The sequence below is a fragment of the Durio zibethinus genome, chromosome 10 (assembly GCF_047325235.1).
Source record: "Durio zibethinus cultivar Kanyao isolate XHJ-2024 chromosome 10, ASM4732523v1, whole genome shotgun sequence".
NCBI lineage: Eukaryota > Viridiplantae > Streptophyta > Magnoliopsida > Malvales > Malvaceae > Durio > Durio zibethinus.
The window spans coordinates 7,191,967-7,303,612 of record NC_143171.1 but is presented as its reverse complement, the minus strand read 5'-3'; the positions used below and the strand labels follow the sequence as shown (position 1 = coordinate 7,303,612).

The following is a 111,646-nucleotide window of genomic DNA, read 5'->3' as shown; positions in this document are numbered from 1 at the left end:
TCCAAGGAAAGTTGCATGGATTACAATTAATATTGTGGTAACGAGAAATATCCAGATGAAATATATTGTTTTCGAGCATTGCTTTTACATTTTATTCCTTTGTACCGGAATATAGTTGACGGTTTCTTTTCACTAGGCGATTGGCCGTTTCCATAATTGCCACTTCGTTTCTACCAAAGGTCGCTATATTTTCATAGGCAGAGGTTAAAAGTTGAGATTTCACATATCAAAATGAGAAAAACGGATAAAGATTTCACACCAATAAGAGATAGGCAAGAGAAATTAAGAGAGGGGGGCAGTAAGTGTGCAAAGACAGTATTATTTTCGAAATTGAAGTGAAAGTAATATTAATCAACTTTGTTACACTAATCCAACATAGTATTTCTATGCAAAGAAAAAAACCCGAAAATTTTGCAGTTTCTTGCTTAGATATCACTGTCAACAATACTAAATCATATACGAAACATTGCTTATTGGCCGAATTTCGAAGCCTTCGTTTTTAGGCCTTGGATTCCTGGTGAAGAGTTTCTCTTTTTCTTCCAAGGACTTTCCCTTAGTCTCTGGCAATAGAAAGAAGAAAACCACCAGGCCAATAGAGCTACTCCAGCAAACGAAAGGACTCCAATAATAAATGCATTATAGATTGAGATAAAGTTCATGGAAATTGTGGCATTCGTATGCCTGTTGACAGCCACACCAATACCGGCCCCTTGTGCCCTTATCTTCAGAGGAAATATCTCAGAATTGTAAAAACCAGGTGATGGGACCAAGCCCTATGGAAAAGAAAGCTACAAAAATATATGTAGGATGTAGATGCAATCACGCAATGCTAATGCCTAGTGCCCAGAAAAAGCTTCTTTTCAAAGCGCTCTTCCATGTACTCTAGGGTGCATTTGGAAGATTATAAGATTAGTTTTGATGTGATTAAAAATAATGATAGAAGTAAAATTAATTATTTTAATAATATTATTAAAATTAATGATAAAAAACGTATTTGGATATAAAAATTGACTTTGAGGTGAATTATTATGAAAAAAAATATTATTATTAAAGATATTAAAATAAAATGATATATAATAAAAATCAAAATAAAAAAATAAAGGCAAAATATTTTTGGATTAGCATTAAAATTTTGAAGACAAATATGAAAAAAATAAAGTTGTGGTGAGCTAGATTACTGAAAAAAAATCTAATGATCAATCGGCACCGATCTCACCACACCAAAAGCTCATTTGAGTCTCCGCTAAACAACGTTTGATTATAACCGCACCTCCACCGATAGTGCAGTGCATTCCAAATGGAGCTTCGTTAAATTATTGACTCTTTGATTGAGAGCCTAAAAAAAGAACGTTAGTAGGTTTGGTTATGGTGGCTCGTGAAGGCCTTGAACTCATATTGCTGAGCTTAACATGATTTGCCTTATCGCTCACCCCTTTTGATTGATGGCCCAATTGGTAATCAAAATTTCAAGTTTAGCCTGTTTAGGCATTGCAAATTATTTATTGAGCCTTTGGGGGAGATTGGATCTGCCAGTTTCTTATTCAGAAAAGATAGATCCGTCAGTGTGGCAATGGCTGAAAATAACCCAAAAAAAAAATGTTAAATCCATGAATCAGCAACAATATCAGCCCCTTGTCTACATGACAACACATTTATTGGGTTATCAAACACTCTGTAGCCAACCCCATGATCACTTGAAAGGAAGTCTCAGTCCTCATAGAGGTACTTGAAGTCTTGAACCATTAAGCCCAATACCTAGGAACAACTAGTTGAAAATTGAAATGCAACGCTTAAGCTACAAGGCCACAGCCAGCCTAACCCAAAAAACTAGGACTACCCTTCTGTTAGAGAGCCTTATTAGCGTTCGAAATTTCAAAGAAACTCAAAAACCGACAATGTTTGAGACTCGGGGAGTGGGGGTAAACAGACTTCAAAGTCTGTGATGAGGGCTAAGATATCTGACTAGCTTGGGAATTCCAGGGAGGCAACCATGTTGGAGACAATTGAGTGCTGAAGAAGCACTTTTTTCTTTTGCCAATATGAACCCTGTCCCTTTTAAAAGGATAAAGGGAAAATAAAGGGGGAAAACATTTGGAATTTGGATGATTATGTTTCCTTGGATCCCTACCCTGTGATAGAGGAGGAGCTTCTTCGGATTGACTTACTGACAGTCTACTCTCTGCCCCATAGATTTATTTATTTATTTCTATTAAATCCTTCACAATACAAAAGTCTGGCCTCCCCCTTTTCCGGTTGCACGCGTTTGAAGTTTTTCAGAAGGGAAGAAGAAAGAATGAAAGAGGAGGGATTAAATCACCATTTAATATCTGAGACAAGACAGGTGCTAAAGTGCTAACAGTGAAAATTTTTACCCATCATTCAAGAACAATAACTTTATGGGGTGGCGATTATGCCAAGGATTACTTGACTGGAGCTTTGGCTAGGCAGCTCCCTCCCATTAGGCTCCTCTCTGCTTATGGAGAAATTATTGCAAAAGATATTTCAACAATACAATCCCATCTTCCAAATGACAATTAATCCCTAATTCAAGTAAACCAGCTTGTAAAAATGGATAACAAAGTTAAGATAAGATTCTTTTTTTTAAATTAGCTTATAGTTTTTCCATAAGCTAGAACTCAATTCAACTTGTAAAAACATCGTAAAATAGTCATATAATAGTATATGGAATCTATGAAATTAATTGTTACATCAAAACAATTTATAAATTATACTATATATAACTGCATTTCAATGATGGTGATGATGATTAATAGTATTTTTATTTTTATTTATTTTTTAGAGTATAACTCAAATTCAAATTTGAAATCTTTCTATGTTAAAATGACTCTAGTATTAATGAGTTAATGTGAATATCTGAATGGATCTAACTTAACTATATTTAAATGAGAGTTTCTTTAACTATGTTTTATAGCTTGGTTTTTTTCTTTTTCTTTTTTTATTATTTCCCATGCATGCAAGCTTTTGCTTTAAAAATGGATTCCTTTTGGGAAAAGAAAAAACAATAAACTTATGGTACAGTTTGCATCAACATTTAAAATGCAACATTAATAATTGAATATATATATATGAGTTTATATTTAATACAGTATTAGTGTATAAACTCTATACATTATTAGTAAATCAGATGAAATCACTTCATTAATAAATAAATATTAATTTTTAAAATAAATATATAAAATAAAATTTTAAAAAAAATTTATTCATTAATGAAGTAGTATTATCTGATTCATTTTATTAATAAAATGATATTATTTAATTTATTGATAATATATAAAATTTATGTACTGATAATATATCAAATATAAATATTATATATATTATACTGATATCATTTTTTTTTTATGATTTAAAAAATGATACACCATTGCCCAGCATGGGGTAATATGAATAAAAAACTATAAACTATTTTCTCAATATAGAAAACTTCAAACCGGAAATCTTTTTCTCCTTTCTTCCAAAGGTCCTAAAAAATAAAGAAATTGGAAATTATTTTACTTGGGAAGCGAACAACCGTGGAAATCCAACTTTCAGATACCAACTTTGTCGGTTTGTCCTCACATTATTGATTTGGCCTTTAAAGAATACGAGTAGAATAAAATTAAAGAGTTGGATTCACTAATCCAATATGATATACTAATTAGTAATCTAATCACTAATATGAAAACCCAAATTTAAGTTAATAAAAATTTGAAAAAAGGTCCACGAGTAACGAGGGAAAGAAATAGAATCCGTCAGAGTACGATTGTATACACCGAGATATATAGCCCCGGAATATATATCATCATCGTTATTACATCCTCAAATTTTTAGATGTTCCCTCTGTTAACTCTGAAGGCGGCTTACACTGTGTTTTTGCTTCAAGCAATGAAAAATATGACAGTGTTGCCGCAGTAAATTAGCCCGAGTGCCCGACATATCCAGCGTATATATGGTTATCCGGACATAACTTCTCCCATTAGTTTGCTTCCAGATGTTAGGAATTATACATATATATGTATACGTATGTATATGTACTGGTTCCTTTGGAGAAGGGTATAGGCAATGAATATTATTGATGGGCACTACTTTTGATAAAAACGACTACTCGATTCCTAACATTTGCAGTGATCGACATGATTATTATTGATGAGCCTCTTGCTTCCGAGCCCTGGCCCTCCATCGTCTTTCTTGCTTTGTTATTTTAGTCCCCTCTTCACCATTTAAAAAAAAAACACACAAAGAAAACAAAAAATTTTGCACTGATCAATAATCGCCAGTGCCCATTATTGCTACTGATAAATTCCTATCAAAGGAGCTTCGTTGTATGCATTTCTTTACCAACGGGGTCGGGGAGAGGTAATAGATTAAGATTTTGACCATGGCTGGGTATATGAATAGTGTTTACACAATTAAGAATTAACCTACATTTTTCTGGAGGTAGAAATTATTGCTATGCTCTTAAGTCTAAACCTAGCTCTAGCCCGTTGAAAACATGGGCTTGATCATAAGCTCCATGAGTCAAGATTAATGAGCAAGTTCACAATAATTCATTCTTTTAATCAAATTATTATTGCTGGTGATGGGTGAATCTCCTTCCTACATAGTTAGAGAACTTTCCTTTCCAGTGATGATCCTTTTTTTTAAATCAAATATCAATCAATCACGCTATTCCTGATAGCGTGGAAAAGTGGTCAAAACAAGAGGAGAAGCTTGATCGCTTCAACACGACATTAACAAACTCACTTTATTTTCTTGTTTCCTTAGAGCAAAACAAGCTCTAGCAACCCAAGTTCATTAATTTATTCTCACCATAGCAGATGACATGGAAGAATAAAGAATAAAGAAATAAAAGAAAACCAATACCTATTGGTTCGAGTAACCAGAAAAGTGATTTTTTTAAAGTAAAATTTTAATTTTGAGTATTATAAATAAAAAAAATAGATTTTAGAGATTTTATTTTTTTTATGATATTCAATCTAATTTGATTTTGGATTAATTAAAACTTAAAATAATTAGGAACCACCAAAAAGAATTAAAAAATTAAAGAAAAGCAATAAATTTGCGAGACCCTTTTTTCTTTTTTTAAAAAAGCCACAACTTCTCTATATATAAACTCGACCTTTTTTCAGACAAAACAGTTCATGTCTTGGACAATGCATATCGCTTCGAGACAAACCTAAAGAGAACTAACTCAAAAATAATCTACAAAAAAAATGGCGAAACGTTTCAAGCTGAAGATATCCGGCGTCTTTCCTTCCTTTCAATCTTGCCGTTCCAAAAACCCTTCTGATCTCCCATCAAATTCTGTCCCTTCGTTCTTCAGAATTTCCTCAGTCAACCCCAAGCCTATCACCCCCCATTTACCCCCATGCCCACAGCAACCAAAGTCGACAAAGCTGCCTCATTACTCCTCCCTCAAACGCCACGTTTTCTCAGCGTTCTCTTCAATCGGCTGTGGTCTCGGATCAAGACCAACCGCACGGTACTTCTCTGAAACTGACCGCAGCGAATCACCGCCGCCGCCAACACCGGAGTTTCACTGGGAAAAAGAAGATGGATGGCACCTCATTGCTAAAGTTGACGAGACCCCCCGTCGCAAAATCTACAATATCTCTGAAAACGACGATGACTTGTTTCCTCCTCCACCGCCTCCTAACACGGAGAAGAAAAAACGACGATACAAAAAGAAGAAAACGAAGTCAAAAATCCGGATAAGCACCTCGTCAGCCGACAGCGGATTATTTAGCAGCGAAAGCTTTGAAGACGATGGCATTAACTACGAAGAAACAGAAACCCTAGTTTCATCGTCTAGGAGCTTCTCCACTGATTCCTCTTCAGAGTTCAACACCAACTTAGAAAAAATACGCGAAACAATTATACCTATGAGACATAAAAGGAAGAAGAAGAAAAACCAGAAAGTTAAGAAGGCAAAAAGGAATTTGATGGTGAGATTATCGTCGTCACAGAGCGAATCTCCAGCGAGGTTGTCGTGCTTTTTGCAACGGATGATACCGTGCACGGTGGATGGGAAAGTGAGGGAGAGTTTCGCTGTGGTGAAGAAATCGGAGGATCCATACGAGGATTTTAAGAAGTCGATGATGGAGATGATATTAGAGAAACAAATGTTTGAAGAGAAAGATTTGGAACAACTCTTGCATTGTTTCTTGTCTTTGAATTCTAGGCATCATCACGGGGTTATTGTTCAGGCTTTTGCCGAGATTTGCGAGACTTTGTTTTCTCGAAAATCTACTAGTTTTCGAGTTTCTTGTGCTCTTAGTTAATGAACGGGTAATTATCAAATTTTAATAATGCTTTAGTGACTCTAATAACGTTATTGTAAAATATAGGAGTATTAATCTTTGCATGATTTCTCAGTTCTTTATGGACTTAACTCTAGATCACTAGATCCTTGATGGCAAATGCAGGTTGGTTGAATCGATAAAATAAAATATTTTGCTAATAAAATTTAAATTTGATTTTTGCCATCAATAATATTTTTTAACAAATAATTTATAAATTCAGTGTAAATATTCACATGCTTGAAATAAGATAACCTTTCCTTACATAAACTTTTACTTAAATGAACTCCCCATGGGTAACACTTACTATTTATCATATGTGTTGATAAACTGTATTATAATATTATCAATTTATACTAGCTACATCGCATTATAACATTGCTTAAAATTATATTAATGTTACTTTAAGTGAATGTATTTAAATATTTGATTGTCAATGTATTGAGAATACTTATTCAAATCTTATAAAAAATTTATTTGAGATTTTTTAAGATATAAAAAGATTTGTAAAGTGAAAAATTTTTTAAAAAATTTCTTAATACGCAAGTTAATAGGCTTATAAATAGTTGGAATCTTTATAGAATTAAATATAAAAAAAAAATGTAAAAAAATTATGGAGCTTTATGAAATAAACACTCTATAAGGCTATAAGAGATTGAGAGGATCCTTATAATTGTATATATTTGAATAGACTAGAGAAAAATAAAAGACTCGCATATGAATAATAAGTCACATAAATCTGTATTTATTTGAGTGGATAATACTCTCTAAGACTATAGAAAAATGAGATGATCCATAATGTATTGATTGTGAGTGAAATTGATTTATTGATGTATTCATAATTTTCTATAATAACTGGATCTTTTTTTTCATTTGTAAACGTAAATCAGTTGAATTAAATTACATTAAATTACTATTTCTTATATGATTGATTAATTATTAAATTTTATTTTTACTAATTTGATTATTTAATTAGATTGAAGCTTTTTGTCTAACAACTGAAATTAGAACTGTTATAATTTTAATAGAATCAAGGTTAAAGACAAAAATATGATTTTTTTTATATTTTAAATGATCAAAAATTAAATATTAATAATTAAGAGTCCAACACATACTTTCTTATAACCACAAAACATAGAGGAATATATGAATTTTGAGTTTGCTGCGCCGGCTGATATGTAAGAAAATGGGTCCATATATAATACATAGTCCATACCTATGAAGTATAGCAAAGTTATTGCTATATATCTTTTTTGCATGCGCAAGGCCTGCAAATGCCGTTTGGTTTTTGTATTTATTGCAGATTACTTTTTCTTTTGCTTTTCAATTTCACCTGCTGCCTTCAATGCATTCCTTCCCATTTGCATCGTTCTACCTGCATGAAAGTGTTGATACTTTTGCAGAAACATTCTGTTTGCAAAATGAGATTGAACCAAAATATGAACCTCAGAGGAGTTTTTCAATTTCCACACGGTGAAAAAAAGAGTGCTATACGGCCTAATAAACGAGTGATGAATTGATGATTGAAACCACTCATGGACATGATCAATCATAAATTAATGCTTCTTAATTTTTGATATTGATGCTTCCAATCTCTCTATCTTCTCTGCTTTGAACGGTGATTATTCCCTTGCACGTATTTTTTTCTTTTCACTCGACTGAACCCTGCTATCATCCCCACTACCTAATATTGACCCTGATTCTTTATTTCATGTATTAATTTCCTAGAAAAAAGGGAAATCATTATCTTAATGTTCCATAGTAATCACGAAAATGACGTGTCGAGATGTAGAGATGATCATAATTTTCTTTTTATAATTATTGCTGATGTAAAAGTTTGCTGAAGGAAGAAAGGACAGCAAATGCTAACGTGAACTATCGCAAGAAGAAAAGTTAAGGGGGGGGGGGGGGTGGCGTCGAACATAATAATTTGAGACGCATTTCGATGTTAAAGTCAATAAAGTACACGAGAGAAGAAGTGAGGGTTTTCTTTTTTTTTTTTTTTCTTTGCAGTCTAATTGTAAAATAACCATAAAGCAAAATTGCAAAGAAAAAGAAATGTACATTATTTAATATTGTAAAATCACCTATGAACCGCTCGTCTGCTGCTGCATGTGCATTTCTATGTCCATTAATAATCAATCCCCTGCTTATAATTTATATCTGCAGTTTAACTAAGCTGTTGATTTCATAGCTGTCAGTTCTGTTTTGTAAATGGAACGCCAAAGGCCAATGTTTCAGAAATCATTTTTACCCTTCAAACAAAGAGAGAGAAGAGAGGCTAAAATTTTTAACTGCCAGAAAAGGAAATTTTCAATAAAGAAGAGCGTACACGGTATCAGAGATTCTTTACCAACCTGAAAAAACTGACTGAGATGCGCATTTCTTCCCGTACAAATAAAAGAAATTTACTTTTTTTTTTTTCTCTTTTGGCAGCTGCTTGAGATTTGATTTTTCGAATTATAAAGGATACATCCTACATACCAAGCATGCTTGCTCACCCTTTTTACTGTTTAGTGTTTAATCCCATCATGTTGTTGTAAGTCAGTTATAGCATTGTTATGGAAGTTCATGGGAGATTCATTGTTGGAATTTCCATTTTTTCAACCTTGGGATTTGAGATTAGAATTAGAATTACATGGAGATCTGCTTTGGTTTTTTGCCTTCTTGGGAAAATGACAGACAGGTTTTTAGATTAGAAGTTTAGAACTTGTTTAGATTAGACCCAGGAGAACAGGGTTAATGCATTGCTCTAGAAATAAATTATTTCTAAGCGTTGCTTAGGCCTAATAGGAGTTGAATGCTTTTTGGCCCAACTTTTGAGCCAGCAAGTTCACCTTGATAGCCCACCCCTAAACAGAAAAGCTGACGGGACTCACCGAAGCCCATGAAAATTTTTTTTTCTTTCTTGATTGGAGCCGGAAAAAAAGGATGATTAAAATCTTTTGGTATAATTCTACAATATCAGATTAAAGAAAAAATAAAAACTCTTTTGGTATAATTCTACAATATCGGATCAAAGAAAAAATAAAAAGTAAGTAAATTTTGTTAAGAATACTTCAAATTTTCATATCAATGATTAAATATTTGTCAATAACATCAGATTTTAAGATTTAATTTATTCAATTTTTTATTTAGAATTCACAAACTGCATTTTGTAAAATTCATCTACATTTTTATCCATACTTCAAAAAAAAAATTGGAGTGGTCATTTTAATCCATCTCGTTTAAAAAACCAAAGAAACTTCTCAATCACCGACTTGACAGTCCTTTATTGGTCCTCAATTGAGACTACCACACCCACTCACAACTCTTCAAAGACATAACATGTTAAAAGTGAGGAATATGCAAACGCGGAAGGAGATATCCCACCGAAAGTCTAATATTCATTATTTTCACACATCAATAGATAACAATTCATTTCATTTGTATTACCGTAAAAAAACAAAAATGCACTTCAATTAGCGAATGAAGAGAAAATAGATTTTTGGATCTTCAACTTATAGATGGCGGTGGAGGAGGGGGTGGCATTGACATCTGTGGCATAGGGGGCCTTCCACCCATTTGCTGTGGTGGTGGTGGTGGGGGCCAAACAAGTGGTGCTTCCATTCCCATTGGTGGTGGAGGCCTTGAAAGAGCAGACACTGTCTGTGGAGGTGGTGGTGGCATGCTTGGTGGAGGTGGTCTGAACTGCATAGGCGGAGGCATGATTGGGGGAGGAATTGGTTGACCTGGTTGACCCTGCCAAGGTGCTTGACCCGTAAGCTGCATTGGTGGGAAGGGTACACTTTGAGGCGGTGGAGGACGAACCACTGGCATCGGGCCTGGAGGAACAGTACCATTAGCAAAAGGTCGTGGAGGCACTGGTGCTCCTATAGCACCATTGGCCTGGGGACCAGAGGGGAGCGTTGGAGGTCCACTTGCAAATAAAGTATGGGGCCTGCTCTTCTGGGCATTTGGATTGCTTGCAGCCAAAACCCTCTCTGTATCAGGAGGAAAAAGTTTCAAAAACCTACATACCATCTATATGGCAAAGACAATCAAAATATAAAAAGTAATAAACGGAAAAAGGGTGAAGGTGGCGAGGTGGGTGAAAAAACCCACCTGCTGGGGTGCCATGGCGTTCGCCTTTTGTGTCTTTCTTATATGCATAAGAGACCGTTATTTGACGGTTACAGAGGTATTGGCCACTCATTGCCTGCAACATCAAAGAGAAAAACTTAACACGTTTTGCAAGAGAGATGAAACCAAATCAAAGTTATTAAGACTGTCACATCACATATTGAACCATGGAAGCAGTGACAACATCAATAACTAATCCCAATTAGCAGATAAGTGGAGAATAGTATCAAGTCCTTCCCAATTGTTAAAGAGATAACACCAAGAAGCAAACTAATCAGAGAAGTTATGCTTTTAAATTCTAAAATAACTTTCCATGAGGCTCCTACAACTGAAGGCAGAATGTAAACAATTGTGATACTTTGAACTTTGCAATAACTCCAGAAAAACAAAATCAAGGTTCAATCCAAGTGATAATTTGAAATTTGCAATAACTCCAGAAAAACAAAATCAAGGTTCAATTTAAACATTCCCATAATTAAATCTTAGAAATAGTTCAAGCAAATGCAAGTGACAATGCAGACATACCTCAATAGCAGCATCAGATGCATCAAATGAATCGTAGCTGATGAATCCAAAACCTCGTGAATTTCCTGACTCAGGATCTCTCATTATCTGATGTCAGAAAGTGGTAAACATCAGGATCCACTAGCAAATAGTGGAGAATAAACAAAATGTTGAAGAAAGAATGAACTATTTTAAATATTTAGTCAACTTCTTATTCACTTTCCCAACCAACTATCAATGCTTTTCAAGAAATGAGAATGAGACTAGGACTCACTATTAGCTTTCGTATCACTCAGTTCTCCTGAAACAAAAATAAGGCATATGAGCATTCCAGTCCATCTAATAGATTATGTCATTGCATGACCATTCAAATATATTCAAAACCAAAACTAATTTAGTAAATCTGTATGCTCATAACAAAAAAAGTCCACACTACTCAGTCAATCTACCCAAAAGTGAATTCCTCGAATAACCCTCCCCCACCCATTTGACGTGTATAAAGAATTGACAAGCACTAAAAGGAAAATTCTCCTTATATTAATAATTTCACATAGGCATCAGCAAAATTATCTGTTTATAAACTTCCATAAGGGTTAATATATACTTGTGATTAGTATGTCAATAGAAGCATTTCCTAGGACATGTTTGTTTAACCATGGGGCTGAAGACTACAATCGCATGTATTCTAGAAATACAGCCTTTGTCATCCTTTAACAACTCTATATCCATCATTTAGTCAAAGGCTATCATGTGAGTGACATGCTAAGCAAAACCAGGATCCTTATGATAGAAATATTGTTAAGAAACGTTACAAGCTATAGCTGTTCTTCCATCAATTACTAAACATCACTGGTTTTAACTTTATCTCAACATCAATCACAAAAAGAAAATTATGACAGTAAATGCTTTCATTCGACCCTAACCCTTTATCTACAAGGCTTCAACACTTTTTTAAACTTTGTTTTTCTTTCAAATGACATCAAGATGCAACAGCGCATCGATAACTGAACAAGTAAATAAAGGCATCCAGACATGCCCTTAAAGCATAGGTCATTAATCTATGCCATACTATCAAACAAAATGAAAAAATGGAAATTACAAAGTCGGTACCTTGGGATTTGTAACAATTACTCCAAATGCACTGAAAGTATCGTACAAAAGTTTCTCATCCACATCCTGCAAGTGTAACCAGATAATCACAGTTAAAACAGGAAATGTAGCACATGACAGCATGAATCATTACAATTAAAATGATCGTGTAATACTTACTGGGTCAAGGTTCCCTATAAAAAGGTTTGCACCAACATCTAAGCTCTTTTTATCTTGAGATGCCTGACATCAATCAAAATAGAAAAACCATAACAATCATAAAAAATGATTCTTTAACTAAAAAGCGCAACATTATTCCCACTTCCAATATAACCAAAGTCTAATTTCAAACCTTATTCACTCGTATTGGTTTGCCATAAAGCTTAATCATGTTAAGCACCTTAATCGCCTACAAATTCAACCAAATAAATCTAATTATTCAAAAAGCAAATAAATAAGAATAAAAAAAAGGAATCCAATGGCCAGAGTCCATGAAGGAGTAAAGATTTACATAGTCAGCATCTTCTTCGCTTCGGAATTCTACAAATCCATACCCTTGATGCAAGTTTGTCACTCTATCCTTTGGCACATAAACATTAACTGATATAAAAAAAATTAAAAAAAAAAAAGACATTATCAAACAATTCAACTCATATATGAACAATATACCACGCCCTAATATATAAATGTTCGAATCAAAATAGAAATTCAGTAGCTTTAAAAGCGAAATAAATTGATAAAGTTAAGATTATAAAACTTACCAACAGGACCAGCTTGTACAAATAACTCCCATAATAACTCCTCAGACACCTAAAAGTAAAAAAATTTAAAACTATGAAATTCAGAAATTTAAAAAAAATAAGTTAAAAGAAGAAGAGAAAAAGAAATTAGTGAGAACCTGAGGATCGAGATTGCCGACGTAAGCGGTGGCATCTTGGTTCCTCTCAGCCGAATGTTGACCAAGCAAGTTCGCTCCAACTCCGGGAGCGATTCGCGTAGTCATTTGCTTTTGGTTGGCTGTTCTTTCCCTTTATCTTTAGCTGGTGCCTTCGATTCTTTGCTAAAACCCTGATCAAGCTCTTTCTCGTCTTCTGGTTCCTGTTTTTTCTGGAAATTTCTGACCTGGAATTAGAACGAACGGTTAAGTGATGGACTGCTTTTCGTGGTAGCCCAATTTTAACCTTTGGACTTTATTTAGCTTTTCGGCCCATCCCACAAAACGGGCTTTTCTTTCCCCTTTGTATGGGCCTTTGGCCCATGTACCCATGTTCATAATAACAAGCATTTAAATAAAAAAATTTGTTGAGTGGTTACTGGTAAGTAATAGTAATGCATTAATTGTGAAATTGTAAAAAAAAAAAAAAAAATGCTACTATATGATTTTTATTTTTTAATAAATTTATTTCTTCAATTGATTTTTCAATGTAAGTTTAAAATCAAAACAAAATTACCAGAATGATTCATGCAACCATTTTTAGATTTTCAGTTCAAATATCAAACCCTACAATTCTTTTTCCTACCCCTAGATTACGGTTCCTTTTGTTAAAAAATAATATAATAGAACAACGTTAGCAAGTACCAACTATATCATATTGGCAATTGACAGACAACAGCTAACGAATTCTGGAAATTTGAAATCCTATACCTAAGGAGCTATGACCTTCTTTTACTTGGAGAAGTGGCCAATTTTCTTTAAGGTAAAAGCTACAGCAACCAAGCCTTTGCCTTCAACAAATATAACCTTTTTGGAAATTCTGAGGAGCAGTGCTTCAAGGAACATGTAAAATCAGCGTTTAATTGGTTTCAGTCTTTCAGAGTAGAAATTGTAAATTAGTGTTAAGAGAGCTTAGGGTAACCCCAGATTGAAAATAGCAAGGAATAGCTCGCAAACATTCAACAACAAAAATATTTTTAAAGAGGGACAGAACAAAGCTCAATGTCATGGGCAAAATAAACAAAAAATTCATTGAATAAGAGAATTGTAGATTATTAGAGTGTTTTTTTTTCCTTCCAAAACAAGTAGTAGACCAATAAAACGAACAAATAGCAAAGAGCAGCATCAATCCTTACAATTAAAGCAGAATTGACATCTGTAAAAGTATCTGAAGCTAAAAATTATCATTCAAGCTTATGTGGTAGATTCACCTGAAATTACCATAGCTGATTGCATAGTTCATCACAAGTCAAAAATCATTTCAGGCTCAGCTGCAGATTAAGTAAAAGCAGCTGACTCAACCACCAGCAATTAACAGCTAAAATCTCACTTCTAACCTGTAGACTCTCTAGCGTCTTGAGCTTCACCACTATCAGCATTACCATAAGGCAAACCAAGTTCCTCCTCAAGCTTCTTCCATGCATTCAAAAAGTTAGGAGGAAAGGTCTTCTTTACCGTTCTGATTAACCCTTTCGCGTCCTTGATGTTCTTGTTCATCACCAACCCCTTCACCAAATGCTTCAACGTATTAAAATCTGGAACTTTATGCAACCTCACACTCTCTTTGAACACCTTATAACCTTGCTCATACAACCCATTCAAACATAAATAAAACACCAAAGTCCTAAAAGTGGCAGCATTCGGATTACACCCATTACCTTCCAATCCTTCATAAACCTTCTTAGCTTCATCCAACATCCCATTCTTACAATAACAAGTCATCAGATAATTATAACTAATGGTATCTGGTTTCAACCCCAGGCTGCTCATATCGTCAATTAATTCCTTCACCTTCTCCGGCTCTCCGCCTTGAAAATTCGAAATCCTAACATTATAAGAAGCAACATCTAATTCACAACCGGTCTTCATCATCTCGCTCCACAACTTCTCGGCCTCTTCTGTTTTTCCCTTCTTATACAAAGCATTTAAAATTGTTGTAAAAGTAACTATAGTTACCTCCACGCTTTTCCTTTCCATTTCTCTTAAAACCTCAAGCCCTTTCTCAGGATGACCCGCTTCGCAATAAGATTTAATTAAAATCCCATACGAAACTTTGTCAGGTGAGACACGGACGTATTTCTTGGGAATTTCATCGAACAGTTGGGGGACTTTATCGAATTGCCTTGACTGATTGCAAGCAGAGAGCAAGGTGTTGAAAGAAATGGTTGATCTGGGGGTACCAAATTGGTCCATTTGATGGAAAGTCTTGATGGCATGATCTAACATGCCAGCGATGCCATAGGATCTGATGAGAGTAGAGAGGAAAGGCTCCTGAGAAATCTTGGGGTCTGTTTTGTGGGACTCGATTAAAGATTCAATGTCGGAGAAACGGCGGGACTTGGCGAGGCGGCGTACGGTGAGGTCTTGAGCATAGCGGGAAGAGGAAGGGGAAGAGTAGCGTTTGGAAACGGAAGAGTAGATTCCGAGGGCTTTGTCAGGGTCGTATTCAGTGCGGAGTTTGCTTTTGGCTTGGGAAATCGAAATGGAAGATGAGGAAGTGGATGTGGCTGCGATGGTGGTAGTGGAATGGTGGCGGAGGTGAATGGAAGATGACATCTTCTTTGGGGGCTCTCGGCGGTTTTGTTAGGGTTTTAGGGTGGGAGAGGAAACGGGGACAACTGGAGTCAATGGTCAAGACAGAAGGGAGAACTAAACAAGTTTTAGGTTTTAGAGGAGACGGGTTTGTTTACAGTAAGTTCCTAATTTACCGATTTTATTTTAAAATTATGGGATATTATGATATCTCATGAAAAATTGAAAAAATTATAAAATTTAGATAAACAATGAAAAATAATAGAACGAATTAATAGATTAATTAAAAATAAAATTTATTTTATTTATTTTATTCATTTGAAAAATAAAAAAATTACAAATTATCAATTTTATATTTATTTTCATCTATTCTTATAAATACTAATATTAAAATAAAAATTCAATTATAGCATTTTTTTGTATTATTTCAATAAATAATATTTTTTTTATTTCTTCATTATTAACAAATAACAATATTAAAAAAATAATTAATACAAATTTTAGCATTCATCTTAATATTTTTTATTTTTTATTTTAAATATAAATTATGTTATGTTATCTTTTTAATCTTAAAATGATTTTTTTAGTTATTTATGTTATGTATTTTACAATTTTATTTGTATGATTTTTATTTATACTTTTAGAAATTTATTAACATAAATCATAAAAATGAAAATTACCATTGTACCATTTTATTTATATGATTTTTTTATAGATACTTTGATTGCAAATTTTAGTGTCTTTTTATATAAAAAAAATCAACATATTTAAAACACCACTCGATCAAGATATGATTTTTTTTTACTATTACACAAATATTTTTACTATACAATAGAAAATAAAATTACTATACAAATATTTACATTAATAAATTTTTAAGAATAAAAATGGTATAATGATAGCATTCAAATATGAGAAAAATTTTATTGTTCCTCTCATTTATTTACATTAATAAATTTGTGATTATTTATTAGTCATTTTTTATATATTTACAAAAATAATTAATTAAAATTTTACATTACTAACTTAATTATTTATATTATAATAATATTTTCTTTCAATTGTCCCTCCCTTTCGTTACATTTAGAAATATCATAGCTTTTCTTATTATGTTAAGAGACTTTTTACACATTTTATGCTAATGATATGGAATTTACATTTTCTCTCACATGTTTAAGTTACAAAAAAATTTTATTATTATTTATTAAATTTTTTTATATAGTTACATGAACAATAATTAATTAAAATTTTACATTGTCAATTTAATTATTTATATTACATTAATATTTTCGTACCATTGTTCTCACATTCCAATAAGTTTAGAATTATCATAACTCTTTTTTTAATGTGTTATGATATTTTTTATCCATTTTATGTCAAATAATAGGAATTTTACTTTTCTTCTCACTTGTTCACAATACCTTTTTTTTTTAACTTTAATATATTTGTCTTATATATTTACAAAAATAATAATTAATTAAAACTTTATGTGCTTACTTAATTATTTACGTTACAATTATATCTTCTTATGATTGTTTATACATTTTTCTATGTTTATAATTGTTATAACTTTTTCTTAGGATGTGTTACAAAAGTTTTTATTTATTTTACATCAAATTATGTGAATTTTATGATTCTTCTCACTTGTTTATGTTACCTTTTTTTTTTTAATTTATATCTATTTTGTTTATATATTAACAAAATAACAATTTATTAAAATTTTACATTACCTACTTAATTATTTACATTACAATAATATCTTCTCATAGTTGTTCTTACTTTTAATTACGTTTATAATTGTTATAGCTTTTTCATAATGTGTTATAACATATTTTATTCATTTTATGACAAATGATATAAATTTTATGTTTTCCACACCTGTTTTACGTCACCACTTTGTTTTTTAATTTTTAGTTATTTTAATTATATATTTTATAAAAATAATAATCAAATTAAAAGTTTACGTTATCTACTTAATTATTTATGTTATAATAATATTTTCTTACCATTGTTTTTATCTTCCATTACATTTAGAATTGTCATAACTCTTTTTTATTTTATGCCAAATGATACAAATTTTATATTTTTCTTATTTGTTTAATTACTTTTTGCTTTTTAATTATTAGTTATTTTTCTTATATATTTATAAAAATAATAATTAATTAAAAATTTACGTTGCTTACTTAAATATTTACATTACATTAGTATATGTTTATAATTGTTCTTATTATCTATTACGTTTAAAATTATTATAGCTTTTTCTTACTGTGTTCAACAGTTTTTACCCATTTTATATCAAATGATACTAATTTTACATTTCTTCTTATTTGTTTACATCACTAATTTTTTTAATTTCTAGCCATTTTCCTTATATATATATATATATATATAATAACAATAATTAATTAAAATTTTATATCGTTATCATAATTATTTACATTACAATAATATATTTTTACTATTGTTCGTACTTTTTTATCATGTTTAGAATTGTTGTAACTTTTTTTTAGTGTGTTATGACACGTCTAACCCATTTTATTCCAATAAGATTAATTTTACATTATTTCTTACTTGTTTATATTATCAATTTATTTTTAATTTTAACTATTTTTCTTTTATATTTATAGGAATAATTAATAATTAAAATTTTACGTTGTTAATATAATTATTACCCTTATAATAATATTTTTTATGATTGTTTTTACTTTTCATTTTGTTCACAAATGTCATAACTCTTTCTTAATATATTATAAGACTTTTTACTTATTTTATGCTAAATGATATATACGTTTGTTCTCACTTGTTTACGTTATCAATTTATTTTTTAATTTTTTACTATTTTTTTAGATATTTATGAAATAATAATTAATTAATGTTAGTATTGAATTAATCTTTATTTTGAAATAATAAAACATTAAACTAAATAAGCTTGAGTAAGATTTTGAAAAAATTTTATTTAGTATATGTTCTTAAGTTTTATTATTTTTAGCACCAAATAAATAATGTGTTTTTCAAAGTGTAAATAAACATTTCTTTGTTTTCATATTTTTCAAAACAAATCTATTTTTAAAGATTATTTATTTGAGCTTAAATAAAAGTCCAACAATTATTTTTAAAGTGACCATATTCATCTTAAACTCAATATAATTTTGATAATATTGGTTTTGAGAAATAGATAAACTTAAAAAAGTTGTTTTATTGGAATAAAGTTTTCCAACATTGAACTTGTCTTTTCTTTTTGTATTAATTCAAAAAATTTTAAAATTCAAATTGTATATGGTTGGAAAGCGCTTTGAGTATACTTTCTAATGAATTAAACAAAATAAAAATCTAATTTTTTTAAGAAAATATTTTGAATTTTTACTAGATACTATGCAGTTGTCTAAAAACTACATAAGGGATAGTTTTAAAAATTCACTATAATTTATATACAATGAATTAGGTGATGAGTTTTATATAAATAGAAAGCTTTTTAAGTCTAATTTTTAAATCTTCAAACTGTTTTTGATTTAATGTTGTATAACTCTATATATGATTAAATTAGTGAGTATAGTGTAAAATAGGAGACAATCAATGGCATTATTCATCCAGAATCTAAAGTTTAGCTTGACCCAATTGATCCCCTCAGCTATAATGGTCAAAAATTGAGTGAAATTCAAAAACTAATCGATCCCTTAATGCATCAGATTGATCTCCTATCAAAACTAATCAATCCCCTGTGCCTAAAAGTGTTCCAACGACTAGTTTCAAATGAGAAAATTATGTGTTTTCATTTCTCACATTTCTTCAATGGCTAGTTTCTCAATGCCTCTATAAATTGGACATTCCAATACATCAAGAAGATTGATGAATCAATAGAGCAAGATCAAACAAATCATATTTTCATTCTTTCAAAGAAATTAAAAGATTTAGAGTTTAAATTCAATATCCTTTGTATTTCTCGTATCCAAAATATTGTTGTATTTCATTCATCATTTTCTTTATACCTCATTAGATAAACATTCAACCTTGAGAGGTATTTTAGTTTGTAAAAATATTTGAGTTATCTTGTAAGTAATAGGTGATGTATGCTCTTAATTGTATAAAAGTAGAGATTTCTATCTTAAGCTTTAGGAAAAAAAAGATAAGATTGTATTCTCATTTCAAATTAAGTGGATTGAAGCCTTAGTATGGATAACTAAGAAAGATGATGAATGTACCTTAAGAATATAACCAAGAAAGATGATGAATGTACCTTAAGAATAAGAATCGAACTTTTATAAATCTTTGTATTTGATTTTTTTAATCCCTATCTCTTTACTTTGCATTCATTGTTATTGCTTATATTTGCTTTAAGATTATCAATTTATTGTTATTTGCATCATATTTTAATATTGATTTTAATTTCCCATTCAATTGTATTGAAATTATTGTTTGAAAATAATTTAGAGAAATCCAATTCACCCCTCCTCTTAAATCACCATCTCACCTAAAATGTTAATAATTAAAATTTTATGTTACCAATATACTTATTTATGCTACAAAAACATATTATTATGGTTGTTCTTAATTTTTATTATGTTTAAAATTTCTTAACTTTTTTTAGCATATTTTGACAATTTATACTCATTTTATGTTAAATAATATTAATTTTACATTTCTTCTCACTTGTTTACGTTACTAATTATTTTTAATTTTTAGCTATTTTTCTTACATATTTACAAATAAATAAATAATTAAAAGTTTATGTTGGCAACTTAATTATTTACGTTACAATAATGTATTTTTTTTATGATTGTTCTTACTTTTAATTATGTTTAGAATTGTCATTTTTTTCTTAGTATGTCATGATATTTTTTACTTATTTTACATCAAATTATACTAATTTTACTTTTTTTTTTTTCACTTTTTTACATTACCTATTTGTTTTTCAATTTTTAGTTATATTCTTTATTGTCATAGTTTTTTCTTAGTATGTTACTATACTTCTTACCCATTTTACGTCAAATAATACTAATTTCATATTTTTTTTCACTTGTTTACATTATTTTTTTATTTTTTATGTTTTATTTTTTGCTATTTTCCTTATATATATACAATAATAATAATTAATTAAAATTTTACATTACTTTCATAATTATTTATATTATAATAATATATTTTTATGATTGTTTTTATTTTTCATTATATTTAGAATTGCTATAACTCTTTCTTTATGTTTTACAACACTTTTTACCCATTTTACACCAAATGATAATAATTTAACATTTCTCACTTGTTTATATTATTAATTTATTTTTTAATTTTTAGTTATTTTTCTTATATATTTACAAGAACAATAATTAATTAAAATTTAAAGTTGTCAACATAATTATTTACTTTACAATAATATCTGTCATTTATTTTTTCATTATGTTTAAAATTGTTATAATTTTTTTTTAATATGTTCTGATACTTCTTATTTATCTTAGGTCAAATGATACTAATTTTAGGTTGCCAATATAATTATTTATGTTATAATAATATATTATTATGACTGCTCTTACTTTTCATTATAATTAGAATTGTCATAACATTTTTTATTGTATTACAACAATCATACCCATTTTACACTAAATAATACTAATTTTATGTTTTTTTCTCACTTATTTACATTACCAATATATTTTTTAATTTTTAACTATTTTTCTTCTATGTTTTAAAAAATAATTAATTAAAATTTTGTGTTGACAATTTAATTATTTATGTTACAATAATATGTTTTTATGATTGTTCTTTACGTTACAATAATATGTTTTTATGATTGTTCTTACTTTGAATTACATTTAGAATTATAATAGCTATTTCTTATTGTGTTACGATACTTTTTTTTTCATTTTTACACCAAATGATACTCATTTTACATTATCTATTTGTTTTTCAATTTTTAACTATTTTCTTTATATTTTAAAAAATAATAATTAATTAAAATTTTATGTTGCCAACATAATTATTTATGTAAAAATAATACTTTCTTACAATTGTTCTTACATTCTATTATGTTTAGAATTGTCATAACTCTTTCTTGGTGTGTTATGACACTTTTTACCCATTTTGCGCTAAAAGATATTAATTTTACATTTTTTTCACACTTGTTTATGTTACTTTGTCAAAAACATATAGATCTATGACCTATTACTAAACATGAATTAAAAGAGTTGTCATTAATTTTTTTTTTGTTTAGGTGTAATATGTTACTTGATAGAATCTGTCACATTTAAAAAAGAGTCTCAAGATTGACTTAAGTATCTTTAAATAGTAGATACTAATTCACGAAATCAGATTTTAGGTTCGATAGTGCAATTATTTGTGAAGAAAGTTATAGCACTCTTACAGCGCTTATCTAAAGGATGATACCAATTTGATTTCAAATTACCCAAATCTTAAAATATTTTTATAATTTTATCATATCATTTAATTATTGAAAACTAATCCTAAATTTGCTTCAATAGTTTAGTAGCAATTTAAAATAATTTTCTAACATCAAGAGTATTCATGAAAATCAGTGTCTCATTCTGAAGAGGCTCCGTCGTCGAATTCATTAATATATTTTTATTCAAGAAAATAATTAGTAAAATCTTTTAATAGTTTAGTAAGATTTACTTTGATACAAATCTCTCAATAATTTAGTGAGATTTTTTTGTAAATTTATTTTTAAAAAATATATTAAATATTTCAATAGTATAGTAAGACTTAATCTAAGATGCAAATCTTCTAATAATTTGGTAGAATCAAAACAAAAAAAAAATTGATTTATGAGATTCTCTAATAGTTTGGTAAGATTTATGAATTTATTTTAGAAATATTTTTTGTTATTATTTTTAAATAAATAAAATGAAATTCATAAAGGCATTTTAAAAAAATAAATAATAAAAATTTCAATTTAAAGTAATGAATAAAATAATAATTAAAGATGAAAATAATAATAATAAGTAAAAATTAAAAAATCTAAAAATAAAATGAAAATAAAATAAAAAAAGTAATATCAAATCAAATTAAAACAGAAAATATGATGAAAGAAAAAAAAAAATTTACGATCGGGTCGAGCTTGAAGAGCAAATCTTCATGCGGGTCACCAGGTTCATGCAAAAACTTCAATCTTCAACCAAAAAGTTCATCCTAAACCTAGAAAAACCTAGAAAAGTTTTCAAATTCTTGAAAACCTAACAAAAATCTTAGAATTAAAAACCAATAAAAAACCCCAACAAAAATCTTAGAAACTTAACAAAATATGAAATCAAACTTAGAAATTAAAACCCAAATTCAGGAAACCCAAAAGCGAATTAAATTAAACTCAAAATGAAATAAAATCACATAACCTAAAGAAAAAAAAAAACCTAAAATTTGTTTGAATGATTCCTTCCTAAAATTAAAAAAATAAAAAAACTAAGATCCTTAGAATTTTTCTTTTTTCTTCCTCTCTTTTTTTTTTTTTTTGTGTGATTGATTGGTGTTTATATAAGGCCTTCTGTTAAGAATTTTAGGGATTTACATTGAATGAAAATGATTGCAGATCTAATTATGTTTTGAATTGATTTTTTTTCTTAATTATCTTTAAAATTGATTTAATTAATTTTTAGAATTGTCTTGATTTTCCTTGATTTTCAAAATCCCTCAAAATTTCTCAAATTAAATCTGACTTTGATTTTTTGATTTGATTTCTTTTCAACCTTTCTTTAATATTTAAAAGGATCATGTTTTAGTTTTAATTGTCGAGATCATTCTTGATTAATGCTCAAATTACTCCACAAATTTTGTTAACATGATTTATGATAAAAATTCAAAACTCGATAAATAAAAGGCTAAAACATAAAATAAGATAAATAAATAAATAAGACAAATAAGATATAAAAAAATGTAAAAAATTATACAATTAGATTTGGATCGAATCCGAACCCAATTGGTTTGAGGCCCAAACTAACTATAATGTCTATAGACCAATTTATTTTTTAATTTGCAATTATTTTATTTATATATATACAAAAATAATAATTAATTAAAATTTTACATTATTATCATAATTATTTACATTACAATAATATATTTTATGTTTGTTGTTACTTCCAATATGTTTAGAATTGTTATAGTTCTTTTTTAATATGTTATGACATTTCTTATATATTTTACATCAAATGATACAAATATTATGTTTCTTTTTAACTATTCATGTTATCTATATTTTTTTATTTATTATATATTTTTCTTATATATTTATAAAAATAATAATTAATTGAAATTTTACATTGCTATCTTAATTATTTATATTACAATAATATCTTTTTATTGTTATTCTTACATTTTATTAAGTTTAGAATTATCATAATTATTTATTAGGTGTTACGACACTTATAATATATTTTATGCTAAATTATTGAAATTTTAGGGTTCCTCTAACATGATTACGTTATTATATTTTTAATTAATTTTTTAAAAATATCATTTCTTTTTTGTTAATTTTTATACTTGAATTTATTTTTAACTATATTTTTATATATTTATAAGAAAAATGTTTAATTTAAATTTTACGTTATTAACTTAATTATTTACGTTAAAATAACCCTTTTAATGTTTTTTTTTATATTCAATTATATTTAAAATTTTCACAACTCATCTTTTAGCATGTTATGATACTTCTATCATATTTTACATAAATTGATATAAATTTTATTATTTCTCTCATTTGATTATATTAACAATGTTTTATTTTTATTTAAAATATAAATTCTTTTAAGTTAATTTTTTTGAAAGAATTTTTATGCTAATATTTTTTAATTTCTTTAGAATTATTTTTATAATATTTTTAGCTATTTTCAAAGATATCAATTACATTAAAAATTATTTTAAAACGAATATTTTTAATTATTTTTTTTATTTTTAAGTAATTTCATAAACATGTGATAAAATGAAACATAAATTATTACATAAAATGAATATTATTTAAATTATATATAAAATTTTGTAAATTTTGTTTTACATTCTCATTACTTGATAAGCATGTTTTATCGTTTTCTATTTTAAAATTTAATTATGTAAATCTAATAATTATTATTTGCTGACCTTATTATAAGGTTAAAATACTTATTCTTACTAAAAAAATCCCCGAAGAGATCGCCAATTTCTGGTTCCGGGGCTAGGCATAGCCGGCAGTAAAGTCTAAAATCCCAGGTCTCATTTTTCTTTTTCTCCCAGCCATTCAAGTTCATCAAATTAAAGATTTTATTTCTAATTTTGTTACTTTTTCTTTACACTTTATCATTTTCTTAATTTTAATTTATTTATATGAATTCGATAAGATAAAATGTATGTTAATTCTTTATATCTATCGCATACACGTTCATAAAATCTTGGGGAAAAAAATTTACATACTCATAAAATTAATTTTATATTTGTTACGTGAACGAATTCATTTCTTATTTTAATATAAAAATATATTCTTCTAGTTTTTCTATCAGTCGAAAATGATATTAACTTGAAATTATTACCAAAAAATTGAAAAGAACTATTACCGTAAAATAAAAAGAAAAAACGAAGTAAAGAAATTTCTAACGCTCCAATGCTTCATTGGGATGATTGAAGATAATTATTACCATCATGTCGCTTTAGAACTGGATCAAGTGCATTGTCAACATCCACTCAAATGAAGCAGAGCATCATCTTAACAACCTGGCTTTTAAGTGCAAAATTTCATCATTAGATTAATATATGAAAGCCATCTATATCCCTCTAACATTTCGTTCGCTGTTTGGTTTTAAAGCAGAAATTTAGCAGAGAATTACACTACTTAAATCATATTCTTCATAAAGCATATATATATATAAAGTCTAAACCTAAACAAGGAATCAGTACAACCAACTACAATGCATGGCAGAGATGACATTAGGCATCGTACTCCCCCTGTGCAAACTTGTTCTCTGGATAGAAGACAGCAATAACTTGATTTTCACCAAATCTCCGTCCATTCATTGCAGCTTGGGCTTTTTGGGAACCTTCAACGTCTGAGTACTCCAGAAATACCTGAGAATACCAAAGAATTACAGTTATTAATTCGGGGGAAGGAATGCACACGAGAAACTAGCAGAAACATTCATTAATGCATGTCTGTTCACCAAAACAATAAAATTTCTTAGAATTACCATACATAACGTCAACGAAAAATGATATACATTGAAGAAAAAGGTCGAACACTGACCTTCCCAACACCCGGTAATGGTTCACCATTTGGATTTGGGCGAGGTATAACAACATTCACCAATGCACCTGCATGGTACTTGTGAAAATTTCGAATCCACAGAAAACTTCATTCAAAGAATTAATTAGGAGAAAACAGTATGAAAAAATTATAGGTAAAGGGTTATTGTGTCTTCCATCTGTGCATGTTAAACTTGATTCTATAGCAGAAAATGGAACTAGAAAGAGCTGTAAAACAGAGATATAAACACAAAAAGGACGAGGAAAATATACAAGGGAGAAATTATTTGATATACTGGAAGTGGATTTTTTTTAATTCTACATACGGGTTAACATGATGACTCATGTCCTACTTTTTTAAATTGGTTTTTATTTTTTTAAATATATACTAAGGGTTATGTGTTACCCTGTTAAGTTAAAAAACTTCATTATCAGTGTTTGATAAAATATACAAGGGACTTAGCAAGTTAAACTTAAAACTTAAAAAGGAGGGCCAAATCTGAAAATGATGGACCAATTAGTTTAAAAGGAATTTCACCATGTTTTCCACCCTCTTGTCTCATGTCTTCAACAATGTCATCATACTCATCGTCATCTCTAAGATCATCTTCACTAAGTGCTTGAGTCAAGCACACAACCTTTGTGGGCAAACCTTGTGGTTGCAAAATAAGCCTCTGAAAAATAAAAGGATTCAGCAAATTAGCCAATCATCTACAGATGTGACAGAATAAGATTTAGAAAAAAAAAAAAAAACAAAAGGTAGCAATACTTAATCTTACCTGCAAAGCAATCTGCTGCTGCACATGCTGGAGGATACTCTCTTGCTCAGGCTTAGGCTGGGTAGCACCTTGGTTTGCTCGCCTAACAGTAAGAGTTTTATCACCCATTTTAATTCCATTTAGAGCAGCACAGGCAATGTCTGTGACTGACAGATCTTGATAAATGCAAAATGCATAGCCTTTTGAGTTTCCAGTTTCTCTATCTTTTACAAGATCAAAACCACGAAGGGGCCCAAAAGACTCTAACAACTCCCTGATCTGTACTTCTGTGAAGTAATATGGAAGCCCTCCCACAAAAATGCGGTCTGGACCCTCAAGCCCACCAGCAGATCCCGGAGATAGACCCACAGCAGCTAGATTAAGATTGGGACTGGGCTGGCTTGGACCAAGAGTTGCAGCCAGTGAAGGGTTATAGTCACTTGGTCTCCTAACCTTCACAGGCGCTCCCTGGAAATTCAAACAGGTCAATGCAACTTCTTGTATCTAAATGATTTCAGTATGAAGATCCAGAAGAAAATAAAAATACCTCAAAGATAATCCCATCTAGAGCCATTGCGTTACTAGCTTCCTCAACTGATCTCATCTCTACAAAAGCAAACTTCTTTTCATGGTTTATGTAGACATTAACAACAGCATCCCCTGAATGTTACATATAAGGATGAGCAACCAGAGACATAAATCAGGTAATTCAGTCATCCAATAGATCAAAAGATTTCTCTGTATACCTGGACCAGCAGTGTTTCCACAGATTGCAGCCATAACCTGGCTGAAGAAAGTCGCGACTGACTGTAACATAATATTTAGGGTCAGTTCCAGCACTAAATGCAAACATAACAATGAGATACTAACTATAGTGTAGAGTAAAACCTGTTCATTTGCAGTAGGAGAAAGCCCTCCAACATAGACGCGACGAGCATGCCTGGTAGCCTGAAATGAAAAGATAAATCATATAAATGTCTGTAATGTAAGAAAATAATTTTCTAGGGAAAAGGTCTAAACTACTAATGTATGCATAATCCAGCCAACCTGCTGAGTCATTGCCTGAACAGGCATAAGAGGGAGACCACCAAAATGCTGAAAAAAATCAAACTTATACAAAGTTAGAGAACATACAGCAAGCCCACAACTATCTTATAAACATGAGAGAAATACATACCTGACCAGTTGTTAGAGGAAACATGTTTGGAAACACTCCAGGAAGGGCTGGATTATTCCCAGGAATCTGGACTGCAAAGGAAATTCAGATTTCATACAAAGAAATAATTATAAATAAGGGTCTTATTCCTATAGCGGTTGATTCAACAAAAGGAATTTTATGCCTCATTTCCCACAGCATATCTGAAACTCTTAAAGATAAAAAGGAAAAGAACACAACATAAGCAAAGTCTTGAGGAAATACTTGCAAGACTACCCAAAAAGGCAATAGTTGCCAGTGGAAAGACGAACAATACCATTAAACCGGTGCATTGATTCCTCCTTGTAACAAAAGCTACAGAAGTCGGCTCACGCAATTGCCTTCTTACAACAAAGACAAAAACACAGAAACAAACAAACAAACACCAAACACAAGAAAAAACCAAAACTCTCTCAGTTCCAGAATTATTTCACCAAGTAAAGAATATAAAAATGATTTTACAACCCTTCTAGAAGACCACAGCTCAAAAGGCTGTTTATACAAAATTGAAGAAAAAATACAGCTTACCAAAACCACACCAGTATTTTTGATAGGAACTTCCTACACTAAATCAACCAAAAAGAAAAAGTAGCAGTTAACAAAATATGACAATCTTAAATCCTGTAAAGGCATATGTACCTGCAGTGGCAGCAGCGGTGGCTGCAGCAGCAGCAGCAGCAGCAGCAGCACCAGAACCAGCAGCTAAAATTGCTGAAGCGGGAGGTGCCATGTCAAAGCCACTAATCCTTTTGCTGCAAACAAATAAAGTTAGTATATCAGGGACAAGAAATATAATTGACATAAACTAGGGTAAAAAACTTTAAAATGGTCATGCTTTACTTCCAAGACTCACTAGGAAACAAATATGCAAAAATTAACCAAATACTGCTTCAATTTCTAAAACAAGGGAAACTATGTGCTTTACAAATCATCAAGTTCTTTATAACCTACCTCTTTGAGGGTGAGCGAGAGTGGGATCTTGACTTTGATCTGTGTTCAGATCTACCCCTTGAGCGAGACCCATGCCTATGCCTGTCCTCCCTGTCTCTATCATAATCCCTTCGCCTGTAAACAACATTTAAAAATATAACTCCATTAACAATTAGCAATAAGAACAACGAGCATGTTGTGAAAAAGAGTAATCAAAAGTCAAGGCAGCTTAAATTGATTTATTTATGCTACCTAACATAGCCTCGATTTCGGTGAAAATCATCATCATCCCTATCTTTTCCCCTTTCCCTCCTCTCACTCCGCTCCCTACTTCGATCCCTATGACGATCTCTGTGATGACGGTCACGGTCCTTTTCTCGGTCCCTATCCTTACTTTTCTCCCTATCCTTGTCCCTTTCCCTGTCCCTATGGCGATCACGATCCTTCTCCCTTTCCTTATCACCGCTTTTCTCCTTTTCCCTACTTCTAGAAGACCCTCTCTCGTACTCACGAGATCCATCCTGCAAACAGTTTAGTCACATTAGCATTAACGAACATGAAATCCACAATTATATTGCTAAAGGAGCCTGATTCGCGAAAAACATACCTACTTAACAAAACTAACGCCAAGAAATTTGCTTTTAATAAATGAGTACACTCATACAACTACAATGACATTGAAAAACCCTAGAAATTTAACCAACCTAAAATTCCTCAAAAATTTCTCCCAAAAAAAAAAAAAAGACTAAAACAAGCAATATCAATGGCTAGAAACTTGAGAGAAAAAGAAACCCTAACTTCACGCGATCTCGTGGTAGAGACATAAACGTACCTGGGATTTGGAATTGCGGTGATCATCAAGGCCGCCGTGACTAGCTTCGCGAAGCTGAGGAGGGGGATCGCCGCCATTACTGTTTTCAAGGTCCTCTCCGTTGCTCTGGTAGCGAGCTTCGTAATCGGTCATTTTCTTTTGGTGATTTTGGTTGGGTTGTTTTTTTTCTTTTTGGGTCTTTGTTTTGACTGTTTTGCTGTGACTACTGAAGAAACAATCGTTGGCTCCGCTTCGTCGAGGATATATTTTAAAAATATTTATAAATTTTTTAATTAAACTAATAATTAAAAATATTTTTTTTGTCAGTAAGAATTATTTTAAATTAAATTATATTAAATAATAATTATTTATTTAAACAATTTTTGTTTTTATATTTTTTATATTAATATTAATTAATCATATTTTGTTAATTATGAAAATTAAATATGTGAAAATCAATTATTTATAATTTCATAATTTTTTTTTAGTTTTAAAAATTTTATTAACAGTATAATTCAAGTTTTATATATTTTTATTTTATTATGATTTGCTTTTTAAAATCTGATTAAATGAAGTCCAGAGCTGTATTCAACCTTGGACACAAATAAACTTTTTTTTTTCCATTCAAAGAGAAGCACACAACCCACAATCCATTTATAAAAGGTGAAATCAACTCCGACGAGTTATTATGTGAATAAAGGAACAAAAAAATTTATTATGTGAATTCTACAAAAATCACCGAGTGTGCAATGCATATATATCCCAACCCCCATTTAATTGGCCTAGCTATGCTACTGAATCAGTTGATCACGCGTGCATACCATCACTAAAAAACCAATAAGCCATATACATGCTATCACAAAATTTCTCCTATAAATGCCAATACAAAATTTTTGTACATCTTCTGGCCAACTACCTTCTCTTTGCTCCTCATACCTGATTTCATCATCAATCTCATGAAAAATATTTAATCCAAATTAGCTTGGCTTTCCATTACCACTTTTCAATTCCCACCAATTGCTATTATGCTCGCAAAAATCAATCATGACCTGCAAAAAAAAGGAATACCTTTCAGAATAAGCATCTAGGACGAGGAGTGATTATATTGAATGAGGAAAGGATGATCCAATGCCATTCCATAATATCCCGATTACTCCAGTCAATGCAGATGCCAAGACAATATTTCAAAGCCTAGTGTTTTTAAAGCATGCCTCATTGTATAAAAGTAAGGATTAATGTCATGAATGACCTTTAAATTACAGTGAAATGTTTAATATAGTATTTAAATTTTAAAAATCTCTAATGTTTATATGAATTATGAATATGTTAACTAATGTAATACTTGAAGGATTGTTTCTCTACCACATGTCATTGTTCGAAGCTAACCGTATTACAAGTGAATATCATATTAATTAACAAATTCATAGTTCACAAATCACATTAAAAATTTTAAGTATCACATTAAATATTTTACTATAATTTAGGAGCCATTTATAACATTATATCTAAAAATAATTATTAACCAGGTTCTGTTATAAGTTATAAATTTCTGAGTACCGTAGAGAATGAAATGAGAAACAACTAGTAGGATTTGGCCAGCATATTCCCTGTTCGGTAATGCCAGTCAAAACTAACACGGCAGGTCTTGAGATCTCAATTCACGTAACACTCCTTTTTCGTATGATTATCTCTATGGTGTTCCACATACCTCTCCTTAAGTTGCAAGTATCATATTCTTCTCAATGTTAATCTTTACTGGGAAGACAGCATGACAATGCAATAGAGCAAGAATTCTATGATTCTACCTATACCTTCCTACATCTTTATGTATGCCTCATGTCAGTAATGCCACAAACATGTAATCTCTTTACCGTGAGCCATGTCTCAACCTAAAGGCAATCCAGTGAAGCGATACAAACAGCTAAGATTCACTCAAGGAAGCAAACCCAAACCTATCTGAAAAAAACAATATATTAACTAGTTGTATAGGATACCTTGTTATACTCATTATTAGTGATTTCCCTCTTAAGATTAATATGGGCAGCAGCTATGACTTACGCCTTCTTGAGCTTTCCTTTGGCACGAAGAGATCAATCACAACTTTCCTGCATGGAAATGACAATCTGATGAAAAGGAGGAAATATGTAGAAAAAACATACGAGACCATACACGTCTGTTCTTAACTAAAGTTTTAACTGAACAGGTTTATGCAACCTCAAAGGATGATATTCTCGAAGCTCTGGGGATGACATCAGAACGAAAAGACCACCATGAAGTTCCACTGCAACTTGACTATGACTTCCTGGAGCTCATGCTCAGGTGTGTCAGCACCATATACCACCTTAACTACCATTCTAGCATCTGCCTTGGGAAGGGTAGGCTGGGAAAAAGCCAAATCCTTTAGACATTTGCAAATCATTCTCAAGCTGAAAACATACAGTGCAACAAAATTGCGAAGAAGCTTTCATCAGTGGAAATTAAACAAGGCTTGCATATTCAACATAGGATGGGATGAATCAAATGAGCAATCAAGGTGAAATGTCTATGGTTAAAGCCTCAAACAATCTACCTGCACACTTTGCGAGTTTGAAACACCTTTTTTCAGGGCCTTCGATATCCTCCAGCTCTCCAATTCTGTTCTTGTTCCTTAACAATATCTGGATAGAGTTTTTTGAATGCTTCATCAGCATTCTCTTTTAACTTCCAATCTTTGAAGGAAGGCCTTTCAACAGCTAAATTTTTCAGGAAGCCTTTTACTTCTTCTTTGCAACTTGGGGAAAGGGCATTTACTTGTGCTAAGCTTATTATTGGGGTTCTTGCTAAATAAGAGAAGCACATAGTCGCTTGCTAAAGATTTAGATCGATCATCTGGAAACAATAACGAACTCTTGGGAACCCAAAGTCCTTGCACTAATTGAGCATGCATCTGAAGGACTTTCAAAAATATCTTCAATTGAGGCATCTGGAGCAAAGTTCTTAAGAGCACTAAATACATGAAAAGGAGGTCCCCATTGAGAGAAAAAAGGAAATTGAAAATATTAAATGAGATAATACATGACAATATGACTTTAGTAATCCCTACCAAGGCTGGCTAAACAAAGTAAAGTTTAACCGTCAAAGTCTCAATCTTTATTTTTGGAAACTAAGTTTAAAAACTAAAAAGAAGAAAAAGCAGGAATCAATAATTTTATTAATTTAAAGCAAACACTATATAATAAGATCATGATCCTAAATTCAGGCAATCAAAAGCATTAAAGATGCATGTATGCTAAAAGCCTAAGTTCATTGCAAAAACATATGGCAAAAGTTAATTTTAGGTCCAGTATACAGTGCGAACATTTGGGGGATTAAACCGCATCTTCTTTTATATATCTATATATATATATATGAAGAGAGAGAGAGAGAGAGGGATTCGCTTACACCAATGTAAGTCTTATAATTTTTTTGACCCTTGGATCAAAATGGCTAAGATTAAAAATATTATTTTGATCTAAATTAGTCATAAATTTAATTTTGATCCAAGGGTCAAAAAAAGTATAAGACTTACACTAGTGTAAGTGGATCCATACTTATATATATATATTATATATGACAGCAGCCAAACCAGGCACACACACAAACACACATAGAAAACACAATGGAATCCCTACTTGAACAGACCTCAGACAGTAATTTCTTCAAGCATTCTTCCAGTGAAAGTGAAAGCAAAAACCTGAAGAAAAAACAACAATGGTCTTTAAATTATTAAACATAAAGAATAGGCAGATGATGCATTTTCCTTGGCATAATAAAGCCGTGAACATATCAAACACTTGAACAAGAAGTAAAAATACATATAAAACAAAAGGCAAATGATACCAAATTCTATCTCCTCTCATATATATATATATATATATATATATATATATCTGTGGAAGCTAGAAACAGAAACTAGAAGGGTAACCATAACTTCTAGATAGACCTTGGACTTTGTTATTGTTAGTAGCTCCAAGACAGAACAAGTCAACACAATCATACCTAAAGATAATGAGAAACTATTCAAATCAATAGTAACTGACTTATTGATGCTTCAATAGTAATTTCAAACATCTATCAGAATTTTTAGTTTAAGGGGCTAACAAAACAGGAAAAAAAAAACATACGGCTCATCGTAAACTGAATTGGACAGCTTTCTTCTGCCATCATTCTCTGCAGATACTGAGCAGAGATGTAAATCTTGGAGCTATGATACTTGAGTGGAACCCAACACTGGAAAGGAAAATGAAAAGGAACAAAAAATAAAAGAAGCAAATCTAATTAATTCATAGTTTTCAGAATTCAGAACAAAGTCCACTGGAAACACAAGTGACTACAAGTTAGTGGAAACTCTAGAAGCAGTAATAATATCCTACACTTACAAGCCATTTGGATTGCTCATGTTTCAACGTAAATTTAACATATAATTCAAAGGGTAAACTTCACATACACCCCCTGTGATTTGTGACTTTTCCACTTACCCCCGTGGAAAAATTTTTTCTCACTTATAACCCCTATGGTTCACTACTGTTGCCAGAAGGGGCAACAGCCTTAAAAAATAAGGGTGAGGGTAATTTTGTAATTTCACTAAATTCTGCTTGATTTTTAACTTTGTTATCCCTTCTAGTGACAGAAATAAACCACAAGGTTGTAAGTGGGAAAAAATTTCCCCAGGTGTAAGTGGGAAAATTGCAAACCGCAGGGGGTGTATGTGAAGTTTTCCCTAATTAAAATAATATTGTTATGCTATGTAAGTGAAAGAAAGTAGAAACCTCTTTATCATCTGCTTTTTGCTCAGTTGAGGACTGTATTCCCTTGTTCTGCTGCAATGGTAAAACTTGAAACTCATGCATTATAGAATTAATAAGCAAAAAGCAATTACAGGGGAAAAAAACTGAAAAAGTAGATTTTCCACAAGAAATTACTAATACGTATATGGAAGAAGGGATACAAAAATAACAAAACCAAGGTATGTTTCAGACACATATTCTGAACCTTAACTTTTTACATTTCCTAAAATATATGTAGACAATCAGTAATCACCCGCTTGATTGATGGACCAGCTGCTTCCCATTAGGCTCTTCTACTTTAACGGTAACTTCTACATTAGCAGTAACCCTGTTCTTTCTTTTTGAGACACTGGGCTTGAGATGTTGCAGCGGAGCTGAACAACTGCATGAATAGGATTCAGGTGCAACTACAACATAAAAATGACCTTAGAACAACAATATACGTTAGGATCACAAAAAACTACTACCACTTAATTCTCATATTAGGACTAAGCAACGACCATGCAAGTTAAATTCAAAGAAGAGTAGTAGAAGATTAACATCATGTATGCTTCGATATAATCATGCAGGGCTTACATGTCAAATATTATTTAACTAGTTTCAAACAAGCTCATTCAAGAGACACTAGATATGCATACCTTATCGCCCATTAAAACTCCAAAAGCATACCCAGTTGTGCGAGGTGGCAGCCATGAAGAAAATAGAGTTTGAAAATGAACAGAAATACATAAAATCAGGTTATAATGCAAATTGCCCAACAAAGATTAAAACACACACACACACATCAAACCCACTAGACAAGGTTACATTTAAAAGCACTAGACAAGGTTACAAACACATCAAACCCACTCGACAACTTGAATTTTGTTTAATTAGGTCAAAAACCAATGTAGTAATGCAACTTATCAAAAGATGCAATAGCAATAATTAGAATTTTGATCAATAGAAAGCTCTAAAAACTATAAATAAATAGAACTTTGTTTAAAAAGTGAAATCAGAGCCAAACCTGCTTTGTCATCTTCAATTTGCTAGAACATTCACTATCATAATTGTTGGAATCAACATGGACCGACATGTCAATTTCCACTTCCCCACTTCCAGGTTTCACCCTTACCTACAAAACAAATTCACAATAAAATTGGTTCAAAATTAAAACAAAAAAAATTAACGAACCTCTTCGCATCGTTCATCTAAGTCGTATGGTAGCCAGCAAGGCCTTAGAGGATATTGCAAAACATATAGCTGCAATTTTATTCAAAAAAGAAAAACAATTAAGCAAAGATGAAAATTAAACAAAACACAAAAATATAACAAAAATGCAATTACCCGAGTTTTGAAGTAGATTGAAGGAGTGAAGAAAACGTCGATATCGCTAACAACCTTATCTTCTTCATTCATAATCTCATCTTCTTTAGCTTCCTCGTCAATCTCCATCTCAATAGCACCATTTAAAAGCGATTGTTCGGCTTTCGGTTCAGCAACCACCGGCGGCTTTAAATCTTCTTGTTCATTTTCTTTCTTCGAAATTGATTCCGGTGGTAACGTTGGTGGTGGTTCGGGTTTCGGGGCGGACTCTTTGGTGGCTTTTGACACTTTACCGTCGATTAAATTGCAGAGAATGAGAATGCAAGGTAAGTGATTGCATTGAATTAAAATACTAAAAGAATATTGCAGTGTTTGATATAGAGGGCCAAATGTTAGTTAAAACGCAGTAAATGAAATGATATAGTGTTTGGTAAACAAAGTATTTTATTAGGAACGCAAATACGTGGGATGCATAAATCTTCTTACCTATTTGATATAAATATGTACATATAAATTAATTTTTTAATTATATTTAAACTTTTAAATTTTATAACATATATAAAATTCATTTATACTGACTATTCATTAAAAAATAATTTTTTAAAAAATATATCTTCGTTTCGAATATTTTTATCTACAATAATATTTTTATACTTGTAAGATTATATCAAATAAAAATAAATTATGTATTTTTTTAAAAAATAAAAATTTATATATTATTGAATGATAAATTAAATAATAAAAAATATATTAGCATACTTTCACTTTTATAATATTAATTGAATTGCTGTATAGAAAAATGTTAAGAGATATGTGAAAAAAAAAATACTTTTAATAAGAATGAAATTGCAATAATAGTAAAATATATCTTGAAAAAAAAATTATAAAAGCAAAAAAAATCTAATAGTAATAGAATATATCTTAGAAAAAAATTGCAAATGAAAAAAAATAAAAAATTGATATAACACATTATATTTGTAATCTTAAATTTATAAAAAAATATTTTAGTGGTAATTAAGATTAAATAGATATTTTTTAAATTAATTTTTTAAAAATTTTAAAATCAATATAATAAGTGACAAATATGAAATCAAAATTTTTTCTTATATTTGAAATATAAATTTAATAATTAGAGTTTAAATAGATATAATTCTTTTGATGATCTTATTATTTAAAGGTTTAATATGAAAAATTATTTGAATTTTCAATGTCAAACATAAAATTGTTTGAATTCTTAATATCTTACATAAATTTTTAAAAATATAATTTTATTGATTCAAACCTGTTGGGGGTATTTTTGGGCCTAAAAAGTAAAATGATTTTTTCACTTGTTAGAGATTATTAGTAAACAGTCATAAATATTTTTAATTTTTGAATTGATTTTATATATAGAGTGCCACATCAGCTCGCTCATGTCATCAATTTATTCATCAAATCTCTCAATTCTCATCTATAAATAGGGTCATCTAGGTAAATGTGTAAACGAACAGAGTTTTTAATGAATTATTTGTAAACATGTTCGATTTCTATTCGTTTATGTTTGTTTATTAAACTTAACAAACGATTTTGAATAATATTTTTATATTCGTTTATTAAAAGAACTGAATACAAATAGAAATTTATTTAGTTTATTTATGTTCATGAACAAATTCATTTAAACCTCATTTATTTATTATTCGTTTATTATTCATTTATAATAATACTAATAAAATTATATTTTTTTTCGTTACCTTAATCCTATTTTAATAATCATTTATATTTATTTGGATTCATTAATATTCATTTAAAGTTTATTTTTTAAAATTTATTTGGTTATAGTTTATTTACTATTTATAAATATATTTATTTATATATATTCGTAAATATATTCGATTAATATTTATAAACGAACTCATTTAAATTAATTGAATGAATACGAATCGCACATAAACAACTAATTATTTAAACAAACAAACATGAACAAATAAAACAATTTTCTCAACGAATACGAATTAATCATGAACACCTTTAACAATAAAAAAACAAACATAGATATACGTTCGTTCTTGTTTAATTCATTTACAATCCTACATCTAAGTATTATCTAGTTATCTTTTTTTTTTTTTTTTTTACTTTTCCTCTATTTTGGTCTCTTTTTGACCTCTTATAACTGATTTTTAATTTAAAAATCAAAACACAAATGTAGGAAACATTCATTATCTTTGCGCTTTACCTTTTTTTTTTTTTCTCTCTCGTGATTTTAAGGTTTTACCTTTCAGCTCAAAATTTAGCATAAACAAAATCAAAATAAAAAAAATTTATTGAAAGATTTGAAAAAATTTAATCGTTGTAAATTTTAAACACGTGTAAAAGATTTTGATAATTAAATAATTTTTTAAATAAAATTATTTAGTAAACAATTAAAATTATCTATTAAGAAAATAAAATCCATATTTCAGATTTTTAATTTTAAAAATATATTTTTAGATTGATTTATTTTCAATTATAATTTGAATAATTTTAATATTTCAAAATTTTTAAAATTATTTAATTTGAAATTAAAAAAAATTATCTTACTTTTTAAAAAAACTATCTTATGTATCATTTAAAAGAATTACCCATATAAGTGTTCATATGGTAAATCTTATAAGATATTTATATATATTGTAATATATATATATATATATAGATGTAATATAAATTTTCAAAAGTATTCATTTGTATCAAAATAAGTCCGACACATATATTTAATTTTTATAATATGTATAATTGAACGTTAATTTATAAAAATAATTATATTATAATATTTAATCTATATAATTAAATGTTAATTTACAAAGCAATTTTATTATAATATTTCATTTATATAATTAAATACTAATTTACAAAAAAATGAGTATAATTCATTTTCTATAATTAAATGCTAATTTGCAAAAATAATTATATTATAATTATTTTATTTTTATAATTAAATGCTAATTTACAAAACAAAAAAAAGAGACAGCTTCGGTTCACATTTACCTGCCTGATTAAATTTCTGCAACTTAACAGAAACTTGTTTTGCAGACCATCTTTTAGAAACATCTCTGCAAATCATCTTCCTCAATAATTCCTTAGCACGTCAACCATCTCGTTGTAAGCTTTACCCATCACAATTTTCCGAAGCCTTTCGTCATAAAAATTTTAATTTTATGGAGTTTCCAGGAGCAGAAGGGAAAAACCATTTACTTGTCGTTGGAAAAAGTAGTCCAGAGATCCGGCAACAACTGAATGGAGAGGCGGCAGCAATGGAGGTGGATTAGTTAGGGTTTTGACTGGGAGATCAACAAGGAAGAAGAGAGGAAGGTCGGTAAGCCTCAAAGGATATTTCCGTGAAAATATATATATATATATATATATATATATATTTACTTTCCCTACTTCAAAGTTATAACGTGCTGGTAATGTTGCTCGCTTTCGCAATATCAAACGCCACCTTTATGTGCTTGTTTGGATGAGGGTTTTGGGTTAGAGTTTGATTTGAGATTGGATGCGAATTGGAGGATTTGGGCGCAAATTTGGTCGTCGAGCTCGCTTTAACGATTTCAGAGGTTTTTGGTGATGTGAGTTTTTAACGGCAGTGCAGGAGGTAATAAAAAGGAGTCTAAAATGCAATTGTAAAAGCTTGGAGTACGTGAAAGTTAAAGGTTTCAAATTTCGATTTTAATCGAATTAATTTACAAAATTAATTTAATTTGGTTATTGAATTAATTTTGATTGATTATAAAAACATATTGCTTTCAATTAAAAAATTGAATTAATTAAAATTTTAATTAATATACAGCAAAAATTAAATAAAAAATTAAAAAGATATGAAATTGATCATTTTATTATATATGTTAAAAATTTTAACTTAATATATTAGTATTTGAATATTTTATTAAATAATTTTATTTAATTTTTTTTAAATATAATGACTTAAGAATTTAAAATATAATTAAATTTAAATGTAATTGCTATTTGATTAATAAAAAAATTGACCAAATTGATTGAATTTAATAAGATTAATCAATTCGATTTGATTAACGAAAATAAAATAATATAATTCAATTAATTTAATTTTAAATAATTCAATTCTAAATTAATAAAATTCACAAAATAAGCACTCCTACCAAATCTAAAAGTCAATCAATTTTCATAATTAATCCATTTGATTAATGAATATAAAATAATATAATTAATTTAATTTAATCTTAAATAATTCAATTCTAAATCAATTGAATCCACAAAATAAACACTCCAACCAAAACCCATATAAAAAATAATTTGAAGAGTAAAGCTCTTGTCATACATAAAATTCGAAAAAAAGGTTAAACTACTAAATTTAATATAGACTATATTACCTTGTATTTTTACAAAATATTATTTTTTGCAACTTAAAACCCTTAAACTCCATATCACATGACAGCAACCCTGCCATTTCACCAAAATCCCCTCATACTAAAATCTAGTAAACAATAAAATCACCTATGAATTAAACAAAGATAGATGACTAATGCTCTGTGGAAACTTGCTATATGGACCGAAGACAGCCAGAGCTTGTTTGGTCTGGGATCTCTTCACGCACCATCCATGTCCGAGTGTTCAAGAAATACTTGTTCGGTTTTGAGCCTAACAGGGCCCAATTTGTAATTTAAAAAAGGTCCACTGTTTCCAGTAATATTGGGTCTTGGAGCCCAATTTTAGAAGTTTGGTCCAAAATGACCAATTAATATTTATATAAAATGACCAATTAATATTTATATTTTTTTTGACAAAGAAAAAAATAAATTTTGTAAGGAATGATTTTTAGTATTTTGAATTAATTTTTCAAACTTATAAGATAACTGAAATTTAATTTAATTGATTTATATAATCATTTTTAAAATTTCAACACATAATTCAAATTATAATATGCTTTGTAAAAAAAAATAATAATAACCCGAGTGGTTTGCGACGAGTGAAGGTTTTGCATGTAAGACTTGGAGTTCATTTTTATTTTACTAAAAAAAAATAATAATATTTTTTAGGAGAATAAAAAAAAGTTTTTCTTAAATTCATAAATATTAATTATGATACTTTTTTTTTTTCTTTTCAGCTATTACGTCTTCAGTGATGTAACCAAAAGAGACTTTTACCAAAACCATATTTTCCTTTCAAAAGAAATACTTGGTTTAAGGTAAATCACAAATTTTGAATCTTAGAACATTTTTCCTTGTTTGCATAAATATGATTTCATTATGTTATTGACATCTTGAATCTTGACACGTGTCACGTGGATGGACAAATGTGACATGCTATTATTTTTTTACTACTTATTTACTGTTTTTAATTTTTTGTTAGCTTAATTACATCAATTAGCTTAAGATAAAATATTAAGATTTTAATTGCAGATATCACAATTCAATCCTGACCAAAATAAAAAAAAAAAAAGTAAGTTCTAAACTTTTACAGTTGAATTGAGAGGATTAATGAATCTTATTATAACAGTTTGGCAAGTTGTGGAAAAGTTTTTACAATTTGTGTTGAAGAACATCAATCCTTTAGTCAACCAATAAAGGCATGAATCAATGTGGTTTTGTCATGATTTTTTTGTCTTGGAATTTCTATATATGAGACCTTCACTGCAGCCACATTATTGCCCCTTTCCTTTCCTTTCCTTGTTGTTATTTGCATGGGAGAGATGGGCCGCTGAATAAACAAAAAAACCCCAAAATTTTATACAAAAGAATATTTACTTTTTCCATTTTATTATTAATGTCATTGTCTGCTCAAGGTTCTTCAATTTCCAGGTTTTTATTTTTTATTTCTAAATCAGTTGCAACCAGCAAATCCATTGTAATTTGACTTTAAAGCATAAAAAAAAAAATGAGAAAATCAAATAATATTCAAATGTGAAATTTTTTTCAGTTTTATATTGGAATTCCCTGTTGCATCAATGGAATTCCTATCATAATTATAACACTCTGGACCATTTTGCTCCATTTCTCTTCTAGTTATCTGAAAGCGCTTAGCTTTAAGGTTGTAAAACAGGTGTACCTAACAGCCCCTGATAGTTTCAATCTTAGTCAAACAAGCTTTTGAGTATAATTTTGAAGGGAAAAACAGGATTTCAATCATTAATCATCTTGTTGAGGAAGCATTGGATAATTTACTTTCTGAGAACGTATTGGTAAGTATCCAAGGCAGATGATTGTTCTTCTGCTCTTTCTTGACTGTTCCAAGGAAGCTTTCCCTTGTATGGTATTTATATTTTTCAACTGGTAGAGAATGGCTTTTGAATATGAAAACAATATCAGAAAAATGTAAATTTCACAGCTGGGGAGAAGATGTTTCCCTTACTGCAAAACCTAGTTTTCTATCATTGATTTCGAGCTTGGCAAAATGGTTTAGTCCAATACATTTAGGACGTATTTGATAAATAAAATTATATTAAATAATAATATTTTGTTTTGTATTTAATGTGTATAAAAATTAGGATAAGATAATTTACTTATTAGTCAAAATTATTTTTTTTCAAAATTTATATAATTTAAATTATTAATATAATTTTTAAGAGTACAATATTAATAGGATATGTAAATTTAATTTTGATGAATAAAAAATAATTTTTTTATTTTAAAAAAATTAAATTATCTTATATTAAGAAAATAATTTATTCTCTTTATAATCTTATCTTCTTTTTTATTTATAAATTAAATTTAATCTAAAATAATTATCATATTATCTTATTTATTATTTTATATATTAAAAATTATTTAATTTATCATAATTCTTATATATATTAAATATAAAATAAAATAAAATTATTTTATCTTATTCTATTCTACGATAATTTAATTTTATAGATCAAACTCATCTTTGTAAACAGTCATAAGATTAACTACCCTTCGTTATAAACATAAAGTCAGTATTTAATTTGTCAGAGCTGCAGCATCATTACAATGGGACATCATTGGAACCAGGGACATATCCTGTCTCTATCAATTCGCAAAAGAAGAGGAGAAAAAGGGGAGGTGGGAATGGGGAAATACTGAATAAAAAGGATGGCATCAACTTTTTTCTCTAGTGGACATGTTTGAAAATTGGAACTGGTTGGAACAACAAGATATTCACTTCCCCTCCTCGTTTCGTCTTACCTATAATAAAAAGAATACTGAAAATTGCATCATTGGGAAGTCAATGGCATGTATTTTTCCATTAGGTAGCGTGACCCGGTAAACCAGATGATGAAAACAACAGGGCAGGGGAACCAGGGAGATAAACAACACCTTTTTGACTATTTAATATTATTGTTTTTTAGTTAATTTTATGAATATTTTAAATTATAATAAAATATTTAATATGATATTTAAATTTAAAAAATTTTAAGATAATAATCAAATTATGTATATTTTTAACTAATATAATATTTATTTTAAAAATTATTAACTTTTAATGAACACACATAATTGACAAATAATCTTTCAAATGTGACATTACCCCTTTTTTTTTATTTTCCATTCCCTTTGTCTACGATAATTATTAAGAAACATAGGTCTCTTCTTTGGTAGGAATCTACTAAAATTTTATGTAGTATCCATGCCAATAGTCTCATTCCCAGGTTAGAATCTGATGGGAAGTCAAGAATTTAGATGGGCATATGCAATGTGTTGGAATTTTTAACCTTCGTGAGCAAGAAAGGGAAGAAAAGCAAGAAAAAAATGGGGAAAATGAAAAGGAAAAGTCTAATTTTTTAATATAAAGCACAATAAAGAAAGTTAGTCAAGCTTGTTGATGGTCCCTTTTTTTGTCGTATTACAGTAACTTGGCAGAGAAAATGCTGTCTGTTCGGTACGGTGGTGATGTTTCAGCACTCCTGATTAGTCATGGCTCTTGCGACAGCAGGATGACTGGTTGCTCTTACCAGTAGGTTTCCTATAAGTGAGCTTTTGGTTTCTTTTTTCATGGATGGTGAAATAGTTGGTTCTAGTTAGAAACCAAAAGCAGTTGGCGCTTTTTACCTTAAGCAGTTGGCCCACAGCCTCCATCCAGGCTCCATCAGGAAAGTGGGACCTGGATCATGGCTAGTAGGAAAACAATAAGCCAGAGAGTGGGTTAAAAGTAAAGTTCTTTCCTTTATAATCCTCCATATTGGACTGATATGACCGTAACACTTTCTTTTTACCGTTGAGCTGGTAATATAAGAGGAAAGAGAAACAGGCTCAAAATTAAAAAGGCTACCTAAGATGAGGAATGATTGTAGCCCCTACAAATCACTAATGCAATACTATTAAATAAGATTAAAAAAATAGTGTTTAAGGTCCATTGTGATCGTTATGAGAGCATTTCAGGATAAAGATTTTGAATTCAATAAGAAATAGTGCATTCTTAAATTCGTCTAAAAAATAATTCAGGCAAAGCTTGAAAATTGACTGAATCATTAAGAAGTCGTCCAGACACAGGGATTAAGTTCTCAGAATGGAAATAGTACATATGGCTTAACCTAATTAAGCTGAGATTTTGATGGCAAAGGTGGCCATGGCCGTCTCTGACAGGGAAGAACCAAAAAAAAAAACATTACCATCGTGGAGGGCCCATATCCTGGCTGGCTAGAATAATGCAGAGTTTGAACTAAAAAAAATTGAAGAAAAGCACCCAAGTCAAAGCAAGTTATGATGATTGTGCAAAGAAAAACATGCCGGCTTTATGGTTGTATATCCCTTCTAACCTCTTACTTAAACTCAAAACCTTATCGTCGTTATCTTTAAACTAAACAAGAATCAAATATATAAAAATGAAACTACTCAAAAAACAAAAAAAAAAAATTTTTTTTTCTGTTCATGTGTGCTTCGATCATCAAACATTAAAGATATCCCAACTTAATACACAATTGATGCGTGTACGCCAAATGCAGAATCATCAGCTCTATGAAATAGCAAATTGGTTTTACTTCCTTGTCGTGCTTAAGAATTTCATTTTCATTCTTTCAATTATGCGTATTTTAAAAAGTTTTAACTGTTTTCCTTTTATCTATATGAAGGAGAGGAAACCATAATTCTAAAATATAATGTTCGAAAACATTTGTCTCATAAACTTAAAACGACTAATAAATCGTCCATAAAATCATGGATTATCAGTTAAAATGCAAAAGCAAAAATTAAAAAAAAAACTATTTAACTTTTTAAAAATAAATTTTTATATTTTTATTATACACAAATAAATTTTTATTTTTTGATTTATATTCAAATAAAAATTAATTTATATTAAAAGTTTATTTATGTACAAATTAAAAGTTATGAATTTATTTATATATAAGTTAGAGATTAAGAATTTATTTAAATACAAATTAAAATTTAAAAATTTATTTAAATATAATAAAATATAAAAATTTATTTAAATAAATTAATAAAATTCATGAATTTTTTTTATTATTTTAGCCAATTGAGATATAAAAGATAGGTCACTAATATTAATTTTGTCATTAATTAAAATTTACCGAATCAAGTAACAAAAGTTATCTCTCATATGGAATATTTGGCTTTGTTATGTCATGCCTAATTCATTAATGCTTTACTATAATATTTACATAATATTAAATTAGTTATGAGTAAGATCACCTATATTTTTAGATCTTTTGTTGACTCGATGCAAACCTAAAAAAAAACTAATAATAATGACGTTTAAAATTGAAATATATTACATAAAATAGTTATTTTATATACCTACACGTAGGGATGGCATCAGATCGGGTTTGAGACAGATTTTGCTCGTCTCAAATCCGATTCGACTTTATGTTTTAGCATATCCGAATCTGATTTTATCCGATTTTTTTATACCCCGAACCCGATCCGACACCATGTAAACCGTATTCGACCCGACCTTAAATTAATAAAATATTATTTTTTAAAATATAAAATATTATTTTTTAAATATAAATATTTAAAAATATCATTATATAAATATATATAAATAAATAATTAAATAATTAATTAAAAAATAATTTTTTATATAATGTCGGATCGAATTGAATTTTAGACATATCCGAACTCGACTCGACCCAAAAATCAAAATTAAAAAAAAAAACTCGACCCTATAAGATTGAATCGGATCAAAATCTATCGGGGATGAGATTGATTGCCGTCCTACCTACACGTATAAAATGAATCACACATATAATTTATGATACAATTATATCAATCACATTCGACAAGTAATGAATTCAAACGGGCCATGGCATTTAAAATTTAGAGCTAATAGAATCCTACTAATTATTACTGTTGATATGCAATTTAAATAATATCATTACCTTCCAAATATTTTTCTTATTTCTTTGAGTAATGATTTTATTTCAATTATCCACAAAAAAAAATGAAGTGATGATATATAAAATTTATGTAATTTTCTTTACCTAAAGCATAAACCCCTTTTTTTTTTTTTTTGGTAGATTTGGGTTGACGAAAAAATTAAAAGGGGAGATATGAATCAAATTCAAAACATATACTCAATTTTTATCATCTTGAAACGAAAAATAAGAAAGGTAAAGAAAAAAATTCACAGGATTATTATTAAAAAAAAGGGGTTATTGCCCCTTCAAGACAAGTTGCTCTGTTTTGTAAGAAAAGAATATCAACGTGAAAAGGGGAAAACTATCAAACGTGCTTAGTGCTAGTAAACCAAGCCACGTGGCTAAATTGAATTGGCTAAAAACAGTAAAAAGTTACAATCAATGAAAAAGTAGTTTGACTTTAGATGAATTTAAAGCAACACCAAAGGGCAACGACAGCCCCTCAGCTCTTGTCCAAAAGAAGTTCAGACCACTTCACTACACGACAAAACAGCACCCCCCGACAACTTGCCAAAAACCCATTAATCAAATCTTATTTGTTGTTAAAACAATGTGTTGTATTAGATTAATACTAATAAAATCTTACTTAACAATAATCTATAAAAATTTTTATTTTATTTCTCTTCTGAAAAGTAAGCCAGCAATAACAATTAGACCAAAGAACTTTACTAAGATTTCTCACTTTCTTTTCCTTTTCTCTAAAAACTTTCACATGAAGTTCTCTGTAATTGTTTTTTTTCTCTCTCTTTCTTCTTGTGTGTTCTTTTTGAGCCGCCTTATATAAAACTTATCCATATCTGATCCTCTTTCTCTGTTTTATTGAGATTGTTATGTTATTTGATTCAGCTTTGACCGTTGCATCTTCCAGCTGCAGGATTTATTGATTGGATTTGCTTTCTGGGTTTTGATTTTTTTTTTCTAACCTTTTGGGTGGGTTTTGGATTGAACTTTAAAGCTCTTGAGCGGAAAGAGCTGGTTTTCAGTGTTTGGGTTTAATCATTGAGCTTCTTTGGTTAACGTGAATTTTGGTCAGAGACTCGGTAGGGAGCTGGTAGGTGGCAAAAAGAGCAAAAAAAGAAGAAATCAAAAGCACAGATTGACTGGTAGATAAAAGAGAGAGAACTAAAAACAAGGCCATAGAAAGAAGAAGAAGAAGAAGAAGAAGACATACCAACTTCGTGTGTGAAAAAGATAGTTTAGAATTGTGAGATAAATGCTCTAGATTTTCACCTTCTTTTTTTGTCGAGTAGTTTGATTTCAAAGAAAGCTCTCTCTCTCTTTTTTTTTTTTTTTAAGTCATGCCGGTCGACTTAGATAATTCCTCAACCGGTTCCGGTGAAGCTAGCGTCTCTTCCTCCGGTAACCAAAACCCACCTCCCAAAACCACCGCCAAGAAGAAACGTAACCTCCCTGGAATGCCAGGTACCGTAAAACATAGCTATCTAATAACCAATAAACATCCAAACTTTGCCCTTTGTCTATTTTTGGTGCTTCATTTTGTTATCAATTTTCTTTTTTTTTTTCTTTTTTTTTTTTGGTTGCTACAGATCCAGATGCCGAGGTGATTGCTTTATCTCCGACGACTCTTTTAGCAACGAACCGATTCGTTTGTGAAATTTGCAATAAAGGGTTTCAAAGGGACCAAAATCTTCAGCTTCATAAGCGAGGTCATAATTTACCGTGGAAGCTGAGGCAGAGATCGAGTAAAGAAGTGAAGAAGAGAGTTTATGTTTGTCCTGAGCCCTCTTGTGTTCATCACAATCCATCAAGAGCTTTAGGCGATCTTACGGGAATTAAGAAACATTTCTGTAGAAAACATGGAGAAAAAAAGTGGAAATGCGATAAATGTTCCAAAAAATACGCTGTTCAATCTGATTGGAAAGCTCACTCTAAGATTTGTGGTACTCGAGAGTATAAATGTGATTGTGGAACTCTGTTTTCGAGGTATTCAAAACAGTCTAAAGATTCGATTTGAATCGGAAAAAATTGGACATTTTTGTGGGATTGACTGCTAATTTTGTTTTTGTTTTTTGCAGAAGGGATAGTTTTGTCACCCACCGGGCTTTCTGTGATGCGTTAGCAGAAGAGAGTGCTAGAACTCAAACACAACCTCAGCCTCAGAATCAGAATCATCCTGTAGCGAATCCCAGTTCGGAATCCGACCTGAAAGTTCAGGCTGTGGATTCATCACCACTACCTGCACCGGCACCGGTGTCGTCTCTGGCTCCGGCACCAGCACCAGTGCAAGTTTCGGCCCCAGCTCCAGCTCCAACTCCAGCTGCACCGCCTCTGCCTCAGTCAACTAGTGTGATATCTACTTCAGTTTTGCCAGTTCAAAATTGTGGTAAGTTTTATATGTTACCGAATTTGGAAAATTTCGATCTTTGTAGTTTCAATTTTGTCCGTTCTTATTTTGTTTAAATTAAATAAAGACAGCTTTTTTTTGTTCTTATTATGTCTTTGGATGAGTCTTGGAACGTAGTAGTTTTTGTCTGTTACTGGTCTTTGTTGTTATCTGGAGGTTTTACTAACTGGGCTAGTGAGACTGAGATTTGAGAGGGGAAGGAAAGAAGGAAAGTTAAGACTGAGATTTGAGAGGGGAAGGAAAGAAGGAAAGTTAACTTATTTTCTAAACTGTGAAATTCAATTTGTGCAATCCTGATAAAAGACCAAAGTGATTCAAAAGTTAAAAAGAAAAGAGAAGTGGATTTACAGAAAGGAAACCATTATTGATTCTTGCTTTTTGCTCTAAAGTTCTTTCGTAAGGATAAGTCTTTTAACTTTCCATGCCTCTATGTTTTAGACTTTTAAGACAGGTCCCCTAATGTTCTATTTGCCGTCTATCTCGGTTCTTGTTATAGAGTTGCCTGAAAATCCTGCTTCTATTGTCGAAGCGGCTTTGGCTCCAGCTCCGGCACCAGCTGGCCGAAATGGAAGTTGTAGCAGTAGCACCAGCTCAGGTAGCAATGGGAGCAGCAGCAGCAGTGTATTTGCAAGCTTATTTGCATCCTCAGCTGCATCTGTGAGCTTACAACCTCCTCAACCTCCGGCTTTTACTGACTTAATTCGAGCTATGGGTCGCCCAGATCATCCAGCTGACCTTGCTCCATCAACATCTAATGAACCAATTTCTCTATGCCTCTCAACCAACCATGGTTCATCAATATTCGGGACCGCAAGGCAAGAGCGCAGGCAGTATGCACCACCACCACAACCTGCTATGTCTGCCACAGCACTACTGCAGAAAGCTGCTCAGATGGGAGCAGCAGCAACTAATGCATCCTTGCTTCGTGGTTTTGGTATAGTTTCATCATCTTCATCGTCTGCACAGCAAGATAACTTGCAATGGGGTCAGATACATGTTGAGCCTGACAATGCCTCTGTTGCAGCAGGACTTGGACTTGGGCTTCCTTGTGATGGAAGTTCAGGATTAAAGGAATTGATGATGGGAACTCCCGTATTTGGTCCTAAGCAAACTACTCTTGATTTTCTTGGGTTGGGGATGGCTGCAGGTGGCAGCCCCAATGGTGGCCTGTCAGCTCTAATTACCTCCATTGGAGGTGGACTTGATGTTGCTGCAGCGGCAGCGGCAGCAGCAGCAGCAGCATCTTTTGGAGGTGGAGATTTTACCAGCAAGGACATTGGAAGGAGCTCATGACTTGGTATAAATAAGAATTATTCTTGTCCATTTGACTTTGGGGAAAATATAAAATGCACAGGGCCACCTGATCTCGAACTATTCTGGGTTAAGAAGAAAACGAAGGTAATATATAATTTTCCATAAAGAATTGCCATTGTGGAGGAGGTTAGCATCAAGGCATCAAAGAGGCAGTTTGCGTCTTTTTTATTGTTCTGCTGCCATGTGCATGACAATGGCGAAAATGACTTTTCTTGTTGCAGTATAGCTTTTGTAGTAAAAGGAAAATTCAAAAGTCAGATGTATTAGGATACTGGAAGTGTAAGTTTGCTCTAGGAACAGCGACATCTCTGTAATTCCGACATTCTTTGTATCAGGTTTTTCAAGCTTGGAAACATCTGTAAACAGCAGATGGGATGTGTTTTCGCTATTATTAGATTTTTAGCCCGGGCATAGGCGGATGTGTAGTGGAAATTTTAGCGGTAAAGTGGAATCCCAACATGGACTGTCAAAATGCCGAAAATGGAAGGATTTAGGTTGATCCTGATCAGTGGACTGGATTAAGGTTCCAATTTGTTTGAACCAAGCCAACCTTAAACAATTCCATCTGTTATTTATATTTGCAATTAATTTAAATTTGTTGTTTTATGTATTTTGTTTTTCATTCTGGGATCATGGGAATGAACTCAAATTTAATTTGGCCTGGTTTCTTGTTGAAAGAAAGAGCAAAAGCCTTTTCTTTTTTTGTTCCTATGAGATAAGATAGAAGTTAATGCAGTCAGACAGAGAGGCTGAGTCATTGTAACTGTGCAATGTAGAGTTATTTTCATGTACGAAATTGGAGATAGGAAAATCAAATGAAGATATTATTGGGGTCCCCTTTTAATTTCTCAAGTGTTCCGAAGTCCTTACCCCATAAAAAAATGTCGTCTCAATAAACCTTTCTAGCAAGGATTTTAAATGCCATGGCCCCTTTGAATTCCATTGTTGAGAGTCCAATCTGATTCTGTCTTTGCTTCCTTGTCGTTTTCCAGTTTCAGGTAAAACCTGCCCTCTTACATGCTCTTGTATTTAGCGGCCACCCCTTACGTCCTTAGCTGTCCTGTCTTTCTCTCCTCCACATTTGTTTCCTCTGTTTTCACTGCAATTTGATGAATTTTTAGTAATTTAATCTTAGTCGTGGCAGTTAAGTAGAAATAGTATAATAATCTTTGAGCTTTGATGATTGAACAAAGCATAACACACGCCAGATTTAAGAATATGTCTAATTGTGGTCTACTTCCTTTTAAATAAAATCTTTTGCGGTTTTGTTACAGTTTTCAGTTAGGCAAACACTATTGCATTCATAAGCTTTTTTATTTTGATTAAATTAAAATAAGAAGAAAAAAAGTGGTTATATCCTTTTTGTTTTTGATGATTGCAATTTCTAATTCTGATATGAAAGTCGATCAATATTTCACATTTAATGATTTGATTCCCCTTAATTATAAAAATGTCACTTGTCTGGTTGTCCTGGATTAGAGCTGGCAAAACATCAACTAAAAAAAAAAGTCCAATCACGATTATGAAGCTTTGGGCTTAAAAAAATTTGCATCATGTTTTTTCCTATCCCATTAATTTATCTTTAGTTGAATGGTTGAAGGTATATTCAATCTCCAAAAGAACGAATCCCAAATTCTTGTACTGCTTCTAATTGAAGGGCAGAATAAGATTGATACAATCAGCAACTTCTATTTCTCTGCATTTACAAATTCATTTGAAGATGAAAACATTGTCGTAAGCATGTGTCAGGTTTTGGACCAGACAATTGATTAGGTGTACCTCTTCAGCTTTCCATTTGAGTGCCCAAGCACTGAAACTGAAAGCTCAAAAATCCAAATACTAGGAAATAATTGATGATGCATAACCATAATTTTTACATGTTCAATACATTGACCGTCAACCAAACCACAGAATCCTTAAAGTTCTACGCTTTGGATACACACAAAAACTTGTCTCCTACTATCAAGAATGTTAGCAGTAGTTTTTTTCTCAACTGCTCCAAACATGGGTTTTGACGACCAAGGTGTTCTTATAAATTTGGTCCTCAGGCTTGTTTTGTGCATGGACATGTTCAAAAATAAGATGGGAAAAGATTGCTGCAGGTTTTTCTTGTTTCTTTTGTTCTTCTTCATTAATGGTGGTGTTCTTAAAGCATGGCCTAAAGGGAGTGTTACAAGATATTACGACTTTAAGGTGATGCTTAATGCAATCCAGTGTTTATAGCTAGATATTAAACATTAACAGGGGAAAAATCTAAGTCCTCGTGGATAATGAGGCATTGATGGTTGCTCCTTTTGCAGTTGCTAGACAGCACTAATTTTTAGTTGTCGACTTATCGATTAAGGGGCCCGGTCCTTTAATGTATCTTGCTCAGTATCAATTTTGATTCTGCTTCTCAAATTAAAAAAAAAAAAATCTCTGTAACTATTTGAAAAGTAAAAAGTTGTGCCTGAAACTTTAGTTTTTTGGGTTATGCTATTCCTAGTTACTGATAGGGAAGTGATTTGCCTGGAAACCCTGAACAAGTAATGTTGAAGTTATTTGCTAATTGTCATGTGGAAATTTGGTGATAACAATAGCAGAACCTGAAAGATTTATTGAAAATTATAGATCAGTGATCATATGTCAGTAGTAATGGCAGTCTATCTAGATAAATTTCTGTTAAGTATTACTCGTAAAAGTATTACTTGTAATCTTCATTTTCAGCATCTTGTGAATTGTGAATTGTCCTAGAGAAAGGAATAAACGTCACTGAATTAACTAACAGGTTCAAACAGCATCTATTACAAAACTATGCAAGACATCAACTGTTGTCACTGTAAACGGGATGTATCCTGGACCTACCATTTGTGCTCGGGAAGACGATAGAGTGGTTGTCAAGGTCGCCAATCTTACTCCATACAACATTTCAATCCACTGGTAAGCAAATCAATAAGGAAATTTCATTCATTTTTTCCATCTAGCACACCATATTGATGCTAAGCATAGCAGTAACATATTATTGATTTTGGTGTCTGATTAAGGCATGGAGTTCGTCAAAGGCTAACTTGCTGGTTTGATGGCCCTGCCTACATAACTCAGTGTCCAATCCAGGTAGGCCAGAGTTTCAAATACAGGTTTACCTTGCTTAACCAGCGAGGCACACTCTTCTGGCATGCTCACATATCATGGCTAAGAGCAACAGTTCATGGTCCCCTTATTATCTACCCTAAGCAAGGTGTTAGCTACCCCTTTGAGCCTCCCGTTGAAGAGCATGTGATTGTACTTGGTATTAATTTCTACTTCGTTTCTCGTTTCTTGTTAACCAAGCTTCTTAGTCTGCCAGGATATATATCAATATGTATCAGAAAATTTGGCATGCTTTTGTGGTGTGTTGTTTCAACAGGAGAGTATTGGCTTCGAGACATCCAGGACTTGGAAAGACAAGTGAAAGAATCAGGAGGAGGTCCCCCAGGCTCAGATGCCTACATTTTGAATGGTCATCCTGGTCCCCTCCATAACTGTTCTAGAGACGGTATCGTCTTTAATTCACTGAACCAACAAGCATATCTTGATTTCCTTGCTGTTAAATATTGATCTTGGGGTTCTTTTCATTTAATTTTGTGCAGATGTATACACCATTAATGTTACACAGGGGAAGAAGTATCTTCTCAGGATCATCAATGCAGCTCTTAACATGGAACACTTTTTCGGGGTGGCCAAACATACTATGACTGTTGTAGAAGCAGATGGAGAATACACAAAACCCTTCGATACCTCATTTCTGATGCTAACTCCAGGCCAGACTTACAATGTCTTGATTAAAGCAGACCAGCCCATTGGAAAATACTACATGGCCATGTCCCCTTACATGCCAGCAAAAAGTGTTCCCTTCTTGAATAAAACGTCTTATGCAATTCTCGATTATGTTAAACACACAAAGTCAAAGGCATCAACCACAGTAGAAGTAGACAAATTAGCTCTTAAGTCATCTTTCAGAAGGTCGATGATACCTCATGAACCAATCCTACCTAATGTAAATGACACTGAACGTGTTCAAGCATTCGCAGACCAAGTCAAAAGTCTATACCCAAACCAACATTGGTCCCCAATTGACGTTCCTTTGAAAATTGACAAAAGTTTGTTTTTTACAATTGGACTCAATGTGCTCAGCTGCAATTCATCTGATCCTGATAGATCATGCCAGGGGCCTAATGGGGGAATCTTTGCTGCTTCTGTCAACAACATATCGTTTAGAAGACCAACGGTGTCTCTTCTAAATGCTTACTACAATAATTTAGAAGGATATTTCAGCACAAATTTCCCCGATAAGCCGGAGAAGATGTATGATTTTGTGAATGAGGCTCCCAATAACATTGGCGTTGACACACAGCCAGCTATTGGGACTCAAGTTAGTGTCCTAGAGTATGGTTGGGCGGTTCAAGTCACATTGCAAGACACTGGCACGGTAGGAACTGAGAACCATCCTATACACCTTCATGGCTTTAGCTTCTACTTATTGGGCACAGGACTTGGCAATTTCAACTCCGCCACTGCGATTCTTAACTTCTATGATCCTCCATATAGAAACACTGTTGGTGTGCCAGTAGGTGGATGGGCAGTCATTCGATTCAGAGCTGATAATCCAGGTGAATTTCCCAGCTAAATCATCAAAATTTTCATTCATTGTTTCGGTTTATTATGTTGTATTATCATCTTGATTATGCAGCTGAAATGGGCATTTTTGTTTCAGGAGTCTGGTTTATGCATTGCCATCTAGACGTGCACACAACATGGGGACTCTCTATGGCTTTTCTAGTGAAGAATGGGAAAGGCAAAATGCAAACTTTGCCATCTCCACCTCCTGACCTTCCGCTCTGTTAATAAATTTCTTGTCTGTAAATCTGTGCTGGGTGGTCCTTTTTGCACCATATCTGTTTTTGCTTCTATGTTTCTACTATTTAGAATATTTGCCAAGCTATGTGGAATGCATATTTGATTAGCTGGTAATAAGAAAATTCATGTAATTCCAAGGATTGTTTGCAAATTTACAATGTAATCAAGCCAATGAGTAAAATATTAGAAACTTCTAAGCATTCAATATCAATAGGACTGCAAATTTGTTAGATTTGTCAAACACAAAATCTGTTAATTCAGTCATGATTATTTTTTTCTTTTAACACACTTCTTCCTGGTATTGGAGAGCCTCAAATTCAGGTTAAAATTCAATTTTGAGAGATAAAGAGCTTAAACATTAAAGGTAATTTGATTCGTAGGTTCTTAGATTTTGGAAAAAAAATAAGGTATAAAGAGAAAGTAATATTAAAAAAAAACATGTGATTCTGTAATTTTTGTTGATAATAAAAAAAATTCATGTAATTCTAAGGATTGTTTGCAAATTTACAACGAAATCAAGCCAATGAGTACGATATTAGAAACTTCTAAGCATTCAATATCAATAGGACTGCAAATTTGTTAGATTTGTCAAACGCAAAATCTGTTCATACTGTCATTATTTTTTTTTCTTTTAACACGCTTTTTCATGGAACCAGAGGCTCAAATTCTGATTAAAATCCAATTTAGAGAGACAAAGAGCTTAAACATTAAGGGGCGTTACCGTGAATTTTTATATTTCTGAAGGTAAAATGATTTAAGGGAAAGGTGATATTAAAGAGAAAAATATGATTTGTGAGTTTTGTTGATTTAGAGAATATAATATTTTTATTTTTAATTTAGATAAATATAAAATTATTTAATAAAATATTTTATTATATTATCTTTGATAATACGTAAATAATACATGATATTTATAATATTGAAACATTATCTTTTCAACAAAAATTATATTTTTTATTTTTAAAATGTTATTTTTATTAAATTTTAAAAATAATTTTTTTATAATTTTAATAAAAACTGCTTTTTTTATTTTAAAAGTGTTATTTTTGTTGAATTTTAAAAAATATATATTTTTTATATTTGTAAACAAAGTTATATTTTTATTTTAAAAATATCATTTTTCAAAGATTGAGTTTTTTTTTTATTTATTTATTTTAGAAACGTTTAAGTTTTTATCCTAAAAATATCGTATTTTTAATAAAAACTGTTTTCTATCTTTAAAATATCATTTTTTTAATCTGAAAATTTTTTAAATATATTTTTAATAAATGCATTTTCTATTTTATAAGTATTATTTTTGTTGAATTTTAAAAAATATTTTTTTATATTTTTAACAAAAATTATATTTTTTACAAAAATTATATTTTTTATTATAAAAAAATACTATCAACAATGTTTTATATGTTAAAAACATAACGGTTTCGAAATTATAAAAAAATTTCAAAATTCATATTTTTTAACAATCAATTACGTTTTTCTTTTTGAAACGTTGTTTTTATTATAATTAAATTTTTTTATAACATATTATAATATAATAGTATGTTTTTAACCTCATAACGCTGTGTAAAAAAATTTTAATTTTTCATGTCAGAATGAATTTTTATTCATTATATAATTATGTTAATTTCTAAAAGTAAAATAAATTTTAAAAAATTATTATTAACAATAAAATTGAGACAAATTTTATATTCCTCAAGAATTTAAAAAAACTCAACGTGAGACGGATTTTTTATTTATGATTATTAATTTTCTTTTTTGGCATTATTTAAAAATTTAAAAAAATTTTAAAATTAAATTTCTTGAATAAAAAATCAAATTAAAAAAATAAAATTTTAATCGATAATTTAATTTTTTTTTTCTCGAACAAAACGCTTTCTAAAGGTTTTTTTTTTTAAATTAACAATTAATGGGTTTCAAATTTCAAAGCTTCCCAGATGAATTTCGACGTGGGAAGCGACAACTCAAAGATGGAATCATTTCGTACGAGTGTGTATTATATCCTCGCTGAGCCATATAGCCCACCCATATCGACCATGCTAGTCAGAGACAGATACATTCATGGCCCATATTGGAATTTTCTTTTGCCAGACAAAAACCACCACTAAAAAGGTTTATTCTTTTTTTAGGAAAAAAAAAAAGAGATAAGAATGGATAAGGATTTTATTATTTTTCTTTTTCTTTTTTTTTTTTTTGGTGGCTTTGGCTATCAAAACTTTTTTTGCATATCTCGAATTGAAAATGAAAGATTTGTTGTAGTTGCATTTTTCTTTCAATTTGAATAATAAAATAAGTGCTAAAAAAGCTTTCTTTTTATCTTATTATAATACTTTACTCTATTAACTTAAAAAATGAATACTAGCATAATATTAATTATATATGTATACTTGATTAAAATTTTAAAAGTTATGAATTTAAAAGAATTTAAATAAATAATATCTTTTGCTTAATTAAAAAAAACTAAAAAAATTTTAAAAATAAATCGACTTACTCACTTTTTAACCAACCATTTCTCAAATGTTTTATTTAATAGAAAAGATGAAAAAATAAAAAATAAAAATTTAATAATTAAAATTCATAATTATTTTTTTATTTTATAACTTAATTATTAAATTAATAAAAATTTCAACTTTATCTATTTTTATTCTCTTCAACAACCAAAACCTAAAACTCTAACCATCATTTATTTATAACTTAATCATTAAATTAATAAAAATTTTTTTTTTATCTTTACTCATTTTTATTAGAAGAAAAAATAACACATATATTCTTTAAACTTTAACTCAAATTTTATTTGTATCCTTAATGTTTAAAAAATTCTAATTAGATCCTAATTGGTCAAAGTTATTTTATTTTGGTTATTTCGTCTACGGAAACATCATTAGCTAACACTATGTGATAACGTTAATTAATATCTCGCTTGACGGATGAGAGATCAAAATATAATTTTTTCAGAATTTAAGAATAAAAAATAAAATTATCTCAAAATTTTATATATTACATATATATTTTATAAAATATAAATTCATATTTTTATATTTTTTATTGTAATATATTTTATTAGTTATATTTTTTGCTTGTAATATAGAATAGTTTTTTTTAAATTAAAATTAAGTTAAAATTTTAAATTTTTTTTAAAAAATTCAATATCATTTTGAAAACAAAAACATTAATTTCTATTAAAAATTATTATTTTACTTATAAATTATAACAAAAAATTAATTTTCTATCCATAAAATATATATTCTAAAATATTAAATATTAAATATTTTTTATTTATCTTTTCAAATATATTTTATAAAAAATAAATAAAGGAAAAGATAATAAAATTCAAGAAAATTTGATTTTTATATATTTCAAATAGATTTTATAAAATATTATAATTTAAAATATTTTTTAATTTTTATTATGATATGATTTATTAATAAAATAGTATTTAATAGAAATAGTTTTGTAAATAATTAAAATTAACTTGAAAATTTTAAAATAATTTTGTTAAAATTACATATCATTTTAAAAAATTAAGTAAAAATTTTTATATCAGTTTAAGAAATTAAATTAAAACTTTATATCGTTTTAAAAAATTATATAAAAAAGTTTCAATTCTTTTACAAAAATAAATTTATTAATCTATTAAAAAATATAAAAATTTTATATCCATATTAAATAAAAATTTAATTAATAACATTTTTTATTTTTTCCTTTTTATGAAACATATTTGAAAAGGAAAAATAAAAGATATTTAATATTTTAATAAATAAAATTTTTGGATAAAAAATAATATTTTTTATTAGAGTTATGAGTAAAATAATATTTTTTAATAATTTTTTTTGTTTTTAAAATGTATTGAATTATTAAAAAATAAATTTCAAAATTTTAATTTTATTTTAAGTTTTGAATATCCATTTTTTATTTAAAATAAAAATCTATCTAATAAATTATAATATAATAAAAATATGTAAACATAATTTTAAATTTAATATTTTTAATATTTTTATAAGATATATATAAAATATATAAAATTTTAAGATAATTTAGTCTTTAATATTTAACTTTTAAAAATATTTTATTTTGATTTTTCATTTATTACGTAAAATATTAATTAATATCATTACGTGATATTAATTGACATTTATCATCAATTTAGATAATTTTATAAATAAAAAATTTAAAATAAAATAATTTTAAACAAATTAAAATTTAATTAAAATTTTATAAAAATTAAAAATTAAAATAAAATTTAAATCAATATTCAAAGAATACCACGGTATTAACCCTTAATTCCAACAAAGCCTAAGACTCTAACCGTACGTTTGAGCCCAACCCCGCTTGATTAAAAATAAAAATAAAAATTTCCGGTCAATAATCCAACACTTACCGCCACCTCATACTCTCATGGTCTTGGAGGGCCCACACTTGTCGTCCTTTTTATTGGCTCAGCTGCGATCCAGAAACGTCGACTAGGTTTAAAAAAAAAAAAGAAAGAAAGCAAAGGACTGATCCTTCGATATTATCACCCGTTTGCGGATTTAAATTGAAGATTTAATTCCTAAAACGCCCTAGAATTGACTCCCGAATGGAAAATTTAAGGGGTTATTTCGGTCCATAAAATTTATCTAACAACATAGAGTTTGGTGTCCAAACGATATCCCGTGTTACCCTTTCTCTGCGCTTTCTTGTAATAAGTGAGTCTCCCGCCCCTCAGCTGCACAGCCACAGAGAAACAGAAAGAGAGGCGGAGAAGTAGAAGAAGCACCGGAGATCGTCGAATTGGATCCAGGTCATATTCGGAGCTTCAATCTGGAAAGAATCAAACCTTTCGGGTCCTCCTCTTTCTCTCTCGATTGTTTCGTCTTCTTTTAAGTTTCAGGTATCGAATAATAAGCCGATTACCCACCACAAGCCACTTGAACAGGTTCATTTTCATGCTTTCTTTTTCCCTTTTATCCCTTTTTTTGCGTTGGGTTTCATTGTATTTCGATTTGTTTGTTGGATAGTTGTGGAAAGTTTCAGTTTTGGGAAATTATATTTCTCAGCATTGAAATTCTTACGATTAGCTGTGTTTTGTTTTCATTAAAGACATGAAAAGTTCATATTTTTCTATAGTTTTCCCATTTTTAGTAATTGTTCAGCTATGTAATTAGTTTAGGCCATTTGAACTTCTCCCATTTTTCTTTTTTATTGTTGAATTTTGTGTGTTTTATAGAATTTACCTGTATTTGGTGTGCTATTTTCAGGTGTTGAAAGAAATATGCTTCATTGGCGAACAACTAATGCAAATTGCTGATAGTTTGTATGCGCGTAAATGTATAATCTTTTGTATGCAATTCAAGGTTCAACATTCTCTCAGAGAGTGATTGAACTAAGGGAACTTGATATACGGGGTAAAGATGCCAGTTGTGTTGCTTTCTAAGCTAAACCTGGTAATTACAGGAAAGCAAGTTCGGTTGTTTAATTTAGCTAGCTCACTGCTTAGACAACACAAATTTTTGACTGCAAATTCAGGGTTTGCTCAAATTTTGCCGTATTCTAGGAATTCGATATCTGATTATAGGTTTATTCCAAACCAGATTTGTAATAGGGCAAAAACTATGGCTGTGTCTGGTTCCAAGGCTGTTTTTGGAGATGTTTATGCGGATGAGTTAGTAGCAAGTTGTGGGAATGGCTTGGACTTCTTGAAACCTTCTGGGGTTTATTTTGCTGATCGAAGTCATAGTAGTTGCCAAAAAGCTAGCGTGATCTTGAGAAAGCAAGAACAACCCAATAATCGTTTTCTGTGTGGATACTATATTTGTGATGCAATGCTGAGAAATACCAAATATAATCCTCCTTTTGGTCCAAGGATGAAAGGTATTCACACCTCATCTTTACCATGTTCCTCTGCTGGGGCAGCTCATGAATTGTCATTTGATAGTTGTTCTAAGGATGAACAGACTGCAGATTTACCTGAACAGTATGTCTGCTCATCTTGTATTTATTTTCATATGTTGCTTTTTGTCCCTTTTTTACTTATTTTCTTTAAAAATTATCTTTAATTAATGGCCTACAATATTTTTTTAAAAATTATCTCTAAGTAATGGCTTACAATATGTCTGCTCATCTTTGCTTGTCCTCAGTTTCCGTAATTTGCTTCTTTGGTGTTGATTTCAGAGCTATTCCAGGTGAGAAAACATTGACACTACTTTCAGCGTCATATTATATGCCACATCCTGCTAAGGAAGAAACAGGAGGAGAGGATGCTCACTTCATTTGTGCCAATGAACAAGCCATAGGTGTAGCTGATGGTGTTGGTGGCTGGGCAGAAGTTGGCATTAATGCTGGAGAATTTGCCCGTGAACTTATGTCTAATTCAGTGGCAGCAATCCAAGATGAACCCAAGGGATTCATTGACCCAGCTAGAGTACTAGAAAAGGCCCATTCAAGCACAAAATCACAAGGATCCTCAACAGCCTGCATCATTGCCCTTACAGAGGAGGTTTTTTTCACTTTCAAAGGCTATTCTTTTATATGTTAATAGGCATGAGCAGAGATGATCTTTAGGTGAATTTTCTTTGACATATCTTGAAGAAGGCTAGATCCTATAGGGTGTGATACTTAGAAGAAACAGAAAGCTTTCTGAAATTCTTTCTCATTTGACATCATGATGAAACTTATTTTGGTTTTTATAACTGAAAAGCTATGGTGAGCTCCACTTGATATATTCCACTGGTTTTGGTTGGATAATATAGTTTCTGACTGTTGTCGATCTTGTGGATGGTTCAAAAGTTTAGTGCTGCCAAAAAGAGTAATTTTTCTTTATTTTGTATGTGAACCATTTGAACATTGTATATCTGCGTATTTTCACCCACAAAATCCCTGCCCACCACCAAAACAAACGAAAGAAAGAAATGAAATTCTTTTCCTTGAGATATCATGGAATTTATTTTCTCAAAAATTGGTTAAGCTTTTAATTTTTTGTCTGGTAGTTGGTACAATTGTCTGATGCAGAGTTTCTCTGTTTCTGAGAATTGAAGTCCTTGCCTCACTATTGATTCTCTGTGAACTCAGCAGGAAGCCTTTTTGACTGCATGAATAGATGAACCTAGTGAAATATCTCTTCTTCTTTTGGCTAGAATGTGGCTATAGTGTTCAGGGTGCTGAATTTTTGCTGCAGGCACCAATGCTTGGAGCTCAGCAAAATCTTGAGTTCTATTTTATTATTTCTTTTATTATTTATAATCATCTGTTTCCGTATCTCCATCTGTGTCTTAGAGGCATCAACTGCTTTCTTTTCATTCCATTTCTTTATACTGGAATAGACCTTTCATTTAATTGCCCTGAAAATTTTATCTAGTTTGATTTTCTGTGCACTTTAAATATCTTGGTTTCCTGAGTCTAAAAAAGGCCAATAAGATTTTAGCAAGCAGATTATGTGCCATGTAATTCATCTACTTCACTTCTCTCAACAGGGAATACATGCAATAAATCTGGGAGACAGTGGTTTCATAGTGGTTAGGGATGGTTGCACTGTCTTCCATTCACCGGTGCAGCAACATGGTTTCAATTTTACTTATCAATTGGAGAGCGGTGATAATGGTGATCTACCAAGTTCTGGTCAGGTTAGTTGATGACTTGTTACAGCACCGTAATACAAGGGTTTGATCATAGTGTTTTTTCTTTTTTTTTTTTGACCATAAGACAATATATTTGAATAGGACTGAAAATAAATCCTGACATTGTTTTGGCTCTTTTTAGCATCTTGTTTTGCTAAAGGTTAACTTTGTATTTCAATAAAACTAAAGATTGTTAAAAATTTGACCATTGGTCCCCATCTGGCTGCAATTCTTAAATGGCTTGGTGCTCAGAGTTAGAATAAAAAACATGCTTATATCCTCTTCCTTGTTTTTGAGATTTTGAATCTCTTGTGAAGCCATATAATTTTCCATTTTCTTTTCATTTAGAGTTCCTGTTTGATGAGATGATGAAATGGGATGTTCTTTTCCATAGAAGATTTGAAAAGACTTAGTATGACCTTAAATCAAAATGATAGTCCCTAAAACTATTTTGACTAATCACAGCTCAATGTCACTAACCTAACCACCATTTTGGAATAATATGTCCAGGTTTTCAGAATTCCTGTTCTGCCAGGTGATGTGATTGTGGCTGGAACAGATGGGTTGTTTGATAACTTGTACAATAATGAGGTTACTGCTGTTGTTGTTCATGCTTTAAGAGCTGGCTTCAGTCCCGAATTGATGGCCAAGCAGATAGCAGCTTTGGCTCGTGAACGAGCAGTGAATAGGAACCGGCAGACACCATTTGCCAAAGCTGCTCAAGATGCTGGGTTTCGCTATTATGGTGGCAAGCTTGACGACATTACTGTTGTTGTGTCTTACATTACTAGCTCTGCTAATGTGTGAATCTTCTCCAAATTGGTAAATTTATGGTGGCTTGTAGGGTTAGCAAGCTCATTTAGTTCAGTTCTTGGCTTGAAACATAATGGAAGAAATACTCATCTTTGCTTTTTCTATATTCATTTCTGTTTACAAATTTTGATCTTTGCTGTTGTCAAGTAAGTAATTTACTTGTTGCTTCCCGCTTTGACAACTTTCATAGATTTTATTTTGCTCATCAGGAAAAAAAAAAAAGAAACCCATGAACTCTCATTTTTATGACAGGAGGAGGTGCAGATTTATAGCATGACAAATAATCCTAACGATTACCGTGAAGTTTGAATAAACCAAGAAACGCACAGGTTGGTGAAGTTTTTCTAAGGGGTAAAAAAGAAGGAAAGAGCTCATTTTAGATCAGCACCCAGAAAACATAGATTCAGAAAGCATTCTACACCAAACATAAACATGGAATCTAATTACATAAACTTAGTAGGAGAGTTGTTTATTCACTATACTAGTCAAGCAAAACCAAGGACTGGATGGATTAAAATTAGATCTCCCACACTTTCTTCGAAACTCTTCTTTAGCCCCGGCCTCCTCTTATTGTTCTGCTCTCCTTTGCCTTTCTTTTTCATGTCTCTTGGCCTCCTCTTGCTTCCTAGTAGCTGCAGCTTCTTCTGGCTTTCTTCTTTCCTCTTGTCGCCCCCTTTCTTCTTTCTCCTTTTTCTTTACTTTCACCTGTTTTACCTTCTCTTCTTGGCTTTTCCTTTCGTCTTCTTCTGCTTGCCTCGCCCTTCTTTGCCTTTCTTCTTCCTGTATCCGGGCTTCCTCTTGCTCTTTTCTAGCTTCTTTTTCTCTTCTGTTCTTTTCCTCCTCCTCTTCTTCCCTTCTCTTTCTGGCCTCCTCTTCCTCTTTCTTCCGGGCTTCTTCTTCATCTCTCTTCCGGGCTTCCCCTTCCTGTCTTTTTCTGGCTTCTTCCTTTTTCTTCCTAGCTTCTTCTTCTTCCTCTCTTTCCCTTTCAATATCCTCCTCCATTATGCTTTCCTCTTCCTCAGCACAAGAAGTACAATCTAATATGACTGATTCTTCCTGTGGAGACAAAAGCTGATCAATTGTTGTGTTTGTGACATTGAATGACACAGCCAAGATCTGTCTATCCAGGATCCCTAGGACAGAGCTCTTCCCTGCTAGAAATTGAGGATAGTTTCTCTTTGTTGATGTGCTGAACCCCATGAAAACAAATGAATCATTGTTGAAGGACATTTGAGCCATTGGATGAAACCTCGGTACAGCAAATACATCTCCTTCCTCGACTCTAAACGTCAAATTTTTGCACTCAGATTCATTAGCATTGCTCGAACAAACCACCCGAATCATCCCTTGACCTTGCAACACTATTGCTATCTCAGAAGCTCTTGGATTCCAATGTGGCGCCATCATTGAACCCTTCAGAAAATTTCACAAATAGAATCTATTTAATTTATGTAACTAAGATTTTCACTTTTAGTAAATGCTATGTAACTAAGATTTTCACTTTTAGTAAATGCTACTATAAAGAAAGCTGTGTAAACCAACCTTTGTCAGGTTCACCATGAAAATTCCAATGTTGGAATCCCTAAATAAAGGCAAGTTATGTTTGTCCACTGTTAGGCTCCAGCCGTTATAATTCTTGAAATCTGGATCTGCTTCAAGAAGATTATATGCTTTTGTTTTCTTCTTCTTCTTCTTGCCATTGATTGAATTGAAGCCACCCCTGTCGCTCCCTAGAAATGCTTTCAATAGTCGAGCTTGCAAGTCACAGAAGATCTCCTTTTTCTTTGACATTGCATGGATTATAGCAGGTGGTTTGGTTGCTTTCATAATTTCTTCTATCACATCCTCGGGTACCTTAGACAGAAGTTTACATTTTATGTATATAATTTAATAGAATTATGCAGGAAAATTGACAAAGCAGAATCATTTTCATATTCTTTTTCTATCAGATTCATGTCAAACTGAAGTTATCCAATTCATTTTTTTCAACCCAAATTTAAGTGCATGCATGTAAATGACTGGAGTACCACTTTCATGGAAGTCGGTTGGATGGCCAAAAATCTCAAACGAGAAAGTTTGTAAGTAGCTGAAAATTTCAAACACCACACACGACATAAACACAATATTAATAAAAGACACGAAAATGACAATTTTAACAAAAATTATAAATAGGTTTAATAAAACCAAAAAATATATTTTATATTTTTATATCAACTCCAATTATAATACATAATTTTATATGGTACAAATATACGAATTATCAATATTTTATATGACACAAATACACAAATTATCAGATCTACTTGTAACCAACTATCCAAGTTAAAATCATACCTTAAAAGCTGCTTGGAGAACTTTCGAATCAAAGCCAAGGACCGCATCACTAATGCTTGAGTATGCCCCAACTGATGGCTCCTGCATTTGTTAAATTTACAGACCAAAGTTCAGACTGAAATGAGTCACACTTTCTAGTCAATCTAATTACTACACTTAAAACAAGAAGAAAGGAAAACAAATGAAAAAAAAAAAAATCAAAAGTAGCTAAGAATGTCGTACATATATGTTATCTTCTGTATTAGAGAAGATTGCATGAATTCTAAGCTTCTCTCTTTCAGGCTCTAGGCTGCTCTGTACATAGAAAATCGACCCTGAATGCAGCCAATATATATCTCCTTTCCGAATGTTCACCTTCCTTATCTCATTGTCATCAGTCCAACTCAATATTGCACTTCCTAAAACAAAATTTCATGTGAAAATTATGAAAAATTTCTTGCCACATTTTCATTAAATTACCATTCTAAATTACTAGCACTAAATTCAGGGCTACCTGTGTGGACGTAAAAAACCATGTCTGCATGTAGCAGAACTGGAAGAAAAAGGGAGTTAGGCTCGAGGGTGATGAATTGAAGATGGTATGGACCTTTTGTTCCATCACTGACATTAACAGCTGAGATTGCTCCATCTTCTGTCACAATTAAGGGCTTCCTCTCATGTTTCTGCACCAAATGCCCCACAGCCGAAGCATTTCCATGGGAAGCTTCAACACTCAGAAAGGAAGCAAGGATGCAAAAAACTGTGAAAAGTGAAAATGGGAAAATCAAGGTTCCCTTCAGCATTGTTTCAAGAGATTAGAATCTGAACACTCGAGAGTCTTGACCAAGGGAAAATTAGTTTGGTCTATATATAGAAGAAAGTGGGTGATGGACGTGGGGTTGTGTTTGGACACGTGCATGCCCTCGCAACACGTGGCAGTAGGAATAACTCACTCCGTTAAATTACAAAGCGGTTAAGATCCAATTCAATTCAACACAGAGAGAGGAGAGGGAGAGCATCCGAGCACGCAGGGGATTTAGTTGAAATTGAGTGGCTCCATCTTCTTGACTTCCGCAAAGATCACGTGGTTTCAGCAAAGGATATGCCGATCGATATGGTTTATGGATTGTAGCCTGGTTCATTATGGGATGATGGTAGCCTGGCCTCTGTCTTACAACAAAAGATCCAAATTTTATCAATGAACACCCACAAACACTGCTGAAGCCAGGCAGGCCTGGCTCTTTTCTAGATTCCGCAGATCATTGAATTTGGGCTTGGATTATAGGCTCTGTTAGAACTCTGTGTACAAGGAAATGGGCATAGAGCCCAGAAAAAACAACCCTCAAAACTACAGAAATAAGATCCAATTGTGTTTTTTCAAAGATCTGTGACTGTTTCATTTTAGCGGGCTTAGATATATCGTATTTTGTTCATTTATAAACTCTTCTGGCCATTGGAGCTTTAGATTAATTGGCATAATATTATAGTTAATACCTAAAAGATTATAGATTATATACGTAAAGTATTTTTATACTTATTTAAGTATAAGAGGAGGAAGATTTAATGGTAGATTAGACGTTTAAAAAATTCTTTAATTTTTTTTAACGGAATAAAGTGCTAAAATATTAATTTTAATACGTATAATTTAAATTTAACCGTTTGAAATATAAAATAAATTATCTGTTAAGGCCACAATACAAATCTATGCTATTTATAAAATTAAAAAAAAAAAAGAGCAAATTTTAATTACCAATATTTCTTAAGCTACTCGTAAAAAAATATTTTTGTGGAACCCATAAGGTCCAAAAAATGGAAATATAACTAGTAAGTTTAGTTTCTTTAAAATTGGAATCACAAAGAACTAAAAATCAAAATGACTTTGTTAAGCCTATTTATGTTCAAATTCAATGTTGTAGTTAACATCATTATGATTACCAACTTATTTACCAACTAGTACTTGATTGTGATGCTTAAAAATTCTGAATCAAGTGGACTATCAGAGTTGGTCTTTTCATCAATTCAAGTTGGGCAGAAAAAAAAAATATACCAAACAACTTTAACCGCATAACATCTGATCTTAACCTGTCTGGCAAGCCCTAAGTGGTCCACCAATTGGCACAATGACTATGATCCCACATATAAAATGTGGAGGAATCACAATAAAATTTAAAAAGACTATAGTTATATGTATAAAGAAAGGGGAAAACTTATTGAATCAGAGGGTACTTTTTTTTTCAAAGCAAAATCAACATATCCTTAAGGATCCTCCATATTGGAAAAGGTAGTGTAAGGCTATTTGTTGATTAGAAGATAGAAGATCCGCCCCACTATTCATCCCAAAATCACCTTTCATTGCTTCCCAACCCCCTTTGTCTTTTTCTTTTGGGGGTTAATGGGAGACCATCTTTATGTGAATGATATAAATCAGAATCTCAACATCTTCTTCCATCTTTTGTGAGCTTCAAGCCTCCCTTTGCTTTCCCTTCCTTTATCGCGTGTGTCCCGTGTGATTTTGAACCTTAATACCTAAGTATTTTGACTCAAAATTATTCTCATAGAATATTAGTAGTATTCTTTGCAAGTTGCAATGTAAATCATGTGTTGGTGAGAAATTATTTTCTTTTTTTAAGATGAGGTTTTGATCAGCTTGAGATGTTGAACAATTATTTGCTCTTTTTAGAATTCAGATGCTAATGGAATCATCTAGGGTTTTATTTTACATTGTATTTTAATATAATTATAGGAATATTCTTTATATTAATGATGTGCTTGTCAGTAGAATTCATTGTTTATATTACCATGCATCCTGTTAAATAATAGGGTGGAGCTCGGCTCATGTGAAAACAATCCTCTGTTTGATTTATTCTGCAAATGTTCTAGTAAAAGTATCCATGATTAAGCACAGAAAGCTCTCATTCTTTAAAGCAATCATAAATTTTTTTTTTCTTTATATAAAGCTTATGGTATGCTAGAAATTTGCATTCGAATCCTCACTTTGAGATCTTTAATTGCTTTTTAATTTATAATCTTTATTAGCTTTGGGACCTTCTTAGAGGCTTTTGTTGACACTTTGCCTTTGCCTTTCCAAATAATCGTTTTCAACTTTATTTCCCATTTAATCATGTTGCTTCTTCTGAAATGAAACATTAAACCATAAATTAGATTGTAATATAATTTTTTCATACATTTGATAAATTGAAAAATAAAAAATAAAAAATAAAAAATAAATGATTTATCATTAAAATTGTTTATAAATTAATATAATAAAAAATATATAAATATATAATATTTACTCACATCCCTTCTATTTTTTTTCCCACTTATCTTTAAAATGATTTATATTTTTAAATAAATGTGAAAATAATATAATATTTTTATTTCTCAATCACTTTACAAAACACATGGTTAAAGTTATTATAACTATATAAAAATGTGAAAACATTGTGTTCGGTGGGATTCGTTTTAAACCATATAAAATCAATCTTAGTTATTCCATTAACCAGAGATCATTTGATTTCAAACAAATATAGCTTAAGAAATTATTAATTTAATAGCATTGGATCCCTCCCAAGCGTTCACACCTATAGAACCATCCAAATCCAATACTACATACTACAATAAATAAATAAAAAAAAATTAAAAACTTTAAGTTTAGAACATAAGCTTGATTATGAAATAAGTGCTACATCACAAAAGGATATATATTGCCACTAATTCTAGAATTAAAAACAGTTCATGTTCTCTTGAAAGTAATCAAAAGTTTATTTAAAAAAAAAAAAAAGTTGTTTAAACATCTTTTTGAGGTGGGAAAAACTTTCCCTTAAAGTGAAAATTACAAAAACAAGAAAAAAGGGGGGCATTGGATATATTGTGCTTCTTTTTGGTACGTAAATGGACGGATAGAGATTTATCCATCGAGGGAAACGCACTGTCATCAATCGAACATATTCCCATCTTTCTTTCTTTCCCTCTCTTGCCGTCAAAAAGCCAAAGCTGTCCTACGTGGGCGTGGTTTCTACGCGCTATTACACAACAGTATAGATTTGGACTGTGAACCGTTGGTACATCCATGCATATCCGACAAAAAGCCGTCCGGTGGGACCCTGTAGCGCTGAGACACCCCCCACACTGGCCAATCACGTCACAGTTCCATGTCGATTTATGGACCCCAATTTGAGGGAGAGATCGTTACTTGGCTTGTCAGTAAGAATTCCATGAACTTTTGTAAATGCTTTTGAACGTGGCCTGATGGCCGATGGCCGATGGCGCTACTTGCTGCTGCTGCTGCTTGTTAGCTAAATGTTGAACGTCTAATGCCAATTCTTCAGTTCTACGTTTTTATTTTATACGTGGATGGTAGGTATTTGATTTGATTTTTAATCCCGTAGGGGAGGTGCCTTGCCTCCCATAACTTTTCTTGGATGATTTTTTTTTTTTTTGTCCTTCCAAAGTTGATTCTTGAGAAAATTAAGAAGTAAAAGAAGCTTTTACTGATTACAAAGTTGAAAATAATTCCCTATTAAACTATATTCATGTATCATTGGTACAATTGTTTGGTTCATAACAAAATGAAAGAACTTAATTATTGTTCAACTAGTATAAAACTATGCTCCACATATGGAAGATATACAGTTGATCCAATCAAATTAATATATAGTTGGGTTTCATGCATCATTATCATTGTCCAAAGTAAAAAAAAAAAAGTTAATTAATTTGCCCTAGGTTTATTATTGATATAGGAAATTTTAAGGTTTTCCTTTAATTATCTTGGTATTTTTATAATATCAAACACCCAAAAAATATATATTTGATATTTTAATGTTATTTCCAAATAAATATAACTATCATTAGCTTTTGATTTAAATTGCATTCAGATTTTATTTGAACGAACAATGAAATTAATTATGATAAAATTAAAAATTATTATTATTATTATTAAAAAAATTTAATAAAAATTTTTTGTTAAATAAATTTAACTGAAATTAATATTTAAGTAATGATACAACGAATTCAATTCATTACGTTAAAATTCGAAGGAGCACTTACATCAAATCACGACAATGATGAGGTGCGATTAAGCCCTTTTTTTCTTCAATTGCACCGCAACTGTCCATTTGGGTCGCAACAGCACGATTGAATTCGGTTGATGTGACATCGATGGGAGCACAAATTTGCACCGATGAGGGATGCAATGAGCTACTTCACCTCATTTTTTATATTTTTGCCCTCTTAATATTCTTTTAAACCAAATTTATCCCTACATTTAAATTATTAAGATTAAAATAATTTTAGTAAATTTATAACATCATATTTCTACTCACATTAGTTTTTTGTTTCTAAAAAGTTAATTTTTAATATTTTCAATATTAAATAAAAATAAAATATGCATCAAAATAATTTTTATTTTATTCCTTGAATAATATTTGTGATGGTATTTTTGTTTTCATCTTGTTATCATAAATATTTTTATATTTAAATATATTTTACAATTGATTTAATTTTATTATTTTGATACTCAATCTTATCATTATAATAACTAATCTTATTATCACTGTTATTTTTAATTTCATCGTTTATTTAAATAAAGTCTTAAATTTTTTTTTTCTTTTAGTTAAAAAATTCAATTATTTACATTTTTCTTAAGAGATATTATTTATCTTATCAATTTTATCTTAAATTTTTATATACTTTAATATAATATATAATTATTGAATAAATTTAAAAATAAAATTCACCAATACAAATAAATTAATTAATTCAAAAATATGATATTCTAATTAAAATCAATAATTACTGCCATATAAGAAGTACAAATATTAAAAAAAAACGATGGAAATCATATTTTTTATATAAAAATTAGTTAATATATTATCAATAAAAATTTTTAATTTTATAAATAAAATTAAAAAAATTCACACATATTTCAATCATGGAGGGGCTGAGTTTAATAAAGTGGTCCCTCAAGTCTCAAAACTATTTTATGACAATGGCCCTTTCGAAGGTGATGTGACTACTGGCGGGTGGTGTTGGTGGTGGTGGTGATGGTGCTTGTCTTTGGCTACCTGTTTGGAACTTTTGTGGGGTCCTAATCATGGTAGGGGCAAAGAAAAGAAAGACTTTGGAGCTTTAACGCACGCAATTTCACTTGTAAGACTGTGGAGCTTTAACGCACGCAATTTCACTTGTTTCTCACATTCCAAATTTCTAAGTCTTTTTTAATTACTTCATTCTTAGTTAACTAAGCATCAATCATCATCCTTTTTTTTTTTTTTATAAATCATAACATACTACATCGAGAGACATAATATAAAATAACATATTGCATTTTTTTTTACCTTTTTAATATATATTTTTTGAGAATTGTTTTATATATTTTAAAGTATCAATGGATGTTGATTTAACTGCGAAGAGAATTTATTTTTTTAATTGTTTAAATTCGTATTTATTGAAAATTATAAAAAATAATTTTTATACTTAATGAAATTTACTTAGTAAATAAACATGCTTATCCGATTTAGGAAAAATATATATTTAATGAAATTAAAAAATTTTTTTCCGTTCAACCAATATATATATATATATATATATATATATTAGAGTTTGATAATTAATTTTAAAATTCACTTTGACCAACCTTATTAGACACATTGGTTATAACTTAATCTAAAATAAAATTCAGTTTGTCTTTGGACATATCTAACCGTTCTTTTTTCACATGAGGGGTAGGGTTTGGTCGCATGTCTATTTAAACAATAGTTAATAATTTTAGATTAGGGTTTTATTGCCTGAGTTCCTTCTTTTCCATGACTTTTTCATTGATTACATCTATATGCGTACAATCATGCATGTTCAATTCTTTATTAAGATAAACGAGAGATAATATAAATCTATCATCTAAAACTCAAAACTTAGTTCATCAAATTTGCTAATTACTATATATAAATCAATAACTGAAAACCAATGTTTAAAATTTTATTGAATTTAAAGAAACAAAAATAAATCGGTGAGAATCCTGGAAAAAGCAAAAACAAACTAAGAAAGCAAAAGCTTGAGTTTGAAGCTTCAAAGTTGATAAAAGACAGGTCTGACTTGTGTCGATCATGTATATATGTCAAGATCCTCATCGAACAATGCCCATGTTCTTACCCCATACCCTCTCCATTGACCTCTCCATCTCCCATGCAAATATAAAAAGACTGCAATTATAACCTGAAAAAGCCCCAGCCGCTCCACTCTCTTCTTCTCCTACCTTCAAACCCTAAACCAATATATATTAACCTTCCAAAGCCCCAAAAAGCAAAGAAAACCAAACAAACTCAGCAAAAGAGACTTTTTTTTCTTTTGGGTGCTCTGAAAGCTATGAGAGTCCCGGTTACTTCTCCACAAAACAACCATTGTCAGAGCCCAAAACATAACAACAACAACAGCAGCAGCACAACAGCCAGGAACATCAGTTTTCTTAACAGTGTTCCAGCAGCCTCATGCTATGAGCCAACTTCAGTTCTTGATCTTCGTCGAAGCCCAAGTCCGGTGCCCGAAAAGCCGGTTTCGAATCCTGCCGATGTTTCGAATTGTATCTCGGTATCGGATCCTCATCATCTGGCGCCTCTTGAGTGGGACGAGCATGAGCTACGGAACATGGATTGGGATTCCATAATCAAAGATTTGGGATTAGATGACGAATCTGTGCCTGCTAGCAAAACTATTAATCCTCAAGTTCTTAGTCCTTGCGAGAATCACATCCAAAAGCTCCCTGAGTTCACATCATGCGAGTTGACTAATCACCCGGTCCATTCTGATTTTAACAATCTTTACGATTTTTATTCGGTTCTATATCAAAACCCATCTCATCAAAATTTCAACACCACTACTGCTACTAATAATTACCTTGATATTTCTAATAGTTGTAATTTTCATAATATTGGCAACTTCAACTTGGGCTTTGATTTTTTGGAAGAGCTGATAAAAGCAGCGGACTGTTTCGACATCCACGATTTGCAACTCGCGCAGGTGACATTAGCGCGGCTCAATCAGCGGCTCCCATCTCCTTCTGGCAGGCCGTTACAAAGAGCCGCTTTCTACTTCAAAGAAGCTCTCCAGTCGCTACTCACTGGGTCAACTCGGTCTACTCGTTTGTCTTCATGGAGTGAAATTGTTCAAACCATCAAAGCTTACAAGGCTTTCTCTGGGATCAACCCTATCCCCATGTTCAATCACTTCACAACCAATCAAGCTCTCCTGGAAGCACTGGATGGACCAGCACCATTGATTCACATCATCGATTTTGATATCGGATTGGGAGGTCAGTACGCTTCTTTGATGAGAGAAATGGCTGAAAAAAAGGATCATTCTTGCAAATTCATTCGAATAACTGCGGTGGTTCCAGAAGAGTATGCCATTGAGACAAGGCTCATTAAAGACAACCTTTTCCAGTTCGCTCAAGACCTTAAATTAAGGTTCCAGATTGAGTTTGTTCCGCTTCGAACTTTTGAAATGTTGTCTTTTAAAGCTTTTAAGTTCATTGACGGAGAAAAAACAGCTATCCTTTTATCTCCGTCTATTTTCCGATGTCTCAGTTTGAACGTCACGGCGTTTTTGAGTGACCTTCGGAGGGTTAATCCGAGCGTCGTCGTTTTTGTAGATAGTGAGGTGTGGATGGAGTTGGGTACGACGTCGTTCCGGAAGAATTTCGTGAGTGGTTTGGAGTTTTACGTCATGATGTTTGAGTCGTTGGACGCGGCGGTGGCGGGTGGGGAATGGGTTAGGAAGATAGAGACGTTGTTGTTGCGTCCGAGGATATTGGCGGCGGTGGAGGCTGCAGCGAGGAGGACCGCGCCGCCCTGGAGGGAGTTGTTTGTTGGGGCGGGAATGAGGGCAATGCATTTGAGTCAGTTCGCGGATTTTCAAGCTGAATGTTTGTTAGGGAAAGTTCATGTCAGGGGATTCCACGTGGTGAAAAGACAGGCGGAGTTGGTGCTTTGCTGGCACGAGAGTGCCTTGGTTGCCACGTCAGCTTGGAGGTGTTAAGGCTTAACCTAGCTGGATTTAGGATTATTAGGAGGAGGAGGAGAAGGAGGGGCGTGATTGGGGATATCCCGATCCAGTTTAATTTGTCGCTGTGTTTGGGTTTAGTTTTACTATTTTCTCTTTAGCTTTAGGTAATTTGGTGTAGTTATCATGAAAGATCTAGGGCTACCTTTAGCTTTAGGTTTCTTCAGATGTATCCAAATATATATATGAGTCTTCAAACAAAACTTTGTACCAAAAACTCATGTATCCATCCAAGGGGGCAACTCCCAAATAATGAAATCAAATTCTATTCATTTTTTGGTTTGCTTTTTTTTGTCCATGGGGGAGAAGCTTTTACTATTTTATACATGTTTAGTAAATTTTTAACACTTAGACAAATGAAATTAAAATATTATCATATGTTCAATTAGTTTGTGATATTAATTTATCAATTTTTAAAAATAATATTGTAATAAAATTTATGATTATCTTCTAAACTTGTTAATAAAATTTAAAAGCTTTATTGAGTATATATTGAATAATTTTTTTTATTTTTTTGTTAAAACTTGTTCATGTGTTAAAAATATAAAGCACAAACGACATCATTTTAAAATTAATAAGATTATCGATTTTTAATAAAAAACTACAAACTCATAAAAGTAGATAATATAATTTTAACGGTAATTAAAATGTAAAAAAATATATCGTAATTTGGATTCTCTGTGCATAATCTAATGTTACAAAAGGGGCTCCAATCTATTTTCTCCCCGTGCCCAAATGTTTCATTGTTAATATGATTTTATTTAGTTTGCTAGCAATAGATGGTCGTGCAGTGCTCCCATTAGCCTTCACGATTTTTGTTGGTAGGAGGCTGCGGGTTGCACGTGATGATATCATATGTGTTAAATATTATTTTTATAATTAAATGAATGAATTAAAATAATTTTTTTTCCCATTAGCCTCATTGTTTTCTAGGGATTGGGCACCATCCTTGCTTTGAAATGCAAAGAAAGGGCTGATGTGACTTTCTTGACTCTTTTCATTTTATAATGCATGATTAACGAAGAGGGAGAGCCAAATGACAAATTCATACAATAAATAAAAAGCGGTAACAAGATACAATATTAACTATCAATAAGGATGTGTAACAATTCATATGTTTCCGTTTTCACCTTTTGTGTCATGTTGCTTTGGTGTACGTTTTGATCTATATCAGTAAGGATGTGTAACAAATCATATGTTTTTCTTTGCATATGCTGAAATGTTATGTTGTAGCCCATTTATATAAGTAATAATTTGACATGGCTCTTGTGTGGATCCGGTGGTGAGCACAATACTAGTAAACTGCTAGTTCATTGGCTTCTTTCCCACTGATCATGCTAAAACTTTTCGTGACTGAGCCAGCGGAGCCAAAGGTGAGGGGTGCCACGGAACCAGCGGACAGCCACATGCAATCGAGATGTCTGATCATGATGGCCAAACAAGAATCATCTCAAATCCGGAGTCCGATCATGAAGACTATTAGTGTCTCTTTCCCCAAGGAGGTGGCCGTGTTTTTCCCAGGCTTGGTGTTTATGTGTTATCAATTAGGACTTTAACCCGGCCGAAGAGATGGACCATGAGATATTGGCAACATACTCAAACAAAAATTTAATCTGATTTTTACGGGTCATTTCTCATGCTAGCTTCTCACATTTGTCGTTTACATAGCAACACAGACAATGTTTCCTGTATTTTAAATGAAAACACTACATCTAAATGCGTTCAAAATCAGAACAGTGGCTGAATCAATCTCTAATCATTCTTTTGTTCCCAATCAACTACACCAACACAACAATTTTAACTCCGGTTAAAACTTTTCTTCTGTAAAATAAACATTACAGTTATATTGGGTTAAGGGTATAAATTAGTAAGGAAAACAAACGCCCTATTACTAAACTAAAGTAAAGCCCTGGTAAAAAGAATATTCCTGGATACCAAGAAATTACTGCACTGCCTGCAAGTTATCTCTGTAGGTTTCCTATTAACTATTCCTTTCACCATTTCGCGATTGAAGAATTGAAGAGGGGTTGTCTTGCTCGAGGTTACTTACTGCATCAGGTCCACAGATCCGCATCAACTCATCCTGTTACAGAGCAGCAAATCATATTTGCTGATAACACATTCAACAATATGCACAAGGAAGAATTGATTGCAACATATATAATGAATGAATGATACTACTAGTGTTCAATGATCTGCAAGGTTCCACTCTCCCTTAATTGAGTAAATAATAGTGGGGAAGCAGGTAAGCAAGGTAAAAAATATAGATGAGCTTTAATAAGAAAAGACTATCTCAGGTAACGCGTCAAGTGAAGTAGGGCATCTCTTCTATACCTTAATAGAACTATTTTCAGATGTAAGCTTCTCACATTCATCAGAAAGCTTCTTTAGGTCATCTCTAAGGTTGAGGTTTTCATTTGCCAAGCCCTCCACCCTGACTTGTAGCTCTTCACACTCAGCCTTGTGAAACACAAAATACATCCTTCAGATCTTAAGCTTAAACCTCAATATACTATGGAAATAAGTTCTACAACCATTGTTGTGGATGAATATAAACCGTTCTACCTGCTTGCGTAATCTTGATCTCCTAGCGGACTCCCTATTAGACTGCTTCCTCTTCTGTCTTTTCAATTCACGTTCATCCTGCAAGAACCCACAGAGCCAATTTAGTTAACAACATGAAATTGCAGAAGTATCTTGAAAGCCAAACTGCAGAAGTCAGTGGCGTCCCAAATGCTCTAGTTGCTTAAAAGGACGCAAAAGGGAGCCAACAAAGTTAGACCTTAAGGACTAAGGCAGGTTGTAACAACTTGGGCAGAATACTGGATTAGAAATGGAGCATATAGTAATGAATGAACATGAAAATTAGAAAGAAAAATCACCAAGGGAAGCACATACTTGAATCCACTGGTCAGGCATCACACCTCCAGCTGGAATTGTGGCCACAGCACCAGATGAGTTAGGTCTCATTTTTGCAGCTCCTGTGGCAGCAGGGGATCCACTCCATAGGTCCATCCCTATATTCAAAGTAGTTGCAGGCATAGAAACTATGGGTTTCCCAGGAACTAAAGCCCCAGCAGTGTTACTCTGTGCATTGGCTGGTAACAAGAGCAATCGTAATTAGAAAACTATCACAGTATATAAAATCAACAAAATCAACCCTAAGTTTATTACCAGAAGTACACTTAGCAACAAATTTTTTTTTTTTTCAATTTTCATAAACTTAGTCCTCAGAACATTTTCCCCACTCCCGATTTTATAACATCTCCCTACAATAAAAGCAGGAAATTAGACACAGAAATTTAATATACCATCTGCAAGCATCTGGTCAAAGCTTCCCTTTTTTCCAGCAGCAAGTTCCTAAAGAAAAAAAGGCACATATTCATTAGAAAGGACAATTCAGCGTATTAACATGCTAGCCAGGAAACAATGTTGATGAGGGAAATAAATTTTTAATGCAGTCAGCGCCCTTGATGATAATTAAATAATGATAATTATGCACATACTTGCTGATTATTCTCATCACTTCCATCTGATGTACCCTCACTGCCACTTTCACCACTGTTAAGAAAGCACTTAGAATTAGAAAACACATGCACAAAAATTGAAGAAATTTCTTTAACCAAAACCCAATGTTGAGAACAAATGTGAAAATTGTGTTAGAGAAAATATTGAAACATCAAAAGGCTAGTGCACCTTTGAGAGCCACCATCGTTTCCAGAGCCTGAAGCCGCCTTTGCACTCTCTCCAACCTTGCTTCCTGAAGTTCCCTTGGATTTTTTGGTGGCACCTCGATCCTTTCCATCAACACCCTTCCCTTCATGGTCAGCATTATTCTGTGCAGAACTTGGAGCCTATAGAAAAAATTGCCAAGACGAAGGGCATTTATTCTGGGTAACTGCGTGTCAAAAGGACATACAAACAGCAAAAAGAAAACACATAGAGAAAGAAAAAACTAATATTACTGTGGCCATATTAGGGTGTGCATAGACTCCCCCTGGAGGATATATAGCTGGGTATGGAACTGGGGTGCCATATGGAGGCATTAAAGGATGCTGAAAGATAAGATTATCAACAGAAGGAGAAGTAAGAACATTACTCTGATCAAATATAGAAAGAAACAGACTATTGCATAATGGTGATTTCATATCACCTGGCCTCCCCATATATATGGATGCGGAGTTGGCGAAGCAACAGTTGAGGCAAAGAAGGGAGGTGGAGTAGCTCCAGCACCATAATAAGCCTAAACAAGGAGCTGAGTTGTAAGCTCGAATGATTACTTACATAACAATGACTTTTTAGAATTTCATAAACGAGATCAACAGTTAAAAAAAAAATAAAAACCCATGATTTATGTACTCAGTATACAAACCTGCATTGGGCTTGACCAATCAGGATATGAGGGTGTTGTTGGTATTTCCTATAAGTACAAAGTAGAAATGTCAGTAAAACTCATCCACATGTTAGTAATGAGAGAGCAAGAATGATATGGGCACATTTTTAGTTCTTTTCAATGAGTGGGATGGAGGCAACTATGATAGACCTGAGTTGAGGCAGTAGGTTTGGAAGGCTTGGCAGGTGTGCTCTCCTCTTCTGTTCCCATAATCACTTTGTTAAACCTCTTAATTTCAGCAAATTTAGAATCCAATTTGTATATCCTCAACGACTTTTATGAAGCACCTGAGAACCCTATTCCAAGAAACCATATATTTCAGAAATGGGAGATCACAAGAAAATTATCTACCAATGTCGCAGCAAGCAAAGGAAAAAAAAAAAAAAGAAACTATAGTGTACTATTTGGAATATGCAGAATCAGATGAAATGTTATCACTTCAGAGCCTTCACAAATCACAAGGTTTTTATATGTATGAACCAAAACATGATTCATAGAACATAAATCTATACAAATTTCAGCATCAGCATATTATCATGAAACAAATTGAAACAAAAAACATAATACAACTAAACTTAGCTCAGCAGTGGTCCCACCCAATTTCCTTACAAAACCACTTCCCAACTTGAATGCCCCAGGCTATGCAAGAAATCATCTTACACGCATGATCCAGCAGAAGACAAAAGCATCCCTAGAATATTGTATATGGCCGACATGAGTTCCAAAATACCTTAATAACCATTTAAAGAAGCTAAAATTTAGAAATAAACTCGTTTCTTTTCAAGATCTCTCATCTTGGCCACACTTCTTGCGGCAAATTAACAATTCCAAAATAATATTAACTGGGTTATTCTAATCCTCCATAAAACTAACTCAAAAGATGAAACATCCATCCTTTTCCAAACAAGTGAAGGAGTCAGTGGACAACATCATGTTTGTAACTGATTTAGTTATATGGAAGACAAAGCAGAGTATCAGACAACAATCCTTCCATAAACGACAACCTTCAGATAGAAAGCAATTCTTCAATTCCAATAATTACCTTCCAAAGAAAACTACAATTCTCAACAATTCCTATATTAACCAACATTAAAAGGGGAAAAAACCACTAGAAATTGGCGGTATCTGTTTTACATAGCCCAAAACTAAAGCTAGCCAACGTTTAGTCCTCTGATTCCACTACAAATTATAGTAAAAACCCAACGTTGACCAGCAATAGACGTCTTACAGCTGGAATCCATCCACCTCCTCCCCAAACATGTTAAAAAAAAACCATGAATTAATTATTAGTAAATATGCTAAAGAAGTAATTTTTTCAAAGATTAAGAGCTAATCTTAATCTTGAAGCCTTAACCCTTAGGGATACCCAACAATCATAACATGAGCAAAGCTCAAAAGAAAAAGAAAAAAGAAACAATTTAACACTAGAGTTCAGAGAAGAACAAGTAATTTAGCACTAATCCAACTGCCTAATCAAAATTAAAGCAAGAGATAAAAGATCCTGAATGCTTTTAAAGTACAAATAAAAACAAAATTCAAAAAGTAAATTGGAAAGAAAAGAGAGAGAAAAAAGAAAGACCTGTTTTCATGGCGTTGAAGAGGGAAGTGGGGTGGAACTCCAAGTTGAACACTCTAAATAAGAAAGGAAAATTGGAAGAGAGAGATATTTATATATATATAGTGCTCTTTTCTTCTTCTTCTACTTCCTTTATCAAACGGCTGGGAATTAAGGACAAAAAAAAATTGTACGAAAATTATGAAGTACAAGTTAAGAGAAGATATTACTGTTTCTAGTGTTGCTGTTTGAAAGAGTTTGGGGTGTAAAACAAATTCGGTAGTTGTTGCCTTAAAAAGATTTGATCCGGTGTGGTCGTGTGCGTAGTTGCAGTTGGAAATAGTAGGGAAAGGAATTAGGGTTCGCGGGTGACACATTAACTGGATTAGGCTAGTGACACATTATCCAAAGGGGTGACTCATGATTGTGACATGGAAGAAGTCAAAGTCTTTAAAAAACAAGAGGAAATGGAAATTTCGTTGATATGATAATTCGTCTCCTTGAATCATATAAAATGTTTTATATGATATTTTATATAAAATTTATGTATTATAATTTATGTTATATAAAAATATAAAATAAAATTTTTTAATTTTATTAAATTTATTTTTAATTTTTTAAAATTTTAAATTATATTATTTTTATATTTTTATTTATATCATTTTTTTATTGAATTATATTTTAGATTATCAAATATAAAATTTTGTTACGAAAACTACGCCGTTTGTCTTTCCCCGTGGGTTTGGAGGTATTTGACTTTTTGTTTCTGTTGGCTCCTTTTTTTTTCCTTTATCCGTTTGGGCTTGTGTGGCTTCCACGTCACGAAAATATTATCCGCTTGTTTTCTTTGCCGAATCCCCCCAATTAAATGAGCTCTTGGACTATGCTTTATCCTTAAATCTGAACTTCCATCATGTTTTGATTCGAGAAATAAAATAAAAAGTGTAAAATAAGTATTTTGTGAGAATAAAAAAATAAACTTAGTTTATTAGAATGGAATAAAAAAATTTTAATATTAATATATTTGATTAGTTTACAAAATATAGTTGAGTTAAATTTAAAAGCTTATTTTGCTTTTGTACTAAATTAATTATAATTTATTATTCATAATAATTAATTAATTATTATTAATTAATAACTCCTTTTCTTTTGCTTTTTTTTTTGCCCTTTTAGATCAAGTTTCCACCCTTGATCGGTGCCGAGAAATTGATTTGCCGCCAATGGAGCATCGATCAAGCATCAGAATGGATGTTGGAGCGCCGATCTTGCCATGACAGTGAATAGATGCAACCGTCGTTGAGCTTAGTTGACGCTACCAGCAATTGGATCTAGCTGCCGACGTGACTAGTTGTTGTTGTTAAGTAACAAATCCAGCCGCCAACAAGTCGATCTGGCTTATAGAGGCCAGATTTGGCCTTTCGGTAGAAGATCCGACCAAAACAACGCTTGATAGTTGTCGTCAATGGTTTTTCTGATGACGTAAACGATGTCACAGAACTTTTTTATAATTTTTTTTTCGGACAAAAATTCGTGATAAATTCTTCGTTGTTGTATTTAATAACTTAAAATAAATATCATATTTGATAATTTAAAATAAATAATTATAAATTATATATTCAAAATAATTTTTATAAATGATAAAATTTGAATCTAAAATTTTTTTATCAAAATAAATAATTTTAATTGATTTAATCAATCATTTATTTTTTTTTAATAATATTAAAATTTAATAAAATTTATGAGGGTAAAATAATTTAAAAAAAAAACAAAATTCTATTCCATGGACTACTGAATAGCATTTCTTCGTGAGTGACTGCAAAACCGGGCTGTTTACTTTAGCGTTTCTCATGCCTGGACATGGCATACTGCGTCAACGACTTAGATATCGGCTTGGGCTCCAAAAATAAAGATCTAGTCTTGCCTCCTGTTCACCGAATAAATAAAATAAAATAAAAAAAAAATTTCTTAATAATAGTAAATATCACCTCTATGTCAAGACGCAACATTTGAATTGGTAATCTAAATTTAATATTTCTCAATAAGAGTAGAGGGCATGAAGAAGATAATAATTACAACTACTTAAATAGGGAGAAAAAAGAGGTTATTCCGAAATTTGGACAGAAGACCTGCAACTGGACAAAAGCTTTATTTTTCATCCTTTTTTTTTGGTTTCCCTTCAATAATTTTTTTTTTTAACCTTTGTATGCATGTCCAATTGACAATTTTGTAAAGTTATCTTACTTAAAGAACCAGAAATATAGTCAGTCATGTACAATTTGTACACAAGTCCCAACCCTGAGTAGTAAAAGCCCCTCAGCCTTTGAGAATTCAAAAACATGATCCACCATCGATCCCACTTGATCAATCTGATAAGCAATCATCAAAGCAGCTGAGGAATGTGGGAGAAGTCTTCTGTTCCTTTCTCTTGTCATTAGATTTGTTTGTAGCATGGCCAGCACCAATACAATCTTCCTTTACATGGCTTTTGGAATAATCAATTTCTACCTTCTTGGGAGGTGTAGTCTCTGTTGAGCAAAAGTTCTGGCCGAAGTTTGTAAGAATGCCAGTGATTTCTTTAAATTCTGGTCGGATTTTCGGGTCCTCTGCCCAACAGGACTGCAAGAGAGACACAATATCTCTTGGAAGACTTTCAACACTAGGCCTTTCATTCTGAAAGTTAGAAAAGACATGTCATTAGAAATTGTGAAAGTGATGGTATGGGAATTGAATCAGCTGTTGCATGTTTTTCTAGTTATTTATGAAATTTCAGCTTACATTGGTCGCTGCATATGCCACTGTTACATTATCCCTTCCTTTAAATGGAGCTTTATTTGTCAGCAACTCCCAAAGAACAATTGAGAAGCTGTACACATCCACTTTGTGATCATAGTGTTTCTTTGCTCCTATGGGAAGTGGATCTCTGCTGTATAACTAATTCAGATGAAGAAAGAGTTAGACATAATAAGAAGATAAGCAGCTAAAGGATATATATTTTTTTCAACCAATAAAGGAAAGGCACCTCAGGAGCCATCCACCGGTAAGTACCAGCCTCACAAGTCATTCCATTCATTACTTCCTCTCTAGCTAGCCCAAAGTCAGCCAACTTAATATGCATTTTATCCTCTGTGAGAAGTAAATTGCCTGGCATAATATTAAGGATATGTAAGTAGCAGATTATCTGGGGCATAACATTTTCACTAGTGCTTGGCGTTGAGGTTTTTGTGCATCAATGAAGTCAATTGCAATCAAAGCTAAATACTGCAATGTCTCAATGTTTAATATCAGCATCTAAAATCCTTTGGAATTTTGATGCATCTCATTCATTCAAGAAAAAGTGAAAGCTTTCCATCTCAGTAAAATTTGTAATTTAAAAGCTCCTCCTAGCAATTTTTGGCACAGTCACTTATCTATCTGTGTTTGGGCAAACAATGAAAATATACTACAAGCAAGCAAAGGAATGTGCATTCAAACTGAGATTAATGATCATGCATATCATTGACTGTTTAAAAAATTGAAGTAACTAGAATAATGAGATGAAAAGAGAAGAAATTACTGGGCTTCAGATCACGATGAATGATGCCATTGGCATGCAAGTATTCCATAGCTTGGGAAATATCCAATGCAAGACTTATTGAATGCTTCAGTTCCAGACGATTTGGTCGTACGCTCCACAAATACCTCTGAAGTGTATCACCTTTCATGAGTTCAGTAACTATCATCATAGTTGGTTCCACAGAAGCACCAATAAGCTGCTTCACCAAAACAGATCTGAATTAGAATGACTATGTAACTAATCAAGATGCAGATATGAATGCCAACTCTGAGAGAATAATGAAAGTTAAAATAGCTGGAAATTGACATCATCAGAAAATTGTCTTATCCAGATTTCTAACTGAGTACCAGTAATTTCCATGATATAAGAAGTTCAATAAGCATTTTAATTAGTATGATGGATTTGAAGGCCTGGAAAATTAATAAATTCATGCTACACGTATATTGCTCAAGGAAAATTGTATCTTGGCATAGCAGCGGTCACACCTCATGCACAAACTTGTACTCAACTGAATTTAGTTTCATACTGATTCTTTAAATCAATTTGAACAAATGTTTCCAGTGAGTGCAACCTTATAGCCAGGATAATTAGTATTGGATATGGAAAGATTTAAAGATCATGTACACAGCTGGAGCCAATTTTTTCTTCCCTTCATACCAACATCAAAGTGCAAACTGAACATCTTCCATAGATGGCTATATCATTGATTAACAAGGAAACGGCATCCACACACCAAATCCAGCAACTTAGTTTGCTAGTGGGGAGGATAGGACAATATACAAGGAAACAAGAGTACATTTATCTTAATCACCCATTGCCTGCTGTCAGGAGCCAAAAATGAAAGAAAATGAAGGCGAAAAGGTAAAATTAGACACACACTAACGGCTAATATTAGTTTTATATATGTAAGCAAATAAAGTACATACCTTTACAACATTTTCATGGTCCATCCTAGACAGCAGTAAAACCTCCCTCTGAAATTTCTCTTTATGCTCACGAGTTACAGCTGATGGGTTACTTGGCTGAATAATCTTCACCGCAACAGGTTTGGATTTGTAGCTGGAATGAAGTTGAGTGGCCATCAGTATGTACAAATCTAAATCCTTTTGGTTGCAGATAAACGTTGAAATTGTATTGCAATGGTTATAGCCTTATAGGAGATATGTAACAGCAGAAATAAAGAGTAAGCGTCCAATCAAATTTGCATACCGAGAATATAATATCAGAAGCATGTTGTATGAGGAACAATTTATTATTAGCCTTCTTTTGCCATTTACTACTGAAATACAGAGCAGCAAAGGATTTATTTACCTCATACATCCATAATAGGGAGGGTTGTTATGACCGAACAATATCAAAATAACATAGCATAAAATGACTTCAGATCATCAAGTTTAAGAGAAAAAACAACACATAATAATGACAGACTTTTATATTGATCTAAAGGTTGTTATGACCAAACAATATCAGAATAAGATAGCATAAAATGACTTCAGATCATCAAGTTTAAGAGAAAACACAACACATAATAATGACAGACTTTTATATTGATCTAAAACCTTCTGTCTAAGAAATTTGACAAAAAATCCAAGGATGTTTTGTCGGCTAGCAAACAGTTATGATCAATCTCATATCCATTCGATGATGAATCTTTTAACTGTCAATTATGCCATTAACTAAAAAAGCACCGCAGTCCAAATTCCATGTGGTGCTGTCAGTTGATGTAGTTAGAGCCAAAATAATTCCTACCACCACTAAATCTTCATCAATGTAATCTCAAAGTAACATATGGTACTGCATGTAAATATTTAAGTCACACCCACCATAACAAATTGATACTGGTATGCCACATATGCACATAGGAACAACAATCAACTACTAGCTAAACTAGTAATCTAACTTATCCAAATTCAGTGGAAATTCAAGATCAATCAACCATATCTCCAACCAGAAAAACTATGTAACCAACAGAACACACTTATCACTACTTCATTCTACCAATGTGACATCATAAGTTGTTGCTGAGCAATTAGTAGACTCATAATTCTTTACAATTGCTCAGCAATTGAAGAAAGCAATTGAAGAACTGATCAAAGTAACCCCAAAAGCAGGATAAATCTTTCTTCTATAACATAACATAGTAATGAACACTCCACATCAACAAATCTGCACCACTAACTAAAAAGGAATTCATGTGCATTTTTTAAAGAACCCAAGTTTTTGTCAAAGATGATATATTTTATCAAAATTGCACAATAATATCAGCCTCAAACACTATGTAAACCAACACTCACAAATTCCAGATAAACCACCCTAAACCCCTTGAAGGTATTGCCAGTCCAAGAAAACAGAATTAAAATGCCATAAAGATAAAACCAAAATTGAATTCAAACAAAAGAGAAAATCCAAAAAACCCAAAAGAGTATGAAAATCCAAGAACATGCAAAGAATGTGATTAACCTAATCAACCCCAGATCAAGAAAACCAAACATAAAAGACCCCAAAAAGAAAAACAGAAAACGAAAAAAAGAACTCACAATCCTTTATGAACAATAGAGTAAGAGCCTTCACCAATCATTTTATCAAGCAAAACAAGACGAGGATCAATCAACAAGCTTTGATCAATCTGGAAGACAAAACTATTATCCAAATCATCTTCATCATCATCCACGTCATCATCGTACATTGACGTCAGCCTCCAAAATGTGTTGCCAATGTTTTGAAGAGAATAAGGTAAAGACAACTCAAACAACTCGTCCTCTTCACTTCCACTCATTTCTGAAGCTTCCTTTTCGTGGTTTTCTTGTTGCATTACACAGTAAAGAAGGAGCTGGCAAATGGGTTCTTTTATGGGCAAAAATAACTGTATGTTTAAATGTAAAGACAATCAAAAAAAAAAAAAGGGGGGGGGGGTGTTTTCATTGTTGTTTGTTATAGAAGAAAAGAGAGGCTTTGGGTGGGTTTTGAAAATGAGAGTTTTGGGAGAGAAACGTGGGGAAACTATGGAAACCCATTTTTTTTTCTCTGTTTTTTTTTTTTTTTTGTTTATATTTGGAAAAGTCATGAAATTACTTGACATTGAGGATACATGAAAGATTTTGTATATGAATTATGTGGCAGATTTTTAGGGGTAAATCAGTCTGGTGATTGGTTTTATTGTCATTGATTGGCCTATTGTAAGAGATGAAGTGAGAAGCATGGCGGTTATACATGTAGACTATAGACTGATAAATAAGCAAATCATTTTGAGAATAATGGAAGTTTTGGAGTTTGTACTCCAACATTAATTTTGGCAATCAAGGAAATATAATGCTTTTTATATGATTGATGATCCCCTTTTTTCACATTACTGGACTATTTTTTTCATTAGAAGATGGAAAAAGATGGGATTTAAATCCCATTAAAAAAATTTGTTATCACTGAAATAACTACATTATAAATAGAGAGAGATTTCATAATTTAAGACATGATTGAATACTTTCTATTGAACTTAGTTGCTAATTCAGGAAAATCTAACATCATCCATTTTGGGTTTTATTTAAAAAAAAAAAAAAAAAAACTATGGGTAGAAGACTATCATACCTATTAAAAACTTATATGATGAAAATGAGAATAAATTTAAAATATTTGTTAGATATAAATAAAGAAATGTGTATAATATAAAAGTTCAAAAATGAAAATAGGAAATGCTCACCTGCCCTATATCTTATCTATTCATATCTCTACACTAATATGCCCAATATTATTATTTATATTAATTTTCACAAAGCAATATTTTTTTTTTATATAAAAAAGTCCCCAAAATTACATGTATTGAAATTTAATTTTTAAATTTATAAAATATCATATTTTAAAAGTAATTAAATAATCTAAGTCAGGTCCTGTATTTAAATTCTTTTTATACTTTATATCTAAAAAACTTGGATGAAAATATATATAAGGTTTATCTTAAAATTTAGAAATTATTACAAGTTAAAAAGTACAAAGTAAAAGAGTAGAACTGAAAACGCTTAATAGTATAGTTAGCCTCATTTATTTAATTCTTTTGGATTACACGGAAGATCGTTTGGGCTTTTAACCGCTTTTAGGGTAAGTTCAGGGCCTGAGCTCAACTCACCACCATTCTATTCGGCCGAAATTTCAGGTGGATTTTCCATGACTATGTGGCCCAAAGGCTAAACCAACCAATTATTTTCTTTCTTTCTTTTTTTATGATTTTTTATTTAATCGTTAAGAGAGCTACCCAAACGACATCGCTTTGCTATCTTAAGGTGGGTTTGCATACAATCTATATTTCTATTTGATAGGAACAAAAAAAAAAAAAAGAAAAGAAAAAGAAAGATGTTCAAAATAACAAACATTATTATTAATCTCAATTATTACATTAAAAAAATTTTCATCCTTTCATTTTTTTCCATTGTCTCTACACCAAAGACTGCAATACATTAAATAGTTTTAGTTGCAATTCGTGTTATTACGTCGTATAAAATATTATATTTATATAATATTTTATATAAAAAATCATGTGTTATAGTTCGTATCAATTCGAAAATATAAAATATAATTTTTTAATTTTATTATATCTATTTATAATTTTTTAAAAATTTTAAGTCATATTATCTTTGTATTTTTTATTTGTATCATTTTTATATTGTGTTATCATATCGTGTTTTGAATTATTAAATCTAATATTCATGGCTATCTTGGCTTGACAAGCAACCTTAAGCAGCAAATCCGGTTGTGTCACGCAATCACATGGCCATTACAAACGATGTCCCATATATTCTGAAGAATTTTTGGTGTCCCTCGATGGTGGACAAAGGCTGATCACCTAAGAGTGAATCAAAGATATATATTCTCCATCGTTATCAATTGTCCTTTGATATTGTGTTTTCTTTGAAACGATTCGTTGTTACTTTCATTATCTTTTTTTCTTACCTTAAATCAACAAACAAAACCATGATCCTAATCTTTATTGTCAATAAATGTAACTTCAATTGCTTTTCTTTTTGTAACATAATGTGGTAGCTTGATTCTTCATATCTCCAAAGAGACACTACCCTACGCTAGTAAATTTGTTAGGCCCAATAAACTAAAGATTTAATAAGGATAAGACTGAGCCCATACGGAAGAGTTGTTTAGATAGATTTTGAGAATATGTGCGCCATTTTTTCTTTATAGGAAGGCATTATACTTGAAGACCTCCAAGTAGAGGGCTGGAAGATAAGATCATCCATTGTCTAAGCATTATGAGTTATATTTTTTTAGTTTACCTTACTTTTTTTTTTCTCACATCAACACTTATTTGATCATCGAAGCGCGTCTTGAAATCTTATTTTTAAATTCCCTTTGATTTTTTTTTTTTTTGGCAAGACATGATGTGGTTTTCATGGCCATCTTGGCTTTGACCAAACTACCATAAACTTAAAACAATTCTTTTGTGTGACGCAATTCAAGACCATGATGTCCCATATTCCTCTTGAATATGAAGGATTTTGTCGTCCATCGTTGGTTGACAAGGCATAAGACTAAGAATGTGTGAAGATCATTATCTTTATCTATTATCCATTGATTTAATTTGTTGCTTTCATTATAAAGATCAGATTCCTTATTACTTTCTAATATTGTTGGTAATAGTTTTGCGGTCTATTTCAATGATCGGAATTCAATTCGTATAATTTTATTTCAATATCTTTTTTCTTTCCTTTTATCGGCAAACAAACCATGATCATAATCTTTGTCATCGTCATAAACTTGCTATAAACACTACTTTTATCTGCTTTTGTTTTCTTTGTGGTGTGAAAGATTTGTCCAGTGGGATTGGGATTGGGTCGATATATGATGGATGGAGAGGGGGAATTAATGTTCCGTACTTTTATGGAGGAGAGGAATGAATGTCTTCATATCTCCTCTTTGGCTTTGTACATTGTAGAATCTACAAACACCAAATATATTCGAATATAGGATTTTTGGTGCATTGCATTGCTGGAAAACATTTGCACTCTTTGCTTTTATCAAAACATTACACCCTCAAGATTTCTTGGATTAATTCATAGTTCATCGATTAACTTTTCCAAACTAATCAAAGATTTCTTTTTTTTTTGTAATGTACTCAAATTTAAGTTGTCATCTAGTTAATCTCAATAAGCTACTTTTTCTTAAGCTGAAAATGGTAAGGTCTTATCTTGTTATTTGGCAAAGTTTGTGGCCATGTGGCTTGACACCTTATGGTAATAAATTAAGAGAATTATAATATTTTTTTGTACAATGGAAGGATTAATGTTGAAATTTAAATTCATATTTATTGAATGTCATCTCTTAATTACAATATAAATTAACTCAGTTAAATTTGTAGTTCAATTATAATATTTTTCATACATAGGATATATTTGCTTCACTCAATCATCTCAGTCAAAAGGCAAGTTATTTGAGTAGTAATAGTTAATAACATTTCTAATTAAATTTCAAGTTCCAGTCACATTATTATAACACTACTTGAGAAAGGAAAATTAAGGGTTATAATTACATCCGATGTCATCATAATTATCTACACATAATTAAAATGCACTAGCTTCTTAAATATACAGATTCATCCACTCCATGCCATGAATATAGCTGTTTTCTCCTATGTAGAAAACATCTTGATCATATCCTTCTACTCCAAACTCCCCTAGAAAAGGTGGATCCATGGCTTCCATTGACAGCACTGATGAGCTTGGACTATTACTTGAAACCCCATCTACTCGTTCCCCCAGCCGTTGGATTTCTTTCGTTGCCTCGCAAAGTTGCTCTTTAAGCTTTAGAACCTACAATTAAGTTAAAAAATTTTAAATTTTAGTGTACAAAATTACTAAGAAAGAAACATCAAAACTTAAAAAGAAAAAAATATGTCCTAATAAAGTTAACAAATAAGTATACTACTCGATTTATATTATTAATGAGTTGATTTATATAATTATTTTACAAAAATAATATTTGATAATTTTATATTTAAATCTCAATATTATAATCCTTTCTTGACGTCTTTTGTATTAAAAAAAAAAAAAAAATTCTATTCATCTATCTTTGAATTGGAAAACAGTTCATATATATATATATATATATATATTTTTTTTTTTGTGAAAAGAAACATGGGATTCTTGGGGTCCGATAAAATACATTCACAAATTTGTGTATAAAACAATATTTGTAGTACAAGGTGAGCAATTCCCAACGTGGGAAGAGGTGCAAATCGCTGTTCCCCCAAGTGGGCCTTGGCTAAGCCCAACACCAGCCACCTTAAACAAGACCGTACGGACCCTTGTTTCGATTGGAAAACGTTGTATTTTTGTTGTGTAATGAGGTGGCAGTTTGCTGTTCCTTGTAAAAATTTTGCTACTTTTTGTCCAATATTTTTAAAAAATTTTTTAATGGCCGAACCCACCACCATGGCATGGCTTTCTTCGAGCCCAGAGCTCATGCACGTTCTAAGATGGTGGGTCACCCTGTCTTTTTCTAAGGATAAAGATCAAAGAGATAGGCACCTTGCTTCATTTTCTTCCAACCATCGCTCTTAATTACTATTTTGTTAATGAATTAATCTTTGAAAACATTCACAAATTACGGAAGCAAGCTCCCACCATCTCTTTTGCAAAAAATAATAAAATACTTTCATGTTGAAGAAAAAAACGAGACATATTTGTCGACCCCGTGAAACCCCTGTGAAAAAAAAAATGCTTAGAAGAGAACAGCCTGATAGTATCATTAGCTTCTGTTTGGTTCCTGAGAACAAAAAAATATAAAATATCCAACTAAATTTAATCATGTAATTAAAACCAGGTATTTTTAGCTGACTATGAATTATTTTTCTTTGTAAAATGTTTGAAGAAGATGAACTTGAAAGTTGGAGTTCAAATAATATACCTCGGATTCAAGACGGCATTTCTCTAGAACAACACCTTCATGGGCTGTCTTCATCTTACTATACTCTTCCTCCAGCTTCTTGTTCTTCCACCGAGCTCTTCGGTTTTGGAACCAAACAGCAATCTGACGAGGGTCAAGTCCCAGCTCTGAAGCAAGCCGGTCTTTCCTTTCAGACTCAAGTTTATGTTCATTTCCGAAATTATGTTCAAGAAGATTAACTTGTTCCTGGCTAAGCTTCCTTTTTTTAGCCCCAGACAGGCTGTTCTCCCCTCCTTTATTCTTCTTACGTCGCCGTCGAGGCTTTGATTCCCCTGCTCATCATCATCATATATCATAAAAAAAGCTTGACTTAATTACGCTAGCAAGATTGGAAAAATGGAAAAAAGATAAATTTTTTTATCTCAATTTTTTGCTAAACAAATTACCTTGCTGTGGTGCAATTTGAGAGTATACGCCAGGATACATTTGGGAGATAAGAGCCATTTGATCATGAAGCTCATTCATTTGGGTTGTCATCCTTTGATAATCTTCTGTTCTTTCTCTCTCCTTTCTCCTTCCTTCTTTCTTTCTTATTATTATTTTTTTCTTTCTCTTAACTTTGGTAATGGCTGTTCTATGCTAGAGAAGTGGATATGTTAGGAAGTAACGTTCATTATTTATATTGTTGAGTAGGACTTGTTGTTTGTTCACATTAAGACCCTAGCAAAAGATTGGACTTCATTGTTGTTTGAATAACAACAATACCCTTGATGTGTTACAATTTGATATATTAATTCGAGACAGAAGAAAGTGTCACATCTAAAATTGTATGTTTGAAACTAGCCAGGTGACATGACCAAAAAAAAAAAAAAAAAAAAACTGGCCAGGCTAGTTATTATCTAGTAAAATTATGTCAACCATATTCCACCCCCAAGTGGATATAGAGTACTTGGTAACAAAATCCCCATAAAAGGTAGCAGGAAGATTTTTTTCCTCATCCTACATGCTCAACGGTGTGCATAGTGAAGCAAACATAATGTAAAGTTTTCATTAATTACAATAGAATTTAGAGAATGATGCTATGAAATCTACATTTTCTAATCCAATTTATCCTTGTTTGAAGTTCTATGCGAGAGTCTTAATTGTGTGATCCCCGGGGCCTTGATTAAACTAGGTTTGGATTAGGCTTTCCTAATTGGGTAATTAAGAGAAAAGGTGAGGGGCGATTGTGGTTATGAGCAAGGAACCAAAAAAGAAAGAAAAAAAAAAAAGAATACACAATTTAAAGGGTTTGGGATCCCAAAACTGACCACCTTGAAGTCAATAAAAAATGTGGGTACGGTTGGCCTCTGCATTTGGACATGCAAGTCATATTTGTTGTCCAATTAGGTGGTATTTCACCACTTTCCATGTCTACTAACTATTAGCCAAGCCATAACTCTCTCCTTTGGCTTAGCCAATGCTCCATGGCTTTTAACTTTTAACCATATGTTGCTCATTCGTGGCTCGAGAGGTGAGTGAAAATACATATACTTAAAGAAGTGCAGCTGCGTGGAAGAACCTCAATCTTTTACTAATCTTAAATTGGGTAAAGAATGCTAAGGTTGTTGGAGATATGTCGTCATTGTTGACGTCTTGTTCATATCAACTAAAGCCCTTCCCTCTTGTGGGAAGTGATTATTACGGTGCATTTCCTTTTGATTACACTCTGGTTTCCAATTTCTGATTGTATTGGATAATGTTTGCTACATTTCCAACACTTCACTCTAACTAAAGTTTTGTAGTACTAGATTTCCAGACAAAAGAGGGGGTATTGGATGATAAGTTTGTAACTAAAAACAAAGGAATGAGGTGGAAGAGCTGGAATATGCATGTATCACAATGTGCAAATCAATATTTTTGGTAATATACATCTTTAAAATGGATATGACAACTTAAACAATAATTTTCTTATTTCCACTGACATGAGCAAATTATTATTTACTTAAATTGTTAATTAAATTAATTTAGAATCTAAGTTTTATATTTTGGAAGTCAAATGAAAGAAATATATATATTTTTATATTTATTTTTTAATAAAAAATAATAAAGTTTAAAATTTGACTATCAAATATATTTACCAATTCTTAATGAAAGAAATAGTATAGTTTCGCCTGCATGCACTTTGAATATGCATATATTCCCGAGAATTATTTCAAAAAGCCATAAATTTTTGTGCACAAATATATATTTTACCTTGAAAAGACTACATTTTAGTGGACTTTGTTGACAATTTATATCCTAACTAGTAAGTAGGAGAGATAGCTAGGTTGTGGGGTGTACATATAGGAGTGTACACCCCTATGTCTTCTTTTTGCTCTATTAAAATTAGCTTCACTTTTATTATATTTTGGTATACATTTGGTTATTTTGAGCTAAAAGTTACCTCTCAAAGATAATAGTAGTAATATATAGGCTAGAATGATAGCTCAACGGTGCATGAGTTAAAGCATCACTAATTTAAATTTGAAATTCAATTTAGTTGATTTATATATTTATTTTTATATATTATCTATCAATGATATTATTTTAATAATATTTTATATTGATTTGATATTAATTTAAAGAATATTAAATATTGATTTAACAGATTATAAGAATTGATTTAGAGAATATTAAATATTGATTTAGCTGATTATATGAATTGATTTAATTATTATTTTTATTTATTATATTTCCTAGTTTGTAATATTTTATTCATGTATAAATAGGTTTTGAGTCTCATTGTAAAAACAAAAGTTATTAAAATAAAAGTTTTCATCATTTTCTTTTTTAGCACAGTGTCAGAGCAATTTCATGGTGTATTCTAAGGTGAATTATCATGGAATAACTAATATTTGTTTATTTTCATCCTTGGTTGATTTTTCTTTCTAACTTTATTTTTGCTTCCATGCTTCATTTTTTTGGTTTCTCTTTCCATCTTCAAAATTTATCTTTTATATCAATACTCATAACTTCTCACATCTCTATTTTTTTTTTTCTAATCAAGAGCTTAATGGTAGGTATTCAACGAAAAAATGTACAATCAATTTCAATTATCTTTGATGAAAATAATTACAATCGGTGACCTACAATTATGTGTAGTTATCTAAAATGGATGAAATTATAGCTTGTTGTTATTGGAGAATACAAATAACCAGAAAGGAAAGAAAAAGAATCTGTTGATAAATTTGCATATTGACTAAAGAAATAGAAAATAAGAATCATCAAATCCTTACATGGTTACTAACACCACTGTTTCTTCTATCAATATATATTTTGGACAATTTAAACTTGCTAAAGATGCTTAAGATTTTTTTTATCACAGTATAGTTTTACTACCTTTGTTCATCAATATCATATTTTGACCACTTTATTTTGTTTTTGTCAAGAACCAAGTTAGTTGATTGATATTTTCATTTTAAAATGCAACATTTATAGAACATGCTTGAGAATTTTGAGCTAAAATTCAAGGAAGAAAGTGAAGCTGGTAATTTTATTATTTATCAAAATCAAAATCATCTTATTCAATTTCTAATGATACTTTGAGATAAATTTGATAATACCAAATCTTCAATTTTGTGGCGACATCCTTTACCAATTATGGATAATGCCTTTTATGGAAATGATATATAGGGAAACTCGATTGGCTATGAGTCAGACTCATAGTGCTAATACTATTATTGCTACTACTCCTCAAAAAAATACTAATTCTACTTTTCACAAGTTTTGTTTACGATGTGAGAGGACTGACCATTTCGTTCAAAAATATATAGCTAAATATCATTGCAACGGTAGTCCAATTCATGATCTTTGCATTAACAAGATTGTTGTGGCAACAACTACTGAATGAATACTTTTAAGTCTTCTTTTGAGACCATTACAATCTCCACCATTGATCTTTAAACTTTTTTCAATCAAGTATTATTTTAATCTCATGTTCCTGTCATATATGTTGCCATATAAGGTAATTTTTGATTGTTTGATACTACCTGTGGAAATCATATTTTCATAACGTTTAGATCCGGAGATCTATAACTAGACATTGACTTAAGGAGTTACCATCAATCTTTTTTATTTAGGTATGATTGGCCACTTAAAGAATCTATCTTTTCAGGGAACACCTAAGTTTAAGGGTCCTTAAAAGAATAGGTCGGGTCTACTAACCAAAACAGGGTTCGAGAGTTTGGTTACGTATGAGAAAGATTATAGCACCCTCGCAACGCCCATCAAAAGATGGTACCAACTTAATTTTGTGTTATTCAATAAGCCTTAAAAATTTATCAAGTAATTAGTTATTGAAAATTATTCTCAATTGACTCTAATACTTTAGCAAAAAATTGAAAAAATTCTCTCACCTCAAGAATATGTAAGAAACTACTGTTTCACTTGTAAAGATTTCGTCGTTGAATTATTTAATATTAAAGAAAATCTAAAAAAATAAAAAAAAAAAGAAAAATGATCGCTTTTGTACAGAAAAAATTGATATTTTCAACTTCTCCCTAAAATATTTTTTAGAAACTTTAATTTCAAGAAAAATTGACACTTTCAACTTTTCCTAAAAAAAAACTTTTTTTTTTGAAAATTTATTCTTAAAAAAATTGATACTTTCAACTTTTCCTTAAAAATATTTTTTTGAAAACTTTAATTTCGAGGAAAATTGATACTTTCAACTTTTTCCCAAAAATATTTTTTGGAAACTTTAGTTTCGAAAAAAATTAATACTTTCAACTTTTCCTAAAAAAAAACCTTTTTTGAAAATTTATTTTTAAGAAAAATTAATACTTTCAACTTTTTCTCAAAAAACTTTTTTTGAAAATTTATTTTTAAGAAAAATTGATACTTTCAACTTTTTCCTAAAAATATTTTTTTTGAATTTTATTTAAAGAAAATAAAATAATAAAATAAAAATGAAAATAAAAATAAAGAAAAGTAAAATAAAGATAAAAATAAAAGAATATTAAACAATTCTAATATAATAATAATAATAATAAATAAATAAATAAATAACGAAAAAAAAACCTAAGAACGGCTCGGCTTAGCGGCTCAACTCGGCTCGACTTGAGAAAGAAAAACAGCTCGAAGACTCTGCTCGAGATTCTAACACACCAAAACTTTTTTTTAGCTTCTGTTTTTTCTTTGTGTCTGTGTTTTTCTGTGTGTTTTCTTTTGTTCTTTCAGCACCTATTTATAAGGATTGATCAGAAGAATTTTTGATCAATCCCAACTCTTTATGGGATTTGGATTCAATCTTTGAATCCAATCCCAACTCTGTCAATTCTCAAATTATAGCCAAATTCATTCCAATTTTTTATTCTAATCTTAACCAAAAATTAATCAAAATAAAAAGATAAATATATTAATAGATAACAAAAAAAAAATTAGATAAATAAAAGAAATAGATAAATAATAAAAAATAAAAGCAGATAAATAATAAAAATATTAATAGATAAAAAAAATAAAAAATATATATTAAATAATGAAAATAAAAACCCATTGGGGCCAGCTAATTGGATCCTAAACCAAGTCTAATGAGCTTAGACCCAAATCCTATTGGACCAGGTCCAATGGGTTTGGGTCCGGACTAAATAGGGTGTCTACATATATGATTACTCATCATTTTTTATTTCAAAGTAAGATACTTGTACCTAATGGTCTAGTCATTAAAACAACAAATGGATTTGTCTTAAAAGCTAGCCACATTGGTAATATTGAAACCTCAAAATTGTGTATATTTAGTATTTACCTTGTTTCTAATATTGCCTTAAATTTGCTTTCTGTTGGCCAACTTTGTGACCTTGGTCTTGATTTGCATTTTTCATAACAATATGGCGTATTATGTAATATCCTCAAATAGGTTAGAAAGTTGGGACAGGGCATAAGATTGGAACACTATCTAAGCTTGAAACTTTGAAATTTTTATAATATTTGATTACTGCTGCTACATCTCAAACAACCCACTTTTTAGTTTCTTTAGATTTATAGCATTCTAGCCTATGGCATACATCTATTTCTCAAATAAAGTCATTTCCTTTCACTGATGTCTTAGGTAATATTTTTGATTGTTTGTCTTGTTAACTTGGAAAGCAAAGTATTTTACCATTTAATAAAAACGATTCTATCTCATTTATTCTTTTTGATTTAATCCATTATGATATTTTGGGTCTAGCTCTCACACCAACCTTAAAAGGTTCACGTTACTTTTTTATATTTATTGACAGTTTCTTTCATTATACTTGGATATATTTATTCAAACAAAAAATTAAATTTTTATCAATTTTTTTATGAATTCAATAATATGATACAAACTTAATTTTTTAAAAAAATAAAAATCTTCAGGTCTGACAATGCTATTGAATATACAAAAATTAAATTTCATAAATTGTTAAAAGATGATGGGACTCTTTTTCATAAGTCTTACCTATATACTTCACAATAAAACGATCGAGCCGAAAGAAAACATCATTATATACTTGACATAGTTTGTACCCTTCTTTTTTTTTCTTTCTTTTTTAAACATTTTTTGCATTGTTGTTTAAACTATTAATCATGTTTCAACACCAGTATTAAGCATATGATTTTCCTATGAATGTTTATACAATAAGGTACCTGATTACCAATCTTTTAAAGTTTTTGGATGTGCTTACTATATTCTACTTCTTAGTTGTAAAAGGACTAAACTTAAATCTAGAGCTAGATTGTGTTATTTTTTTTTAGTTATAGTATAAAACACAAGGGGTATAGGTGTTATGATTCAATGTCTAAACATTTTTACATATCAAAATATGTAATTTTTTGAAAACATAAAAATTTTTTAGTGTGTCCTTATTATATTCACCGTGTTTTTCTTCATATATTTTTACAAATTTATTTTTTGATTTTTCTTTAAATGATAAGGTTATTATAGGTACTTTTTGACTTAAATAGTTATCATTTTCTTCCATTTCTACAATGTTTAATTTGATTAAGGCTCCTGTTGATACAATGGTCCCTTTACTATACGTATCGCCTCCATTTCATCATTGTACCTAGGTAAGGAACCCAATACTTAACTTCGATATTTTTATTGTTATTATGCTTTAGCCACATTACAAGAATCTCACAATGTTCTTGAAGCTATCTCTAATCCTATGTGACAACAAGTAATGGCATAAGAGTTTTAGGCTCTTGAAAAAATTAATACTGAGGATATTATTGAACAACCTTCTTATTAATTAGTGATTGATTGTAAGTGGGTCTATAAGATCAAAACTGGATCGAACAGGTCAATGAAATATTACAAAACTCTTATTCTTGCTCAAGGATTTAGACAAGAATATGTCATTGACAATGAAGAGACCTTTGCCTCAGTTGTACGTCTTATATCTATTCGTTCTCTATTAGTTGTTTTTATAACTAGAAAGTGCTCAACCTATCAAATAGAAGTTCAAAAAACCTTTTTGAATGGTGATCTTGTCAAGAAAATCTTATATGAAGCAACTTCTTGGTTCATCTATACTTTTTAACATGTTCTATTATCTTCGAAGTGCTCTATATAATCTTGTGTAAACCTTTAGAGCTTGCTTTTCGAAGTTTAATACCACTATTATACAACTTGATTTTACATCTACTAATCATGATTATGCTCTTTTTACTTGAACTACAAAAAAAGTACTATTTTTTTCTTATTTTATGTGGATGACATGATCATTACAGTTAATGATGTAAATGGTATTCAAGATATGAAAATTTTTCTTCATTCTAAGTTTGAGATGAAAGATCTTAGTCTTTTGAGTTATTTTTTTGGCCTTGAAGTCATTAGTGATCTACTGGCTTACATTTGTCTCAAACAAAGTATGCTTCTGATCTTATTGCTCAAGCAGGTTTAACCGATAGCAAGATTGCATCATCACCATTTGAACAGAATTTGAAGCTTTCTCTTTTTGATGGTACACCACTTCCAAACTCTTCTTTATATCAAACTCTAGCGGGTAGTCTTGTATACTTTATAGTTACTCATTTAGACATTACCTATATTGTTCATTTGGTTAGTTAATTTTTATCTGCTTCTCGATCTACTCATTTGCTAGGATATGTCGATGGTATTATGTTCCATGATTTGTATTTTTTTTTTAGTTTCTCTTTGGATTTGTATTGTTATTATTATGCTAATTGGGCAAGAGATCCTATCGATTGTCATTCTACCATAAGCTACTATTTCTTTCTTAGTTCTTTTTTTATTTCTTGTCAAATTAAGAAACAAACTGTGATATCCCGCTCTAATACTGAAGCTACCTATTGAGCTTTTACAGATGTCACATCAAAATTTTTATGGTAACAATGGCTACTTCAGGATATGGGTGTTTCTTATCACTCTAGTACTCCTATATTTTGTTATAATCGAAGTGCCATTCAGGTAGCTCACAATGATATTTTTTATGAGCATACTAAACGTATTGAAATTGATTGCCACTTCATTCATCAATAGCAGATATTTTCACCAAATCACATTCTTTGGTCAATTTTTTATCTAAGTTTTCAAACTCAAGTTAGCCTCTAATTATCATCTTGAGTTTGCAATGGGGTATCAATGATATTGTTTTAGTAATATTTTAATAATATTCTATATTTATTTGATATTAATTTAGAGAATATTATATATTGATTTAGTTGATTATAAGAATTGATTTAGTTATGATTTTTATTTATTGTATTTCCTATTTTTTAACATTTTACTTTTATATAAATAGGTTTTGAGTCTCATTATAAAATATAAGTCATTATAATAAAAATTTCAATCATTTTCTTTTTTATCAGCATCTAATAAATATAAAATTTCAATTTTAATATTTATAATTTTTTTATTTTCAAATTATGATTTTTTTATTATAAAAAATTACCACCTCATCGTAAAAATATTAGTAATTAAGAATCTTAACATTTTTGGCAAAAAAAAATCCAAACATTTTCAATGATAATTGCATTTTTTTTTATATAGAGAGTCGAATTTGAAATTTTTTTATTTTAAGATTTTGCAAAGAATTCATCATTAACTCAACCTTGTATATTGCAAAAAAAAAAAAGCATATATACTAGCATTAGCTAATTGGCTTTTTTTTTTCTGTTATATAAAGAAACTATAAAGAAGAAAATTAAAGACACAGGAAATGAAGCAATGAACCGTGACCAGACAAACATTTCGACAAATAATATTATCTATTTGTTTCCGCTGCCTCTTTATCATTGAGGCATCTTTTTAGGATTAAGTGAATGGCCGAATAGTAAGTGCTGTTGCAAACTTTTGCTTGATTTTTTCATAACGAAGCAGCATGAGTCACTGTCCTAACCTATGAACTTTTATGAATGCAGATATGACTTGGTTTGGATGAATACACGTGCCATGGCTAGCCTCACTTGACCAAAACTTTATGGGAATATTGGAGTGGAGACAAGAAGGACACGAACACTTTGTCTGTCTTTGAAAAAAGTTTCATACTTTCATGTCACAAAAAAGAAAATATGGATATGAACCAGACATGATATGAAGCTCGCCGAAAAAAAAAAAATGAAGGGACTTGATGGAACATCCAAAAGCTTGATGGTTTAGTTGCATTAAATCAGTTGCAAAGGTCTTTTATCCACAGAACGCAATGGCAGGGATGAGTTAGCTAACGACTAGAGGCTAAGAGGCACTAGGACTGCATTAAATCAGTTGCAAAGGTCGTTTATCCACAGAACGCAATGGCAGGGATGAGTTAGCTAAGGAGTAGAGGCTAAGAGGCACTAGGGCCAAGTTGGTTGGCTGGGGGTGGCTTCAACCACAGACAGAGCCTGCTTCAACTTTGTTCGTACGAAAGTATATGCAAAGGGGTCATGCACTATGCCAGTTGTGGCTCCAGATGGAAAAGATGCTCTTCTTTTTCTAAACTATAATGATTGTCTCAGACAAATTGATTGAGAATTTTAAAGTAGTGGGAGTTGTTCTTTCTAATTTTCAACTTCACTTTTTTTCAATCTAAAAATGAAAATTATCAAAACAGAAAAAAAAAAAAGTACCGTGTAGTTTTGTTTATGTGTAGGATTGAATCTTTGCTCCACCTTTCTTGATTATGATTTTCAAGACATACGATGGTCTCTTGATATTTAATGAGTTGAAGTTTTAATTTTAATGATTAAAATTGAATTTAATTGATAGTTTTGCAAGTAAAAAAAATAAAAAAATTTTAAGTTGTTAATTTCTTATTAAGAAAAGGTAAGGAAATTCTCAAAGAAAACAGTTTCAGACATTTGATCCTAAGATTTCATTTTCAATCTTTTACAGAAAACTTTTTAAGGATCTTTTTGAAATTTGTTTCAATGATAAGATTAATTTTAATAAAATTAAAAATAAAAATAATTACTGAATTGATGAACAGTTATCCATTTCTAAATAAAATATTAATGATCAACAATACTTTTTTTTGTTTTTTCAATCTTGTCTGACACAAGGATGACTTAACACAAGCAAAAAATGATACGAGAAAGTTACAGTTTCCACACGACAAAGGTAAAACCGATGATAGGCAGCTGATTGATGGAGGGAAGCCAATGTGGCTCAAACTCAAGCCATTTAAGTCGAGATGAGAGAGCCATTATAAATATATAAAAAAAAATGGTTTCGAGAGAGAGAGAGAGTGAGTGACAAAGACTGCTTTCGTGGCAAGGGAATGCACATGGGGTGCAACCAAACATTGAATTCGTGTCACCACCCCAGAAAGTAGTTCTTTGGGACCACAACTCGTTCTATCCACACACGTGTTACATTCACAGATGTAGACAGTTCTCTGACAGACCTGCCTACCAATGAGGACACTTCCGTTTGCATTTGCATTGTTTCCCCCAGCCGCCATATTTATCCCCCCATCAAAAACCTTGGTCCATGACCAGTATCAATGGCTATTAATTTAACTAGCTTCATTGGTGCTCCATGATTATTTATAACATTTTGATTTCATTCCATAAAATCTCACTTTAAACAACATTTGATTCTGCCATTGCTGCAAATTAATTAGAAAACATGATAACAATAAATGCAACTTTGGGAAAATGTCATGCTTGCAAAGGAGAAAGTAAAGGGTGTTCACTTTGGATGTTGCTCATTATCTTTCAGATGCATCTTATCTAAAAGAATCCATACATTTATGAGTAAAATGCTTTAGCCAATAAGATTATCCATTAGAGCAAATTTGGGAAATGCAGCTGGCAAAGATATAGGTGCTATAAAAACGACACCCCCATTACGCCTCTATCTAAAGAGCAGGGTTTTTGCTCAGGAGGAGTAGTGCAACTCTTTGTCGAAATAGGTATGTAGCAGCCCTATTGGGTCCCGTTGGAGCAAAAATGGGAGTAGAATTGTCAATGTTGGATGGGGATGAATAATAATGTTGGTTTTTGCTTCTTTGTTTGCTAAGTGAAAAAAGGGTTTTTGTTTTCTAAATCAAGTTGGTGTATATTTTAAGCAAAAAGAGAAAAAATTTGCATTGCTATTTTCCCTTCTTCTTTACCAAGGTTAAACTTGGATTACTTAAGTTATGCTATGGTGGTAAGAAAGGATAAGGATGAAACTATCAAGAGAGATAGAGAGAGAGAGAGAGATTCTCTAAGCAGCTGGCAGCTTATGGCATGGCATATGAGGAAGATGCGCATGGCATGAGAGAGATTCGTTTGTATGCTTTTGAGTTGTTTATGAATTTAATAAACCTTGCTTTGTTTTTTTTTAACTAAATAATGAAGTGAAGTGCTTAAACTAATGGTTGTCATATTTATCCCGACACTTCCACCCCTTGTTTCCCCATCTTCCAACTTCAATTTGATGCTAAACAGCTATTGGCAATTAGATTTTGCATTCTTTTTTAGTTTTGGCTAATGAAATCCGTCCCCTTGATTATGGAAATTTTAACCAATCCCTAAACATCTAAGCTTATACCTTACTTTTCAATATTATGTGTCAAAGAAAACAATCTCAACCCCCCCCCCCCCCACCCCACTTTCAATTTGAAGAGAATATACAGTTGTCCACTCCCCACCTGAATATTTGACTGCAATACAGCTCGAACAGCAATTCTGTTTGTTTTGAACAAATGTTAGAAAATGCAAAATACTATAGTACAATTTTTTTATATTATAGATTTCTTTTCTGGGTTTTTTTTTAGCCCTTTGTTTTAAAAAGACATACCCAAAATTTGTACTACAGCAAATTCGGACTTGTGATGACATGTTGCCCCGGGATTAATGAACCTAGCTAGACATCTTTTTGTAAGTAGAATTTTTTTTTCTTTCTGTCAACCAATCAGGACTTTTCACATGATGATGCGAATATTTGACCCTTTTTCCACATATAACTCTGAAAAAACCCCATTATTTTTTGTGCTACATTTCATCAGTCCAATAGTAAAAGTAGGCCCCTATGACCTAACCCTCCCCCTTTCCTTTTCTCCCCAATTTTCTAGTATAGTGACAATAAAAGCTGCATGATAGGGAAATGTGTGTCTATAGATTAATGTGAGTGCTTATCAAATATCAATGTCCATTCCCAATCAGGTTCACTTGCTATCTTCTCCTCTCTCTCCTCTCCAAGTCAATTTTGTTTGTGTTGTATATGCCACGCACACAATATTCTTCCATGTTTCCCTCCTCCCATGCTAGAAACCCCTTCACGCCTTGTCCTTTAAGTTCGTGGCTTAATATCAATCCATCAATTAAATTAACAATTCAAGGCATGGATTCTTTTCTTCTTTTTTTTTTTTTTTCTTTTTTAAACTTAAATTACGCCTTAATTTAAGTCATTATCTAAGTAGGTTATGACTTTAAGTGTACCGCATAATAATTAAACTTCTCGCCAAATTCAATAAATTAATTTAAAATTTATATTTAATATATTATCAGACTCTATCATTTTATTAATTAGTAATTTTATAAGTTTTTAAAGTGAATACACAAAAACTAGTTTAATGATTAAGAAGGATTAGAAAAGGTAAAAGACATTTAAGGTGAGAGTTTGAACTCATCATCTCCATCATATATTCCTTATTCAATAAAACAAAAAAAATATAATTTTTTTAAAGAAAAACTCTTTTTATTAATAAAGTGATATTATTTAATTTACAGCTAGTATATAAAATTTATACACGAATGATGTATCAAATATAATCTTTTTTTTTTAAATTATCAAATATAAACTCTTAATTTAAATAGTATAATGTAGTGCAATGCACCACTACTAGCAAGGGCTACCGTCCAACTTCAGTTAAGTGATCATTGGGTTCAAAGCAATCCGATAGCATGTGTTGCATGTGAGAAGCAAAAAAATGGGAGCATGTAACCAACAATTGATGAAACCTAACCCATATATCTTACCTGTTGGTGAAAAAGATGTTGGTCAAATACTTAAAATGAAATCCATAAAGAAAAGAGTAGCTAGGGTTTAAATTTTTCTATTGGAAAGCAAACACTTAGGTTATCACTTTCACTTTCTTTAAAGTCCTCCCTAACACACACAAACACATAAATAAAGTAGGATTATATTCCCCATACATGAATGCAAGAAATCTTTCCAACAGCTAAGTTTGTATCTTTAGGTTGCATTAAATAATGATAAAAGATTCTACAATACTCGATTAAATCCTTAATTAAATCCCATAATTTATGATTAAATATAAAAAATCGTACAAAACAAACGTGGAAAAAGGATATACAAGTGGATTTGTGGCTTACTTTGGTCCATTTAGTGTTAGTGTAGTTATTTCCTTTGCCCTTTCCCAACTTTTACGGATTCCAAGCTGTCTCTCGATCTTTCCCTTTGATCAAGCTGCATGCCCCCCCCCCCCCCCCCCTTTGCTTTGGCACATGGTAACCATTATTATGTTTTTCTTTGGTTTTCGGGGTTTGATTAATACTAAAATTTTGCCCCCTGATGATCTTTGGCAACACGTGTTGGGCAAAGGGTGTGGTCTTGTGCCAATGTTATAAATCCTAAAGTTCTCGCTGGCCGCACTAAGGGCAGCCTAGATTGCTCTCTCAGATGTCCTAGATCCGAAGACAATGGTACATGGCACCTTTTTGTTTTCAAAAGTGTGCATCTCTTTTTTGTGGTCCATGACCATGGCATTGCCCATTGCCACCTTACTTCGCAGAGGAGGCTGCCCTGGCTTTCAATTCCCTAGCCCATCTCCTCAATTGTCATCTTGATAAGAAATTCAACCGTTTCATCTTTTAAGAATAAGATGATTAAGCTTATGAAACTTAAGCTTACTTTCAACATGTACGAAACTTGTTTGATCTCGGAGTTCTTAAAATTGTGAAATCAAACGTATTGTTTGGCAATTGTCACATTAGTGTGAAAAAGACATTGGAGTGCTTAAGTTGGCTAGTCTTGTGACTGAGACATCACGCAAAGGAGCTGCAAACATTTACCAAACACAATAAAGAAATAAAAGCACCTTCTTGAGAGAAAGTCCAATGAGAAGACATTATTTTATACCAGCATTGCACCAAACGTGTTGTGTATTTTAGACCATCTACTAAAATTTTACTATACTTTGTTATAGTATTAGTCATAAAAGCAAAAGATAAGATATAGATTTTGCACATGAATGATGTGTTTCCGCATGATTGACAGATAGGTACCAAGTGTGGATTTTTTTTTGCCTAATCTAGAGATTAGTGGCTTAATTATCCATGTGCAAAATGCTTGGTGCATGGAAACTCGAAAGAAAATGATAAAAGATCATTTTGATTCTGATCTCGAGATTTCGCTTTGATTTTCTAGTGGTTTTGATATATGTTACTTATACGACTACCAACTCTAATCTCTAGCTACGAGGCAGCAAATTTTTATGAGCCATTGTTTTAGAACTGAAGCCCATCATTTCCTGGAGGCACGGGTTTTATATTGTGGATTTTCTAAACCTAGCCACTCATGCTTTAATCCAATAATATGGGCCATTATTTTGAATCTCAATCCCACATTTCACTGAATTGTTCGGGCCACCATTTTTACCAAATAAATGGGCCAATATTTGGAACTGAACCCATTATTTCCTATAGGTATATTATGGATTTTCTTAGTTCAGTCTAAAAAAGACGGCATGACGTTAGAAGATCGGGAACCAGGTCTCATCTTTGATCGGGTGCTCAAGCAAGTTTCGAGTGAATCAGGCTTGAGCCTTGAGATGAACAGTTCATGTTGATTTTTGTTGAATAGTAAGCTTGCAGTTGTACAACATAACTAATAATGTTTGTTCATTGGGAAATTGGGGAGAATAAAAGAAACAGCGAGGGAAGATGGGAGTTGGAGAAAGTGAATGAGTGCACTTGATTATCTTAAAAGGCAGTATCAAGTCTCAACCAACCAGGGGGGGCATGAAGTTGGTTTGAAAGCTTCTGCGATAAATAGTGACGGGGAATGGGGCAATTGCCCATTTAAGCTTTCTAGACCCGCTGCGGTCAAGAGGCTGCAATGAAGATTGAGGGCCAAATTTTACATTTGGTCCAAGTGGAACCAGGACTGAATTAAGTGGTTCTTAACATGTTTTACCTACCGGGCAAAGTTCAAACTCCAGGCAAACAGCTCGCAGAATATTAAATTTTTAATTTTAGTATGACAGATGGCGACGGGCATAAACTAGCACAAACTAAAATAAAATCTCTTATTCTCAAAGACACTAAAACCCAATCATGCATGTTAGCTAACTAAGATTAAATATTCAACCAGAATAGTCATATTTGGAATTTTTATGTATGTATAAAACTAAACCAGTAAATTAATCTTGTACAAACCAGTTGGTAAGGCATGTTCATGTACACTAATTGGATATTATAGATTTTTTTTCTCACAAAGGAGTAGGTGACTTGGATTAATCTAGTTAAATATAGCAATATACGCCAACAACATCATCAAACAACAATCTTTTAGAACTATTCCAATGATGAGAAAATATATTAGACTCAAGGATAGCTACTTCATGTAAGTAGTCGTCTAGTTCGCACAAAAATTAATTTTTTTTTTTTTATGAACACGATGAATACACACCCTCGATCTTATCAATGAAGTCTTAACAAACCATGATAAGACAAAAATAGAATCAAAATTATGCACGTAAAATAAGCATTAAGCATATACTAAAATCCAACCATTTAAAAGCATGATTCGATTATGGGTCAATGCTCATGAAATTGGAGGAGCATAGGCTTACACACTATTATTAAATTGAAGGTAGGAATGTTAAGGTACATTTCAACAGGGATGATATTGATTTCGATAAAATGAAAAATAACACTAGAGATAAATTTTGGTATTACATATTTATAATGGTGAAATAAAAATTAATAATGAAAATATATGTTTGGATGTAAATATAAAAATGATAATAAAATTGAATATGACAATTAATAATCTACTGGCATAGTGTAAAATTGACTTTTATTTCGATTTTATATGATAAACTATTTTCAAGTCAAATGTATCATTAAAAATTTTCCCTCCAATTAAAAATTGAAATGTAATACAATTAGATGGTGGATTTAGCCTAAAAGCTTACTAGGCCACTAACATAATTTAACTTAAACTAAAACTGACTAGGATGTGAGCAAGAGCTCAATACCGTTAGATCAAAGATTGCAAATCTATTGTGGCCATCACGAGTTTTTTGGGGCTCCAATCAGACACTTGCACAAGAGAGAAGGGAGAAGAAAGAAGAGAACTATTTTTTACCTTTAGAAACTGAAGTTATGAAACTTAATAAGTCATCCTCATATATATAAAGGTGAGAGCAATGACCTCCATAATATGTTAGTCAAAATTGACTCATCCCATTATAAGCTAGATACAGAATAAAATTGAGATCACACTTAACTAAAATCTTACTACGTGTTCCAATATATTACAATATGGTACCATTATAATTATTCGTAATTTAACGTTAATTGGCCTAAGTCTGAATTAATTTATTGTATTAGTCCACAATATGAGATAAATGCAACAATTTCCCACTTGGACAACACAAGTCAATTTTGAACATTTTAAAAACAATATAATATCTATACTTATAAATTTAAAAAACTAGATCCAGACTGATAGAATGGTTATAACTAACAAAACTATTAAATATGAGTAAATACTCGAATTATCATACAACGAAATGAACATTTATAAGCCCAAAATATATTATACCAATAACGTACAAATGTGTGGATTTACATGCTCTTTATGGCCTAAAAGTATTATAAGCCTTCAAAATATATTGTATCGACAAGATACATATACATTGACTTATGAATACTTCATTAATAGTAATAAAAACAACAAGCATTTATAAGTTCCCAGAATGCACCATTCTGACAAGGTGCATGTATATAGACCTATAAATACTTAGAAGTAGTAATATGATAATGTGAAATGGAAATGACATGAAAACAAAATCTATATCTATTTTCCTTAGGTCTTTTATATCTAAACTGAATGTTACATTGCTTCGAAGGAAGCATATAGGACTAATCGTAAACGTCTCATGCAACTGAATGCCATATTCAATAGACCATAATACATATTTGGCATATAGGAATCCATCTATCATAGTTGCAATAGATTTAAATATATAGAGCCTCCATAACTTAATATAACATAAAGCTTCTCAAACCCTGAATAAGTGTTTATCATTAGACCAATTTTGCTGCTAAAATCAGTTCATGTTTACGTTAAAATGAACTTTGTAGATTATGTGCTCTACAATTTACTTCAACAATAGATCCCATTACTCTTTATTCAATTGACTGAATGATGATATCCATTTATTTGGAGTGTGAGGAACTTTTAGCATTTGAGAGACAACCACTATTGCAAACTTACCATAAAATATCCCTAGCGACTTCAAAATGGAAACCATTAAACCAAGCCCTAAAATAAGATTTTACAGTCAACAATCTAACATGTAGCTTTGCCACATGCTACATGATTCACCTCGATAATCAAGGAGGTTGTAAGTGTTCATTTTATACTTTCCTAGAAACAACTCCTCTGGCCAAACTATCAAAATTGGTCTCATATAACATACAAAAATAAAACCAAATATCTTATTAAATTTAGAATGTTGGATCATTAATATCTAAACACATGATTATTCAAGTGTCTCTGAAGTAAGCCTACAGAATACACAATATCAGAATGTGTATTGACTTAAGCACAACATCATACTACCCTTAATTAAGGCATATTGAATGTTTAGATAAGCTCTTTCATTATTGATATGAGGCCTTTAAGATTTCAATGGTATGTCACTTTTTACAATAAGCACTTTACTATGAAAAATGTAGTGCACATCAAACTTACTTAGTACACACTAAATATAGATAATGAGATTAACCAAATATGCCTCTATATTTGTCACAAAGAATCTCCTTTAAACTAGAATGTAACTTCACTTAGATTTTTCACCCGAAATGACATGACGACACATTTTGTCTGAAATGATAGATTAGTGTCTATGGATGCTTATATGATATCATCAATTTAGAGCACTCGAAATACACTACTTTTACTGGCCTTCAGACTTTTGCATCGATTATTAATGTTTTCCTTATAGTGACAATCTCTTTAACTTTAACTTCAATTATCACAAATTGGATGCCTTTTAAGTCCACAAATAGACTCTTTTAAGTCTATTTATTGAATGTTCCATTAAAAAAAAATTACAAAACCTTCAAGTCATTCCATTTAGAGGTCTTAACATCTAGCTGATAAAGCTTCTAACCAAATGGGCCACCAATGCCATAAAAATTTTAAAAAAATTAATGGTAGAAAACAGGATAAAAAAATTCTTCAAACCTAACTTCTTATTTTGTTTAAAGCCCTAAATTATATAATTGGTTTTACACTTTTCTACCAAGCCTATGAAGTACTTTTTAACCTTATAAACCCATTAACAATCAATTAGACTGTAATAATGTGGTCATTCATCTTGATCCTACACATAACTATACAACACAGATGCAATCTCATACTGCTTGGCAAACATCTAACTCAAAAGTTATGATCACCAAAGGCCTTTTGAAATGCAACAAAATTAGAAGACATATGAACACCATATTCATGTTCCTTTGTCAATTCGAGTGCATTTCTAGAAATGAGATTACTGAGATCGACTGGTGGTTCAACCGTTTATGGCATTTTTCATTAATAGTTAAATCACAAATGGGTTGGCATAAGAATAAGTTCATCATTGAGAATGACTTTACGGAGTTCAAAACCTAATACTCCTATTATCTAAGTTATCTTTTAGACAGATTACACAATCAGACTTGATGATTCTAGTATTTCACAACAGATGATAAAATCTAGAATATTTGAAGTCAATGCAATAACCAATAGAATGCCATTGATAGTTTTTCAATCAAGGTTCCTTAATTGAAGGTTATAGGCCCATAAATTTATATTAAAACCCTAGACTCAGGAAACGGTTTAAAAAATTAGCTCGTTGTCTAACCAAAATCTTCAACAATTTTTAAAAACTAATTTTCTTGGATATTTCCTTAGACTGAATGTTGTAGTCTTAATGGTTTCATTCTTCATGAAATTCAGAAGTGTGGAATGATTTAGCATATACTACACTATATACAAAATTATGCAATTGCTTTTTTATTACAACTTTATTCTCTTTTGGTATTCTAGGTATAGTATGCTAGGCGTCAACATCACAATCCTATAGAAGACTTGACAAAATAGTCTAAGATTCCACCTAGTTTCATCATATCGACCATAATTTTCATCATCTATGCTTGATCTCATTGCCTTAATTTTGTGTTTTTAAAACTTTGACATCGGATTTATAAAAAAAAAAAAAATTTAAGGTTTCTATAGAGTTAGACTTTTCACTCCACATAATCGAAACCTAAATCATTTTTAGTATAGGTGATAAAGTGCTTATATTCATTGAAAACAGTAAATAAAGATGGTTTAAAAAAATGTTCGTATAAGTTCGTACAATAAAAATGGCACATATTTCTAAATTTCTTTAATTTTAGAGTTCAGTGGTGTTCTTAAAACTGAAATAAGAAGTGGGCTTCACTAATTTTTTCTCCTTAAATGACATTTAATAGGAC

The 111,646-nt window shown here is 31.2% G+C and overlaps 12 protein-coding genes and 1 pseudogene across 26 annotated transcripts; 5 read left to right on the top strand and 8 right to left on the bottom strand.

The window, feature by feature from the left end:
* Positions 1 to 5,154: 5,154 nt before the first annotated feature.
* LOC111292893 (transcription repressor OFP7-like) lies at positions 5,155 to 6,477 on the top strand. The gene has a single exon (XM_022885515.2). The coding sequence runs from the start codon at positions 5,214 to 5,216 to the stop codon at positions 6,279 to 6,281; it is 1,068 nt and encodes a 355-aa protein (XP_022741250.2). The 5' UTR covers positions 5,155 to 5,213; the 3' UTR covers positions 6,282 to 6,477.
* A 3,168-nt stretch (positions 6,478 to 9,645) lies between these two features.
* Positions 9,646 to 13,052, bottom strand: LOC111292195 (uncharacterized). Its single transcript, XM_022884451.2, has 9 exons — positions 12,913 to 13,052; positions 12,776 to 12,824; positions 12,526 to 12,614; positions 12,367 to 12,423; positions 12,195 to 12,257; positions 12,036 to 12,101; positions 10,947 to 11,033; positions 10,404 to 10,497; positions 9,646 to 10,282 (listed from the first exon to the last, which is right to left on the bottom strand). Exons 1-9 carry the CDS (start codon positions 13,015 to 13,017, stop codon positions 9,795 to 9,797), a joined length of 1,098 nt encoding a protein of 365 aa, XP_022740186.1. The 5' UTR covers positions 13,018 to 13,052; the 3' UTR covers positions 9,646 to 9,794.
* LOC111292194 (small ribosomal subunit protein mL103 (rPPR7)-like) lies at positions 13,009 to 15,637 on the bottom strand. 2 transcript variants are annotated; one of them, XM_089766637.1, is made up of 2 exons: positions 14,286 to 15,637; positions 13,009 to 13,136 (listed from the first exon to the last, which is right to left on the bottom strand). In XM_089766637.1, exons 1-2 carry the CDS (start codon positions 15,502 to 15,504, stop codon positions 13,087 to 13,089), a joined length of 1,269 nt encoding a protein of 422 aa, XP_089622763.1. In that variant the 5' UTR covers positions 15,505 to 15,637; the 3' UTR covers positions 13,009 to 13,086. The 2 variants fall into 2 exon arrangements, with proteins under 2 accessions (XP_089622763.1, XP_022740185.2); XM_022884450.2 differs by lacking the exon at positions 13,009 to 13,136 and having other exon boundaries at positions 14,281 to 15,637.
* A 9,529-nt stretch (positions 15,638 to 25,166) lies between these two features.
* Positions 25,167 to 29,616, bottom strand: LOC111292261 (splicing factor U2af large subunit A-like). Of its 5 annotated transcripts, none has more exons than XM_089766634.1 (13): positions 29,402 to 29,616; positions 28,822 to 29,090; positions 28,591 to 28,704; positions 28,279 to 28,391; positions 27,622 to 27,692; positions 27,492 to 27,539; positions 27,333 to 27,392; positions 27,191 to 27,251; positions 26,992 to 27,104; positions 26,466 to 26,912; positions 26,225 to 26,360; positions 25,688 to 25,765; positions 25,167 to 25,512 (listed from the first exon to the last, which is right to left on the bottom strand). In XM_089766634.1, exons 1-12 carry the CDS (start codon positions 29,531 to 29,533, stop codon positions 25,710 to 25,712), a joined length of 1,620 nt encoding a protein of 539 aa, XP_089622760.1. In that variant the 5' UTR covers positions 29,534 to 29,616; the 3' UTR covers positions 25,167 to 25,512; positions 25,688 to 25,709. The 5 variants fall into 5 exon arrangements, with proteins under 5 accessions (XP_089622760.1, XP_022740278.1, XP_022740277.1 ...); XM_022884543.2 differs by having other exon boundaries at positions 25,688 to 25,755; XM_022884542.2 differs by having other exon boundaries at positions 25,688 to 25,755; positions 27,191 to 27,392.
* A 447-nt stretch (positions 29,617 to 30,063) lies between these two features.
* Positions 30,064 to 39,133, bottom strand: LOC111292179 (uncharacterized; annotated as a pseudogene). The gene is made up of 14 exons (XR_016345695.1): positions 38,491 to 39,133; positions 35,512 to 35,777; positions 35,359 to 35,427; positions 35,195 to 35,299; positions 34,824 to 34,895; positions 34,439 to 34,592; positions 34,168 to 34,215; positions 33,519 to 33,628; positions 33,330 to 33,397; positions 33,042 to 33,114; positions 31,950 to 32,389; positions 31,595 to 31,806; positions 31,375 to 31,485; positions 30,064 to 30,429 (listed from the first exon to the last, which is right to left on the bottom strand). The product of XR_016345695.1 is annotated as an uncharacterized LOC111292179 (transcript).
* Positions 39,134 to 46,358: 7,225 nt separating this feature from the next.
* LOC111292715 (zinc finger protein GAI-ASSOCIATED FACTOR 1-like) lies at positions 46,359 to 50,103 on the top strand. Its single transcript, XM_022885230.2, has 4 exons — positions 46,359 to 47,236; positions 47,362 to 47,758; positions 47,851 to 48,158; positions 48,676 to 50,103. The coding sequence occupies exons 1-4, from the start codon at positions 47,113 to 47,115 to the stop codon at positions 49,470 to 49,472; spliced, it is 1,626 nt and encodes a 541-aa protein (XP_022740965.2). The 5' UTR covers positions 46,359 to 47,112; the 3' UTR covers positions 49,473 to 50,103.
* Positions 50,104 to 52,266: 2,163 nt separating this feature from the next.
* On the top strand, positions 52,267 to 54,700 carry LOC111292768 (laccase-6-like). Its single transcript, XM_089767283.1, has 4 exons — positions 52,267 to 52,412; positions 52,517 to 53,007; positions 53,102 to 54,121; positions 54,226 to 54,700. The coding sequence occupies exons 1-4, from the start codon at positions 52,321 to 52,323 to the stop codon at positions 54,354 to 54,356; spliced, it is 1,734 nt and encodes a 577-aa protein (XP_089623409.1). The 5' UTR covers positions 52,267 to 52,320; the 3' UTR covers positions 54,357 to 54,700.
* A 4,319-nt stretch (positions 54,701 to 59,019) lies between these two features.
* On the top strand, positions 59,020 to 62,902 carry LOC111291842 (putative protein phosphatase 2C 80). Of its 6 annotated transcripts, none has more exons than XM_089766631.1 (6): positions 59,020 to 59,235; positions 59,603 to 59,788; positions 59,936 to 60,318; positions 60,516 to 60,840; positions 61,814 to 61,963; positions 62,468 to 62,902. In XM_089766631.1, the coding sequence occupies exons 2-6, from the start codon at positions 59,756 to 59,758 to the stop codon at positions 62,762 to 62,764; spliced, it is 1,188 nt and encodes a 395-aa protein (XP_089622757.1). In that variant the 5' UTR covers positions 59,020 to 59,235; positions 59,603 to 59,755; the 3' UTR covers positions 62,765 to 62,902. The 6 variants fall into 6 exon arrangements, with proteins under 6 accessions (XP_089622757.1, XP_022739661.2, XP_022739657.2 ...); XM_022883926.2 differs by having other exon boundaries at positions 59,020 to 59,280; XM_022883922.2 differs by having other exon boundaries at positions 59,603 to 60,318.
* Positions 62,903 to 63,148: 246 nt separating this feature from the next.
* LOC111291841 (vicilin-like seed storage protein At4g36700) lies at positions 63,149 to 66,013 on the bottom strand. Its single transcript, XM_089766629.1, has 5 exons — positions 65,598 to 66,013; positions 65,327 to 65,502; positions 65,105 to 65,185; positions 64,313 to 64,624; positions 63,149 to 64,183 (listed from the first exon to the last, which is right to left on the bottom strand). Exons 1-5 carry the CDS (start codon positions 65,884 to 65,886, stop codon positions 63,338 to 63,340), a joined length of 1,704 nt encoding a protein of 567 aa, XP_089622755.1. The 5' UTR covers positions 65,887 to 66,013; the 3' UTR covers positions 63,149 to 63,337.
* Positions 66,014 to 72,190: 6,177 nt separating this feature from the next.
* LOC111292152 (scarecrow-like protein 15) lies at positions 72,191 to 74,406 on the top strand. Its single transcript, XM_022884393.2, has one exon. It carries the CDS (start codon positions 72,443 to 72,445, stop codon positions 74,108 to 74,110), a length of 1,668 nt encoding a protein of 555 aa, XP_022740128.1. The 5' UTR covers positions 72,191 to 72,442; the 3' UTR covers positions 74,111 to 74,406.
* Positions 74,407 to 75,851: 1,445 nt separating this feature from the next.
* LOC111292769 (G-box-binding factor 1-like) lies at positions 75,852 to 80,347 on the bottom strand. Of its 4 annotated transcripts, XM_089766627.1 has the most exons (13): positions 80,107 to 80,156; positions 79,103 to 79,218; positions 78,678 to 78,823; positions 78,507 to 78,554; positions 78,288 to 78,377; positions 78,100 to 78,189; positions 77,831 to 77,988; positions 77,641 to 77,695; positions 77,446 to 77,494; positions 77,033 to 77,232; positions 76,700 to 76,777; positions 76,469 to 76,594; positions 75,852 to 76,217 (listed from the first exon to the last, which is right to left on the bottom strand). In XM_089766627.1, the coding sequence occupies exons 3-13, from the start codon at positions 78,735 to 78,737 to the stop codon at positions 76,116 to 76,118; spliced, it is 1,056 nt and encodes a 351-aa protein (XP_089622753.1). In that variant the 5' UTR covers positions 78,738 to 78,823; positions 79,103 to 79,218; positions 80,107 to 80,156; the 3' UTR covers positions 75,852 to 76,115. The 4 variants fall into 4 exon arrangements, with proteins under 4 accessions (XP_089622753.1, XP_022741066.1, XP_022741065.1 ...); XM_022885331.2 differs by lacking the exon at positions 79,103 to 79,218 and having other exon boundaries at positions 75,852 to 76,244; positions 80,107 to 80,347; XM_022885330.2 differs by lacking the exon at positions 79,103 to 79,218 and having other exon boundaries at positions 80,107 to 80,347.
* A 1,850-nt stretch (positions 80,348 to 82,197) lies between these two features.
* On the bottom strand, positions 82,198 to 86,699 carry LOC111292674 (serine/threonine/tyrosine-protein kinase HT1-like). Its single transcript, XM_022885168.2, has 6 exons — positions 86,173 to 86,699; positions 84,562 to 84,694; positions 83,636 to 83,831; positions 83,102 to 83,223; positions 82,858 to 83,013; positions 82,198 to 82,752 (listed from the first exon to the last, which is right to left on the bottom strand). The coding sequence occupies exons 1-6, from the start codon at positions 86,445 to 86,447 to the stop codon at positions 82,444 to 82,446; spliced, it is 1,191 nt and encodes a 396-aa protein (XP_022740903.1). The 5' UTR covers positions 86,448 to 86,699; the 3' UTR covers positions 82,198 to 82,443.
* A 3,377-nt stretch (positions 86,700 to 90,076) lies between these two features.
* Positions 90,077 to 92,150, bottom strand: LOC111293092 (homeobox-leucine zipper protein ATHB-40-like). The gene is made up of 3 exons (XM_022885817.2): positions 91,963 to 92,150; positions 91,538 to 91,848; positions 90,077 to 90,441 (listed from the first exon to the last, which is right to left on the bottom strand). Exons 1-3 carry the CDS (start codon positions 92,051 to 92,053, stop codon positions 90,211 to 90,213), a joined length of 633 nt encoding a protein of 210 aa, XP_022741552.2. The 5' UTR covers positions 92,054 to 92,150; the 3' UTR covers positions 90,077 to 90,210.
* Positions 92,151 to 111,646: the final 19,496 nt, after the last annotated feature.

Bases quoted from the DNA above. Each gene is read 5' to 3' on its own strand.
- LOC111292715 (XM_022885230.2), top strand. From the start codon at position 47,113: ATGCCGGTCGACTTAGATAATTCCTCAACCGGTTCCGGTGAAGCTAGC. The intron at 47,759-47,850 runs GTATTCAAAACA...TGTTTTTTGCAG, and splicing joins TGTGGAACTCTGTTTTCGAG to AAGGGATAGTTTTGTCACCC. The intron at 48,159-48,675 runs GTAAGTTTTATA...TTCTTGTTATAG, and splicing joins TTTGCCAGTTCAAAATTGTG to AGTTGCCTGAAAATCCTGCT.
- LOC111292152 (XM_022884393.2), top strand. From the start codon at position 72,443: ATGAGAGTCCCGGTTACTTCTCCACAAAACAACCATTGTCAGAGCCCA.
- LOC111292768 (XM_089767283.1), top strand. From the start codon at position 52,321: ATGTATCCTGGACCTACCATTTGTGCTCGGGAAGACGATAGAGTGGTT. The intron at 52,413-52,516 runs GTAAGCAAATCA...TGTCTGATTAAG, and splicing joins TACAACATTTCAATCCACTG to GCATGGAGTTCGTCAAAGGC. The intron at 53,008-53,101 runs GTATCGTCTTTA...AATTTTGTGCAG, and splicing joins CCATAACTGTTCTAGAGACG to ATGTATACACCATTAATGTT.
- LOC111291842 (XM_022883922.2), top strand. From the start codon at position 59,756: ATGCCAGTTGTGTTGCTTTCTAAGCTAAACCTGGTAATTACAGGAAAG. The intron at 60,319-60,515 runs GTATGTCTGCTC...TGTTGATTTCAG, and splicing joins ACTGCAGATTTACCTGAACA to AGCTATTCCAGGTGAGAAAA. The intron at 60,841-61,813 runs GTTTTTTTCACT...TTCTCTCAACAG, and splicing joins TCATTGCCCTTACAGAGGAG to GGAATACATGCAATAAATCT.
- LOC111292893 (XM_022885515.2), top strand. From the start codon at position 5,214: ATGGCGAAACGTTTCAAGCTGAAGATATCCGGCGTCTTTCCTTCCTTT.
- LOC111291841 (XM_089766629.1), bottom strand. From the start codon at position 65,886: ATGCTGAAGGGAACCTTGATTTTCCCATTTTCACTTTTCACAGTTTTT. The intron at 65,503-65,597 runs GTAGCCCTGAAT...ATTTTGTTTTAG, and splicing joins GGTTTTTTACGTCCACACAG to GAAGTGCAATATTGAGTTGG. The intron at 64,184-64,312 runs GTTGGTTTACAC...AATTTTCTGAAG, and splicing joins TCATGGTGAACCTGACAAAG to GGTTCAATGATGGCGCCACA.
- LOC111293092 (XM_022885817.2), bottom strand. From the start codon at position 92,053: ATGACAACCCAAATGAATGAGCTTCATGATCAAATGGCTCTTATCTCC. The intron at 91,849-91,962 runs GTAATTTGTTTA...GATGATGAGCAG, and splicing joins TCAAATTGCACCACAGCAAG to GGGAATCAAAGCCTCGACGG. The intron at 90,442-91,537 runs GTATATTATTTG...ACTTAATTGTAG, and splicing joins AATGCCGTCTTGAATCCGAG to GTTCTAAAGCTTAAAGAGCA.
- LOC111292195 (XM_022884451.2), bottom strand. From the start codon at position 13,017: ATGACTACGCGAATCGCTCCCGGAGTTGGAGCGAACTTGCTTGGTCAA. The intron at 12,258-12,366 runs GTTTGAAATTAG...GATTGATGTCAG, and splicing joins AACCAATACGAGTGAATAAG to GCATCTCAAGATAAAAAGAG. The intron at 11,034-12,035 runs GTACCGACTTTG...TTCTGACATCAG, and splicing joins TAATTGTTACAAATCCCAAG to ATAATGAGAGATCCTGAGTC.
- LOC111292261 (XM_022884542.2), bottom strand. From the start codon at position 29,533: ATGACCGATTACGAAGCTCGCTACCAGAGCAACGGAGAGGACCTTGAA. The intron at 28,392-28,590 runs GTAGGTTATAAA...ATTTGTTTGCAG, and splicing joins TCTCGCTCACCCTCAAAGAG to CAAAAGGATTAGTGGCTTTG. The intron at 27,105-27,190 runs GTATACAGAGAA...TGTAACATTCAG, and splicing joins TGGAAACACTGCTGGTCCAG to GGGATGCTGTTGTTAATGTC.
- LOC111292194 (XM_089766637.1), bottom strand. From the start codon at position 15,504: ATGTCATCTTCCATTCACCTCCGCCACCATTCCACTACCACCATCGCA. The intron at 13,137-14,285 runs GTTAGAAGTGAG...TTCTAATTCCAG, and splicing joins AGACGCTAGAGAGTCTACAG to GTCAGAAATTTCCAGAAAAA.
- LOC111292769 (XM_022885330.2), bottom strand. From the start codon at position 78,737: ATGGGAACAGAAGAGGAGAGCACACCTGCCAAGCCTTCCAAACCTACT. The intron at 78,190-78,287 runs GTGATATGAAAT...CTTATCTTTCAG, and splicing joins CATATATATGGGGAGGCCAG to CATCCTTTAATGCCTCCATA. The intron at 77,495-77,640 runs GTATGTGCATAA...TTTTTTCTTTAG, and splicing joins GTGATGAGAATAATCAGCAA to GAACTTGCTGCTGGAAAAAA.
- LOC111292674 (XM_022885168.2), bottom strand. From the start codon at position 86,447: ATGCAACAAGAAAACCACGAAAAGGAAGCTTCAGAAATGAGTGGAAGT. The intron at 84,695-86,172 runs GTGAGTTCTTTT...ACTTCATTCCAG, and splicing joins TCTATTGTTCATAAAGGATT to CTACAAATCCAAACCTGTTG. The intron at 83,832-84,561 runs GTATGTACTTTA...TTGGTGAAGCAG, and splicing joins ACCATGAAAATGTTGTAAAG to CTTATTGGTGCTTCTGTGGA.